General features: G+C 46.3%; 2 protein-coding genes and 1 pseudogene across 4 annotated transcripts; 1 reads left to right on the plus strand and 2 right to left on the minus strand.

The window, feature by feature from the left end:
• Nucleotides 1-437: 437 nt before the first annotated feature.
• SLC25A42 (solute carrier family 25 member 42) lies at nucleotides 438-40855 on the minus strand. Its single transcript, XM_066604539.1, has 8 exons — nucleotides 40765-40855; nucleotides 31713-31837; nucleotides 20119-20233; nucleotides 19490-19515; nucleotides 15682-15848; nucleotides 8350-8466; nucleotides 7131-7282; nucleotides 438-5668 (listed from the first exon to the last, which is right to left on the minus strand). Exons 2-8 carry the CDS (start codon nucleotides 31794-31796, stop codon nucleotides 5343-5345), a joined length of 987 nt encoding a protein of 328 aa, XP_066460636.1. The 5' UTR covers nucleotides 31797-31837; nucleotides 40765-40855; the 3' UTR covers nucleotides 438-5342.
• Nucleotides 40856-55403: 14548 nt separating this feature from the next.
• ARMC6 (armadillo repeat containing 6) lies at nucleotides 55404-68188 on the minus strand. Of its 3 annotated transcripts, none has more exons than XM_066604541.1 (8): nucleotides 68005-68182; nucleotides 66377-66529; nucleotides 65140-65222; nucleotides 63242-63743; nucleotides 61356-61501; nucleotides 58703-58834; nucleotides 57854-57991; nucleotides 55404-55995 (listed from the first exon to the last, which is right to left on the minus strand). In XM_066604541.1, exons 2-8 carry the CDS (start codon nucleotides 66495-66497, stop codon nucleotides 55783-55785), a joined length of 1335 nt encoding a protein of 444 aa, XP_066460638.1. In that variant the 5' UTR covers nucleotides 66498-66529; nucleotides 68005-68182; the 3' UTR covers nucleotides 55404-55782. The 3 variants fall into 3 exon arrangements, with proteins under 3 accessions (XP_066460638.1, XP_066460637.1, XP_066460639.1); XM_066604540.1 differs by having other exon boundaries at nucleotides 63242-63812; nucleotides 68005-68181; XM_066604542.1 differs by lacking the exon at nucleotides 58703-58834 and having other exon boundaries at nucleotides 63242-63812; nucleotides 68005-68188.
• Nucleotides 68189-68197: 9 nt separating this feature from the next.
• Nucleotides 68198-97083, plus strand: LOC136628549 (SURP and G-patch domain-containing protein 2-like; annotated as a pseudogene).
• The last annotated feature ends 24605 nt before the right edge of the window (nucleotides 97084-121688 follow it).

The raw sequence follows: 121688 nt of genomic DNA on the forward strand, positions 1-121688 counted from the left end.
GAAACCATGAGAGCCCTTACACTTACATTCTCTCATCTCTCTATCGATGGGCGGCTTAGCACCAGCATGAGAGTCACGCGGCGCACAGCCAGTATGCAATGACACTGCGTACTTGCTGCGTCCCGCCAATCGCCATGCACTGTCTTGGTCTGTGGGCAAATGTAATATGCGCCAAGACAGGATATGCTGCGATCTTTAGTGTGCCCGTATTTTGCACAATACGTGTGAGCGGGGACATGGGAGCGTGCGGCAGATTAGTACAGCGAATTCCGCACATAAAACACATGCATGTAACCCGCTGTCACTACGCGTTCGTGAGCCCCCCATCTCAGAGCCGCACCGCCATACACTAGCAGTAATTGATCTAGCAAGCACCTTCGGCAACACTATTGTGTGCAGATCCCAAAACCCCAAATTCAAGTCAAGGAAACGATGGACACGATTTTCTGTTTTATTAAATATACAATCTTTTACAATTATTTAAAATATATGTATTTATTTCTATAAACCTTTTCCAAAAGTGCTGGCGCAGCAGACCGAGGGGCGACGAGCATCAACCTCTCTCGTTAGATATTAGAACAGAGAAAACACTTTCGGCAGCAGGTTTGCTGGTTAACATTGTGCAATACTGTAGTTGTGCGTCTCTGTGCAATGTGCTTTCTCGTAGCGCGTTACTTGTATGCGGGCTCAAAGTAGAGGTTTCACATGGCTAGCTGCTATCATGTAGGCAAGAAAACTAAATGCTAGGGCCGAAATAAAAATACAGGCACGGAAATGATCCGCCGCTACGTCACCGCGATCAACAGGAACCTCATGTACATTCAGGTCATCAAGTCACAATCGGGTCTGGCATGTCGCGACTAAGATCCAATGTTCTACAACACTGATGACCATCTTCTAGGCTTAATCATGTATTTGTGCAAAAAACAAAATCTATTCCAGAGCGCCCGCTCCAAGGTTTTCCCACCCCCCGTGATGGATCGGATCCTACTATTTGGCACTAGAAGCCAGGCTGATAAGTCACACTGCTCTTAAAGCGACCCTCCATGCCTGGACAAACAAAGATGGCCGCACCAGCTTCTCGGATGACCTGATGTACACAGTGCATTAGTATGCATTGGTAGTCTCAGGGTGTATTCACACGGGTGAGTTCTGTCCGATGGCGATATGGATGGAGCTCAAAGGTGTTCAAAATACAGCGCTTTCATTGCATTTATTCATGAGTCATTTTTCTCTTGCTGCAAGATTGAAGTGTTGCGACATGTCCTATTTTTGCGAGATTCCTTGTAAGGAATAGCCCATTATTTCCTATGGGGTCTTTAACCCTAGAACACCCGAGGTGAGTCTTGGACTCCTGCCAGGTTTTTGAGAATTTGCGGTACTTCCTTCTAGCTTCGCGTAATTTCACCTTCACTATTCCTCCATCATGTTGCTCCACGTAGAACACGATTTTGCGCCTTCTTTCTACATTATCTATGAACCAGATAAATGCAATTACTTAATTTTGTTACACAGACACCTAAAATGAGTCTGATGGGCTCCTAAACTATTTCACAGGTCACGTGTTCTTTTCGCCTTCATGCTTTGCTGTGGACGGTAGATAATGTATCGCAGTGGCTTGAAATACGACACAGATGCTGTCGGGCAGAAGCGAACATCTGACATGTAATAAGGCTCCATTGGTCAGGGGTTTGAGCCACTCAGCTGCTGGTACTAGCTGGCTACTAGAATGTGAATAAAAAGAAAGCCAAAAGACAAATCTTCCTTCCTGATCTAGCTGTAGATTTGGTTCCGGAAGATATTGGATGGAGGTCAAACAGAAAAGCATCACTCAGTCTATAGAAAACATTGTTTCACCTCATTCCAGTGGAAATTCACCTGTTACGTCAGATAAAGTAGGTGCCACTTATGTGATCCCAAGAAACGACGTATGCAAGAAATTGTGATAATTGTAAGAAAAATGTGCGCAGTGAAGACTGTTCAGGAAATGCCAAACATGTTTAAAAGTCAAGTGAAGCGGTCATTCAAGCAGCGCCGGCAGGATACACCAGGTTGGACTGGAAGCACTGCTCCAACTCCTGTGTAGTGGTCAGAGCTTGTAATTACAGGCTGGGGTCCCTCTAATTTCAACAGCAGCTGCATCTGCAATTATGATTGCCGGTCACTACACAGGGGTCGGAGCAGTGGCTTCCACTCAGACCCCGGGGTATCCCGGATGGCGCTTCCTGGATAACCCTTTTAACAGTGCAGTAATACTTGCTAACACGAGTCTCAATATCTTGTGTAAGAGAGAGGTTAATAAAGAGTTTCTAGGATAACTTATAATGTGCGTCAGTGATATTCTCAACCGCTTAATGGTGAAATAACAAATAGTTGACAAAGGGGTCCTGTGAAACATGTGATACAGCGCTCTGAATTGTGAGTCTAATGGAATGACGTTGAGGGTCCATGGGAGTCAAAAACCGTAGGAGTTCCAGGATTAAGCAAAATCCATTGTGATCGCATTCAGAATCGCAATCTTACAAGACTGATGTGGGTGTGACTGTCTCAAACAGATATCACGCTGCCCGTGTAACTACACCCCCAGACATTACAAGCTGCTCTGACTGGTCGGCATGGCTCATGTGGGCAGCACTCATTAATCAAAGCAGGTGTAGGGTCTTAGACTAACAATGCAAACTAACACGTCAGAGAGGCTGGTGTGGCCATCTTTATTTGCCCAGGTTCGGAGGGTCGCTTTGAAGGGACCAGTGAAAAGGGAAGATGTATCAAAATTAGTGCAAAGGCAAAGTGACCAATCTGATTCCACATCCCATTTTTCAGAAGTCCTTTGGTACGAGGGAACGTCTGCAGCTCTACTTTGCACTGATAGTTCTCCAGCCAAAACTGCTAGCACATATTTGTCTCGGGCTCGTCCGTGATTGTTTTCATGCGTTCACCTGTTGTATTGTACTAAACGGAGGTTTGACAAACCCTGTTCAAACCAAGCGGCACATAGTGTGTCTTATAGGACACTCCGGGCTTTGTTCTTCAAACCACAGCCATGACTGGCTCCGGCTGCGTGTGACATACCGCCGCGCCGCTAGTGAAAGGAAGGCTTCATACTACAAGGAACAATAGTAAAGGCTTAAACATCCAGCTAACAGTTGGAACGATTCCAGTAGTTGACCATCATTACAGAACCGCACCAGGAAATGATTGCCATACAGTGCATTTCCATATCCGCTGCTTCACTGATGATATTGGCTCCAGTCTGGTCTCCCATTGTCCCACATAACGGCCGCTGGGCTGAATCGAATCTTATAGAAGACCGGAAGTCACCATCTCTACTTAGAGACGGTGACGTTCGGTCCAAACAAGAAATCCTGTAAGGTTCAGCTAGTCACACCACAGGTCACGCGGGACAACAGCAACATCTCATCAAGGAAGCCGCAGATAAATACAATAACTTCGCCCATAAGCACTTAGAGAGATTCCCCGGAGTCGCTCTTCAGCGGTCACATATAAAACCTCTACGGCACTTTTCTGGCGTTTATGTGACTCGAAATGACCGCAAATTGCACAATTCCAACCTGACCTGTAAGAGATGCGGATCAGCAGCGACCAGGGAAGCGCTAAGATGAGGATCACCTCCTATGATCTTAAAGCATTCTGAGCATTTAAGTGTCCAGAGATCCCCTTTAATATGGATCCATTAGCTGAACGAGGAGAGGGAAGAGTAGGTCCAAACAAAGCGATCGCCCCACAACTGCTCTTCCGCCATCAGGGGTCATAGATGCCAATGGACAGTATAGAAGGCGGTTGTGATCTCCATACACTGGCATCACCCTAAGCTTTGGGTACAACAGAAGCAGTACACAGAGATTTGTAATCCCTCCCAGACTGCGACTCGCATGAAAGTGAAGGCACATATCAAATGTTCATGAGACGTGTCCACTTGTATACAGACACACGGCACACAAGCAGCGTATGTAGACAAAGTGCACATGTATATATATTCATCCACCAAGCGATGGCACTTTACATGGTTCTGCTGCTGAAACGGTACAACTATTTTTAAAGGCAATGCTGCAATCCTGTGCCACAACCTCCAGGCCCAAGAAACCATATAATAAAACGGTCATAAACCAGGGTACGTTTGGCTTGTGCTGTCCTGTTTATGGAATTGGCCTTGAAGCCCAGTATGACTATTATTTATCTAACCAGAAGTGATTAAAGGAGATGTCCGGTTGCAAAGTATTGATGCGCCTACGATCATTAGTAGATTGGTTGAGCCAAGGTCCAGGACCTCCACCGATCAGTTGTTTTCTGGGCCGTTACACTCGTGTACAGAACAGATTTCTGCAGGAAGCGGAAAGCTTCATTCTCACTGCAGTGGCCAGACTTGGTATTACAGTTAAAGTTTCTATTCTCTTTAATGGCAACATGGCCATCAGTACCACACCTGGAAACTGCAGTGGGAACAAAGAGTTCTCCTTCCGGCAGGAATCGGCTCAAGTGCACCAGCACACTGACCGAGAAAACAGTTAATCTGTAGGGATTCTGGGCAGCAGACCCCCGATGATATGCCACTGAGATCTTATCCTGCGGATTGGCTCATTAATGGTTTGCAGCTGGACAGCCCCTTTAAAAATGGAACCATCAGCTACTTTTAGCCCTTTAAGCCAAGTCTATGGGCTAAAAGTAGCTAACTTGCTTAGTCCGGGGATGTAGGTTTTGCACTTACCTTCCCCACCGTTCCCCTGGTGTAAGCTGCCGCTGAATGCACTGAGCGACGGCACCTAGTAGTGTGTCTATTCTAATTCTAGAATGTGAGGACTACTTAGCACGCTGCTCGATGCACTGAGCGGTGCCTTCCAGCATTGACATCGGGAAAAACAGCAGGGAAGGAAGGTATAAAACTTACATCCCCGGACTCTGCGGGTCACCTTTCAGCCCATAGGGCTAAAGGTAGCGGACATTCCCTTTAAGAGATTACAAACTCAGCAGCCTATTATGACGCAGCTGCGGTACACAAAGGAATGCTGGGGTGACGATAACAGAACTGTATGAAGAGTGACAACGATTGTACTTGGCTAATTAGCTCCTCGGACATAAAACCCAAACTGTACCCCCCATTCTGAACAATAGCATTACCACCTCCTGTTTTGGCAACAGTAACTTCTCTCCTGTAGCCACATTGCTTTGGCTATCTAAACTAGCACCATTTTCTTTAAAAATGCAAAGTGAACCATTTCCTTCACTTTCCGAAGGAGGGATGTGCTCTTCTAACATCTTGACTTTCAAAAAGAACCTCCTGAAACAGCAAACAGGTTAAACAGTACCATCCAACGCCCGTCCATCTACCGCTGGATAGCAGACACTCGCTGGAGCTTCTTCAGAAGGATCTGTGTGAGATCAAACGTAGTAAAGCTTATCCCGACGGCCACCGGACCCTTTACCCAATTCATGCTAAGGCCTTTATACAATCCACGGATGACTCCTTCTTCTGCCACCACCTCCCGCATGGTCCCAAGGATGGAGCTGTACGTATGTCCAGTAATGCCAGCAGTCTGCATGCGTCTCCTCACTACATCCAGTGGGTAGGAGGCCGACTGACCGAGGAGTCCGGCGCAGGCGCCAAATAGCAGCCGTTCCAGAGGATAGGGTTGTGTCCTGCCACTATGCTCTAAAGTGACAAATGCAGAAAGGAGCAAGATTAGAACAATATGAAGTACATCAAATAACGTCTTTGTCCTGTATTAGTACAAGCATTCTGCAGGGTAACAACCATGTACCCCTCTTTATATTAGGATATCTATTAGATGCGCTCATTAAATGGAGCTATAAGCACTTTTATTTTGCCCCAAAAAAAGACACGATCAGATCGTTTGTCGGCCGATCGGGGGCACTTACACAAAGACAGATCGGGGGAATGTATGTTTGCGCTCGACCATCGGTATATACAAAAGAGCCTTTAGTCATGACATACGTGATCAGTGGGGGTGCTAGCTGTCAGACAAGCGTGCAGGACTAATGTACATGTCATATAGGAGTTACGTTAACCATTTGTATACAGATCTCATCCATAACTGGGGTGACGAGGGATAGTATGCAGTCTGCGTGTTGGGATCATACAAAGCATATGGAAACCACTGCACAATCCTTGCATCATCTGTTAGGGCTCCTACAGACGAGCGGAGGCTTGGATACGCTCATGATAGAGTAACATAATTGCACTGTGAGGGAAGCGCTATTGCGCGTCTTACTGTACTTTTCTGCGCTGCCGGGACTGTTAACATCGGCGCAGGACACACCCGGCCGTTCAGCCGAATTAGTCCCGGGTGTTATTGGTTTCCCTGCAAAAATCACGCAGTTCAATGTGCAATTTTGCGTGGATTAGGCGAGAACGTGCACCCCCATAGACTATGGTGGCGCACAGTAAAGGAGCATGTTGCGTATATTTTCACGCGTGCAAAATTTGTGCGTAAAAACGAATGTGAGGGAATGAAATCAATGGGTTCTATTGTCTGTTTTGTGTGAGCAAATTTGCGTGCGTAAAAATGCCCGTCTGCAGAAGCCCTTCGGGTACTCAGCAAGTACTCACTAAGGGTGCTTCTACATGGGATGACATCGCTGACTGCACGGAGGTAGAGAGCCGGGGATCGTTCCAGCCACCCGCCTCCATTCTCTGTAAGCAGGCAGTCATTCATAAGTGATAACTGCCCGTTTACGCGGAACGATAAGTCATTCAGTACACATGCATGCAGAAACTGAATGAAGAATGAGAAGTGAAAGATTTCTCATTCGTCGTTCAGTCGGGGGATGCATGTACACTGAACGATTATTTGCTTAGATTATCGCTGGATCGGGAAAATCTGAACAGTAATCCTTCCGTATAAAAGCACCTTAAGCCGCTGCCAGATCCCTACAGTAGAGTCTTATCTAAGAGGCAAGTTGAAATTCAAGAGGACTCCTCCTTCCTTCCCTAGCAGGGGGTCATACACATAAGATAGCGGGCCAATCCCACCAAAATCAACCAATGTGTACGGGTACTTAGAGGGAAGGAGTTCTGCTGAAGTCCAATAATTATACCAGTTATTAACCCATGACAGTAATGTGTGGAGTGGATACTTGATAAGTCTACTCACCCGAGTGGAGCTTCTTTAATGTCTCATAAGTAAAGAAGCTGATTCCTGCATAGGGAATGACTCCTAGAATAGTGGGATTGAATCCCCGATACAGAGATTTCAAGCCTTCCTCTTTGGACATTCGCATGAAGACATGAATAATGTTACTGTACCTGTAAAGGACAAAGCATTGTAGCATTAGTGGGGAAGTAACAGAGTTTTTCTAAAAAGCATTAAAGTTTATACAACTACAAGTAACATAAGACAACGCCCACGGCGCACGAGTAACGGAGAACCATTACCACGCTCCAGCAGCCTCCATGTAGCCGTCCACACCTGATCGCTCATTTCTACACATTCCCTTTCGTTTAAACAACTGTATAATTTTTTATGTGCCATTAAATTTAGAAGAAGCGCCTGGAAGACGTTCATCCGAAGAGCACAGAACATCACTGGCCTTAACAGAAGAGGCACAGGCACAACGCAAGGGACGTATGTATTCAAGCTCAGCCTGGCCCACATGGGAACAGGCAAGTCCCTCCCATCCCCACCCACCCCGTTGGCCCGGAGCGGTCCCCCAGCTGCATTAGGGCTCCTGTTCACAGGCAATGATTCACCATCGAATCACGCTGTCTGAGGCTTTCAATAGCGTTTCTATAGAAAGCGAAGCCCCTCTGTTCATGAGCGGAGAATTATTGAGATTCCCCGCTCGCAGCCAGCAATTCGCAGCAGATCCGCCTGCCGACTCCTGCAGCAGAGATACCGCGGGATACCGCAACGCCCGTGGACAGGCAGCCTCACACCCACTGCACTACATACAGATAAGCAGCGCACAGCACCATGTACGTGTTCAGTAGGCCCCAATGAATTTTACTGTTAGGCCCCAAGCACCCTAGTACGACTCCATGTATTAACCCTCTTGCCACAGAATTCTGGTTTTCGAAGTCAGAATTTTAGGGCAAATGCCAAAATTGCGACTTCACGGCGCTTCAGAATTACTAGAATTTACACCGTGGGGATTTTTGTAGGGATTGTTCTGCAGACACCTACACTGTCTAAATGTGCTGTTATATGGAACGAGCGAAAGGGACCGCTAGTCGTTCAGTCTAAATGTGCACGAATGATAATTGAGCGAGGATCATGAAAAAATAAAAACCTGCCGCACGACTGAAAGATGCCAGAAGTGGAAATGAGGAGCGCAATAAATGACAGAGAAAATACTAGACAGCTATGAACTCACATCTCCTTCGGCGTCACAGCCATACGTGCACGAACAAGATCCAGTGGATAAGTAAACATTGTAGCTGTTGTACCTGCGAGCGATCCTGCCAGGAGGCGGGGGATGGGCGTCAAGGCACTGGGGAGGGAGAAACAAAAATAAATAAATAATGAGCCGATTTTTTTTTACTTAATAAATTCTGAGGATCACAGCGATGTAATAGTAACATAGTATGTAAGGCCGAAAAAAAGACATATGTCCATCCAGTTCAGCCTGTTACCCCCCCCCCCCAATGTTGATCCAGAGGAAGGAAAAAAAAAAAAAACAAACAATGGAGGTAGAAACCAATTTTCCCCATTTAAGTGGAAAAAAAATTCCTTCCCGACTCCAATCTGGTAATCAGAATAATCACTGGATCAAGGACCCTTTTGAGATTATTAATGATTAGAACATGTAGTAAAATATGGTTTTCTTGGACTTACAGGGGTAAGCCCCATGAAGGTAAGTGAGTACAGCTTGCTGAGACATAATTACTGGTGCCACCTCCAGGTGTAATAAAATGCTGCCCTAACAACTGTATTTTGCCAAACTTCTCCAGCTATTGATTAAAGGAGATGTCCCGCGCCGAAACGGGTTTTTTTTTTTTTAAACCCCCCCCCCGTTCGGCGCGAGACAACCCCGATGCAGGGGTTAAAAAAACCACCCGCACAGCGCTTACCTGAATCCCGGCGGTTCGGCGTCTTCATACTCACCTGCTGAAGATGGCCGCCGGGATCCTCTGTCTTCATGGACCGCAGGGCTTCTGTGCGGTCCATTGCCGATTCCAGCCTCCTGATTGGCTGGAATCGGCACGTGACGGGGCGGAGCTACACGGAGCCCCATAGAGAAGAGGAGAAGACCCGGACTGCGCAAGCGCGGCTAATTTGGCCATCGGAGGGCGAAAATTAGTCGGCACCATGGAGACGAGGACGCCAGCAACGGAGCAGGTAAGTATAAAACTTTTTATAACTTCTGTATGGCTCATAATTAATGCACAATGTACATTACAAAGTGCATTATTATGGCCATACAGAAGTGTATAGACCCACTTGCTGCCTCGGGACATCTCCTTTAAGTTGAGCATGTAGACGCGTTTCGAGGTCGGTGAACCTCTTCCTCAGTACTTATTGGGAATATATGCAATTGCTGAATCTTCTATGCGAGATACACCATCAGCATCCAGACATGTATCCCTGCAAGTACTGAAGAGGTTCATTGAGCTTGAAACGCGACTACATGCTGGATTTAATCAATAAGTAGAGAAGTTTGGCAATATACAATCTCATCTAATCAGAATACAAAAATATTTTTTTCTCCCTTATCTATATGGTCAAAACGTTCACCCAGCTGGGTATAATGTTACTTGGGGTGAGCTGCATATTTTGAGACTCTTTCGCTGTATCTCTGTAACCAATCCCTAGCTTACCACCCTTCAAAAAGAGGACATATGTCCATGTAAAAGCGACCTTACACAGGCTTCCACCATCCTTATTGAGTGGTCAGTAATTCCAAGGCTGGAAACACAGTTTTAGTGCACCGTTTGATCCACAACCAGAAGTTGTTACAAAAAGGGCTGGAGAATACAAAGGAAGAACTTTTTCCTGCTGGATCCACTTCAGGCACCTCTAACTACATGTGTGATTCCAGCCTTTTACCAACCTCGTAACTTTGGCTTTAATTCTGCGTCATTGAAAATACGACGCAGGATTAACCCCTTCCCGCTGCAGGGCGTAAGTTTACGTCCTGGCAGCCTGGTACTTCCCGCAACAGGACGTAAACTTACGTCCTGGAGATAGCGCGGGATCATATGTGACCCGCGCTATCCCGCAGCGGGAGCCGGGTGTCAGTCACAGCCGGCGTCCCGCTGCAACAGCGGGGGGGCATCGGAGTTGCGCCCCCGCTGTTAACCCCTTCCCTGCCGCGATCTAAGTAGATCGCGGCAGGGAAAGAGTTCACTGAGGGAGCGCGGCTCCCTCTGTGTCTCCGGCCGGAACTCGCAATGTCATCGCGAGAGCCCGGCCTGTCACCATGGCAACAGGACGCCAGACACTGGCGTCCTGTATTGCCTATGCCTAGGATCGCTGTATAAGCGATAAGGCATGGGAGAGCAGTAGCTCTGCCATGCCTTATAACAGCGATCATCAGGGCAGTGGTTAAAGTCCCTCAGAGGGACACAAACAGTGTAAAAAAAACAAAGATTAAAAAAAGAATTAAAAAAATGTTTAAAAAAACCCATTTTTTTATGCTTTTTCTCAGATTAGCATAAAAAAAAAAAAAAGGTAAAAAAAAAATAAAATCCCACATATTTGGTATTGTCGCATCCGTAACGACACGTACAATAAGTTGCACATGCTTTTGACTGTGCACGGAGAAAGACGCTAAAAAAAACGCTAAAAAACTGAGGCAAAATGCTAATTCTTAGCATTTTGCCTCACTAAAAACGCAATAAAAGTGATCAAAAAAGCCATATGTACCCCAAAATGGTACCAATAAAATCTACAGCTTGTCTCGCAAAAAATAAGCCCTCATAGAGTGCCGTACATCAAAAAATAAAAAAGTTACAGGACTTTGAATGCAGCGATTTAGAAAAAAAAAAGATTTCCAAGAAAAAGGGTTTTTATTGCAGAAAAGTGGGAAAACCTAAAAAAAATGTAAGAATTTTGGTATCGTTGTAACCGTACCGGTCTGCAGAAAAAATGGAAAGTCTCATTTATGCTGCATGATTAACGCTGTAAAAAAAAAATTAAAAAATCTATGGCAGAATTGATGCGTTTTCTCTCCCTGCTATCATTAAAAAAAAAAAAAAAAGTTTTACAATATAGTCTATGTACCGAAAAGTGGCACCGATAAAAACTACAGTTCGCCACGCAAAAAACAAGCCCTCATACGGCCGCGTCGACGGAAAAATAAAAAAGTTATGACTTTTGATAAACGGAGAAGAAAATCCGCCAAAAATGGTTGCGTCCTTAAGCTCAAAATAGGCCATGTCATGAAGGGGTTAAAGCTTCTGCAATCTGGCAGGAGCAGGTTGGGTCCACAGAGGTCAGTCACAGCCAAGGCGATTACCCTCTTCTGTATTCACTTTTGTAGGCTACATAGCGCTCAATGACTGCCAAGTAGTGAACAAAGGCGGCAGAAGTGCCGCTATTGGACCCGGCAATGACGTGATTATCAGATGCCCAGTGGCTTGTCAGAGCTTCAGGAACCTAGCAGACCCAGATCAGCTCTGTTAGTGACTGTCACACTAGGGGAATGTTTTTCCCTGTAACTGGTGAGATAGATTAGATGGATAGATTAGATTAGATAGTGTGTATATCTAAAAAAAACTAAAACTATTCATTCTATCCATCTACACACACCACACACATACATACACCCCCAACCACCTCAACTGTCGCCATATCCACCCTGTAATCCGAGACGATGCGAATTATATATTAAGACATCTGCATAAATATACTAATTCTAAAAATAAGCTATAAATAAATAAAAAAATTCCAGCTTAATTACCCTTAATAAAATAGATATTAAAATAGCCATATATGCCTGTTATATAAAACACTCAAAAAATATTTTTCGTAGCTGAAGGGAAAAAAAAAAGGCATAAAACCAGCACATGCGTAAAATCACTTACGAGTGTCTGGTACTTTAGGACCGAAACACCCTGGGGTCCTTAAGGGGTTAAAGATTATTTGGAAATTATTTTTTTTTACTTGCTGGAATTAAAAAAAAAAAAAGGGAGAGAAAGCTGAAGTATGGAATAGGTGACTTAAATTACAGGGTAATACACAGAACCCAAAACGTGATCACTGCCTGACTTCTGTGCTAGACAGCATTCAAGCTACACATCAAGTGTCTCTAGTAAAGCAGTACGCAAATCAGTCACATGACAAGAAGTCAGCATTGTGACCGAGGCACGCTGTGATCTGTATGAGGATACTAGGGATTCTTAGGATATTATAGTACCAGTGTTTTTGGTAGCCACACAGCTCTGCTACATGTCCATCACATACAGCTCTGCTACATACATTCTTCATCCCATACAACAGGGTTCACAAGCAGCACAGCATTCAGGATGAAGTACCTGTGATGTCACAGTCAAGCTCCGCCCCTGATCACATGACGGTAATGTCATCACAGGTCATTCATCTACGTGCAGATCACATCCCCTACAAACCCCCCACAGGCCTTAGTTGCTATGGAATACTAACAAACATCTAGCCGGACAGCAGCCATGTGCGTAAAAGACCTGTGATGACCAGACAGTCATGAGATCAGGGGTGGAGCATGTAACTCACTCACTCATGGACGTACCGGTGGTCGTTATATTTTGACTATTTTATCACGTTCACAATGCATTATTATGTTTTGTAATTTGCAGCTGATGCCCTAAAAGGGCCATTTACACGGAACGATTATCACGCAAAATTCATTCAAACTAACAAAAACGTGTAATAATCCTTCTGTCTAAAAGCACCTTAAGACATGCCATAAAAGAGTGAGCACTAGCAGGCGCCTCAGCATCCCTGTGAACAGTCCCTTATTACATACACTGCAGCTTCTCTGCCTCAGGACTGATGGAAGTCACAGCCAGTGGTTACAATGTTATGTACAATGTAACAACAAAACAAGTAACTTTAGTTAGAGATCAATGGGAGCGCACGCAGCCTGCAGCTCTGGTCCGCACACTGACAGGACAGGGAGGTGGGCAAGTATAAGAACTACCTCCCCACGCTCCAGCGCCATCACAGGTTCCCTTTAAACAGACACATCCCAGTTTCTGCAGCAGTTTTTTTTTTTGTATTTGAGCCAACGCCAGAATCGATTCAAATGACACAGGAAGCATGAAGGAAGGACCTCACTTCTGGCTGTGCCTCAAAAACTGCATTTTCAAGGAGGGCGTGGAGAGAACACCTGTGTGAACCTGTCCTGAGGCGGATTCACACACAATAGGACAGACATTGGGGACTTGCTTTTGTGGAAAAAACATGATGGACTTTAAAGTCCATAGAAAAATACCATAAAGTTTACATACATAGTAGTTTGATATTTTTTTTTTTTTTTTTAAACTAAACTTTTTTTTATAGAACATCAAAGACCTGTACAAAATGTACACAAAATAGGGAAGGAATGTGGTTGAAAAACCTTGAAAAAAGGGGTGTGAAGGATTCCTGACCGGTGTGTCACCAGTTCTGTATATACGTGGCAGCTTGTACTTCACTGGATTTGTAGTCTTTTATTCTTTTCGAAACAGAAGGTCTCACAAAAAAAGGCTGTTGAGTGTCAACGGCTGCTGCACACAACTGTATGGCAAGCAGATGCTTCCACCAGGGCCATGGGTTGTGTGTATAGCACGACCGTGATGTCAACAGGGCAATGCTGCGCACAGCCATGCAAACAGTTATCTTCTCTATTAAGCTCATGATTGATAAGCTGCATACCGGTTTCCCCCTGAAAATAAGCCCTAGTTACAATTAATAAGAAATCAATAGGAATGCATTCAGGGCATAAAACAGGGCAGTAAAAACACAATTGCTGAGTTTTTACTGCACTTTTCATGCAGGTCAGCCGACTCCGTTACCGAACACGCTCGGTCCAGGTCCTTCCCGGTGCTATCCAGAGCCCTGGCGCACATATCTATCAACTGAGCGTTTACATCAGAAACACGAACCTCTCGTCTTCGGTCCCTCTTACACAGGACAGCATGTTGTAAGCAGATGCCCAACAGCTTGTCCCAGTGATAGTCGTTCCTGTTCCTGCACAGGAACGAGCACCACTCAACGAATGGAGGTGGAGGATCGTTCTGGCCCACCCGCCTCCATTCACAGTAAACAGGCAGTCCTTCATAGAGGAACGACCGCCTGTCTACACGGGCCGATTCATCATTTAGTTTTATGCCTGCAGAAACTGAATGACTAACGAGAAGCAAACAAAGTCTCATTCATCGTTCATTCTTTGGCCCACATAAAAGGGTCCTTAGTGGTATTGTTGTGTGAACAATTAAGGATCGGCACTGTGGCCGTATAATATTTAACAAGCTGGAAAGCAAATTACTTTGCTTGTTTTAACTTCACTTCCAAAGATGCCAACTAGTGTTCCTGAGGAATACAGCAGCCCGAGTGAAGAAGGCAGCCGAGGTGTAGAGACTGGAGACTGACTACACTACATACCAGCCTGCATTCAGCCGGAGCGCTCCTGCATTCAAAGCCGGCTTTTTCACAGTCTTCTGACTTAGGAGCCTACATTACATATCCTTTTGTCCGGTACTTTATAAATAATGGCTGATTATGCTGTAATAGGAGTTGGAGACGAATGTATAAAGTGGTCTTCAGTTTGCTCCCCCTAGATGCAGCCGAGTGCTGCAGAACTGAACTAACCCATATGGAGAGAGCTAGGCAATCAGCGCTCTGCAGCAAAGGAGCTGGGCAATGGGCAAACCAGCAAACAAAGTGCCATTTACATATGAAATAAACAGGAGGCATAGATACTGTTTAAACAAGTAAATCCAATTTACTATTCATTGCTTGGATCAATTTTGCGCCTTATGATCCTTTTGGACGGGACAAGCTGTGGGGCAAATAATGCCCGAAACCCGTCCCAGTGATGCTCGCTCCTCTGCTGTTACAGAGGCGAGGGTATCGCTGACCGTGCTGCCAGAATGGAGGCGTTCTTCCCCCGCCGCCTCCATTCACAGCAGACAGCCGTTCAGAAGCGCATGTATTTACAAGGGGAGATTGGAGCGCAGGAATCTGAATGATAATCGGCCTGTGGAAAAGCACCATTATTCTCTTCCCTAAGTGCCCTCATTCGCACAGTTTTGCTTTTACAAATTTTCTGATGTGGTTACTGGCCACACGTGGTAGTCACGTCTTAAAGGGATTCCGTCAGGTTCATGAACCAGGAATGTCCGTTGCCCCAGTGGGTGTTTATTTGGAAACACTGCGACATTTCCGAATAAATACACCTTGACGTTAGACTTGGAGCTGAGCTCTGAGTCACAGGGATAGGCGGCGCCAGCCTCTCTACCCGCATCAGTCTGCATGCAGTGCGGCCGGCCCCTGTGACTCGGAGCTCAGCTAAGAGTCAAACTGCGAAGTGTATTTACTCGGAAATGCTGAGGAGTTTCAGAATAAATCACCCGTGGAGGCATTGTGTATACCGCTCCCGGGTTCATGAACCTGAAGCCGGAATCCCATTAAGCACTGGTATGTAGTTATGAGCCTTGGTACCTGATCCGCTAGTAGTTTGTGGTCACATTCCTTGGTTTCTTTTACACAAACGATGAAGAGGTCTGAAGTGGATCCGGATACTTACGCTCCTTGAAAGCCATAATAGCCGCCGAGTAGTTTCTTATACTGCTCATGAGCGCAGAACTGTATGGCGGCGTAGGGGATGACTCGCACCATAGTGGCAGAATTGCCTCTCCAGAGACTCAGGAATCCCTCATTGAGGTAAGTGCGGTAGATCAACCTATAAGCTTCCTGTAGAAGAACAGACATTTGTAAGCCCTGTGAACATTTAGGAGCGGACCCACAACTTAATTCTTCTATTACTAACAAAACACACAGTTTTAAAGTGGATGTTTTCTAAAACGTGCGTTTAGACTTAACGATTACCGTTCAAAAAAAGTCATTAAAATGAGAAAAAGCGACAGACAATCGTTTGGTTTATAATCTAGGGAATAGTTCACTTTTTGTACGTCGTTCAGTTTCAGCAGGACTAAGAATCATCATCGGCTTGTTTACTTCTTGTTGCGAGGAATGCGGAATAATGAACAATTTTCAGCGACGATCTGCCTGTCTAAACAGGCTGCACGAGCGCGAATGATTTAGTGGTGACGTCATCAGCTTGTTCAAACGAGAATCGGCTCAGAGCAATAAATGACCACATGGAAGATAAGACCCCAAACGTCCACATTTCATGTAAAAGGACTGATTCTGTCCTTCTGCAAGGACATATACAAGCTGACCGTAGTGCAGAAAAACTCCATCTACATGGACGGGCTGATCTCTGATACCAGATGGCTGATGGGCAAGAATGCTGCTGGAAAATGAGAACTTTTTTCTTTAAAATCTTAATTTTAGACATTTCCATTAAAGTTATTGACTTCCACATAGTCACAAGGCATAAGAGGAGGGGGCCGTGCGGCAACTACCGAATAAAGAGGGCATTGATTACTTTTAAAAGGAGGCCTTCACAGTGAACATGAGATCAGGAGAAGGAGAGGAACTACTTTATAGAGAAATGATTCAGTGTAAATGGTCCTTTTACACCAAGAGAGAAACTCGTGATTCTCGTTTGCACATGCGAGCGAACTGGTGACATCACCACCAGCTCCTTCATGCGGCCTGGTAAGACATGTTGGTAACCGTGAACTTCCCGTTCAGTGTTCCACATTTTTATGAACAATTAGGGTTCAAATACAATGAGAACCCAACGATGATTTTTATGCCAGTTGAAAATGAACGACGAACGAGAAGCGCGCAATTCTCATTCGTCGTTGGCTCGTGTTTAACATGAACAATTATCTATCTGTTTTACTTGACTAAACCATTTTTGGATTGTTCCGTCTAAACACACCTTAACTTATAGAAGATTCATTTACACCTCATATCTGGGCTTAAGGGCCCTTTTTCACGGGACGGGAAATGGTTCAGATCAGCGAAAATATGAACGATTATTGTTTTAAATGGGGGCATGACTAAACGACGAAGGATAAATTCAAATTTACGCATGCATAAAAACTGACCGACGGATGGGCCCATGTAAACAGCAGTCTGTCAATTATGAAAAGCTGCCTGCTTAGGCTGGGTTCACATGGGGCGGATTTGCTGCAAAAATTCAGTGCGGAATTTCGCCGTGGCAAATCCGCATGCGGCCGCTAATCCTGGGATTAGACAGCCATGTGGACGAGATTTCTCAGAACTCTCGTTCCACACAGGACGGCAAATCCGCTGTGGTTAAGCCGGCAGAAGCCGCTGCTGCGGCGCGGATTTGCCAACCGCATGTCTATTTTTTTTTCTGCTGCGGCCACGTTCTCCATGGGAGCGCTGGCCTCAGTGGAAGAGCGAGCAGCTGGGCCGCTTCAAAGCAGCGGCGGGTTTTCCAGCAGCGGTTCTCCCGGCGGAAATCTCGCGGGTTTTCGCTGCAGCCAAACCGCAAGATTTACGCCGAGAATCCACCCTGTGAGAACACTGTGAAAAAAGGCAAGCAGACCAGAATGAGCCCCGGCCCGCTCTGCCTGCAATCATTAGTGATGATCGTTACCGTGTAAAAGCACAAGAGCCATTATTGCAGGAACGACATCTGTGTTTAACAGGTCATCTCGTATAAAAGCACCCTTAAGGAGTCCAGTGGGCGGTCTTACTCGAGTGACTGACAGCGTTCACTCTATATATGCATACAGAGATAACCAAATCACTGATAGGACCGCCCACTGGACTCTTCAGCTCCTCCTTCTCTATAACATGCTGCCCACAGATCGGAATGCATGCTTTACTTTAGATTTCTTGTCAGGGAGGGCTACCTTAAAGGAGTTGTCCGGCCACACAGGGTAAAAATTTTTATAAAGCTGCTGCTTCCCTTTCAGTAAGGATAGTAACAGACAGCATACAGGGGGTCAAACCGGCCAGCAGATCAGCTGCAATGTCAGTTTATTACCTTAGACTGATCTTCTCTGCAGTTTTCAAAGATGGCGCCTCTGTGCTGCCTTCTCACATGCCCTGCGCCCCCCCCTCTTCTGTGTGCGCGCTCCCGATGGTAGTAAGACATGAAAAGGCAGGATTTCCCTCAGCTCATGTCCTAGCCCCGCCCACGACACGCCCACCTCTATTGAACTGCTCTACAGTCTCTCCCCGCCCAGGCCCCGCCCCCTGCTAAAGTAAAGTAAAACATTTCCCCACACACACACATGCCCTCATAGTGCCCCTCTCACAATGACCCCCCCCCCCCCCCACACACACACACACTTCTGTCAGCCGGGTCAATGCACATACACATCACTGCACCCGCCCCCCCCCCCCCCTTCCCCTGCACACATCCATCCATCGATCTCTCCCACTCCACACACCCCCCCTTCCCCCGGGACTTCTGTCAGCCGGTCCGTGCACACCACACACACATCACTGCACCCCCCCCCCTTCCCCTGCACACATCCATCCATCCATCCATCTTTCCCACTCCACACACACCCCCTTCCCCCGGGACTTCTGACAGCCGGTCCGTGCACACCACACACACATCACTGCACCCCCCCCCCCCCCTTCCCCTGCACACATCCATCCATCCATCCATCGATCTTTCCCACTCCACACACCCCCCCTTCCCCCGGGACTTCTGACAGCCGGTTAGTGCACACCACACACACATCACTGCACCCCCCCCCCCCCCCCCCCCGTGCACACATCCATCCATCCATCTCTCCAACATCTCTCCCCTTCTCCCCTTTCACATACTTTTAAAGTCCCGACAGTGTCTTCTTGGCTCTTGTCCAAGCAGCAGCGGCAGGCAGTCACTCACTCCGCTCTGGTATATGAAACCAGGAAGTGAGTGTACTGCGCATGCGCCGACCGGCGGCGCGCGTCCCCTGCGATGATGAGGTAAAGAGCGCGGTCCCGGCAGAAGAAAGAAGGACTGCGCATGCGCGGAAGGGAAGAGGAGCGTTCCAGCGCCGACGAGAGCTGCTGCCGGCCCGACAAGAAATGCAGAAGATTTCTTGTCGTAACCTGGGACGACCGAGGGTCAACACAGGGGGGGGCACCCCTAAAGTCCAAAACTTCTGTTTGCTTCATTTTCCATGCACAATGTATATTACAAAGTGCATGGAAATGGGCAAACAGAAGTAATGAGATATGATGTTTCTGGCCGGACAACCCCTTTAACTGCTGTTGGAAGAACTTTAGGTGAGAGGGTGATATTGCTGTGACTACTGGGTGGGAGTGGGGAACATTAGAACGGAACAGTTCTAGATTTGCTCATAGGACTGCTTCCTATTAAAACCCATAGGTATGCCTCTTAATATAACAATTGGAAATTTTAAAAGGGTCTTCACCGAACACTCTGAAATGTAAATCACTTACTGGCGCACATAAGCAACAATTTCCTAAGCAAGCATTACTCTTACCTTAGCAGAGAATCTGTTTGAAGACACTGCATAGGAGGTAAAAGAACAACGTATTAGTGGCTGGGCGCTAGCATTGGTAAAATATGAAGTACATTTCATTAGAACATGTATATACAAACTAGTGACTGCTGCATGGAACTGCACATAGGAATGGCTACATACAACATGGGGAGGGGGGGTGGCGAGTGATCTCCACAGTTATCTGCAGGGAGAGGGAAGACTGTGCAGCCGCGGTGTGTTTGGCTGCAGAGTTCTCCCAGTGATCGATCAGCACATTCCCGGATCATTAAGGCAGCGGTCAAGAGTGTTTGGATAGATCAGACTCCCCTGCCTCTGGATAATAAGGTCTTGCTGAAAACTGGATAATATAGTAAATTAAAAAGATACATAACGTCGTTTAATGACATGCCGAATTCTGTGTGACACTGTGACTTACAGTCCTAATTACAAGCTTATTTCCCTGATACAGGTTATGACAGATTAGAAAGCAGCTCTTGATCATTTCCAAAGCCTATTAAGACGAACACTTCTGACTAGTCACATGAAGAGGTTATCTACAAAGTACGATTTAATTACAGGGGGAAAGATCTTCATGTGTAAACTTGTCAGGGGCTTTGGAAACAACTTACCTTGGAAGATGATTTTGGTTCGATCCAATGGGGCAACAGAGGTCTTGGCAACAGCACCAGCCAGAGCGCCAGACATCAACGAGTTAAGGATTTCATTATCATTTTTATGTCCTTTCTACAAAAAAACAAAATACATGCAAATATCAAATTAGACCTTCTTGTATGTAGCAAAAAGTTCTGCCACAACTACGGTTATCGTAGTTGTAGCCCTTTAACAGTTGATAAGGGGCAACCAATTAGTTTTGCTGAAATGAAAAAGCACAACTCAAGTTTCCATTGTGGTACCCAAAAACCAGTCAGGCTCTACTGACATCGCCGTTCAGAGACTCCAGCACAGATCCGGCATGAAATGCAGAGTGAAAAGGTTGTGCTTGCAAGACTTTCATGCAGTAAAAATGCTGGACGGGTGCAGGAACCGAATTAACCCAATTATAGTCAATGGGGTTCATTCAGCACAGTTAGGTCCCGTTATGAGACGGATCCGTTCACCCGGGGGATTCCGTTTTCCTGCTAAAGGCTAATGCCCAAGGACTGATTATCGCTGCGGAATTCACAGCCAGACACCCGCAGCAATGACCGTCCATAGACATGCTAGGTTAAAAGATTCTCCCCTGCCCACAAGTGGAAATCAACTGTGATTTTCCTCTCGCGGGGGAGAATCGCAGCATGCTTTATTCTGTACGGAAAATTGTGCGGATAGCTTCCATTGCAGTCAATGAAAGCCGTCCGTCCTGCGATATTCCGTGCAATGGGCACTGCGGAAGTACTGCGAGAATCTGCGTCACAGTCCAGCGCGTCATGCCCTGCACTGTGCATGCGTGCTGGCCGAGACGTTCGCGGCGGATCCGGAGAGCCGAGTATGGGTTCTCTGTGGAGTGCCGGGTCTAATTTCGTAGTCCGAATCCGACCCGGCCATGGGCATGAGCCCTAAGAGTTAAAGAAAGTCATATCGAATATTGAGATCTCTCCCACCTTTGCACTGAGAAGCTAAAACCTCCTTCTGCGAATGAATGAATTGATTCTCGTATCAGGAAATACACTTCTGGAATTTGCAAGAACATATTAATTCATACCCGCTGAAAGAAACCCAACACCACGAGCAGACTCATAGGGGCACGTACATGTGCAATAGCTTGGCTTAAGGCTGGTTTACAAGGGCTGATGATCACTCAAACCACAGTCTGAGTGACAGCTTTAAGCAATCATTTTGCTTAAACTATTAAGTAGCTACTCAGCTACTTAAGTACCAGTTAGGTGCGTAAATGAAGCCTTCCCTGAATGCAGCTAATAGCCAGAGGGCTATTATCTGCGCTCAGATCCTTTGTTCTCCAGAAGAAACAATGCTATCAGCACTTCCCGTGGAGAACTGCTGATAAGAGTGAAAGACGATTTTTAGGTTGGACTGAACTTAACGATCAACTAGCAGTGCCCGAAAAGCGGATGATGGGTGCACATTTAGAGGCACTGATTATCGCTAAAATGATTGCTGTTGGGGGGGCGTGACCAGCAGCCATGCTGTGAAGTCGCAAGTAACCAGAGCTCCGTGGCAATCCCCATCATCCTGATCTTATCCTGACTGCCCGACACCATAAACGACCAGAATTACTCACCGAGACGCAGGGAGCACCTCTGGAGAGATCGGGAGAGCTCTGGCGGGCATTCGGCGGTGGAAAACGGCTGACGACAACCTCGGGCCTGCTCCTGGGGCTCCGGCGTCGACACTTCCGGTCGAGAGAGACGGCGCGCATCCCGCGGCTCTGCTGTGTCGGAGGGACCCGACGGGGGTGCGAGGCGTGTGAGGCGGCAGGAGACAGAGTCCGGGAGGCTAAGAGGTGAGAGGGGAGCCGGCGGAGGACCGCGGCGCCACGGCCCAGAGGACCCGGAGGCTTCCCGCGGCATAGAGAAGGGGGCGGGGCTCCGGCGAGTGGCAGGCGCCGACCGACGAGTACTGCGCCCCAGACTCGATAGCCCGGTACAGGAGGACCTCCGCTGTGAGAGGCGACGGGGCACCGAAAGAGGAGTGAGGAGTCAATATAGAGGCCACTGAGCTGCTCCCCCTAAGCACCGGAGAGCAGGAGAGATACATCCCCTCCCCCTTAGCTCCAACAGCAGCCCTGCGTGAGAGGCATACTGAAGGCCTGCCAAACACCCCATAAAAGGGATTACCCCAGAAACGGGTGGACACCCCATGACAGGGATCCACCGATAACCTGCACCACTCTACCACAAGGTGCATGGTGGAACCCCCCTCCACTGGGATATTACTGCAGCCCGGAACGGGCGAATGTCGCCAGACCACACAGTGCATCAGCCAGACACCATACAGCGAGGCAAGACAGCACCCCACGTGCCCAGGTACTCTCTAGTCCGGTGCGGACAACCATCAACAGGCTGTATATAATACCTACTCGCAATTACACCGCCTCTGAAATGGACAAACAGCACGCGGAACAAACCGTAAACATTTGTTTCCCTCTGCAAAGGGGTGCCGGAAAACGACCTGCGAGACACTGGCATCCCACCAAAGTATAAAAACGCAATCAAGCCATACGAACTCTGATCACTACAACTGCCGCTTTTATAACCTTGTGAGGCTCTCAATGACAACCCAGACTACGACAAAGAGTAAATCTTGAACACACTTAACTGATAACTAACCTAACCAAGCCAAACAGGCTAGCAACTTCTATCCCCTGGGCCACTCGCCCCGCTGCAGCGGAGCGTATTCATACATCTCAAACCCTCAACAGCAAGGAGGCCCTCCACGGCTCTCTCGGCGCATAAAGACCGCAAACATACCACCGCCGTCCTCCTCCCGCAGGCGGGGTAACCGCAAGTTGTCCAGGATGAGCCGCAACACTCCCCCACCGATAACAGAGCGCCTCAAGGCTTACGCACTTGACCCAACAACAGACACCCCACGCCGACCACCCAGACTGGAGGAAGACGCAAGCGGGGCCTCAGGCTCGGCAACACCTCCAGAGGCAGAAAGTGAACCAACGCTCAGGCAAGTCACAGCGCAGCTTTTAGAGGCCATACAGACCAGTACCACCTCCTTAACCGGGAAAATAGAGGAGGTCAAAATAGATGTAGGCTTGATACGACAAGACATGCAAAGCCTTAGAAGCAGAGTGGGGGAGGCCGAGACACGTATATCACAGCTTGAAGACACCATGGCTCCAATACCAGATAAGCTCACAGAACTTGACAAAGCAGCAAACACCTGGTTCCAGCGAGCAGATGATCTGGAAAATAGACTGCGCAGAAACAATCTCCGGATAATACGACTACCGGAACGCGCCGAAGGTCAAGATCCCTGCTCATTCATGGAAACCTGGTTGAAAGAACTTTTGCCAGAGGCCAAATTTACAACGGCCTTCGCCATCGAGCGGGCCCATAGGGTCCCGGGTCGCCCTCTTCCTCCGGGGGCACCCCCAAGACCAATGCTGGCAAGACTCCTGAGCAGCAAGGATAGAGACATCGCCCTCCAGGCCGCAAGGCGGGCGCAGAACCTCCAATATCAGAACGCTAACATCTCTCTTTTCCCAGATTTTTCGGCTGCCCTGCAGAAAACCAGAGCATCCTTCGTGGCGGTCAAGCGCCGACTGAGGGAAGCCACTATACCATATTCCATGATGTATCCAGCTCGCCTACGTGTGGTCCACAATGAACGAGCTACTTTCTTCTCCACTCCAGAGGAAGCCGAGGATTGGCTCAACCGTGTGCCAAGATCACCCAGACGCCAATGATCTTCTAACAGGTCTATCCTGGGGGGGAGGGGGGCGATGGACTTGGACATCTAAACTTGTGCAATTTGCTACTTCACATAATTTCTGAGAACCCACACGTATACACCTGCATTTGACTTCTGTCTGGCTCTCTCCTCCTCCCCCCCCCCCCCCCCCGCTGCTGTTCTATGCTCCTCTGTCCTTTGGGGCGCCGGGGTGCCGGCGACCTTCTGGGGGGTTGGCTGGGGGGGGGGGGGGGCGAGGGCCCTGGACACTTGAATATAGTCAGTATTACATCCCCCTATGACTCCCAAGAGAGTGGGGACACATACTTGTGTATACCCCCCGTCTGTCCCCGTTCTCCCCTCTTCCCCACTACTATCCTTCCACTTCCCTACACACTTCCCTATAGTGGAGTGATCTCGAGTACAAGGGAAAACTACAGAAAGAATCTACTGTATGCTATATGAAAATGCTTTCTGGTCTAAATATGCATATGATACCATAGTCGGGCAGGGAAGTAAATGTACCTGTGATATTGGGGGCCTAGAGCTCTACGCAGATATAAATCTGTCTGACTGTGCCCAGTTTACCATCGTATTATAGGTGCACAGTCTTCCCCGTTATCACACGCACGTTCAAGTAATATTAAACGTTATGATGTTTGTAATACTCTGGCAATTTGCTGTTGATGTAATTACAATTGTTAAGTTCTGGATAAGTTTGTGCAGTGCATCATACGGAATCTGTTCTGGTCGGAGCATGGGGACGCATTCCTCGGCCCTTGTTCGAGGGGATCTGGTGGCTGGCCGGGCGCGGGTTCGATCCCGCTCAGTGGGGTACCCTCTCCCGCATAACTATAGAAACACCCGAGTTAAATGGCCAACATAAACATACTCTCCTGGAACGTGAGGGGAATGGGAGCCCCCAGAAAACGTTCTATGATTTTCTCATATGTCAGAAACCACAACCCACACATAGTGTGCCTCCAGGAGACGCATATGATCTCTGAAAAAACAAAACAACTACAAAAACCATGGGTTCAATGGGCTATACACTCAACCTACTCTTCATATGCTAGAGGAGTGTCAATACTAATTCACAAGCGGCTGCGGTGGGAACCGGGACGCACAGTCAGAGACCCAGAGGGCAGATTTTTGTTCATCCAGGCGTGGATAGAATCCCAACCATACGTAATAATCGGGCTATACCTCCCCCCACCAGCCAACATAGCAATTCTACACCAGGCGGCCCAATTCGCCACCCAGTACCCCAACGCCTCCATAATATGTATGGGCGACTTAAACTTGATACTGGACCCCCAAATGGACAGATTAGGCACCCCCGCAGCTCACCCGGCCCAAACCAGCCCCTCGCCTCTGATGCAATTCTTACAAGAGGTCGGTTGGCGCGATGTGTGGAGAGTTAGACAACCAGCGACTCGAGAATACTCGTGTCACTCCATCGGCAGGAACACTCTATCCCGAATAGACTATTGTCTTGGAAACGCCAGACTGTGCACTGCAATAACCCACATTAAATACCTCACCAGAGGTATATCGGATCATTCGCCTATATTCGTAGAAGTCTCCACGCCAGACATACATGCCCATAGGCATAACTGGCGTATACACCCATTCTGGCTAAATCTATTCGGTACAAATGATAGAATCCCCGACCAACTTTCTGTTTTCCTAGAACTAAATCAGCCAGATGCCGACCCGGTGGTGCTGTGGGAGACATTAAAGGCCTTCTTACGAGGCGCTCTAAAATCATCTATCTCATATATTAAAAGGGAGTCTTCTAGGCTGGAACGTGAGATGGCGGCTCAATATGAACGCCTAGAGGCAGACTACATTGCAGACCCAACCGACGAACGCAGAGAGCAGTGGCTAAGACAGGGCAGGCAATACTTAACCCACCTACAAGAGAAGGCTCGTAGAGCCTCCTTCTTCGTAAAACAGCGCTTTTATGAACTCGGCAATCAGTCCAGTAGCCTATTGGCCACTCTGGTGCATCAAAATTCGGCATCGCCGTCGATACTCCGTATCGCGTCGGAAACAGGAGAGATACTCCACCAAAAAGACTTAATAGGAGCAAGATTTCAACGCTTCTATAGAGACCTGTACGCCACTGGATTCCATGCCACACAACAAGAACTAATAAATTTTCTGTCTAACCTTAATTTCTCCACACTCTCCCAGGACCAACAGACCCTAATAGATGCCCCATTCACTCTAACTGAACTTTCGGAGGCTCTTCAGGAGATGTCCAATGGTAAAGCCCCAGGCCCAGATGGCCTACCAGTAGAGGTATTCGCAAAATACCAAGAAATACTCCTGCCCACGCTACTCGAGACCTATAATGCTGCTTATAACAACAAAACGCTACCCCCATCCTTCTATGAGGCTACAATCGTACTCCTCCTAAAACCAGGAAAAGACGCCTTGGAATGTGGCTCATATAGGCCCATATCCCTCCTTAACTCGGACTATAAACTCCTGACAAAAATGCTGGCCCGACGCCTCAATAGCGTCATTCTAGACCTGATACATCCAGACCAAACCGGATTTATGCCGGGCAAATCCACAAGAGAAAACCTGCGAAGGGTACAGGTAATAACGCAAATCGGAGCAACAGATAAAACGGACTGGGCCCTGGCTTCACTAGATGCAGCCAAGGCCTTCGATTCCATAGAGTGGCCCTTCCTGCTCCAGGTGTTGAGGAGATTCGGGTTCGGAGACCGCTTTATCCAATGGATCTCCATAATCTACAAAACACCATTGGCAGCGATCTCCGTGAACGGCACCTGTTCTACGTATTTTCCCCTGTACAGAGGGACTAGACAGGGGTGCCCCCTCTCCCCGCTTCTCTTCGCCCTGGCCATGGAACCGCTGGCCCTTATGCTCCGTGCAAGCCCTTTATACCACGGGATTCAAATCGGAAATCGGGAGGATCGCGTGGCGTTATACGCCGACGACCTCATGCTCTTTATGGCAGACCCAACAACTACCCTGCCTCATGCCATAGACGTTATTAACACGTTTGGATCCTTCTCAGGCTTACAGATAAATTGGTCAAAATCCGCCTTAATGTTAGTTTCCACACAGAACCCCCTACAATTTATGGACTCACTATGTGGATTACGTCTCTCCAGAGAATTCAAATACCTGGGAGTCCAGATCACCAATACAACTGCTAGAGCCCTAGACCTGAATGTCTATCCACTAATAGACTTATATAGGTCTAAATTCAAAGTATGGGGATCACTACCCCTGTCGGTCGCAGGCCGCATTAACTTGATTAAAATGATAGTCTTACCGAAGTGCCTATACATCTTGCAGCACATCTCCGTTCCAGTCCCGACTAGATTCTTCCGGATGATGAACTCCCTCATGACCTCCTTTATATGGGGCAATTCCCGTCCAAAACTTAAACTCTCCACGCTACAGAGACCGAAAGACGAAGCCGGGTCGGCACTCCCAGACCTATTACTATACTACCTAGCCGGCCAATTGATACACTTAAAATGCTGGCTGAAAAACGGCCCACTGCCCAATTCAGAGGCTCATCTGGCCCAGGCTTTGAACACTTCTAGCCTCTGGCCGCTGCTAGAGCTCCCCGCCACGGTGAGGGGCAAAACACTGCCTATTCACAGACTGGCCACGCGGGTCTGGCGCCAGGCGAGGGAGGCGAGTGGATTCTCGGATATAGCCGCAGACATGCCGCTGTGGAGGAACCCTGGGCTGGGTGAGCTGCGACTGCTAACCGACCTAGAGGTATGGGAACAGCATGGGATAGCTCATCTAGGAGACCTATATAATTCTAATATCCTGCTATCCTTTGAGCAACTCCAGGCCCAATACCAAATACCCCGATCTCACTTCTACAAATACCTACAGATCCGGCATGCGCTCCAGACGCAATTCCCGCCCACGAGTAGCATTATATCCTATTACCCACTGATTGGAATATTAAGATCACAAGGGCCCCGCGGACTTATCTCGACATTATATTCCCATCTAACAACTTCAAAAGCCACAAGGGAAATCCCTCCCGCTTTGATTAAGTGGAAGTCTCTGATCCCAACGCTGACGGAAGAGACGTTCCAAGAGGTACTGGAATCACCGTTGTCCGTCTCCCCCTCAGCAAATAATAAACTGACCCAACTCTATATAGTTCATCAATGTTACCTCACCCCGGTGAGACTACATAAAATGGGCAGAACTCCATCCACACATTGTATTAGATGCACCTGCACATACGCTGATTTTTGGCATATGATCTGGGACTGCCCGCGGATCCGATCATATTGGGACGAAGTCATAGATCTGTTATCCACGGTCCTTGAAATCCCAATCCCTGCCACCCCAGAAATTTGCCTTTTCAGTATCCTCGACGAGGAGCAGTGGCAACATTATCACAGAATATTCCTAAGGGAGGTACTGTTCATGGCCAGAAAGGTCATCGCGATGAGATGGATGGACCAGAGGGGCCCGACCGTGGCAATGTGGAAGAGAACCACAAATTCAATCATACCCTACAACAACATAGTATACAAAGCCCGTAAGTGCCCGGAAAAATTCCAAAAGGTGTGGGGCCAGTGGTGTGCCTCTTTACTGACCTTGTTTCCTCCGCAGCCGCTTTCATCAGCAATATCAGCGCTACAAAGACGATAGTAAAAACCCTCGGGGAATAATGGTGGGACGGGGGGCCTCGGCCCCGCGCACGGTCAGCCGCCCGGAACATAACTATGCGCTCCCTTTCCCCCTCTAAAATAAAACACCTTGATGGCCCCGGCTTCGTACTGTATTTTGCCCAGTCGATATTCATGTCTTGATGCAAGTATATACTTATGTGCCTAAGATAAGCGACACAATAGGTCTATGCTCTAAAATAGGCTCTAACACGGCTATACCTTTCTCCATGAACCCCCCATTACCCGTACCTTTCACCACTTTCCTATCCCTCCTACGACACTGTACTATACTACATGCTTGTCGCCTCCCCCTCTACTCCGGGCCGGGAAAACACACCAGATAAGATGCAAACCACAATGTACAAGCCCGATTGGCTTATATTACATGTAAGACTATGTACTGCACAATGTTTCTTTTTCTTTTGCTGTATTTGATATGTTATTAACTTGTCAATAAAACGAGTTTAAAAAAAAAAAATGATTGCTGTTGAGCGATTTTTTAGCGATCATCGGCTGGTGTAAATGTGCCTTTAATCCTCGCTTTGGTCATCTAATCACTTCTCTAGTCCTACATTGAATAATCAGTCATATTCTCGCTGGATCGTGGGACTCAGAATGAATCAGTGTAAATGCTGCCGGTGTCTGAATGACGTTCAGTTTCTGTAGGCATTAAAACATAACAATTGGCCTGTGCAAACAGACATTGTTCTCCTGTAATGACTGTCTGAATAGAGGAGGGGGCTGGGAGACATCTCTGGCTTCCTTCACCTCCATTCACTGATGATCATCGCACAAACACGCTGACCACTTCTTCCGTGATACCCGCTGGCTACAGTTATAGCAATAACCATTGCTACTAGACAGGAAGATCTGACATATGGAGACGATGTCCTCAAAGAAGACATCTTCACTTGCTGACAGAGCCGGAGTTTCGTGTGCCGCACGCATAACACAAAGAAAAAAAAGTTGCCCTTTTGTGCCCGTATGAAGCAGCCTTAGTGGATGCGTTACATTAGGTTTAGGCAGCCTGAGAACTGGTATTTCCTCTGATAAGATACTTTATAAAGTTTGTTACATTTGTCCGCACCATTGTTTTATGCAGTCTGTTGTAGGCGCAGTGACCATTTTAAAGGGGTTTTGCGGTTATTAATTAAAGGTTTTAATTCAGTGATTAGTGAGAAAATAATAAATAAGTCTTTATTCCACCCCCCCTGGATCCATCCGTTGCTCTGTTCCCCAATGGCCTCCGCCTGCTTTCAGTTAGGGCTTATTCATAGAATCGACATTCTCACACGAGTTTTATGCAATGCACACAAAACTCGCACAAATATGATCGTGCTTTTAAATGGATTCATTCAGAAATGCGACTTATCTCTTTAAAAGAAAACAAAACGAAAAAAACAAACAAATGTACCTTCTAACTTGGGGCGTTCCATTGGAACGCCTCCCCCGTTGTTTTCAATGGGATCCTAAAAAGACATCACATGGCACTAGCGATGTAATGGTAGCCATTGATGTCAATGGGTAACACTTGTGATCCCAACACACACATACATGCATGAGGTCATAACTTTACAAAAGCGATGCAATTTTGAATCAAACATGCATTGCATCATGGTGAAAAAGGAAAAAATAAATAAAAATCAGATGATGGCAAGCATAATATAGGACTGAGTTTCTTCACCCGTGTGAATGTAGCCTTAGTGTGATCCCGTTGCCTTCGCTCATGACTGCTGTGGCCAATTACGGATACGGCTGAGACTAGCGATTTGCTGCAGTGATCACAATCTTAGATGGCACATGACCAGATGTATCCGTAAGTAACAGAGATCGGGGGAAGTACAAGATCCTTTATTATTTTTCTCAGCAGACACTAAGTTTCTTTAACCCACTGAGGACCAAGCACTGTAAATTTACGGCCCTTGGTCCCGGGCTTAAAGCCCAGCCGTATGTAAAATTACTGCAGGGATTAAGGCCTCCTGCTTCTGCAATCCATCAGAATCAATCAGAAGCAGGACGGGTTGTGAGCTGTTAGTCACAGCAGATAACCAGGAGGAGTAGGGAGAAGTGAGTGTTAACCCTTCCTGCCTCCTCCTTTATTTAGTAAATCATGCTCAGTAAGCACTGTGTACTAACAAGTGAAAGTGGAAGTATAACTTCCACTACAAGAGCCGGCAGTCAGTGACTGCCAGGATCCCCTGACACAGCGGAGCTATAGGGTCCTAACAGACTCTGTGGCAAACTATACATGTTAAAAAACACACAACTTTTTTTTAAGCTTTTTACCTCCAATAAAACTAAAAAAACTGAAACACAAGTCAGTGAAAAAGATATTTAAAAAAATAGCACTATGTGTCAAAAAAGCAATAAAAATAAGTTTGGTAGCTAAAGGAAAAAGAAGGACAGTAAAACCATCACGTTTTAAATTTCCTAAGGCTTAGCTCAGACAGGGGCGGATTTGCCGCGGAAATTCCATCTGGAATTTTGCCGCAGCAAATCTGCCTGCAGCTGCTAATGCCAGGATTAGCCAGCCATGTGGACGCGATTTTTAAGAAATCTCATCCACACGGGACAGTGAATCCGTCGCAGCAGAAACCGGTGTTGTGGTGTGGATTATCCAGCCGCAGCATGTCCATTGTGTTTTTTTTTCCCCTGTTGCGGCCGCACTCTCCTCTATGGGAGCGCCATCCGCAATGGAAAAGCGGGTGGCCAAGCAGCTCCAAAACCTGTGGCTAAGTGGAGCAGGTTTTGAAATAGCTCTTTCCAGACGGAAATCACGTGTTTTTTCGCTACGGCCAAACTGCGAGATTTCCACTGGGAATACGCTGTGTGGGAACCCAGTCTAAAGTGTCTGGTCCTTAAGGTACAAAACAGCCTGGTCTTTAAGTGGTTAATAAAAAGTGACCACCCAGACAACCCCTTTAAGAAATGCAGATAGCAGTATTTTATCAGTATTTGTAAGTCAAAACAAAAGCAAAAAGTTGTACATAACAGAAAAAAAAAAAAAGGGTAACGGAACGATCTGTACAGTTTTTGAATTTTGGACCCACTCCTGGTTTTGGCTTACAAAGATTGATGCAAAATACTGCGAAATAGGCCCAATTTTGCCCAAACCCTTACTTCTTATAACAGTGTGTATATAGCTATTTGTATATTTTGTCCCTTACCTCTGACACCATAGTAGCAGGCCGTACGGTGTGTGCGCCATTTTTGCTTAGACCCACTTGGCTTTCTTTAATACCATTCTCCATACCAGGATTCTTCCTCACATAAACAGAGAAATAGTCCGCGCCTGCAGAGACAGAAGAAATCCCTTACGGTAATTTACAGAACAGAACCTGCAGAACACAAAGACACAATCAATGGACACTATGAAATCAGCCAACATCTTGGAATCTACTGTAAGCCCACATTGTGGAATGGGTGCAGGAACAGAAGTACAAGTTATCTGCAAAGAGAATAACGAACTCTGTACTTAAAAAAATAAAATAGCACGATAGTCACAAAATTCTAGATTTTAGCGTTGGCTAGTAATAAAGGGGTAACACATGACTTCAGAAGGGACGGCCTATCCCTCAGATGGGAACCCCACTGATGTTCGTGCCTACTTCTCCGGCTCCACCAAGTGGTTTGTACTTTTGGGATTTCAGCTCAGCGCCCTTTACACTATGTTAGTGGGATGCGACTGTATGATACAAGTCAGGGAGCCCACTGCCACTAGGATTACAGAGGGGATCCATCTGACTTTATCCTACATGTTATTGCTATGGACCTTCCAAGCTTGGGATGTTCTGTGTTTCATTAACGGTGTATGTTAAGTGCAACAGTTCTCTACCTGTTACTGTAACTAGGAGGTGAATAACTAACCCCTCATGCTAGCATTATGGCAGGGTCACACCTACTACCTGTTGGCTGTTCCTCCCACCACTGAAGAAACACACTTCGGGTGGTTTCACATCTGCGTTGGGACTACCGGCCAGCGCTACCGCCACAGATCTGGCTCGAAATACTGCAAGAAAAAGTCGGGCGGAAACCAATCTGACCCAGTTATAGTCAATGGGGTCTGTTCGGCACTGGTTGGTTCCGCCCTGAGAAGGAACGGTTCAGCTGCGGGGATTCCCCCGATCCCCCATCATCAGCATGAAACCTCCTGTTTCTCATCGCATGGTTTTATACACAAAACAAACAACCGCTTTTATTTTGTGGCGCAGCCCTTTTTGTTTCAAATAAGCTAGCGTCTCGTGGAGGCAGCGATCATCTGGAAACTAATTTAGGCCTCGGAGTAGCACCACTGATTTTCATAGCCGCGAGTCCGAATCCGGAACCCATTTAGTTCTTTCCGTATCTTTTGAAGATCGTTCTAACCGCAAGAAGTGGGGGTTACTGTTATCTGCGCCGCCACCTCGTGCGTTTACTCGCGAACGGTTTTACACATTTATTCTTACATATTTTACAAGCAATTTGTTTCGGTCCATGAGGCCATCGTGTCGCACGCGGCCACTTCTCCTACCAGAGGCTTCTTGAGTCACTCACGGAAACAGTATTAGATGCAAAATCCTATGAACGACGCTGTCTTCGGCCCGCATCACTAGTCCATACTCTCAATAAAGAATGTTTTCAGCTAAATTGAGCTGTCCGCTGCGGTCACCGTTATGGATCCTGTTCAGCCACTGCTTAGATCACGTGTGGCAAACTCAAGGAGCATGGCGAGAATCCAGGCCGCCATGTCATTTTACGTGGACCGTGACGAGCTCCGGACGCAGAAGGACCAGCTTTCCACCTTCCAAGGACACAGCTAGCACTTGGAAGAGTGGGCAGGGCCAGTACAGGGAGCAGGTGCCATCTTGTATTCTGAGCTGTGGCACACCTCCAGACCGCTCTGTTCAGCAGCTCCCAGGTGGCGGCACGGCTCGGACCCCCTATCCGGCACCCTAGCGACCCTCCAAAGTAGAAAGCTCCAGGCTTAAGAGGAGGAAAGGGAGAATCCCCATCACAGTGCAGAGAGCGCCCCCGCCATGCGAGGAGTAGGTGCTTTTAGGGATCATTCACACCGGTGGATGCAGTGTCAGTTCATGAAGTACGCAGCTTCTTTACGGACCAAAGCGGTGTGCGCTCACTGTTTGTTTTTTGCGCACGTGAAAAACAAATAATTAACAAAGCCCCATAGACTTCTCTTGCCTTTAGGCATAAATGCACAGTAGATGTTCAAGTACCATGTGTAGTTATACAAGCACTATGACTTTAATAGGCAATTAAATACATGTAAATAGGACGTGCCGCAATGTTTTTTTGTTTTTTTTTTTACTTGCGTAAGATCCACGTGTGCGATGTGTGGACGAAGCTTTCCATTGAAAACAATCGAGGCGGAGGATCACCGCTTCCCCGAAGTGCAGAGTGGGACCTCACATCCGCAGGGACATCGCATTTGGCGAGCGCAATGTCTGGCAGAGTTTCACGGACGGATATCGCACTCGCCAGCGCAAACTTAGCTTTAGAAGGAGAAAATGATAAAAGCTTAGAGCCGCTGCCACGCTCAGACACCTTCACTGCCGCTACACTTGAGGAGATGAAGACTTGACAGCTGCCGCATGACTGCGCACATGTTACACCCGTGTGCCCTACGGCCAGTGTCGCCCGCACACCACAAGCGCACCTTTCACGTGTGCAAGGGCTCACTTACACACATAATACGCAGTAAATAAATATGTAACGTGTATTTTCTGCACCAGACTGTGATAATGGTGCAGAACACATACGCCCGTGTGAGTGCGGGTATTAGCAGTCCATGAGCTGTCCGATTCTGCAAATGAGTAGCCTGACGGCGCACTGACCCGCCGCCATCAATGTGCCAAATCACACAGCAGTTTTCATCAACGGATTACATAAATAAAAGACGGCAGCGGCACGCTCTATTCTGATCCGACCTGCAGATGAGGCTGCAAAATATGTATTTTTTTCTCTATGTCTGTATTTCATTAATTTGCCGCTAAGAAATGTGGAGGGGGGGGGGGGGAATTGGGCCCGTTTCAGGTTTTTTTGTTGACTGGAAAAATGGATGACATAATGAAGGAACAGAAGCGTCCGCCCGGATCGCAGACAGAGCCGCACTGATGTGGGGAAAAACTGCACTGCGGAATCCGGAGCGGCCATCCGCACAAATACCACCCATGGCATGCTATGGAAGAGTGCTTCTTCCTGCACACGAACCGAAACCAATTGCGGTTTACGCTCGCGGAGGGAAAATAGCAGCATTCTCCATTTTTGTGCCGATTCTGCACAGACGGCTTCCATTGGCATTGCAGAAAGGTCGCAAATTCCACATCATCGCTAGGCAATAGCTTGGTAAAAGCAGGTGTTTTAGAGAAAAAAAAATCTGTACTGTGCATGTCCGACGGCGAGCCGTGCAGACCATTCGCGGTAGAAAAAAAAGCTGGCACGCACGGACGTATGTGGAATCCAACCGGCACATGGGCGCGAGGCCTATGCCTTGGATGTGCGGGGCGGAGTAGTAACCAACAGTGGAATTATGTCTGATACTAGGACAGCGGCGTCCATCAACAGCCGGTGAGGAGTATTTATACGTGTGTACGGTGCCCGCTGGTCAGGAATATACTGATTGTACGATTGGTTATTCTCTCTCGGCCATACATGAACTAAGGAGTTGTTTTTCGGTCCATGTTTAAGAAGGTATTTAAGGTGCGTATGTAAGTAACGTCCCATTTAGGAGTCTTACACAGACGGATTTGTACTGCAGATTCTGCAGTCTTTCCGTGGCATTGAAAGGCACGCATTTTTGAATTTTCCATCACACCCATAGACAGCAGAAGAAAAGTCGCAGGATACCCTATTTTACTGCGGAAACTGCGTGAACGGCCTCCATTGATGTCAATGGAGGCGTCAAACACACAGCCCATATGTTAATTAACATTACGTATGGGCTGCAGGTACCTGCGTCCTTGGTAAGTGGTGGTGCATGAAACACAAGCAAAAAGAAACCGTGTACTCCGCATGACCGCCTGCGAGCCTCCGCGGTCATCCAATACAGGTTAGTGTTGTATGAGGGTCACAGGTCGGGTTCACAGCCAGAATCCGATGCGGGCCTCCCACATGCGGAGTCTGATCCGTTGGATGTGAGCCCAACCTTATACGGACAACACTCGTCTAAACGATTCCACGAGCGCTGATGTCCCCACTGGGCTGTTAATGCTAGCGCAGAGCATTTAGACAAGTAGATTGACGCTTGCTTCTCTGAACAGGGTGCGTTTACACGAATTTTGCGCGATAATCTTCCTGTGTAAAGGTTATCGTGCATTTGGGAGGAGGATCAGCTGTGTGTTTTTTTGAGAAGGACTGCACAAAATACGTTTGTTGTGCTGTCTCACGGCAGAAACTGACATTCTGTCATGAAGACTAGGAAATCGACACATTGGCCTTTTCTTTGCTAAGATAGTATACTTTTACTTTTCGGAACCCAGGCAGAAACCATTCAGACGAGTACAGGGAAGCCCCACTTGTCCATTTCCTGGAGAATTTCTCTGTCTTGGCGCCGATTAAAAGTGGGCCTCTCCAGCTGCTGATATACAAGTCAGATGATGCAAGGTAAATTCCTGTTAAGTCAGATGATGCTACTTTTCCAGCGATACGATGTAAGTTGTAATCTTTACATACAGATAACGTGTGATGTCATTTGCCATCTCCATCCTTTATGTATAAATATTCTTTGTAAACAGATATAATAACTTACAAAAGAAGGACAATTACTCATCACTACGCTCGATTATTCAAATTAAGTGATCAACTTCTATTGTTAAACCTTCCGTATGGTCTTATTCTATTTAAAGCCATATCCAAACCCAAGTCTTGATCCTTAAAGCAAAAACACCTCTACATAACAACGGAAGCGAATCCAAATTTCTAAGTTACTGCAATTGACATACAACAGTAGGCTGGTATTTACGGCTCACTACTTGGAAAACAAAAAGGCACAGAAGTTCAAGTTAGACGACTTAACTTTTATGCACTATGTGGCTGTGATCAACCAGGCAAAAAACAGCAATTGTCCTACACAAGGACAATCCTAATTCACCCAAGTACAGGCTGCCATTCAGACAGCATTGCTGCAGCATGCTTGGCATACTGTCAGCTGTTTTTAGACCAAGCGATATCGAATTGACATTACTGAAGAAACTCCTACTAGCCCCATGCCGGGTGTGACCTGGCATCAGACATGTGATATTAGCACTGTTCTTTTCCAACAGCACTATTACTATTTGTGCACTTGGCAACCATTCCTGATAATAACGCCAACACTTTCTTGCACGGAACTCCAAACATAAAGCGGAAAGTTACTGCAAACTTCACACCATATACTTTACTTACCAGTGCGAATCCTCTCTTGCAAAATGTACGTTACCAGTCAAAAGTTTTAGAACACCTCAATTTTGGCCAGTTTTTACATTAAGACCGGCTGCACACACCTGGATTTACATTGCGGACTCTGGAGCAGGTGTCCGCCCCCGGAATTTGAGCAAATACCCTCCATAACATGCTATGGAAAAGCGCTTTTGTCTGTGGAAACCAATTGCAATTTTGTGCTCACGCAGCAAATAAAAAAAAAAAACGCAGCATGTTCTATTTTTGCATGGACAGCTTCCATTGATGTCAATGAAAGCTGTCCAACCCGCGGCCCTCCCGCAAAGTAGGGGTGTAAAAGAAAAAAAATCTGTACTGCGTATGTCCAATGGCGAGCCGGGCAGACCATCTGCAGTACAGGAGAAGAAGAAAAGTGACAGGTACGCACAGACGCCGGCCAGGCACAGGGTCAGATTCAGTTGCAGGCTCCCGCATACAGTTTCTGACCCGGTCGTGTGCAGCCGGCCGAACACACTCCAAGTCCAGCAAACAATGTGAAATGCTTCAAAAGGAAATTAGAGACATAAAAATATTATGAAACTTTAACCAGAAACGCAAGAATAATCTGAATTTATGATTTTAACCTAAGGGCTCTTTTCAAGGAACACATCAAGAACAGCTGCTCTGCAGCCGAGAAAGCAAATGATGGTTCGAAATTGGTTGCAAACTATTGCTACAGGCTTTTTAGATTACTTTCAAACCGTCTGATTTCCATTGATCTCTATGGGAGCGCACGCACACACAGCCTGTGGCTTGGAGTCCGGTGACACAGGCCACACACTGACTTTCAGGACAGACAGCGCAGGCAACGGGAGGTGGGTATAAGAAATACCTCCCCAGGCTCCTGCCCTATGAGCACCATAACTTAGATTATGGTGCTAACAGCTGCGGACAGGTTCCTTTAAATACACAACTCGTTAATATACTTTGTATCAGCATCCGTTTATTGTCAAGGGATAACGTTATTTTTTTTCTCGCATCGGAAGGCTAAGGGGATGGCGCTTTCCTGTTCCGTTCCCTGTGTGGACAGCACTATCAATGTTGGGTAGACCCCACTGAATATATTGGGGTACGCCCGCTTTCCGCCCAGCTGCCCAATTTTGGGACGGAAGTAAAAGCACTGTTCTTCCGGCGGAACCTCACGGCTCCAGGATTAGCTAAAGGCGTCCGCGTAAATCAGATGTTTGTCGGCTGAACACCACTTTTGGTGAGATCGGCTGACTAATATGTCTAGGGGGTGCCGACACTCCTCCAACAGCAGACTTCATAGGAAGGAATTATAAGGCACGTTGGATGCCAGCTTTCCTGATCCTTTGTTCCCACAGGCGGGGTGTCAAGCTCATATTCGCCGAGGGCCACATCAACATTCTGGCTGCCTTCAGAAGGTCGGTTATAAAGGCTCGTTCACACCCCAAATAACACATGTAAAACCCAACGTGCCGACCCGTCTCTGCGCTGACATCTGCCGTTGGGAGGAGAGCCGGCAGAACGCCATCGACATTACATGGTCAGCGAGTTTGACTGACATTCATCTAACGTGTGTGAGGAGCTTAAAGGGTATCCTGGTCAAAAGCAGAGATCACCTACCTACTAGGTAAGTAATAAATGCTCGATCCGTGCAGGTCTGACCACTGGGGACCCCATCGTTTGCCAGGAGGGGGACCCTGCCCCTCACCCAGCTGCAAGACAGGGAGGAAGGTAGCTGGAGCAGCAGTGTGCGGCCCTACACAATGTGGCACTAGCGGCCTCTACTGGACAGCAACAGTGTCTGCATCATGCCCCTGTCATGGGAATGGTAACAACCATTGTCAATTTATTAATTTCCAGGAGGATTAACAAGAGCAATAGAATGGAGATCTAAGAAGCCGCGCCCCAGGGGCGCTACTGTATCTGACATGCATGTCAGAAAACCCAACGGGTCCTCTACATGTACCAAGGTCGTCTCCGCAGGGTCAACCCCTTATTAGGCAAGAACAGCTGACCCCCGCGCCTCACCCCCCACAAACAGTTGATTACACTGCGGTATAATTCAGTATTTTCATGAAACATCGATTTAACCTCTTGGTGACCGGACTACTTTATGCCTTAAGGACCCCGTATGTTTTACTGGCCGCACTCGGGGGAACATGTCACGTCTTGTAGAAGTTTTAGTACATTTTTAGGGGAATCTAGTTTTTACAGCATTCACAACTTAGTAAAAATAACTACCGTATATACTCGAGTATTAGCCGAGCTATACTCCAGTATATACTAGGTTAAAAAAAAAACAAACAAAAAAAACACCTCACCTATCTGCCGGCGGCTGTGTCCCCGGCGCTGCGGCCAGCTGCTGCTGTCTTCTCCCTGGCTTGCTTTTGAAATCCCCGCCGTCAGCACTGTGATTGGATCGAGCGCCGGCCAATCACACCTGGCATTCGATAAACCAATCACAGCCATTCAGTGATGTCATTCTAAATGGCTGTGATTGGTTTATCGAGCGCCGGCTGTGATTGGCCGGCGCTCGATCCAATCGCAGTGCTGACAGCAGGGATTTCAAAAGCAAGCCAGGGAGAAGACTGCAGCAGCTGGCCGCACCGCCGGAGAGAGCATCGCGCCGGGGACACAGACGCCGGCTGATAGGCGAGTATTGAGTTTTTGTACCTCACTCGTGCTGAAAAACTCGGCTTATACTAGGGTATATACGGTAATAAGAGTTCGCTGATTACTGCGATGCTTAGTTCATAGCGTTTTTCTTTTTTACTACTTTTGAACAATAAAAACACATTTTTAGAGAAAAGCAGCTGCCTGCATCGCCGCATCGCGAGACCCGGGACCTCTTCAGGCTTGGGTACTGCGGGTAGAGCTGTACCTCGGAGCGGTACCAATAAAACTTTTAGGGGTATTTTAACAATTTAAACAGGGGGGGGAGTTTTAGTTTTATTTTTGGGGCGGGGAGGGTTAACCCTTTACATGCTGCAGTTGCTATTGATTGTGGCATGTAAAGGGTTAAACTCCCAAGATCCCCATTCCTGGCAGTTAGAGCAGGAGGCTGGCGGTCAGCAGTCAGACAAGCCACCGCCTTAGGGCTCCTTCACACAAACGTCTGACGACCGCATAGTCCGCTCTACCCATCTGCCATAGGCTGCCATGTTGCCGCTCACACATGCGGCGCAAAATAAGGATGGCGGCACGTTCTGTCTCGGCGCATACTTGCTGTGACTGTCTCACACGGACGGTGAATTGCACTCGCGCAAAGAGATGTGCGTGCAGGTTTAAAGCCCAGCAAATGGCGTACTGGCCGCCACTAAAGGGTTAATACACCTCAAATAAACATAAATCGCACTCAGCTGCACGTGAAAACAAACCGACTATAGAAATGATAGGAGGCAACGTTCTATAACGCAGCGACCACAGAAGACATTGTGAAGCTGCCGGCGGAGCGCCAGGCGCCATTTATTCCAGCCGCTCACCCCGGAGCCGTTCTATAGAGATTACTGCAGAATAATCTGTGGGATTACCCAGTAATCTGCGGCTGATACCAGAGAGCGCGGCTGTAATCCACACCTGCTCCTCCGGCAGCAGCGACCCACTAATCTACTGCAAAGGATTTACAGTTGGGGGATTAGCTGTGTAATGCTGGGTACAAGCAGCAGATGGCAGCACCACACACTGGGGGTCACACACCCAACATGTGATGCCACCACAGCACCAAGTAACAGGACTACAGATAGGCGTGTGCCCCCCGCCCCTCACAGTGCCAACACATTCCTGAGCATGGCACTAGCAGGGCACCAGGTACACACGCCCGCCAGCAGGTGACACACTCACCTCAGTCCGCGAGCCCCCACACAAGCGCTTCACAAACTAAAGCGCCCACTCCAGGCCACCGTAGCACGGACTGAAGCGAGCGGGACACGCCCTACACTATGTTGCTTGGTGACTAAACTTAGTCGATTGGTTTACGAAATGAGAGTGACGGGTCGCTCAACCAATCAGAATCTAGAGGCGTACCGCTGTGTAGCGGGACTGAGGGTTGGGTTTCGAATTATGATTGACGTAAAAGTAATCCAATGAGAAGAGGGGGCGGGGTTACAAATCCCATGTGGCTGCTATTTTGGGGGGATGGGAGAATCGTGTTGGAAATAAGGTGAAAGGTGACAGAAGTGGGCGGGGCCGTAGCGCGACGTCACCGAGGACGTATATAACGTATGGGCTCTGCTGTACAGTCAGGATAGAGGCACCTTGTGGGCTGCGCGGCAGAACTTTCCAGAAAGCTGGAGAGGAGGCTGCAGTAAGCGTGTAGCAGGGGGCAACTCACCTCCACGGGGCTAAGGAAAACATTCAAATGCACAGTGACTATGCACAGCGTCAGTTCGTGAAAACACTGCGTATTCCACAGACCGAAACTGCGTACACTCGTGTGAATGAGCCCTAAGGGGTGTGGGGGGGAGGGGGGGTTAGCTGCAGACCCCGCGCATGGAACGTCTGCGGCATTTACAGGAGCAGCAAAGGGGAGGAGATTATGAAAATGTCATCCACAGTCTGAGGAAATAATCCGCACAAAACCCGTGCGGAAATAGTGTGGGAGGGACCTTAGGGATCATTCACACGGCGATGTACTGCGGTGTGGCAGGGGCCTTAGGGATCATTCACATGGGGATGTACTGCGGTGTGTGAGAGTGGCCTTAGGGATCATTCACATGGGGATGTACTGCGGTGTGAGAGTGGCCTTAGGGATCATTCACATGGGGATGTACTGCGGTGTGAGAGTGGCCTTAGGGATCATTTACATGGGGATGTACAACGGTGTGAGAGTGGCCTTAGGGACCATTCACACAGGGATGTACTGCGGTGTGAGAGTGGCCTTAGAGATCATTCACACAGGCATGTACTGCGGTGTGAGAGTGGCCTTAGGGATCATTCACACAGGGATGTACTGTGGTGTGAGAGTGGCCTTAGGGATCATTCACACGTGCGGTGTGGGAGGGGCCTTAGGGATCATTCACAAGGGGATGTACTGCGGTGTTAGTGACCTTAGGGATCTTTCACATGGGGATGTACTGCGGTGTTAGTGACCTTAGGGATCTTTCACATGGGGATGTATTGCAGCGTGAGAGTGACCTTAGAGATCATTCACACGGGATGTACTGCAGCGTGAGAGTGACCTTAGGGATCATTCACATGGGGATGTACTGCGGTGTGGGACTGACCTTAGGGATCATTCACATGGCGATGTACTCCGGTGTGAGAGCGGCCTTAGGGATCATTCACATGGGGATGTACTGCAGTGTGGGAGTGGCCTTAGGGATCATTCACATGGGGATGTATTGTGGTGTGGGAGGGGCCTTAGTGATCATTCACATGGGGATGTACTGCAGTGTGTGAGTGGCCATAGGGATCATTCACACGGCGATGTACTGCGGTGTGAGAGTGGCCTTAGGGATCATTCACATGGTGATGTACTGCGGTGTGAGAGTTGCCTTAGGGATCATTCACATGGCGATGTACTGCGGTGTGGGAGGGGCCTTAGGGATCATTCACATGGGGATGTACTACGGTGTGAGAGTGATCTTAGGGATCATTCACACAGCGATGTACTGCGGTGTGGGAGGGGCCTTAGGGATCATTCACACGGCGATGACTAGCAGCGGGGTGTCCGCACAGGCACTTCGCCGGATCAGCAACAGAAAACTTTCTCCCAACATTTGGTCCGGATTTTATCAAGTATATCTGTGGAGACATCCCTCCGCCAGACCCCGTTGTCAGCTCTACACCGGGTGACATTCCCCCAGCCAGACCCCGTTGTCAGCTCTACACCTGGTGACATCCCCCAGCCAGACCCCGTTGTCAGCTCTACACCTGGTGACATCCCCCCACCAGACCCCGTTGTCAGCTCTACACCTGGTGACATCCCCCCCACCAGACCCCGTTGTCAGCTCTACACCTGGTGACATCCCCCAGCCATACCATGTTGTCAGCTCTACACCTGGTGACATCCCCCCACCAGACCCCGTTGTCAGCTCTACACCTGGTGACATCCCGCCACCAGACCCAGTTATCAGCTCTACACCTGGTGACATCCCAGCACCAGACCCCGTTGTCAGCTCTACACCTGGTTACATCCCCCCACCAGACCTCGTTGTCAGCACTACACCTGGTGACATCCCCCCGCCAGACCCTGTTGTCAGCTCCACACCTGATGACATCCCACCACCAGACCCCAGTGTCAGCTCTACACCTGGTGACATCCTCCTGCCAGACCCCGTTGTCAGCTCCACACCTGGTGACATCCCTCCGCCAGACCCCGTTGTCAGCTCCACACCTGGTGACATCCCACCGCCAGACCCCAGTGTCAGCTCTACACCTGGTGACATCCCCCTGCCAGACCCCAGTGTCAGCTCCCCACCTGGTGACATCCCACCACCAGACCCCAGTGTCAGCTCTACACCTGGTGACATCCCCCTGCCAGACCCCAGTGTCAGCTCTACACCTGGTGACATCCCCCCGCCAGACCCTGTTGTCAGCTCTACACCTGGTGACATCCCAGCGCCAGACCCCGTTGTCAGCTCTACACCTGGTGACATCCCCCCACCAGACCCCATTGTCAGCTCTACACCTGGTGACATCCCCCCGCCAGATTCCGTTGTCCGCTCTACACCTGGTGACATCCCCCCACCAGACCCCATTGTCAGCTCTACACCTGGTGACATCCCCCAGCCAGACCCCGTTGTCAGCTCTACACCTGGTGACATCCCCCCACCAGACCCCATTGTCAGCTCTACACCTGGTGACATCCCCCCACCAGACCCCGTTGTCAGCTCTACACCTGGTGACATCCCCCAGCCAGACCATGTTGTCAGCTCTACACCTGGTGACATCCCCCAGCCAGACCATGTTGTCAGCTCTACACCTGGTGACATCCCCCCGCCAGACCCTGTTGTCAGCTCCACACCTGATGACATCCCACCACCAGACCCCAGTGTCAGCTCTACACCTGGTGACATCCCCCTGCCAGACCCCATTGTCAGCTCTACACCTGGTGACATCCCCCTGCCAGACCCCATTGTTAGCTCTACACCTGGTGACATCCCCCCGCCAGATCCCGTTGTCAGCTCTACACCTGGTGACATCCCCCCACCAGACCCCATTGTCAGCTCTACACCTGGTGACATCCCCCCGCCAGATCCCGTTGTCAGCTCTACACCTGGTGACATCCCCCCACCAGACCCCGTTGTCAGCTCTACACCTGGTGACATCCAGGACATGATTATAATGTGACCCCCCCCCCCATCCCCCTGTGTCACGTTCCCAAACTCCTGGCATCACGATACTCAGGAGGTAAGTGCTGATGCCAGGAGAAGGAGTAGTGACATCAAGCTGTCACAACGAACACTGTGGCTGCGGCACTGGATCCCTATAGAGAAGCCTATTAGAAAAACACCAGAAAAAAAGAGCATGTTGCGATATGAACCCCAAAAAAGAAAAAGAAAAATGCATTTTTATTGTGCGTTTAAAAGGGTCGTCCCACCTCAGCGTTTCCTGGCTGAGAAACTTGCGGCTGTAGATGCAGCGGCGTATGACCGTACTCGTCCTTCAGACTCCTCCATAGTAATACACTGCAGACAAGAAACAGGCGCAGTGCAGGAGGCCGAGTAGTGTGAACGGTCAAGTGCTCCTCCCTCTGCAACCATCTTAGGGCTAGGGGCGCCGCCAAGACCAGGCAGAAGGATGGCGAAATGAGGGTCCGTGGTTTTGATAAAAATGTAGAATGGGACACTACATAAATGAAGACAATGTTAGTCAGTGAAGAATAAGCATATTTTTAGGGATAAATGTGCGCGGCGGGGCTGAGTGTGTGTGCGGCGGGGCTGAGTGTGCGCGGCTGCGGCGGAGCTGAGTGTGTGCTTAGGAGATACCCTGCAGTAAAATGACACCTCTGAATATTAGCAACATGAATAGGTATTACTGCGCTCAGAATGACCCAGACTAGGAGAATATTTTATCGCACGTGGTGAACGCAGTAAAAATAATTTTAAAAATAATACCAGAATCGCTATTTTTCTTTTATTTATCTCCCAAAAAAACAATACAAAAGTCACATGTACCCCAGACTGGTACTAATAAAAACCTTTCTCATTTCCCACCCCCACATCCCCCCAAAATGTAATAAAAGTTCTATAACACGTTTTATGTAATCCAGAGAGGGGACATTAAATATAAAACTCGACTTCGAATGTAGCATTTTACTGCGTTTTTCGAACAGCGTTTTTTAACGCACCCCATCATTACAGTGGGTAATGAGAGGTGTTAAAAAGTGCTGAAACGACCAAAAATACAGCAGACAGCGCTTGAAAATCGCAATATTGGAAACGCCATGTTCGAATGCTTGCCTGAGAAGCCCCATTGCAATCAATGCAGATGTTTTGCTGTGTTTATAGAGGCGTTTCAAATGCTGCGCTAACCGCTGCAAAAAGTGGTGTGTGTTGGAGCGGCCCTAGACAGCCTTCTATAGGCCGGACTCACATTTGGATTGCGGATTCCGCGATCGCCAACCTCGTGGGTGACCCGCAGTAAAACGCAAGTATTGAAGGGGATGTATTTTTGCTTTTCCATTCACACTTGCAGATACAAATTGCTTATTCCAAGAGCGGAAGGAAAGAAAAACAAACGAAAAAACCTCAAAATGCTCTTTTTTCACGTGGATTCCGCACGGACAGACCCCATTGAAGTCAATAGATATTAGTGTTCTGTCAATTAACATTGCGTATGAGCGACGGAAACGCTCACAACCTCAAAGGAAAGTAGATAGAAAGTCCAGAATGCCGGCTGGAGAGGAGAGAGCTCTTTCTCGTGCATGGATGATACGCTGTGCATAGTGCACACCCGTGCGTAAGAAGGCTCACATCCACGATCATTTGCAACTACTTTCTGCGAATGATTGCAGGTCTTCCGCTATGGAAATCCGTATGCGGAATCCGACCTGTTCGCGTGAGCTCAGCCTTAATAAGGATTTTTAACCTATTTAAGATTTAAAACAGGATGTTCAAGGGTGCGCTGTCACTTTAAGCCTTTTAATACGCTGTGTACACTTTGTCTTCCCTGCTGCATACTCCAAATGCATCCGCAGGCCCCATTCACCGGTCACATGCCACGAGGTTCCATCGATGCACAAATCCCGGTCTGTTTCCGCATGGTTTTCTTTTTGTCTACTGTGTAGGAAAAGTTCAGTCTGCTGCGCTTTCCTATAGGCATATACAGTAAAGAAAAAAAAGTACTGCATATTGCACAGTATACAATTTTTTTTAAGAATGGTCATCAACTGTACAGCGACATAGTTATGGAGCTACTATGATAATAAGGAAGGCGAAAACATAATGTGAACGGAGCTTAAGTTGCGGTATTCCTAAAAGAGAAATGAATGGCTGCGTCTTCCAAGATTGGCTTACTGTCCCTTTAAGAATCTGTTGTGCCACACTTTCTATGCAGCTTCATTTACACTCGGAGGAAGGAGACTCAACCCTTGAAAACAGATTGAATTTCAGAATACGAATGTTTCTATAAATACATTTTTGGAACACAGCAAAAGTATTTGTCAGGTATGGAATAAGCCGATGTAAGCCGACGCTTTATGCTGTATCTGGGAACACTGAATATTGCCGCATTTATCCTCCTAAAAGCACGGAGAAGCAATTATGGCTGTTCTACTTTCCATTATTATAGAAGCATCATACTCCACAGAGCTGCACATAGCATCTTCGCTGTTAGGGCCCCTTCACACAAACGCACTGTTACGGTGTATTCCACGCCCGGGTTTCGCCCACGGAACTCGCTATACCAAGCTGCCATAGCCTAGGCTCCCATGTTGCCACTCACATATATTGCGCGAAATATCCACACAATAAAGATCGCAGCATGGTCTATCGTGGCGCATATTACGTGCGCATCCATGCCAAGATTGTGCATGACGATTGGCATCCCGCAGCAAGTACGCAATGCCATTACATACATGCTGCATGCCGCGCGACTGTCACATATGGGCAGCATGCAGTGAAATACACTCCTGTGAAGCCGCCCAAAGTCAGCGGGGGTTAACAATTCAATTTGCCTATTTCACATACTTACTGGGGTCAGTTTCACAGAAAATCTACCAGTAAGTGAGGAAAGTGCTGAAACACTGAAACTACATGCGCATGGTTGGAATTGAATATAGGTCAGTGGTGCTGAACATTGGGGGATGATGCTGAAAAACTACCCGATCTTTGACTACACAGATGCAAATGTATGCTTGAGACATACCCTAGTATTGTATGTGTGAAATGGGAGGCATGGGATGGTAACAGTAAGGAGCAATGCACTTTTTTTATGGGTATCATATAACACCTCCATACAGGAGGTACTACTTCTGCACCCACCCCGTACGCAACGGGCTCGGCTCCAAATAATGCCTGATTTTACAAGGGAGTTAAGGTCAACAATATTCTGGATATGGAGGAGATTGGTTGGAAAGGAGAATCTATTAAAAGGTATTCAAGGTCAAATGCAGGTCCCAAGGACGAGCCATGAATGAAAGGACTGGCTGGCATCCAGAGGGGTGGGAAACAATCTTCTACTCAAATAGGGCACTTAAAGGAGGAAATTTGGACCTTCAGGGTACTCAGATTTAATTCCTTACGCAGATGCTCCTGAGGGGCATCCAGAATGTGGTTAGTACTCTAAGGATTTACGACTGATGTCTTGAGGAGGGTGACCCAAATTCTAAGGCACATATTAGAAGGAACCTTCATTTCCGCTGCCCAACAGAGTGGGGCTCACATTTTCTGAAAGTCCCTGTCCTAAAAGAAGAAGGTTCCGCTGAAATTCCAGGCTCACCGGTGAAGATTTTTTAAAATCTGTAGATGAATAATTGGCCCTAAAAAAGGAGATTTGAGATCTCTGGAAAAACCCTGGGATCTGTAACTGGACGCTTTGGCAACGTAGACCATGCTCTCCTAGGCGCTAGGGACTGTAGTCCCAACTTCTCTTTCTCAAGATACTTGGAATTAGATTTAATGGGGTGGAAAAAGGATAAACAGGGGATTGATTTCATACCTGAAGAAAAATTTCTATCATTAATGGAGAATCTTTGCATTCAGAGGATGGAATTTTGCTACCTTTCTGTTCTCTCCCGCAACAAATCAATTAAATGATTCTACTTATTTTATAGCACATTCATATTTGGCAGCACTGTACACAGATTGTCAGCCATTACATTGGGCCATATCTTCATGGAGGCTCACAGTCTAAATTCACTAGCATTATATTTTTGAAGTGTGTGAGGAAACATACAAACTTCATGTAGATGTTGCCCTTAGTCAGATTTGAAGCCAGGACATCAGCACTGCAAGGCAACAGTGCTAACCACTGATCCACCATGCTGCCCTGTTTCTGGTTTTCCCCATAAACATGTTATTTTGACAAAGATGTCCATTTTCAGACACTATTCTCTTTGATTTAGCTGCCTACAACTGAGAAAATCAGTCTTCACTTCTTTGACCCCTGATGTAGTAGCTTTGACTACCTAGATGTAGTAGTAAGAGGGGAAAAAGCTCTTCCTTCGTATTTTGATCAGGACTTTGGACCGGGTACCGACTTGCTGGATCAAGTAAGCTACTGTCATTATGTTGCCCAACATAATATGAACATGGTGATTGTCAACCAGGGAAAGAATTTGTTCTCATGACTTCAGTACCACCAAAAGTGCCTTCCCACTTGGTGAATTGTCACAGGGCTTGAGTCTAAGACCCTGTAACAGATCTTGAAGATGAGTCCACTCACCCTGAAGGACGGGCAGCAGTAGTTATCAGGACTCGATCTGGTATCTTCCATTAGACTCCGCACCAAAAACCATTCAAACCATTAGTGCGTATTTTCATGTGGATCTAAAGCAAACTTCACCCCATCAATTGAAAGGGTGAAATCTGCTACGGCTCTATGTAAAAAACCGTAACAAAATACACAGCAATCATGCCGATTTTGACGCGGTTTTTGGCATGGATTTCGATATTGGTTTTGGTTCGGATTTTGGTACAGATGCACACCAGAATTCACAGCACAAAATATGCTGCAGATTTTGGTGGGAATGCGCACCAAAATCCGCTATGTGGGAATGTTCAGGTAGTGGAAATGTATATTCTGCAATTATGTGAATTCTAAACCAAAATCTGCTTAATTTCTGTGAAAAACCGCTGCGGATCTCGACTGATGCTGCTGATTTTGACACAGTTTTTGATGACTAAAATGACACAGATGAACTCTGCTTCGGGTCCGAAGGCACAGGCTGGGGTATATTTTATTGAGGTATAGTTTTAGAGAAGTTTCAGACCAGTAACTGTGTGCGGCGGGGCTACCCCCGAGGCTACCGTGAGGCTCCTTGCTTTTGCAACACAAAATATCTAGAAGCAAAACTCTGCAAAGGCGAGTCATAACTAAAAGTCAGTATGGATTGCGCAATTCCCATCCTCGCATATGATACGTGGACATTGACTTTCGAAGTTTCGCTCACACTTGCGGGTAGGAATTGCAGATTATGCAAGCAGAAGAAAAATCACAGTATGCTCTATTTTACCACGCATTCAGCACATATGGGCTTCATTGATCTCTATGGATGTATGAGGGGGTGCTGCTAAGTTTTTGGCTTTGTGTTCTTTTTTTGTTTCTATGGTAACGAATGTTACATCACATGAAAGCCTTATGTGTCTAATATATGTTTTCAAAATGTTGTGTTTGAACAGTGATCTCGGCATGCGGGAAAACAAAATGGCGGAGTCTAAGGTGATATTCACAGCAAATGAGAGCAGAGGAGTGATAAAATTCTTGTTTCGGCAAGGAAAGTCTGCGAAGGATATTCATGGTGATATGTCGCAGACAGTGGGGGGGGGGGGGGATCAATGCCCTTCATATTCTATAGTTAAGAACCGGGTTGCCAAATTTAAAAAGGGCCACTTCAGCACCAATGATGAGCAACGTCCTGGACGACCGAGAGAGGTTGTTGTTCTGGAGATCATCGATGCTGTGCACAACCTCATACTGGAGAATCGGCCAATTTCAGCTAAAGGAATAGCAGACATCATGGGGATTTCTGGTGAACGTGTTTGTGTCATTATCCACGAACATTTAAACATGACGAAGCGATCTGCACAGTGGGTCCCCAAATGTTTGACAACAGATCCATTTCCCGGTCCATTTGTCAGCGTTTCCGGACTGATAAGAACTTCCTGGATCGACTGGTCACTATGGATGAGACCTGGATTTATTTGTATGACCCTGAAACCAAGGAGCAGTCAAAAGAGGAGGTACAGTGGTTCTCCTCGCCCAAAGAAGTTCTGCCACTAAGGTGATGGCGTCTGTGTTTTGGGAGAAGGAAGAAGGAGGACGTGCTGCTAATGGACTACCTTCAAAATGGTTCCACCATAAATGCAAGGTATTACATTGAACTTCTGGACCAATTGAAGGCCAAAAGGCGTGGCAAGCTATCCAAAGGGATCTTGTTCCTGCAAGACAACGCCTTCGCTCACACTGCACAAGCAACCACAGCAAAAGTGGTGCAGCTAGGCTTCCAGCTGGTTGACCACCCACCTTATTCACCAGATCGAGCTCCCTCCGACTATCATCTATTTCCAAACCTGAAGAAACACCTCAAGGGGACCAAATTTCACACCATTTCTGATGCCATGGCTGCTACTGATGACTGGTTTGAGGCACAACTGAAATCCTTCTTTTTGCAAGGCTTACAGAACTTGGAATACCGATGTAAGAAGTGTGTTGGCATCAGTGGAGAGGATGTGGAAGAAATGTAAAGTTTCATCTTCCCCTCTCATTTCTTTCTGGGTAAAGCCAAAGACTTTACCGCAGAATACGCAGATATCGCTGCGTTTTTTTAATGCGATTGTCAATGGAACTAATGTTAAAACCGCATTGCAGTTGGTGCTTTGCGATTTTTATGTGATGCGTTTTTAACATTAGAAAATCCCATTGACATTCGCGTTAAAAAACGCAGCAATATCACAGCATTAAAAAGACGCAAGTGGATAGGAGCCCTAAACCAGCAGAGCACAGAGTAGTATCCCATCCTGAAGGCTCTCAGAACATCTCTCACCACAACAGCACAAGGGAATGTCACCTAGAGCGGTAGAAGGGTGTTTCCAGGGGGTTGGGATACTTTCTGATGTCATTCCCTGCTTGCGATTGTTCTTTTGCATGGATAATACTCTGTCACCTGCAATACATCCGTGGAAAACCGACGGCATACGTGACCCTTATGCAATTCACTTCCGCAATCATTCGCATGCGAAATACAACACGCTCCTGTGAGGCCGGCCTTCTACTGGACGTTATTTCACATGGTATAAAATTACATACCTGTGACCAACCTGACTTTGCAATTGCCCCCTGTACTGTTTGTTTCTTGGGCTGTATTCATGTTATGAACTTGGTTCTGATATTGGATCAATGTTATGAGCTTGGTTCTGGTGCCGTATTTATGGATTGAGGTATGATACTTTACTTATGTTACGGAAGGCAGAAGTAAACGGGTTATGGATGGGCTGCTGCTCATGGGCCCATGCTGGCTGCTCGTCTCCCACCATAAATAAAATACTATAATAAGATCTGTCGATGACAGCCGGCTTGCCGGTAGCCGTTGTCTGCAATGCACAAGACAAACAGAAGTAAAACAGGAGAAGAGGGTGTAGTACAAAGATGGAGTTTCACTTTGAGGAATGTTTGTTGTAGCCACTGGGGGAATTTCCTCGCAGCAATGTCATGACTCAACATCTAGGAAAGTACAAGAAGTTCAGGTTATCAACAAGGTTATGTTGAAAGTATATAATGGGAGAGGTGCTGTTGTAGGTTATCACTGTAGGAACACTTATGTACTGCTGCTACAAATTTACTATGGGCTACACTTGCATTTAAGAGTATTACAACATGTTGAATGTAGCTTGTAAAAAGCACATTGTAGTTACATTGGGGCCGATCTGTTACGTACCTGCTGTGGTGGATCCATACAAGTCTATTGTGACCAAGCTCCTATGCATCGTAGACATAGCTGCTGTGGGGCCTAAAGGCTGAAGGTGCTTTGAGTCCACACAGGTACGGAAACATCTACCTGCCGCAGCCGGGGGAAAGGTCCTTTACACATCGATTTATGCACCTAATATTGCATGGATCCATTATTACCCTTTATGCCACTCAGCTCTCCATGAAGATTACAAGGAACCGGTCATCACTTCTAAGCATGTAAAACCACCTATAGAGCCGCTTCCTAAATTCCTGATTTTGTTATGCTCTTGAATAACGCCTACCTTCAGAAATTGCGGTTAAAAATGTCCTGCCCCGTGGAGGCCAATGAGTGTTCATCCTCTCACAACTCTTTCAGAATGTCAGCGGCAAATTCTGCAATCAAAAAAGTCGAAATCCCTACCATTGGTAAATACTTTGACTGGAAATTAACTGCGTATCCGCAGCCGATTCCGGGGGATACAGAGCTTCCCTCGTCTCCCAATTCTTTGCACTGTCAGCATAGCCTTTCTCCTGGTACCCAGCAGCCTTTAGTAAGCGCAGTGCCGCTGGGCAGGTGATGCCACTCCTGCATCACCTGACTAGCGGCACTGCACTCCCCAAAGGCCATTGGATACTGGGATAAAGGCTGCGCTGAGAGGAAGATAGACTTATATGGGCTTATTTTTTTACTTCAATGGAACTCAGATAATCAGTGTGAAGCCGGCCATGCGTAATAAAGCTAATCATACCCATGAACAAGCACGGTGGAAGAGGTGGCAGCACATCTAGAAAAAAAACAAACAGCCTGCCCAGATTTTCAGTGCTGATCCATCACCTGATCAGCGGCTCTGTGCTCACTAGGCTCTGCTGGGAACCGGGAGAATGACTGTTCTGATAGCACAATGAATTGGTAGGTCAGGGGAGCGCTGTATCTGCCAAAATCAGCTGCGGATACTTAGCTGATTGAGTCAAAATCAGCAACAGTGGTGCAGATTTTGACTCCGTTTTGGATGCAGAATTTGCTGAAGAATTTTCCTCTGTGCTAATTCCACAGCATTTGCTCCACGTGTGACTATATCCTAGAAGGGTTTTCTATTACCACAAATGCCTTTAATAAAGTGCTTTTTCAAAAATAAAAGTACTTCGTAAATTATTTCAATTTAGAATATTGCCCCGTTTCTGAGATTGCTGAATACCTTGAACCCGTATCCAGTGTCCAGGACTCAACCCGGCTCGCTGAGTCTGCACTACACTTACCCTTCATGAATAGCGCTGCACTGCAATTTGCGCATGCTCAGAAGGACTTTATCAGCGGTAATTACTGAATTGCATGCTTGGCCGGTCCATAGACTTGTATGGCTTTTTTTACTTCAATGAAAGTCAGAGAAATCATTGAGAAGCCGAGGATGCACAGTGAACCTAATCATACTCATGAACAAGCACTAGATGGCAGGCATAGCGCTGAGTTGGTGGACTGTGGGAAAAGTGGCAGCAGGAAAGACGGACGGCTCGCCCAGATTTTCCGTACTGATCCGGAAAGTTCAGTTCACCCTGCAACTAGTAAGAAGAAATATTTCTGGCAAAAACAAGCACCAATTTGCACTAAAATACAGTCCTATCATAGATATAATCATGTGACTTTGGTTTGTGGGCAATTCACCGCAAATAGGTAGAAGACAACAAAGTAAAAAGACAATCTTCTGGCAATCCACGATAAATATGGAAGGTAAATTCTTCCTGTTGAGCACAGTATGGCAGCACTAATCCTGCCTTATTTTAACCCTGGGCAATGCGCCCAGGAATTACAGGGGGATCGCTATAAGGATTACACTTGCCCTTCGAGGTCCCTATGCATTTCAGGGGCCATCAGCTGGATTTATGAGGGGAGAAAAGCCACCTAAAGGGTGTGAGATGGGTGCAAATATGTACTGTGTACAGGGGTAAAAAGCTCTCTAAACCAGGCAATTAAAGACAATTATTTGCTAGTACATTAGTCCACAAACAAAAAGGTGGTCAAGTGAGCCGAGTACAAAGCTGCACACTTGGCAGTGAAGCCTGGTAGCCGCACAATGGCGTAGGCTGCCCGATAAACCGAGCCTATAGTTCAGCCTGATTTAAGGTAATTAACCCTTTAGGAGCGGCCAATACGCCTTTTACTGACCTCACTAATAGGCTTCAAACCTGCACATACATCTTTTTAAGGCGGTGACTTGGAGGACTACTGACAGCCCGGTTCCTGCCAAGAGCAGAGCAACTTCAGATCCTGGCAGTTTAACCTTTTACACAGGGCAATTATCGATCAGAATAGTTAAACTTCCTTCAGGAAGCTGAACAATAATCGTCCCGTCTAAATGCATGCAGAGACTTAATGAGAGTTGTCCAGTTATTCAGTGTCAGCATGTAGAAGACGGAATGACACGCCGTTCAGTGTAAACAACAGCCGATCACTTCTGAACGACTGTCTGCTTATTGTGAATGGAGGCAGGCGGGGGTAGAACCCTGTCCGGACCGCTCCACCTCCATGCCACCTGCGCTGTGAGCGACACTCGCTCTTGTGGAACACCACAGAAGCGAGCATCAATGGAATGAGTGTCAAACACAGTTTGCCCGACAGCTCGTCCTGTGTAAATTAACCATTAGATGCCACAATAACTAGCAACTGCAAAGCGATCACTGTTTGCTGTCACAGGCTTAGAAAAATGTACTACATAAGTAATGCAGTGTACTATCCAAGTGATTAAACAATCACATCTTCAAGCCCCTTTGATGTGCCCAAAAAATAGCATCAGAAATAGGTCAATAAAAAGTTTAAAGAAAAAGAAATCCAGTTTAAAAAAAACATTTCCCCCACAAAACCCATTTTAAAATACCCCAAAAATGCTTTAAAAAGCCACACATAAAAAGGTCTTACAGCATCGAAAAAGAAACAAAAAAGGAAAATATCCGATTGATCCTGCACAGTGAACACCAAACAAATCATTTTAAAAAGTAATGCCAGAATTCTCATTTCTGTTTTGTTCCCCTCCCAAAAACACAATAAAAAGCAACCCAAGAGTCACATGTAGCTCAAAATAGTACAATAAAAAACTTCAACGTTATAAACTTGGTATCGCAGTCGTCATGCCGATACAGATAAGAAAGTTATTTTTACCAAATAATGAACGCGGTCAAAACAAAATCCCAAAACAATGGCGGAGTTTCTGAGGCGTTTGTCCACCTCTTCCCAAAAATTTAATAAAAAGTTCCACAAAACATTATAAGTACCCCAGAGTGAGGTCATTAAAAAATTCAACTCGTCCCAAAACAAACCAAGCCCTCATACGGGTGTCAACAAGTTAGGACTCCTGCAATGCAACAAGGAAAAGGGCTTGGTCCAAAAAATAGGGTCTTCAGTAAAGGGTTAAAGATCAACAAAGGCAATGCAAACATAAACGTAAATAGTTTAATCAGCGTTCTCAGAGCACTTACAGTAATTTCGGGAATGCGCATGTCTCCTCCCACTTGCCTGATGACAGTACATGACTGCAATGGTCGATTTCTCAGGAATTGTTAGCATTTAACTGGGCTTCTGCGTTATTAATGCAGCAACCATCAAATGCAGACAAGCTAGATAAGGCAATTGTGTGAACACAGTTAAATGAACCAAAAGGAGAATATTGCAGTAAATGCAGATAGGTAATGCAATTAAAAGAAACAGGAACGGGCGAGGACTTGCTCTGCTTATAAGGGATGCAGTAAAGGCATCGCTGTTGCCCCTGATGTTGCCGCTGGCCATCTTTTTCCCCGTGGGTATAGGGTATACTGAGGTTAGTGCACCAAGCTGCCCTTCTGGCCAGTCCATAGTTCTCGTAGTTCTACTTTACAGCCAAGATCTCTCAGAGCGGCCTTGGCGACGTCGTCACAGTCCTTGTGAGCGCAGCGGGCTTGGAGAATTAACGACTCCGCTCCCATTTCCAGAATGGGTTGTGAGAAGTCACGAGTGCGGGACACCAGGTTCCTGATCACCATGCAGGCTTGTTTCTGAGGGGGACATGAATGGGATATACGGTTAGAGAATTGGTGTTTAAAACAGAACACCAAATTTTAGATACAACGTTCTGTGCTGATTAATTTCCTAACATATCTTTGTGGAGCACAGAGATCTTTTTTTCTGATACAAAGCTCCAAATCCCTTGCATAGACACTAATAACATGGTGGTCTAAGCGGCTGACTTACATCTCTAGGCTTAGGTGCCCATAGACTAAACAACTAAACTTTTCACAGTATAGACAACTTAATTTTATTGAAACGGTTAAAATAGAAGGCTTGTACTGGCAAACATAGATAGGACGGACATGCTCAATCGATGGACTGGACCTCGAGTAATAGACTGCTGGAGATATCGTACTTAATGGACAAGCACAATATATATATAAAGAAGAAACCAAAGAATCCAGATCTGGACACAGACCTAATGACAATAAGGATGATGCGACAGATCAAGACAGAGCGTGACGAGCCACGGGGTAAACGCGACACATCGGGCTCAGGCCAGTCTATCCCTATCCAAGTGTAGGAGGACACAGAGACCTTGACCTAGTGGTTCTCTGTAAAGTCACAATTGATAGGTCTATGTCCAATCCCCCTAACAAAAACCAATAGATTTAAGAGATACTAAGATATATAAATGGTCTACGCCACAGATGTAGTTTCAGGATCCTTACACAGGACAATAGAGGGTAAAACTCACTGGCACCATCACCAGCTGATATTCAATCTATATCTAAATTCAATATTGTTCTAGGGACGGTTCTCTGATAAAAAGATGCTATATGAAGTGGCAACATCAGTGAAAGTATAGGCCTCTCCTCAGGCTTGCGGTCACACTCAGGAAAATGAGCTGCCCACTAGCCTTGATGGCGTCCCAATGGTCGAATGATAAATTAGTTCTTCTTTACTTCCTATATCCACCAAAATGGAGAGCAAACAGACCAGAAGCCGGATAGCACAAGGCAATCCAGGGATAATATAGGTAAAAAGGGAAGACAAAGGACTGGTGCTCGCAGTAATGTGAAATGGTGTGTTCAGAAGGCATCACAAGGTAAAGGTCCCTTGTATTGGGGTGTTAGTAAATACGTTTCGGAGCGCGACTTTGTGCTCCAAGGGTGTGATGACTTAGGATAAAGTTCATCAGGAACCAAATAAATCCTATCATTAGGAAAGTTTGCACATAGCACCTAGGGGTGCTTAATGGCCAAGTCTACTAAAAGATAAGGGTGAACTAGGCCTAAGGATAAACGAAAGAGTCTAGGTTCTTGCCAAGTATAACTACAGAGGACCTGCTAAGCAACTTAAACCCTCAAAAATGGCATGAGGCAATATCCAGTGTTGGAACAGGCAGGCAGGCGAGTATAGCAGAGCCCGCAGACCTAGCAACCTTTTACACTGAAAGATACTCGCTCAAACAGTTTGAGTGACATCTTTGCATAACTCTAAGTAGCTAATCAGCTACTTAAGAGTTAATACAGGCAGAGCGGGACACCGCCGTGATAGCTCCAAGAACAAAGCAGCTGTTTTGCATATGCAAACAGCTGCATTGTTCTCAGCTTTCAGCTGTTATCCTGCTGAGAACTGCCAGCAGGATACCATCTGAAAGAATACCATCATCGCCGCCCGTTGAGAAAATCAGTGTGCGGCGCTGATAACAGTCATCGGTGATTTCTAGCTTGCTAGAGATGACCGATGAACGAATAGTGTACAATGGCCGCGCGTTTAGATGCAATGGTTATCGCTCAAAAGACGGTTTTTGAGCGAATTATGAGCGATAATCGTTGTGTCTAAATGGGCCCTTAGTCCTGTCAGTCCATAAACTTAATCATGGGACTATTTAGTTGTTACCTGTACACTTGAGTCCTTCGGATGAACTTTCATTGCTTGAAGAGCAGCCAACGCCCCACCTCCTTCCATGATGACTTTACAGTTCTCAGGTTTACGCAAGGCTAACATAGCAAGTGCAGCACAGCCCTGATCACAGATCTGAAGACAGAGAACACCATTTATAGTTTCAGTTTAGTGAGAATTACTCTTTAGGCAACCCCTCTCACATGCACTATTAATGCTATGCCTACCCCACTTGGGAGCCCCCTACAGTCAAGAGCAATATCCAGTGTGGTGTTTGGCAATGGAGGACTGGCACATGTTCAGTGTAAATAAAGCATTACAAGGGTGCTACTATGAGTTCCTATACACTTACCAAATTCTCAGTCCAATGTAACAATCGACAAGCATGTCAATTGGTGGCGGTTTACTTTTTATCTAACCGGGATGTTCTCCAGAACCTAGTGGCAAATATGGCCAAGAACTTTTTTGCATTAATTTGTTGTCACTCCCCCCCCCCCCCCCCCTACCTCCTGCTGAACTTGCTATGGAACCCGGTGCCTTTTGCAGGAGGGGGTTGGAATGGAGCATCAAGTGATCACAGCGCTGATTTGCTTAAGAAGACAAACAATGGTAATTATGATTGTTTGTTCTCGTTAGCCTTCTGCACATGCCCCGTTCACACAGGGAGACGTACCTTTTCTTACAAACAAAAAATGTAAAAAAGGTTTAATAAGGACATAGTAGGTAAGCGGACTTTATTAATGAACTTGTATAATTTGAATTTCCCTAAGTGCGGACAAATGGTTTGGTTGGCAGATGAAAAAGCTTTAGATACATTTATCCAAGCACAGATAAGTAGTTATGTACCTGGGCGTTGGAGAGGTGTCGCGTCATTGCAAGGACAATCAGATCTGTCCCACCGGAGTTTACAATTGCATCTTTCACATCATCATTCCCTGCGACGGCTCTTATGGCACTCAGTACTTGTTTGACAAGCTCCTAACAACAACAGATGAAAGTCATGACTATGAGCCACAAAATAATAGGGTTACACCGACGAGCTAGAGTCAGCATGCGGGATCCGGCTGTGACCCTGCGTATCTGCAAAATCTGTAATGCGGATGATCGTGGAGGCTCGCAGGTGGTCATGCGCAGTACGGATTTTTTCCCCCCAATATTTCTATGTTAATTGCATATGGGATGCGGGTCGGACGATCTCCACTGACTTCAATGGAGGCCGTCCTCGCAGAATCCGCGGCAAAATAGAGCGTGCTGCAATTTTTTCTCCAGTCGTGGAAAATGTAATTCGTATCTGCGAGTGTGAAGAGAAAAAAAAAAGCATGCTTTTCAATTACAGCGTTTTGCTGCGGCTCCTCCATGCGGAATCCACCCGTGTGAAGCCGGTTTAACATTTTTGATATTACTAGATCAGATAATATACAGCAGAAAGCTTTGAGGATCCAAAGAATGCCTTCACTTCTGAATTTCATAGTTGTGTTTTTAGGTACATTGGAAACCTGTCACTTGGGGTTTAGCAATACACAGGAAGGGGTGGCAACCAAGAGGGGTCCCTGGCTGAATCAATAGTAGCAATAATATATTTACTATAGATTGATCTAATCAAATGAGGAAGGGGAGATAGACAGCAACTCAATTTCTCTTCTCTAGTTTGTCACCTCCCTTCTATTTCTTCTCTTATTTGGGTGGGTTGGCAAACAATTTGACGTTTCTGGTAATGACTAGAGATGAGCGAGCGTACTCGGAAAAGCACTACTCGCTCGAGTAATTTGCTTTATCCGAGTATCGCTGTGCTCGTCTCTGAAGATTCGGGTGCCGCTGCGGCTGACAGGTGAGTCACAGCGGGGAGCAGGGGAGAGCGGGCGGGAGAGAGAGATCTTACCTCCGTTCCTCCCCGCTCTCCCCTGCAGCTCCCCGCTCCGTGCCGGCACAGCGATACTCGGATAAAGCAAATTTCTTCGAGCGAGTAGTGCTTTTCCGAGTACGCTCGCTCATCTCTAGTAATGACTCATCACATATTCTACAGTGTATCAATTAAAAAATGTAATAAAAAGATAGAAAACAGCCAGGCAACGTGTCATAGAGATGGGAAATGCTGCTGTTTTTACAAAAGTAATAGTAAAAGCAAAAATAAGAAACTTTGTAATACATCTTATGACACAAAAGTCCATCTTTCTTCACTACGTCCTCTGCACCCATTTACTGCCAAAATCCATCTTGAGAGAAGGAGACCAGATGGATTTTCAGAGTATCGAGAGAACAGGTTACAGCTGCAGCTTATAGAAGTCTATAGAATGGAGAGGAGGAGAATGCAGCAGCAAAGAGAAAAATAAAGAGATTCTGGTAGGTATTTTATCTCACTCTAATCCTGAATTCACAGCTATACTGCTCAGTACTGCTGTATAATGTCCTCCATGCAGCTAATTTTGAAAGTGTGCTACAGAGAGGTAGAAAAGAGGAGATCCTGCTTCCCTAAGTAATGAAGACATGATCACAGCTAGTCGGTCACTCTGGAGCAGAGTTCAGGAAAAACTGACAATTAGAGATGAAGAATGCAGAGTAGAACATTGGTGATACATTCACAAAGTCCTATACTGGTCAGATATATTGTTATTCCTCATGTATAACATCTCGTATAACATGCTGCCATCTCGTCTATTTACATTGATCTGCAACTGAGGTCCATTTCTGGGTCAGGACCTATGGTGGCTGTGCATATACCTGTCCGGCTACATTTAGCCTTGAAATTGTGCTGTTGGTATCTTTTCTATTTGGTTCTTGTGATAATGAGAGAAAGAGGCATTTTTCTGTAAAATATATTAGAAAGTTTCTTATCTTTACTTATACTATTGATTTTAGGAAATCTGTTTATAATTGGAGGTACACTAACATTTTTCCTGTAAATTGGCTACACGAGATACAATATGTAAAGCTTACTCTTAACACAAACGGTCCACACTGCTGAATCCTGATAAAACCCTCTCCATCTATGGATGCAGCAGACATCAATATTATAGGTTATAATCACTAATAACTTCAGATGGGTCGGTGATCAGGGATTATTCAGATTGCCAGATTGTAGTCAAAAAGGAATTTTCTTCTCTTAAAAATGGGGAAAATTGGGTTGTACCACATTGTTTTTTGCCTTCCTGTAGATCAACATTAGGGAGGGGTAATAGGCTGAACTGGATGGACATACGTCTTTTTTTGGCCTTATCTTACCATGATTGGGCATGTTAAAATGCAACATGTCCAATCCTCATTTGCCCCAAAATCTGCTGTTAGGGGAGAGTCAATACCCCCCATACGCTTTCGATTGTCTGACATATAAGAGGCACTTAAAGGATATTGTGTGTTATTATGTTTAACATGGCACTTCAATCAAATAGATACAATGAAAAGCAGAATATTCGCTGTATGTGAGCACATGCCTGCAATACTAATAAACAGTCCTTCATCGTATAAAGACTGCCAAGGGCAGAAGCGACAGACTGGTTATTACCTGATGATCGATGCAGTCAGCTAGCAGGGCCAACATGAAGTTCAACCCACCCAGGTCGACCACATCTTGGCAGAACTCATTCCGCACGCAAAGTCGAGCAACAGTTGAGCAAAGTTCACTTAAGACGATACTGTTATCTGTGAAACCTAGAAGACAAAACAACATTGTTAGGAGGTCGTCCCCATCAATATGTGATGGACTGCAGCGGGCCATACACATTACATGAACTGCTATTCCATAATATATACCTATTCCAGGAGCCATTCCTTTCCAAGCGTGAACGATCAAATAATATAATAAAGGATGTGGCGACATCAATTTAATGCGAGTTCATCTGTGGCAGCCTGTATTCTGCGCATGAAACAGAACAAATACCCTCTTTGATGGTACGACGACGTCTGAGGTCTTGGCTTCCATTAGGATTCTCAAATGGTCTTCTCCAGTTCACCACCTTCAAAATCATCAGCTTTTAGTCTAGAATTTCTTGCAGTTTCCCGGCTCGATTATCCTTTCTCTACCACTTATAAGAGGATATCGTCAAATAGCGAAATAGTACGGAAATGTTGTTTATCTCATGCCCTGCTACTCTATCAGAAGATGTATAGGTCTATAAGTGTGATAAGTGGATTTTCCCATATTTTAAAGTGATAGTATATTGCCATCACTTTATGATTAGTGGGTTCCGACGTTTCCTCGCCGCTCCTGAAAACGAAGGATCTGTAGCACTGGTTTAACACTGTCCCTCTCTAAAGTAGAGCGGCGCTCCTGGACACTACGTTGTGCAGGGATCTGCAGTTAGTCCCATTCATCTGAATGGAGCCCCGCTGCAGCTGCCTGCACAAGTAGTGCTTGGGGTGCCTTTCTACATGGGAAACCGTGAAGGGAAGCGCTGCAGCCTCCTCTCATCAGGATCGCTGGGGGCATCTCATAGCAATATGCCATCACTTTATAAGATAGAAATGACCCTTTAACTGCTGTCAGGAAACTGTGAAATCAAGATGCAGAATACACCCTGCCGCCCCTTCCCAGGAAAATAAGGGAATATAAAACTGATTTTCTCATCTGCCAGGATGCAAAACTGGTCTCCAACCAAAATGGCTGTCATCCCAACTTTCATGAGGTTTGTTATTTCGTGTCCCCGGGCTCTTGAATCGCAAATCTGCTTAGTTATGCAGAGACATAGAAGCGGTGACTGCATTCACGGTCGCACCCAAGCAGGAATATACTAATTCACTTGGCTATTTAATTACAAAAGAACTTTTGCTGAAAGACTTACAGACCGGTAACAGACTTCCAGACTTATTAGCCACTTGGCTTCTGGGATTGGTACTTTTTTGCTTTTAAGTAAAGACGATGGGTTTGTAGTTTTAATTAGTCCTCAACTAAGGCTATAAACGCACAGGTGAGCGCAATATTGGTATCACGCTTGCCAAGGTGCGTTTTTCACGTGGATGCAAGGTGTTTTTTTTAAATTCACAATTGCCTCGCATCACCTGTGTGATGATCAAGTGTGCGCTTAAAGCGCGTCAGAGGATCGCAAGTGTTTCCCATTCAAATGGGAAACATTGCATTGCACTTGCATACACATCAGATGGCATAAGAGTGCCATGCAATGTCTTTTACGGTCCCATTGAAAACAACAGGAAAGGAGTTCAGCGAGAACGCCAAATAAAGAGAGCATGCTGCGAGGAAAAGAAAAATAAAAAAAGATAAAATTTTTAAAATTGCTCATGTGAAGTCCATTTGTACGAGTTTTGTGCGTCTTGCAACACACACAACTCTCGCAAGATTCTCGCCCATGTGAATAAGCCCCAGGGCTTACCTCTTTAATATGAAAGTCATAAATAAACAGTACAGTCAAAAATGTATTTGTTAAAAAAAATTACCTTTTGCAGCCTCTATCAATAGTTTCAAGCCTGCGTGCTCCAAAACGATCATCTTGGCATGGTCATGAGCATGTCCAAATGGAACCCGGATGTCATCATCCAAGGTCATGATCCTCAAGGCAGAGCATGCTTCACATACTACATCTGGATCCGTACCATGGTACGATATGGCTTGTGTAAGATGGCGCAAAATTCCAGCCTTAACAAGGTTTTGGCGATTCTGTTCATGCTTTAGGCATACATGGCGAGCAAGACGAATAGCAAGTAAAGTCACTTCAGGATCTTTTGAGTGGTTCTCCAGAGCACGAAGTAACAATTCTTCTCCGACACGCTCCAGCAAATCAGGCTGCCCATCGGTGAGAGAAGACATGGCATAAAGGGCATTTAAAAGAGTCTCTCTATCACCTTCACACTGTTTCCAGGCTTCCAGTACCACCGGATAGGCAGCCTTCTGTCCAGCCAGGTACCGATGTGCCATGCTCTGCTTGCACTGATCACCAAACTGCAGAAGAAGTTCAGACAGACTGCTTACAGAATTGGTCTCTATAGCTTTTCTCAAGGACTCTAAAGTCTATTAAAAAAAGGAAAAAACAGGGTCAAACCCATATTACATGCAAACGAATGCCCAACTGTACTCAAAACCTAAAAATTTACATGCAGCTAAGTTAAAAACGTACCATGGTGGTCTCTAGCAACCATTAGGTGGATCTTAGTACCGTGTACTAGGAGTTATTACTGAATCTAATATACAGTATAAAGTTGCTCTCACACCGGCATCTGTAAAAACACAGCTTTTTTTGTTTTTTTAAACCTGGTGTTTTACAGTGTTTTCGAACCGCTTTTTCAAAAGCGCTCAATAGCGGTTTTTTTAAGACACCCTATTATTACAATGGGTGATAAGGTGCAGTGTAAAAAAAAAAAAAGATTTGCAGCGTTTCGGATGCTCGTCTGAGAAGCCCCATTGAAATCAATGGAGACGTTTTACAGTGCTTGGTGTGGCGTTTGAAATGCCGCGCTAAATGCGGTTAAAAAACGCCTGTGTGAGAATAGCCTAGCAGTAGGGAGTTAGCTTCTAAGATCCCCCTATTGGTGGTGTTTAAAAGCAGAAAGACTTTTAACATCGTGTTTGTCTTACAGCAGAGCATATGGATTTCATTGGGTGATTTTCCCATGCCAGAAGAGAGAGCAGCTCTGCAAGAACAGCCCCCTCTCCTGGTATCTCCAAACATTACATGGAGAACTGCCTGCATTTCATGCTACATTTAATGCTACATTTCTCCTGTATACCTAAATATGCATTTCCCTCGGAGATAACCGACTGCTGGGGGTTAGAGAAATTGGACTTGTGGGAATCAAACTACACTGGCTTCTTTTTAAACAGTTGCCCTTTTGAAACAATGCCTTTAACTAGAATGTAAAGGATTTGGCACCCTAAATATTATAATGCTATATATAAATGTAGAAAAAGAAAGAGTCGAGGTATATGGTTCGCTCGAACAAAGGAGGAGACCTTGAGAGTCAACTGTTCATCAGAAACACGATTGCCGACTCTCCAGGGCTCCCCCCGTGTCTGAGCGCATCATACACCCATGCTTATACAGGAGCTTCTCCAGTCACAGGGGAGGTCACTGCCACACGGCCATTATTATATGGTCCCAGGAACCATTTCTCCACTTTATGTCTCCGTTTACTTTGATCCAGTTTTACACCATGCAGTTACTTTTTATTTCTTTCTCCATATTAGGAAATAAGCCAGTATAGAATTTTGGACCCATTTCGATAAAATAAAAATGGTGTTCAGTAGTGGACCTTCACTTTAACCAAGTTATCCCCAATAGGGATGCATCCACTGGCCAGTGGAATGGTGTTGTGCATCGCTCACATGTAACACCACTTACCAGGAGGATATCATGGCTTGGAGCAGCCTCACATTCTTCGTTTTGTTTCCGCACAGCCTTGATTATGTTTGTCAAGTCAACTCCTAATTAAGTAGAAAGAAGTGTTACTTCCAAGAAATACATCTACGAGGGGCATTCATTAAAGATTCCCCCTGACCCACTTTCTGTGGACTGAGAACAACGAAACTTGGCCTAGTTATTAGTCCTTCTCTACATGGATGCCACCGATGGTGCGGGGGTTGGGTGAATAAGTGAGATGCAGCACAATCTCATACCCGCAGCAGCGTGCTTCCATATGGGCAACATGTGAATTGTGAACTGGGGCATTGTCTTGCAGAAGGCAGACACCCTTGGTGGACATCTGCAATTTCCTCAGCAGTGAAGCACAGTATGCCCCAGTAATCGTGGTACCCTTTGCTATGAAATCCATCAAGACTATGCCGTACAGTTCCAAACGACTGAACTGGGAGGAAGTGAGATGTACAGAGGACATGGGTCTGTAATATGGGAGGATGTACATCCTGCACCCTTGCGCCTTACAGAACCGTGCACAGCTCGTGCCCCAGCATCTCACACCTGTGCACAGCTCACACCTCACAGGCCAGTGCACGGCGCGCGTCCCCCTCACAGAGCCGCGCACACCCGTCCTGTATTTTTCCAAACATACGGAAATTTGGCCCATAAATCCACAATCAGGCCAGCACATTAAGATGATAATGCTGGTTTAATGCAAAAACACAAACAAACAATCACTTTTAAGGAACTTTTTTTTTTTACTGATGACCTATATTTAGGATACATTGTCAGCACAACTCTGTACATTGTGCAGTGGCCATGAGTGGTACTGCAAACTCCGTCTCATTCAAGTCCCAGAATGCTTTTTTATAGTTTAACTGTCTTTTTTTAATGTTTGATCAACATAATAACATATTAACATAGTATGTAAGGCCGAATGAAGACAATGTCCATCTAGTCCAGCCTGTTTATACTCCTGTTTTGTTGATCCAGAGGAAGGCAAAAAACCCCAAGAGGCAGGAGCCAATTAGCCCTTTTGGGGAAAAAATTCCTTCCCGACTCCCTAATGGCAATCAGACTGTTCCCTGGATCAACCCCTAATAGTTCCTACCTGCCTGTATACCCGGATTAACAAATAACCTAAGATTTATAACCTATAATATCCTTCCTCTCCAGAAAGACATCAAGTCTTACTTTAATCAGTTTTATAGTAGAGAAGTACCTTGTGATTCAAACTGCTGAATCGCTTCATTTAAAGCTTCTTCTGGTTCCATATCGAACTCTGCAATATTTTCTTGTACGACAGCGTCAAAGGTCTCCTGTGATATCCACTTGCAGGCCATCTTGGGAATGTTATTCACACGCTCAGTCTTATCTGATGACAGAAAGGATGATCTCCTTCATGAAACTTGTCTCGTAACAGCGCTGCGTTCCGCCTCTAGTGCCTTGATGTATCATTTGCTTAGCAATTCTCGGATGACGTGTTTGGTTGTATAGGACTTTAATCCGACCGCCCCATTACTGGCCTGGCTGTCCCCCAACATTTCCATTGGGGGTAAGAAGAACTGGGAATGTTGGATGCCTGATATAGGCATTGTAAGTGGCGTCGGCGCGGGTATTGTGCGTGTAATACGCAGTGATAAACTTTACATTACTTCCAACAGTGCCTTTCACACGCAGCGTGCAAAAAAGAACACGGCATGCAGTATCTTGGCACGTATTACGCATGCATACTCGCCAAGAGAGGGCTGTCTCGCACGAGTGTGTAGCAATAGTGTATTACACTGTAGCAATATCCCATAGGCGGCCATATTGCTGCTCACACAAATTGTGTAAATTGCGTGCGCAATTTTTTCTTTTTAATTGCATTTTCTATCTTGACGTGTATTATGTATGCAAACACGCCAAGATAGTACATGGCGATGCAAGTACACATGTCATTATATATCACGTATATCTCACGAGATATGTTTGTGAGAGCCCAGACAAAGGCCACTCCCACACAGACCCTTTTTTAAAGCGTTTAGCGTGGCGTTTGAGAACCGGTTAAAGGATCTGGGAACGTTTAGCTTGCAGGAGAGACGGCTGAGAGGAGACGTAAGGCTGGGATCACACAGGGCGGATGTGCCGCAGAAATCTCGTCCACATGGGACGGCAAATCCGCCGCGGCAAAGCCGGTACCGCGGCGTGGATTCACCGGCCGCAGCATGTTCATTTTTTTTCTTCTTCCGCTGCGGCCGCGCTCTCCTCTATGGGAATGCCGGCCGCAGCGGAAGAGTGAGCGGCTGGGCCACTTCAAAACCCATAGCTAAGTGCTGCGGATTTAGAAGCAGCGCTTCTCCTGGCAGAAATCTCATTTTTTTGCTGCGGCCAAACCGCGAGATATCCGCCAGGATTCCGGTATGTGAGAACCCAGCCTTATAGCTGCCTACAAATATCTGAAGGGCTGTCACAGTGCAGAGGGATGAGCCCTATTCTCATCTGCACAAGGAAAGACTAGAAGCAATGGGAGGAAACTGAAGGGAGGAGACACAGATTAGATATTAGACAGTGAGGGTGATCAACGAGTGGAACAGGTTACCACAGGAGGTGGGGAGTTCTACTTCAATGGAAGTGTTCAGACAAAGGCTGGACAAATATCTGTCTGGGATCGTTTAGTAAATCCTGCACTGAGCATGGGGTTGGACCCGATGACCCCGGAGGTCCCTTCCAACTCTACCAGTCTACGACTCCCACGGCCGCCGCTGACGGACTGTATGGCTTCCCATTCCATGTCACTGCAGGGGGCCGCCTGCCCTCCGGCTACCTCACACCCTCCATGTATCTCCCGGCGCGGCCGCAGCGCTTTACCTGTACGGTTACCACATAGGAGCTCCCACACCTCAGCTCCCGTCTCCAGGGCCGGCCATATTAGCAACCGCGGGCCGGAAGTGACGTCATCGCCCGGGCCGTTCTAGCACGTATAATCCAGTTTCCTCTATGTAAGGCAGTCACTCGTGGGTTTATCCTCCGGATTCGTAGGGTATTTTTGAAAAAGATATGGTTTTTTTACTGTATTAAATACCTTTCCCTTAACAAATATGTCTCCTACTGAAGAGCGTGTTACGTCATCACGTCGGGAGACGTAGTACGTGCTCAGAGTGGGGCGGAAGAGGCTTTACGCAGCGGATTGGAGAGAGGGGCTAGAAGGTAAGGCTGGCTGACGGTTTGCCGGCGGCTGTGCGGTGATATAACCGCACAGGGGTGTTGTGCGGCGGCTGTCTCTATGTATGTATTAGGCCTTCTCCGCCTCCAGCCCTCAGTGGGTGGCGTAGGCTCGGTGCGCGGGGCCGCCTCCAGCCTTCAGTGGGTGGCGTAGGCTCGGTGCGCGGGGCCGCCTCCAGCCTTCAGTGGGTGGCGTAGGCTCGGTGCGCGGGGCCGCCTCCAGCCTTCAGTGGGTGGCGTAGGCTCGGTGCGCGGGGCCGCCTCCAGCCTTCAGTGGGTGGCGTAGGCTCGGTGCGCGGGGCCGCCTCCAGCCACTCGGGGCGGCGCAGAGGCGGCGGGCCTGCCTCCAGCCGCTCGGGGCGGCGCAGGCTCGGCGCGCCGGGCCGCCTCCAGCCCCCAGTGGGTGGCGTAGGCTCGGGGCGGGGCAGGCTCGGTGCGGCGGGCCGCCTCCAGCCCCCAGTGGGTGGCGTAGGCTCGGGGCGGTGGGCCGCCTCCAGCCCCCAGTGGGTGGCGTAGGCTTGGGGGGGGGGGGGGGGGGCGTAGGCTTGGGGGGGGGGGGGGGCGTAGGCTCGGCGGGCCGCCCCTAGTGGGGGGGGGGGGGCGTAGGCTCGGCGGGCCGCCCCTAGTGGGGGGGGGGGCGTAGGCTCGGCGGGCCGCCCCTAGTGGGGGGGGGGGCGTAGGCTCGGCGGGCCGCCCCTAGTGGGGGGGGGGGCGTAGGCTCGGCGGGCCGCCCCTAGTGGGGGGGGGGGCGTAGGCTCGGCGGGCCGCCCCTAGTGGGGGGGGGGGGGGCGTAGGCTCGGCGGGCCGCCCCTAGTGGGGGGGGGGGCGTAGGCTCGGCGGGCCGCCCCTAGTGGGGGGGGGGGGGCGTAGGCTCGGCGGGCCGCCCCTAGTGGGGGGGGGGGGGCGTAGGCTCGGCGGGCCGCCCCTAGTGGGGGGGGGGGGCGTAGGCTCGGCGGGCCGCCCCTAGTGGGGGGGGGGCGTAGGCTCGGCGGGCCGCCCCCAGTGGGTGGCGCAGGCTCGGCGCGGCGGGCCGCCTCCAGCCCCCAGTGGGTGGTGCAGGCTCGGCGGGCCGCCTCCAGCCCCCAGTGGGTGGCGCAGGCTCGGCGCGGCGGGCCGTCTCCAGCCCCCAGTGGGTGGCGTAGGCTCGGGGGGGGGCGCAGGCGCGGCGGGCCGCCTCCAGCCCCCAGTGGGTGGCGTAGGCTCGGGGGGGGCGCAGGCGCGGCGGGCCGCCTCCAGCCCCCAGTGGGTGGCGTAGGCTCGGGGGGGGGGGGCGTAGGCTCGGCGCGGCGGGCCGCATGCCTCCAGCCCCCAGTGGGTCGCGTAGGCTCGGGGGGGCGTAGGCTCGGCGCGGCGGGCCGCCTCCAGCCCCCAGTGGGTCGCGTAGGCTCGGGGCGGCGCAGGCTCGGCGCGGCGGGCCGCCTCCAGCCCCCAGTGGGTGGCGTAGGCTCGGGGCGGCGCAGGCTCGGGGCGGCGGGCCGCCTCCAGCCCCCAGTGGGTGGCGTAGGCTCGGGGCGGCGGGCCGCCTCCAGCCCCCAGTGGGTGGCGTAGGCTCGGGGCGGCGCAGATTTGGGGCGGCGGGGCGCAGACTCGGGGCGGCGGGCCGCCTCCAGCCCCCAGTGGGGGGCGTAGGCTCGAGGCGGCGCAGGCTTGGGGCGGGCGGGCCGCCTCCAGCCCCGTAGGGGCGGCGCAGGCTCTGTGCGGCAGGTAGTGTCCATCCTGTATTTAGTGCCTTGTCTTGGTCTTCTGTGATGGAACCTGCATTAATAATTACTCTTCTTCTGCAGACCTGGCAGTATGGCCGGCCGGAGGATGACGCGCAACGCCTTTGATGCGGTAGTACAACAGAGGATGAAGAGGTACCACATGAGCATGGACCAGGCCATCTCGGACACTCTGCGTGAGGTGAAAGGTGAGCGTCTTATAAACTTTGCTCACAAGTTCTGTCTATATTGCTATCAGACGGACTCACATGTGACACTCGCCCCTGTGAATGCGCCAGAGGTTTAAAAAAATAGTTTAGTGACTGTAAATATAGATTTTATTTTTTATTTCCTTGTAATTTTGCGCTGATCCGGTGTGAGTCTGGATCCCAGTATGTTTACATGGGACAGAAATGCTTGAGAATGTCCACAGCGTAAATTCTGCAGCTTTTCTGCATCCAAAATAGTCAATCTGCACCTTGGTGCAGACTTTGACTCCAAATCAGCTGCATACCTGCGATTGATTTCACAAGATACAACCCTACCCTCTGAAGTTTTCGTCTGTCAGCGCACTCCTTCGTCTGGTACTCGACTGCCTCTAGTGAGCGCTGTGCCGCTGGTCAGGTGATGCAGAAGTGCTATCACCTGACCAGCAGCGCTGTGCTCAGTACAGGTACCACATGAAGGAGTGCGCTGACAGCTGAAGGTTTTGGGGGTGATGGCTGTATCTAGTGTAACACCCTGGGCTTCCCCAACACTCAAAGCATTACTGCCGGTTACAAAGGGTGCTAATATATACCCGGGGGTATCGGACGTGTATCTGCATGGTGCACTACATGTGTCAATCGGCCTGGCACCCTTATCTATGTACAAGTGTAGTTACTAGCTGGCCACTTTCCACATTATAGGGTGATCATGTAAGCGATTGTTCTTCAATACTGGGTAGCTGTGACACGCTCCTCCATTCAGCAATTGGGCTGTATACATTTAAGGGAGGTGGTATTTTTGCATGCCCATCTATCTGCTATGATAAGTGACTTGGCCTTTTTTCTATGATTTATTTATTGCTAAATTTTCACTATTTCTGTGACTTTTTATTGCCTAAGCATAAACATTCTTATAGACCTTTCATGGTCAAGAAAAAGTGATAGTTTTTGCTTGGATTAATAATTGTTTTAGATAAACCCACTGGCACCACATGTGTCCCCTTGGACTAGCTACGTTACTTTTTACCATTTCATTTGCCGGTTCACTTCCTTCATTTGTTCTGCAGGTTCTTTTGATTCTTTACTGTATTTGTAAAGAAGAGTGTCAGTTGTTAATTTTTGTCCAAAAAATGTATCTGCTGTTTATTCATTCCACAGAGCTCTCCTTTAGGAGTGATGATACCCCTCTTGGCACATGTCATAGGTGTTACGACCGTGTGGGCAAACTAAGCATGAGGCCCACACGATCGTGACCAAAGAGGTCTGGGTACGCACACGGTTTTACATGGGATTCAGGCAACTGACCCTCTGCTACCAGAGGATGACCTGGCCCTACCTAAGCAGGGACATTGCCCCAATAAGGGCAGCCCAGCGGTCTTCGGATCTCAACCCTAGCTGATCCTAGGAGCCATGCACCAGAACAGGACGCATTCACATGCCACATGACAGGGACTTAACCACAAGACACACGGAGCCAGAATATACAGCAGCCACAATGCAAACACTAATAGCAGATGATAAGCTGAATATAAATGCGAGGTGTTAGTTCGTACATTGGCCAAGACACATCTACTAGAGGGCCCTAGGGGCCAACCTAGCGCAGACATAGCAAACAAACTTGGCAGACCAAACTGACACAAAGTAAACATACAAACTGACATGAACCGCAAGGCACAGATCACACAGCAAGCTGCAACAGAACACAGATAGCAGGTCACACAGCAAGCTGCAACAGACAAGGATTCGTGACTGCTTACCCTGAACACCAGACAGAGACTGACCAGGAGCTGGGTTTATATGTGAGCACAGATCCAGAAGATTGGCTACCAGAAAGTACCACAGCCAGCTCAGTCAATTAACCCTGTGAGGGCTGTGCTGCTTAGGCAGCTTATAACTACAGATCCCAGCAGCACACGTAACAATAGGCCTCTCACTAGCCAAGCCAGGATCCTACAGTACACTGATGAGGGGTAACACCCAAAACAGCTGTGTATGGTATTTTGATTTGGTTTTTAATTCTCAATCATTGTTCTAAAGATAAAGGGTCGGACATTGATTTGCAGGAATGTTGCCATCCAATAGATGGCGCTGCAGAGAGTGTGTTCCATCTTACTTATTTGCATATATTTCTTAGAGGAGTTTGCATGGCCTTCTAAGACTCCTCACTCACCTTCTAGGTACTGTCCTTAGGGAGAGACGGTACACCTCCTGACCTTCCTTCCACAATTAATGCCCCAAATCACATGTTGGTCATCTTTTGGTTTGTGAACGAGTTTAATCTTTTGATTCTTATTTCCAGTAGGTCCATCTGCACCAAGAAGACCAGTAAATGACATTGACCCTTACAGAGATAAACAAAGGTTTTCTGTCCGTGATCATCCTCACGGCTCTGTAGATAGAGACCGGGATATAGACTTAAGAAAAGACAATATTTCAAAACGGCCTTACCTTCATGAATTAGAAAGGGAGCCCTACAGTGGAAGAGTTTTGGATAGATTGGGTTCTGGTGACCTGGTCGCAAAGGAGAGGTTTTACCGAGAAGAACTAAATGCTCCAGATCGCCATTTCAGTAAACTTGCAAAAATAAGGCCATTAGATCATGAAGAATTCCTTTCTAGAGACTTGAACCTTGCTCGTAGAAATTGGGAGGTTGATCGCCCTCTTCGTCAACCAAAAGTTGCAGTAGGCCGATCAGATGTTTTTAGGGATTTACGTTCCCAGAGTGAGTTTGGTCCCATGAATGATGCTTACAACTCTCAAAGAACTATGGGACAAGTGCCCAAAAGACGCAGAGAGAAGAAATGCCCTCAGAGTTTTGGAAGCAGACCAGATGAACCCTACCCTACACAAGAGGATTTGGAAAGTAAACCTGGTGGTATAGATGGCGAAGACCCAGCATTGAAAACTGCTTGGGCAATTCTAAAATAGGCCAAATTTAATTCTATGGATGCTGAAGATCTGGAGCTCAAGGCTCGTGTCAAAGGGGGGACTGAAACTTGTAAAATGGCAGTGGAATGTTTCAAAGGACCAATGGCATTGAAGTACAGAGAGATGTGCTTTGCTTCTGTAAGATGTATTAAGGTACAAGGTGTCTGGTGGAAACGCAGAATTGACACTGAACTGTTGAATTTGTTGGTTGAAAGCAATACCTTGTGATTTCTTTGATGCAATCAAACCATTTGACATAGACATGATGAAGATCCAGCAGCGTTTGGTAAATTGTGTAAAACCTTTGCTATATGCCACTAATGAATTTGAGCTGAAACATTCTCTCCTCAGGGACCCTGAACATCTCTTTACTGCCCTGAAGAACACGGTGCTGATGTGCCAGAGGTCTATGGTAATCATAGGTCAGACGTTTGCACTGATTACCTCTGCCAGACAGCATAATGTTCTTAATGCGTTGGGCATCTCGGGTCTGGATTTTTCAGACTGTCCCAACGTAAAGAGCGGTTTTCTTTTTGGAAGCGAGTTCATTTCACGATTAAAAAGGTGGCTTGAAAACAAAGACAATAAAATGACTTTAAAACCCAAAGCCAGGTTAACGGCTGATACTAATGTTGCAAAGGAAGAAGAATTAAAGTCTAAGGTGGAGAGTCAAGGTTAGTTGCTTAATAACTTTGGACTAACTCTTTGCCGAACGCTTTTATACAAAATACACGGTACCTTAAAGGGGCCAACTATATTGCTTAATAAATAAGTGAATTAAACCACAAGTTAAAACCCAAAGGTTATGTGCCAGTAACGAGCCTCTGGTTGTACTTGCATGGGTTTAGCCTTTGTTCACACTTTCATTATGTTTGGTGCCTCCTTCGGCAGATGTGATAGAATAGCGCTGCATGCAGCGCTTTTCCTCCCATGAGAATGATGGAAACTTCAATGGGCTCCATCAGGTATCTATGGTGAGCATCGTACGGCTTGATCCGGTAAGGCGTTGGGGCTTCTGTTAATAAGTTGATGCTGGTGTGAACAGATCTTAACCCAACTCTTGGATCTGTGTGCACTACTGCGAGCTCATGGGTGCTGTGTGCTGCCCCATCAGGCACAGGCGGTGCATCTGCAGTAGGTTGACTGGTTCTCCCACAGAAGTGTTGGTTGCAAGTCATTTTGCACACGATTTTACAAGTTTTTCAAACTGCCTACTGTACCGACTAGCTATCTGCATCTCAAGTTCCAAAGTTTTCATGTTGCAACTTTGCCATTAGATATAGATCAACATTTTTATTAAAGAGGTTTTCAAAGTTATTAAATAATGAGGGCAGGAAATGATTAAAAAAAACCTAAACCCTACACCTCTCTGATGTGCTGTGGCTCCTGTCTTCACCTCCGGCTTCCATGTTCTGTATGACCAGTCACTGGCTTCAGAGATATACAGCTTGAGACGACCAAGGCCAGTGATTGACTGCAATGCTGTGCTTTGTAAACTAAGACCAGCAATGGTGCCGGACTGGCAGGGAATCAAAGGCGAGTATGGCTCAGTTAATTTTTCGTGCCCCTCCCCTTTTTTTTAATAACTTAAAAAAGAACACTTTCTATCCATAGTATCATGCAATATTTTACCGCCTTATTTGTTTAATGATTAGTAAAATTTTATATATAATTATCTAATGTCTCTCCTCTTTATGAAAAAAAAACAAAACCATTTTTCAGTTTTAAATATATTTTGAACTACATGAGGGTTGTGATCTTGTTGCAGTTCATTTGTGCTCTAATACATGTTTGTTCGGATACATACAGGGGGTGGACAAAAATATGGAAAGGCCGTACGAAATGCATGGGGTTTTAAAATCCAAATTTGTGTTTACTTCACCTCTTGCCCTGCTCTCTCCCATTTAGTCCAAGTTCCAGTGTGTAGGCATTGGCACATACTGAGGTGCTTTTTGTTTTTCTTAATTTCTGCAGCATGGGGACAAATTGAGCAGATTTCCCATCATACGTGCCCCCATGGTTAGACTGCACATAAACCTGTACATTGTCCAGGTCTGCAGTCATGTGTAGCTCCATTCCATCAGCCCTTGGTTAAAGCCGCACCAGGAGTTTCTTTAGAACCACTGAACTCTCAGTGATGACATTTGCGTGTCTGAGTGGAGCGATGATTGATGTCTTGTTGTCGGCTGATGAACTTAAAGCTGTTTTACTTTTACCTCTTTTATTAAAGAAAAGAAAGCCGCTGATCCCAAAGTTGTTGCTACTATCGATCGCCTTTTAGAAAATGCAAAAAAAGGAAATAAAGATGGAAGAGGAAAGTCGGAATTTTGGTAAGAACTTTTTTCAGATTTGTAGGTTCAATGGTATTTTTAAATTTTTTTCAAACCTCTCTTTATTGATTGATTTTGCATATTTTTTTCAAGAAAAATAATCACACTTGTCTTTTAGATGTGCAACTTCTATGGATATCAGATCACCTCTTTGCAGAGAAAATAATATAATATACACCTAGTTGTAGCATACTCATATTGCACATATTTATAGAACTACAAAATTCCAACAAAAAGAGGAAAATAAATAAAATCTTTTCTAATGAAACCGTTTTAACCCTGTTACCCAAACAAATGGAGCTCCATGTGTTTTCCTAAGTAAAGGTTAGATTAGATCCCTTTAGTCAATATTTAGATTGCCTTAACCCCTTTTATGGGGTAAGCGAAGTTGACTGGGGAAAACATGGGTTGGGGGGGGAAGAGATAATGATGATCAGCTTTCATATCTATTTGCCTCCGTCATGTCATGGTTTGTCATTTCCTTGCGATTTTCTTACTAATGTGTCAGTTCTGTTTGGGAACATTAGCGTCTCTCTTGCCCTGCCAGTCTTCCCAATGTTCCTTTCAATTCCTCTATTAGGTATCATTTCGTGTATTAGATGGATCAACTATAGTTGAAATCTCAGAATCTGAGAAATGCGATTCTAGAAAATGTTTCCGTGTTTAATGGTGTTTTGCCCCTTTTTTCTTGTCTATTCTCTCTAGCGTGATTACATGTATGAGTTGAGTTTCTACTTCAGTTACATCCGGCATTGTTTATTCTAAACAGTGCTTAAGTGTTGGGCGTTTGGTTGCCAAGAGAAACCCATGTAGGAAAGGTGGTAATGTCTGTTTGCCTGGCGTTTCCATTGTTTGTTGTGTTTCAGCGTGAAATGGCATGGATTGTATATCTATTGATATTTTTATTTTCCATTTATTCAAGATATGTTGTCCGAAACACGTTCACATATGTGCATACCTATATGCCATGTTCAAAATCGGTAGAGCTTGTTGCTTCAATGGCATTAATGTCAATAACACTTTTATAATAAATGCGCTTCTAACCACAGAGACCAAAACACTGTGCGGACCCCCTGGGAGGCATTTCTTCCTTGACATTTTCACAGACAGAAGTATCAGGATACGTTGCACCTCTAATAGCAGAAACCCTTTAACCCATCCCAACTACAACACAACCCCTTACAGAACACCGTGCCGGTGGCGATCAGCTGGTTGCCTCTGGTACCCTTAGCAAACAGCGGTTTTTGCCAGCCGCCGGTCCCAAGCCCGAATAAATAGGGAGGGTTGGAGAAAGCAATGGCAAACTACTCCACTATCTATGCGAAAATACTTTACAGGTCACAGCCAGACAAGGATAGAAACGCATGGAGAACGATGATCCATAGGCCGCCTGCAGACGGGCAGAAATTCCACGGCGGGATTTCCTGCGGAATTTCCGCCCCTGGAAGCTGCTATAGGATTGCGTTAACAAACGCAATCCTATGCAGACGGACGCGATTTGGCCGTGCAAAATCTCGCGCGGCAAACAAATCGCGGCATGCCCTATGCGAGCCCCGCACAGAAATGTCACTCACTGGCCGCCGGCCCCGCTCTGCGCATACGCCAGCAGCCGGCACATGAAAGAGCTGGGGCCGCGGGAGAGGTGAGTGCCCGCGCTGCTCTCTGCAGACGGTCGGGTCCCGCTGCGAGCATTCTCGCAGCCGGATCCGACCTGGCTGTCTGCAGGCGGCCATAGAGTGAAAGTCCGCCTCAATCGAGTGGATAATCACCATCAATCCACAATAAACTAGACCTTTTCCCTGCAGGTGCCACTGCAGAAGAAATGTAGGCTCAAACGAGGGCTATTCCAATGACTAGCCATCCTCTCATACAACTCAAAAGTCCAACTAATCGGGAGCCACTCTCCTGGCTCATTGAAGGGAACCATGCTCTATGACTTTCAAACGCCTTGATAGACAGGGAGTGTTCTTGCGACAACTCCTTTAAATACATTCAACAGGGGGTCTCTTTACTTTGGCTGCTGTGGTCACGTGGTTGTCTACATAGTAACATAGTAACATAGTATGTAAGGCCGAATGAAGACATTGTCCATCTAGTCCAGCCTGTCTATCCTACTGTGCTTTTTCTTCCACCCCTGAACGGGCAGCTGGGCAGACCCAATTAGTCAATGGGGTCCACCCGGCGCCGTTCAGCCGTGGGGATTCCTCTTTCTTGCTCCCCAAATGCAGGTGTAAACCACCCTTAGCAAATTGTTGGAGATCATGGACTTTGCCAATATGATCTGACACTTTAGAAGATCTTTTTATTTAAGAGGTTCACCTACCTATGTCATGCATTAACTGCTTCTGGGTCTTTTGTTTTTTTTTTATTTTATTTTTTGCAGGTTCTTGTTTGATGAGGGTAGCAATGAGTATAAATATTATCGGCAAAAGTTTGAAGAATTTCAGGAATCCAAAGCTCAGAAACGCACAGAGACAAAATGTAAGCGCTCTCCCGAAGAGTTGGCTTGTGAGTCGGTGAGGGCAATGCTGTATGCAAGGAAGGTGCAAAGCATAAAGAGGAGGCTCTACAGGAGCTCGGCCTTCTCAAGAAAAAGAAAGCAGGCCAAACGTAAGAGATGTGAGAAAGAGACATCTCCTTCTGTTGAGGGTGACGAGATGATCAAAGAAGAACAAGAACTTGACTCTATACCAACAGAAGAAACCACAACAGAAAACTCTGCTTGTGAAGCAGTTGACAAGTCAGTGAAAACTCCAGAGAAAGTCTCTGTGTTGGAAAGTACAGATGCTGAAGAACAGCGGCCAGAGAAAGAACCAATAGCGCCTCCACCGGACGGTTTGTAGCCAATTTCTCTATACTAGACTGGTGTTTGCTTCGCGAACATAAAATCTTTTGGAAATAGTTGTGAATGTTGTAAGAACTGATTAATTTAATTGGCAAGGACTTCAGGATAAACTACATTTTTAGTGTACCAACTTCCTTCTGAGTGTTACCTTTTCAAGTGTGCGCAAGTCTCTCTCTCGCTTCTATCTCTTCTCTCCCCTTAACCCCTTACTGACCAAGCCTGTTTGTGCCTTAATGACCAGGCCAAATTTTGCAAATCTGACATGTCACTTTAACATGGAAAAACACCAGAAAGGTTTTGCATATCCAAGCGATTCTGACATTATTTTTTCGCCACATGTTGTACTTCATTTAGGCGGAAAAAATAGACTGATAGAATTTGTGTTTATTTATTAAAAGCGCCAAAATTGGGAACATTTTGAAGAAAATCGTCATTTTTTTCACATATCCAACTGCAATATCTTAAATATGTGCAAACATAATATAGACATTTTTGCTAAGATTTATATTTCCACCCGTTTACTTTATTTTGGGCGCACATTGGAAAAACTTTTTTTTTTTTTTTTTAACCATTTAGGAGACGTACAAATTTAACATTACTTTTTAGCATTCTGAGGAACACTTTGTTTTCCTATACCAAGCCAAGATTGGAAAGGCTCATGAGTGTCAGAATAATAGATACCCCCACAAATGACCCCATTTTAAAAACGACACCACTTAGTGTATTCACTGAGGGGTGTCATGAGTATTTTGACCCCAGTTTTTTTTCAGGAATTAATTCAATTTAGAGGAGAAAAAGTAAAATTTCATATTTTTGCAAATCTGTCATTTTAAAGACATATTTTTTTCCTATAGTTTACATGAAAATGAGGATTTAAACCCCAAAATGGATACCCCTATTTCTCTCGTGTTCAGAAATATACCCATTGTGGCCCTAATGCTATATCTGAGTCCACAAAGGGGCCCAAAATGAAAGGAGTAGTCAGTGTCTTTCAAAACAGAAATTTTGCTTGAAGTCCTTTTAGGCCCCATAGCACACATGTAGAGTTCTTGAGCGCCCAAAACCATAGAAAACCCCCACAAATGACCCCATTTTAAAAACTAGACCCCTTAAGGAATTTATCTAGGGGTGTACTGCATATTTTGACCCCACAGTTTTTGAATGAATTCAAGCCAAGCAAAAGGAAAAAATTGTGATTTTTCGGCAATTCTGTCATTTTAAAAACAGCTTTTTTTGTACAGCACACATATGAATGAAGACTTGCACCCAAAAATGGATACCCCTGTTTGTCCCGTGCTCAGAGACATACTCATTGTGGCCCTAATCTTATGTCTGGATGCACAACGGAGCCCAAAATGAAAGGAGTAGTCAGTGGCTTTTAGAACATAAATTTTGCTTTTAGGCCCCATTGCACACTTGTAGAGTTCTTGAGCGCCCAAAACCATAGAGAACCCCCACAAATGACCCCGTTTTGAAAACTAGACTCCTTAACGAATTTATCTAGGGGTGTACTCTGCATTTTGACTCCACAGTTTTTGAATAAACTCAAGCAAAGCAAAAGGAAAAAATTAGGATTTTTGTTTTTTTGGCAATTGTCATTTTAAAAACAGCTTTTTTTGTACAGCGTACACATGAATGAAGACTTACACCCCAAAATAGATACCCCTGTTTGTACTGTTTTCAGAAACATACCCATTGTGGCCCTAATATTATGTCCGCATGCACAACGGGGCCCAAAATGAAAGGAGTAATCGGTAGCTTTCAGAACATAGATTTTGCTTGAAGTCCTGTTAGGCCCCATTGCCCACTTGTAGAGTTCTTGAGCGGCCAAAACCATAGAGAACCCCCACAAATGACCCCATTTTGAAAACTAGACCCCTTAACGAATTTATCTAGGCGTGTACTGTGTATTTTAACCCTACAATTTTTGAATAGATCTAAGCAAAGCAGTAGGAAAAAATTACGATTTTCATTTTTGGGGCTATTGCGTCAATTTAAAAACAGTTTTTTTTGTACAGCACACACATATGAAGACTTTCACCCCAAAATGGATACCCCTGTTTGTCCCGTGTTCAGAAACATACCCATTGTGGCCCTAATAGACTTACAGGACCCAATGCTAGGCCTACAATGAAAGGAATACCCGTTGGATTTCAGGGTACAACTGAATAAATTTCAGGCCCCATTGCCCACTTATAGAGCCATTGAGCGGCCAAAACTATAAAGAACCCCCACAAATGACCCCATTTTGAAAACTACACCCCTTAACAAATTCATCTAGGGGTGTACTGCGTATTTTGACCCCACAGTATTTGAATGAATCTAAGCAACAGTGTACATAGGAATGAAGACGTTCACCCCAGTATGGCTACCCCAGTTTGTCCCGTGTTCAGAAACATACCCATTGTGGCCCTCATCTACTTACAGGACGCATGGCAAGGCCTATAAAGGAGGGAACACCCGTTGGATTTCAGGGCACAACTGAATAAATCCCAGGCCCCATTGCTTAGGAATAAAAATTGACTCCCTAAAAATCCCTCCCCCCCCCCCCCCCCCCCCCACACACACACACTCCGCGCCCTTTTCGGCGTTCGCAAATCTTAGATAAAAGTAATAATGTGAACTGTGTAGTATTTCCGAAGACGGGTAATTACGGAGGCTGGTTGGGATGGGCACATGGGGCAATAAAACCGGGTATCCCCCCCCATCTCTCATGCTTTTTGGGGGTATTTCGTGACCTCAGTAGTGGGTATGGGGTGTAAAAAGTGGCGTTCCGTGAGAAGGCGCTCAACAAGCTGCTCCTGGAACTGCATGAAGGCGAGCGTTCCCGGGGCTTCTTGTAAATTGCGTATTACAGGTAGCGGTCTGAATAACGCCGTGCTCACACAGCCGTAGGCGGAATCCGCTTGCGGAGGCCCGCAGCGGATCTCATCTGTGAGCCCGGCTGTGACCCTGCGTACGGCCACGTAATGTACTGCGCATAACTGCCTACTCACACAGGCGGTCATGCGCAGTACACCTTTTTTGTTGTTTGCATTTCCCGCACCGTCGCTTAGCGATGACGCGGGTACCAGCAGCCTGTATACAAGGTAGTTGCGTATGGTCTGCGGGTATATCCGCGACCATGGAGCACAATGTGCTCTATGTTGTGGATATCCGCAGTAAAATAGAACCTGCTGCGTTCTCTTTTCTGCGACTGGATTACACAATTCCAACCCGCTAATATGAGTGGAATTGTGTAATCCAATGCGATTGATCTGCGTATTACCGCGGATCAGACGCATGCGGAATCCGTAATTCCTATCCAGTCATGTGAGACCGACCTATGTTAGAGCGCTACTTTTTTATTACGTGACCGGCGACCGCTCAACGAGGCCGCCAGTCACTGCTCCAGGCTCTCGCGACCGTTGGTCGCTGGGAGTAAGGAGATTTTAAGTTTCCTGGGCTCCCCAACTCCTGTGCATGTGTCCAGCATTTTGCCGGCAATCGCATGTGCAGAATTCGGGAAGGTTCACGGAGGAGGATCGCGTCGGGGTGCAAATGCGCAGGCCTCCGGTAAAAAGTTTCATCTCCTCTCACCGATCGCATCGGTGAGGGGAGATGAAACTTCAAATTTTTTTTTTTTACCTTTACGTGATCACCATTATTGGATAATGGCGAACACGTGACCAGGAACCGCTCACCGCGGCCCTCCGTGAAATCTCCAGGCTCTCAGCTACGTTTTGTAGCCAGGAGCAGGGAGAATTTAAATTATCCTGGCAATCCACAGCTTTTGCGCATGCGTCCGCCATTTTGGCGACGGGCACGTGCGCAGAAGCTGGGGTAAGGTCCGCGGATAAATCCGGGGGCCTTATGTACGTACTTTCATCCTCCCTCACGGATATGATCTGTGAAGGGAGATGAAACGTACGCTTTTTAAACTTTTTAAAACTTTTTTTTTAACTTTACATGATCACTGTCATCCATTGGATAACAGTGATCATGTCCCCGGTATAATCTCTCTGCTCTTGGCTACACATGGCAGCCAGGAGCAGAGGGATTTTGAATTTCCCCAGGGCTCGAGCCCCTCTGTGCACGCGCCCAATGTCAATCATCGGGCGCGATGCGCAGAGGGGGACTTCGGGTCCCGGAACACCGGGGACATCGGCGGACCTGAGGTGAGTATTTTCACCTCCCCTCATGGATCCAATCCATGAGGGGAGGTGAAACTTTACTTTTTTTAAAACTTTTTTGCACTTTTCCGCGATCGCCGTTATCCATTGGACATCTCCTGCCTCCCGGCTACCTACAGGAGCCAGGAGATTTTAAATCTCCCGCGCTGCTGGGCCTTCTGCGCATGCGGCTGACGTAATGCCGCCTGGCGCGCATGCGCAGAAGACCGGCTTCGGGGCCCGGAACGGCAGGAGAGCGGGGAGCAGTGTGGCGGACCTCGGTGAGTATTTTCAGCTGCCCTGATGGATCCGATCCATCAGGACAGCTGAATCTTTAACTTTTTTTGTACTTTTATTTACTTTTTTGCGATAGCCGCTATCCATTGGATAGCGCCGATCACAATGCCGGGGGGGGAGGGGTCCCCGCAGCCCGGGATGACAGCTCCATGCTGTCGGCTACCTGCGGGCACCGACAGCATGGAGCTGTCACGTCCACAGCCCGAGGGGCTTTATTCTCTGCAGGACACATGTATTTACGTCCTCAGAGAATAAAGCCCACTTCGGGAGGACGTAAAAAAACAATGGGTTGTTAAGGGGTTAATGGCGCTGCTGGCTGAAGCACGCTATACTTGACGTAGGAACTTTAAAGTGGCCCAACGGGTCACTCAATGTAACCCAACTCAAATTTTAGGATTTTATGGCGATGTTAAGGATCTAACTAATCGAATTACACCAAAACGTCGTCTTAAGGTGAGGCAAAGTGGTCAAACTGTGGTGCAAGAAAAAGCCTGTAGGCTTTTTTCAATATTGGATTTGCTTTCCTGCTTTTGAGAGGTTCCTTTGTTGGTGAACTATTTAGAGTTAACCAATGGCTTTTTTTTTTTTTTTACACATGCCGACCGTTGGGTAAACAACTGCACGAGCGCTGACGTCTCCGCTAAGGTTATCGGCACTCATACCGAGCGTTTAGACTGACAGACTTCACCGCTGGATCAGCTTCTATATGAAATGCTGAGCGGGGTGCGGTTACACAGGACGACAAGCCCACGTTCCAGCGATGGCTTTTAAGTTGACTGAAAAGTCAGCTTATAAACCTGTAAACACTGCATGATTATCGCTCAAATTCATTCAAATTTTTGAGCGGTAATCTTGCTGTGTAAATGGCCAATTGGCTTGCTGCTGAAAAGTCTACAACTTGCATCCTTCATCGTAGTGATGGCTTTATTCACCCGGCCTCCGTCAACTTGCTGTTGAATGCAGCTTAAAATTTGGCTAGTTGTATACACGCGGGATATGATGTAGTTTGTGGCATATTTACTTTATTTGGGGTTCGTGTACAGCAGGCAAAGGCAGCTAATTATCTTAGGCCAGATTAACACGAGCCATGTGCGTATTGGTGGAATGAACAATGAACATTGGCGTATTTTACTGTACTTTCATCGCTAGCAAAGCAACTGCATTTATACGCAGCAAAAAAAATTCACTGCCTGCAATGGCTAATTACTTTGAGTTTCAGATGTGTTCATTTTCCTGAGCAAATACGCTGTGTTTCGCACATATAGCGTTTTGCGTGCGCATTTGTGCCTCCTAATTAACTTTTATGGGGACTTTTGGTGCAGGAAAGTAGTGCATGCTGTGCGACCGAATTGGAAAATATGTCCATGTGAATGAACCCATTGAGTTCAATAGGTTCTATTCACTCTGTATCACGCACACAAATGTTTGCATGCACAGGTACGCCCATGTGACTCTGGGCTTAGACTTGCTCCTTCCTCCATGTCAAACTTCACCAGTCTTACAATGCTCATAAAGGACTCCAATCTGACTTTTAATTTCTTCAACGTTCCGTAACCAATCGCCCGGTAATCATGAGCAGTTAACATGTATTTTGCATCTATCTCAATGACGTTCAGTGATATAACCTTATCTTTTTGGGGTTTGATTTTTCATAGTTGATGAAAAGACAGTGGATACTGCTATCAAGTTGGCTCAGTTTGTAGCTCAGATGGGACCAGAAATAGAGCAATTCAGCATGGAGAACAGTGTAAACAACCCAGAGTTTTGGTAAGGAGGGGACACTTTAAAAACACTTAGTGACCTGTCTAAGGCTGGGCTCACATGACCAACTCGGACACAGTCCAGTGACACTGCGCACATCGTTAACCTGTATTGCGTATGGCCCCGTAGATTCGCAGCTCGATTGGCCTCCATTCACATCAATGGAGGCCGTCCATGCAGATTCTGTAGCAATATAGAGCGTACTGCAATTTTCACTTTCCACTTGCGGAATATGTAATTTATATCTGTGTGAACGCGATCGTGTAATCCGCAATACAAATCCAACTGTGTGAGCCTGGCTTAAATGTTGTGTAATTAGCTGGTTTACCTACAAGCTAGGTGAATGTGGAGTGAAAGTAGAAGTATAAAGCGCTTACTGTCTCTTCCCAACTCTAAAGGTTTCTATGTGAGAAAGACAGTTCTGCATACAAGTTCTATAAGAGTAAAGTGGAGGAGTTCAAGCAAGGTGAAGAGGAGGAGGCAACAACTGATGAGGACATCGGGTTAGAGGACTGTGATCTGGAAAACATAAGGACCGGAGATGAACCACAGAATGACTCTGATGGGGAAATGAATGCAGAATGTGAAGCTGCTGAGGCTCCATCCGCAGCGACTACTGTAGTAGCTGCATTTAGTGAAATGCCAACTCCAGCTCGACCGCCTATAGCTCGAAAAAGAGTAGCTAATCTGAAGGTTGGCATGCTTCCAGCCAAAAGGATGTGTCTTGTGGAAGAGCCTAAAAGTAAGCAGAGCTGTTCATATTCCTTTTTTTTTCCCGTTCCTTTAAATCCCCCCCCCCCCCCCCCCCATCACAGGATAGGTTTGTATGGTACGTCATGAGGTCATAATAGTCATTACATCAGCTGCATGTCTTGGTTCCAAGGTAAAGATTAAATCTAATCGTTATGTAAAGCTTGCATTTTAATCCATTCCATCTAAATATTTCGGCAGAATGCGTATGTGTTTCTGCAAATCCTTTCAGATGTATGGGACTGGTGTGAAGTTTGAGTCACTGAAGCCATTCAGTCTTGTCTTCTATATTCGTTTTAATGCAGGCTAAAAAGATGGGTGACAAAAAGTTAAAACTTCTTGCATGCTGGAGGATTGAACCCAAGAATATGGCAATTTTCTATCTTTTTTGTTTATATAAAAAAAAGTTAAGTTTTTTTTCAATGTATTGTACACCATTTAGTCAAACCAGCTGCCTACTCTTCTGTAGGCCCCCCCTCATGCCAACAAAACAACTTCTGAGTTATTGAGGCTTGGATTCCAGAAGACCTCCCAAGGTGTGTCTGGCCCTAAGACAACAGCAGCTGGTCCTTTTTAAGCATCCCTGTACATTCAAATGACTTGATTAAGCCACCATGCATGTACATGAAGGACAACACTAACTTTGCTAAAATACATAGGATACATATATGTCATGTAATCAGTTTGGTCCTCTCAGGCTCCTTCTATAGATCCGTTTTGCTGAGCTAGTGGGTGGAGACTAGCTGCTATTATGTTTCCCATAAACTACACACGGGCGATTTTGCTAATCTATTTCTCATATATAAAGAGAAGTAACAGCAGCATGGCAAACATTATAGAGGAGTGCTCAACATTGTAACTGTGAGACAGTAAAGCGTTTACTGTTAGCTGCTGCAGCATCTGTGTGTGTCTGCTTCTCATTTCACTTCTACCTCTCCATAGACTTCTATAGGCAGCATGTAATCTGGCCTGTCAGTAAGCTATTAGTCTGGCTTGTTTACTAAGATGTATTTTAGCAGTTTTTCAGAGCAAGCAGTCTAGGGGTACAAATTTCTCTTATCAGATATATTAGTTTTGTACTTGCTTATAGAATTGATTTCTGCAATTTTGCTTCAAAAGTTCTGTAGCTGTGTTGGAGATCTGGAGAATTCTGTGGCCAAGTTAGCAGCCTGATCTTTGGCATGGTCTACAAACCACTCCTGAACAAGTTTTGCAGTGTGAAAGGGCGCCTTGTACTGCTGAAAGAGGCCACTTCCATTAGGGAATACCGCTGCCATGAAGGGGGGTCTACTTGGTCAATATTTAGGTAGGTGGTATGTGTCAAAGTAACATCCACATGAATGTCGGGACACAACGTTTCCCAGCAGAACATTGCCCAGAGCATCACTCTGGCTTACCTTCTTCCCATAGTGCATCCTGGTGCCATGTATCCCTAGGTAAGCGAAGCCATCCACATGATGTAAAAGCAAGCCTGATTCCTCAGACTAGGCCACCTTCATCTGCTCCATTATCTAGTTCTTTAGTTTCATGCTGAATGTAGGCACTTTCAGCAGTGGCCAGTAGTTTGCACGGCACTCTGAACATACAGTGCATCACGTAAACCGGTCAGACACCTTTCCCTTGATTTGTGATACAGTAGCTCTTCAGTGGATTTGACCAGACTATCTAGCCTCTGCTCCTCATGTGCCTTGGGTGCCTATGATGCTGTTGCAGGTTCCCCAGTTGTCCTTCCTCGGACCACTAGGAGCACCCCACAGGACCTGTCATTTTAGACACTCTGTAATGCAGGGGTATAACAGTCACATTTTAGTCCTTGTCAGAGTTGCTCAGGTCACATTTGCTGATTTTAGTTCTTTTTTCTTCTGTTTTTGACACATCGATAAGTACTAACTACTCGCTTGCTGCCTAATATATCCCAACATTGTCATTAGATATCAATGTTCTTCACTTCACCTTTTTGTGGGTTTTAATGCTATGCCTGAATGATGTATTTCTCCAGTATGTCTAACAGATAGTTTTCAGGCCAGATTATGAGGAAGTATGGAGGTCTTATAAGCTTCTCCTAGTATTTGGGGGAAAAATGCTTAGAATAATGCAGACATTCAGAGTTTTCTGTCTTCATGGTCTTGCAGTCCATTGGTTTGTATACAACTAGAGCAACATCTAAATGAAGGCCCAAGGCCTCATGTCCACAGGCACGCACGGTATCCAAGTGTGGAATCCTGCACGTGCCCTCAACCATGAGGCCTTAAAGACATTTTCTTACCTGTCCGAAGCTGGTGCAAGTCTTCTCCGTCCATGGCTGGATCTTCTTTTTTCCGCACTGTGGATGCTCTTGGCGCGGCGTTCCACCTGCATGTGCAGAAATTTTATTTTTTATTTTTTTTATTTTTACCTCCTGCTTTTCCACGGATCTGCTGCATGTCCACAGTGTTGGCTGCAGGTGTCCCAGGATTGGACGGCTTCCATTGAAGTCAGTGGAAGCCGCCTGTGTGGAAATCGGCAGAAAATGGAGCATGCTTGGATTTTCTCCTGTGCATGTGATCTGCACGTCGTGAGAAAAAAATCATATCTGCATGCTTTTAATTGGTTAGCTGATGCTAATGCATTCCTATGGGCGGCTTGATTTGTGGATCTCCCACACGGGTGCTGCAAGTCAAATCCGCCCATGGACATTGGGCATAAATCGTTTCCTCCTGTCTATGTGGATTTCCGCTGTGTATTACAGGTTCTTCTCTCACTGCCAAAGTAGCGTGCGCTGCCATTCACGTACTTTGTGCGAATTAAATTGTAATGCATAAAGAGTTTGGCTGCTCTCACACACGTGCTTTTTATCATAATTGCCGCAGCGTTTTGAGCGTCACGGTAATCGCGGTGTAACGCTTCCACTGATTTCAATCGGGCCGCCCAGACCTGCGCTTGAGTGCGGCGTTTTCTAACACCGCAATTTTGGAGCGCTGCCTGATCTATTTTGCCACAGTTTTGCGCTTTGTAACACACCATCAGAAAAGTGTAGTAAAAGTCGCCGCGTTTTGCCAACTGTGTGTGAGTGGCCTAACAAATTTTTTTCTTTTTTTTAATAAATCAAGGAGAAAACAAGAAATGTGCAATTTATTTTATCACCGAAACATGCCATTTTCTCCATGTATCAGTCACTTTTCCTTCACCACCCTGCACTGTTTATTCACTCTGAATGTACTGATCCATACACGAGAGATCACATGACCTTTTCAGCCCATAGAAGTCTAAGGAGAGAGAGATGGAGTTGTAGGAGAGGCAACGGCACACACAGATGTGACTGCAGCATCTAGTAAGTGTTTTACTGTAGATTCATAGCTGCAGTGCTCCGTACTGCTGTATAATGTCCTTCATGCTGATTCTGCTTCTGAGAGTGTGCTACAAAGAATTAGGGGAGCAGGGTGTGTGTGTGTCAGTGTGTGTGTGTCAGTGTGTCATAATGGCTACTCTCCACCCACCAGCTCAGGAAAAACTACAAATTTAGATATTGATTCTACAGAACAGGAAAATTAACCCCAAAAATTGATTTGTTTTGCTTCATTTTTCTTTTCTTCAAGTTCATGATCCAGTACCTATTGCTTATGAACGCCCAGTGGGACGTAAATTCGTTAAAAAAAAGGTAAACCTTACAAAGCACAATCTATCTTGTGACTGTAGGATGTTTTAACCCCTTAACGCACTAGGATGTACATTTTCGTCATGGAGGTTCAGGGTTGAATGGAGGGTGATCGGGGGTCATTCCTGCTCTATACAATGCAGGTATTGGCTGTTGCTTACAGCCATCACCTGCCCGCAACAGCGCCCATTTAGCTCTGCGGTTGACTGCAGCTGTTAACCATTTAAATTCTCACAGCGGTATGTAAATGCACTGATGTACCAGGGTCCCAAATGGCCACTCATGATGAGATCGCTAGGTGCCATTTGGTTGCTAAGGTTGTCGTGGCAAAGTGCCTATCAAACCACGCCTGCGAGGCTTGGTAGATTGCCTGTCAGATTGCAGTATAAGGCCTCCTTCCCACGAGCGTGACGGGCTCCGCCGCGTAATATTACGCTGTGAAGCCCGTCACGGCGCCCCCCAGAGCCCCTATACTTACCTGCGGGAGATAGCGTGAAATCGCTTCCCCACCCACCGCCGCCGCGTCACCGCCCGTCACCGCCCACCGCCGCCGCGTCACCGAGCGTGTCACGTGACGCGGCCGGCCGCGTCATATGACGCGCGGCGGTGGGCGGGAAAGCGTTTTTTTCACGCTATTTCCCGCTGGTTACAGCGGGAGATAGCGTGAACGGACGGCTTCCATTGACTGCAATGGAAGCCGTCAGTGCGTACAGCCCGTCCTCACCCGCAGAAAATAGAGCATGCTGCGGGTGAGGACGGGAGAAATCGCGGTGCGTAATTCCGCGGTGGAATTACGCATCGTGAGCATTGTGCTATTAGGTTCAATAGAACCTAATAGCTGCGGGCAACGCAGCGGATTTTCGCCGCGAATTACGCGGCGGAAATCCGTTCGTGGGAAGGAGGCCTAATGTTATACTACTGTATTGCATTACACTGCAGGAGTGCTCAAACCACCACAAGTTCATATTCCCTGTGGGGACTAAAAAAAATACAAAATCAGTTTTCAAAAGTTACAAGATAACAAGTTTCAAAAATTATATATTTTTTATAAAAAATACAGGAAAAAGATATTTGGTATCGCTGCATCCTTAAAAGTCTGATCTAACAAAATAACGCGTCTGAATTTCACTTTTTTGGTCACTGCGTCTTCAAGAAAAAAATGTAATAAAAAGCCATATCTACTCCAAAATGGTTCCAATAGTAAGTACGAGACTTCCCGCCAAAAAATAAGCCCTCGCACAACTATGTAGACGCAATAATAACAAAAGTTATGGCTGTCAAAAAATGTCAGCAGACATTCTTTTCGCCCAGAGCTATTTTATAGTTTAAAAGTAGAACAGAAAAAAAGTACTTTATGGGTCAGTACGATTACCATGATACCAAAATTTAAGTTGTATTTTTTGCTACAGTGTGCACACTGTAGAAACAAGTTTACCCCCCACTAAAGATGGTGGAGATTCGTGGTTTTTTTTTTTTCATTTTTGCTCAGCTTACAATTATTTTTTTATTTTACATTTTCAGTACATTACATAGTACCATTTGAAAAATACAACTTGTCCCGCAAAAACCATGCCCTCAGACAGGTACGTTTATGGATAAAATAAGAGTTACTTTTTTTTACTGTCTGGAGTGGAGAACTGAAAATGGAGGGGGAAAAAAAGGACTGTGTTAAGTTGTTAAAACTGAGACGTGTACGAAGGGGTGCTAATAGGTCCTCGGCTTTGACCACAAATAATTTACATAGAAAAACGAAATTTTACAGTTCTTCTACAGTCCCTTTTGAAAATCGATGCATTTCTGGCTGCGGTGCTGCAACTTCTTCAACCCATCCAGATAGAATTCTTCTAGTCGAGAAGTAAACTGAACATCAGCCTCTGCAGTGACATCAGAAATGGAGGCAAATTTTGGTTCCATTGATGTTTCTTCAAAAGAAAAAGATCGTCTCAGGGTGCCAGATCAGGCGAATAAGGATGATCTAGCACCTCGAAGCCCAGGTCAGCCAGTTTGCGTTGGGTGATGGCAGCTGTGCGTGACGAGGCATTGTTTTGCAGGAATGACACCTTAGGTTAACTTCTGAGCCTTTTAGACTTCAATACCTCCTTCAGCTTATCTAAAAGTGGTGTTTAATACAAAGCTGTGATAGATTCCTTTTGGAAGGTAGTCCACAAGCAGTATCCCATCTTTCTCCCAGAAGACAGACGCAATCACCTTGGATGACAACTTGTGCATTCTGGACTTCTTTGGATGTGGGGAGCCACTGTATCTCTGTTCTATTCTTTTGACTACTCTTTCGACTTGGGATCATACATAAAAATCCATGTTTCATGGAACATCCCCAGTCAAACCAGAAAAACAATAACATCCTGGCAAAAACGCTGCAGAATTTCCCTGGAGGCTTGCTCTCGAGCTCGCTTTTGATCCACTGACTGATATTTCAAGACCCACTTTGCAGACACCTTCCTTGTGTCCAGATAATCGTGAATTACGGACCCAACTCTTAATCTGGAATTGTTCAGAGCTTCAGCTTTTGGCAGAAACTTGCTGGTCTTCCAGAATCGTGTCATGGATGGCATCTATGGCTTCTGGAACAGTCACCACTGAAGGTCTCCCGGAACGGTCATCATGTGTTGGGTGTCGAAGCGGCAGGTTTTAAAATTTTATAATTCAATTTCTCACGAAGGGAACTTGTCACCTAATGTTTGCACAATGTCACTGTGAACTTCTTTGACAGACATCCCTTTCAAAAAACATGAACTTTGTCACTGCTCTGCTGTCCTTTGCAATAAAATTTGCTGGGGACTTCGCCATGTTGTCTTCAAATGTACACTACCGTTCAAAAGTTTGGGGTCACCCAAACAATTTTGTGTTTTCCATGAAAAGTCACACTTATTCACCACCATGCGTTGTGAAATGAATAGAAAATAGAGTCAAGACATTGACAAGGTTAGAAATAATGATTTGTATTTGAAATAACATTGTTTTTACATCAAACTTTGCTTTCGTCAAAGAATCCTCCTTTTGCAGCAATTACAGCATTGCACACCTTTGACATTCTAGCTGTTAATTTGTTGAGGTAAGCTTGAGAAATTGCACCCCACGCTTCTAGAAGCATCTCCCACAAGTTGGATTGGTTGGATGGGCACTTCTGGCGTACCATACGGTCAAGCTGCTCCCACAACAGCTCAATGGGGTTCAGATCTGGTGACTGCGCTGGCCACTCCATTACCGATAGAATACCACCTGCCTGCTTCTGCTGTAAATAGTTCTTGCACAATTTGGAGGTGTGTTTAGGGTCATTGTCCTGTTGTAGGATGAAATTGGTTCCAATCAAGCGCTGTCCACTGGGTATGGCATGGCGTTGCAAAATGGAGTGATAGCCTTCCTTATTCAGAATCCCTTTTACCCTGTACAAATCTCCCACATTACCAGCACCAAAGCAACCCCAGACCATCACATTACCTCCACCATGCTTAACAGATGGCGTCAGGCATTCTTCCAGCATCTTTTCATTTGTTCTGCGTCTCACAAACGTTCTTCTTTGTGATCCAAACACCTCAAACTTGGATTCATCCGTCCACAACACTTTTTTCCAGTCTTTCTCTGTCCAATGTCTGTGTTCTTTTGCCCATCTTAATCTTTTTCTTTTATTGGCCAGTCTCAGATATGGCTTTTTCTTTGCCACTCTGCCCTGAAGCCCAAAATCCCGCAGCCGCCTCTTCACTGTAGATGTTGACACTGGTGTTTTGCGGGTACTATTTAATGAAGATGCCAGTTGGGTACCTGTGAGGCGTCTGTTTCTCAAACTAGAGACTCTAATGTGCTTATCTTCTTGCTTAGTTGTGCAACGCGGCCTCCCACTTCTTTTTCTACTCTGGTTGGAGCCTGTTTGTGCTGTCCTCTGAAGGGAGTAGTACACACCGTTGTAGGAAATCTTCAATTTCTTAGCAATTTCTCGCATGGAATAGCCTTCATTTCTAAGAACAAGAATAGACTGTCGAGTTTCAGATGAAAGTTCTCTTTTTCTGGCCATTTTGAGCGTTTAATTGACCCCACAAATGTGATGCTCCAGAAACTCAATCTGCTCACAGGAAGGTCAGTTTTGTAGCTTCTGTAACGAGCTAGACTGTTTTCAGATGTGTGAACATGATTGCACAAGGGTTTTCTAATCATCAATTAGCCTTCTGAGCCAATGAGCAAACACATTGTACCATTAGAACACTGGAGTGATGGTTGCTGGAAATGGGCCTCTATACACCTTTGTAGATATTGCACAAAAAACCAGACATTTGCAGCTAGAATAGTCATTTACCACATTAGCAATGTATAGAGTGCATTTGTTTAAAGTTAGGACTAGTTTAAAGTTATCTTCATTGAAAAGTACAGTACTTTTCCTTCAAAAATAAGGACATTTCAATGTGACCCCAAACTTTTGAACGGTAGTGTATATTACATAACACTGGCACATGAGATCATGCCAAAAGTTGTTCAGAAAGTATTGCAAAGATTTATCACTTGAAAATGCACCTTCACTAATTTCAAAACAAATGAAAATGGCAAAGCCAAGCACTTATCAGCTCCCCTTGTAGTTACAGCAGAGGACATTTTTGTAGGGAGCCCCTGATTAAAGGTAGGCTCTACCTGGCCATATGCTTACCTATTTGCAACAAGGATGAAGACCCACCAACTGAGTTGATGGCTTTTTCTTCCGAACCTATTTGTTAACTAGTTGGCTGGTGGCAGCTGTAACAAACTGCTCCGTGGCCTCGTGTGAAATCTATGTATTTTAACCATTCTCTTCCTTTTCTTTCCTCCTTGAGAAACCCATGGATTTAGAATTTGCGAACAAGAAGCTTACCCAACACAATGTGGGTTTCAAGATGTTGAATAAGATGGGCTGGAAAGAAGGTGAAGGACTTGGCTCCCATGGATCTGGCATCAAAAATCCCATAAATGTGTATGTTGCACACCAGGTTTACCTTAGATGTTTGTTTTTTAGTAGGACTTCAGTGTACACTTTAGAACAGCTCTACGCTGGTAGTCTCCCCACTGCCACGGCTTTTTCAAGAGGCCTTTATTACTCTCATGGATATTCTTTGGGCTGGTAACCCACTGGTTTTTCAGTTGCATTTTTAAAAAAAAATTTTATTCTTGTTATACATCACTATACTTACCAAGTAGTATGGAATGTACAATTCATGTGACAATAGACTTTAGGTCTCCAACACATACTTACACCTCATTGTTTTAATAGAGCTATGATCAGGAAATTGTTAGGCTGGGTTCACATGGGAAGGATTTGCCACAGAAATTCTGTGTGGAATTTCTGTGTGGCAAATGCACCAGTGGCTCCTAATCCTTGGATTTGCAAAAATCTCGTCCACACAGGCTGGTCAATCCGTTGCGGCAAAGCCAGGCGGAAACAGCGATGCGGCGTGGAATTGACAGCCGCAGCATGAGATTTTTTTTTTCTCAGTTGCAGCTTCACTTCTCTATGGGGAGAGAAAGCCACAACGGAATGCCGGCGGCCGAACTGCTCCAAAAGCTGCGGCGAAATGCTGCGGGATTTGAAGCTATGGCTCTCCTGTGGAAATCTCATGTCTTTTCGGTGTGGCCAAGCCACGAGACTTCCGTTCCGTGGGAACCCAGCCTTACGTTTCTCACTCTGTCAGTGCCCAGTTTTATAATTCGGCAGGGCTCGGATGACTTCAGCCAAGGGAATTCAGTGACGTGCCGACGGGTTATTTGGCTTTTAATTCCTCTTTGCTGTGCATGAGCTTTGAATCCGCTTACTGAAATAAGTCAATATACAGTTGTCTAAAGACTGTATTTTATTCCATAAATTGTCCAAGTTGAAGAGCCAATCATTGGCTGTTCTCAAGTTTTATTTTTTTGCCACTTTAGGGGCACGGTCTCTGGTGGAGAGGGCTTGGGTGCTGAAGAAAAGAAGGCTGGCAAATCTACGAACTTTGAAGTTTTTCGTCAAAGAATGATTGAAATGTACAAGCAGAAAATTACTAAATGAGTAAGTAGGCTTGCAGAACAAAATTACATTTTTTTTTTTTTCGTGTGGCATTTATGGCCTTCTCGTTCTGAAGGAAGTGGGCGAGGGTGTGGACTAACAAAGAAACTTTCACTTTTGAAAAGTGAAATTGAGAACACAATGGCTTTACCCCCACAGTTTTTTTTCTTCAATATGAATGGCGCTTAACTTCATTTAATGTTTCATAGACTCTGTTGTGCGATGGTGGTGCTAAATAATATGGTAAAATTACAATTGATGCATTTACTTTAAAGAGAAAAAAAAATTGAGACCATCAGTTTTGTGCCGCTCTTGTGGTTTCCATTGCCTTCAGGTCTAGTGCCGGCAACTGTCCATTTCTGCCATCCATATCTGCAAACTGATAATGGAATTTCTCTTCATACGAATTGATTCTTTCCATTTACACCGGTTTTGGTCCTTCTGCGCATCCATTTCTTTCCAATTCTGACACCAAAATGTTCACTAGTAAACATTACTAGAACATCTGACGGCAATCGTTTTTGTAGAGCTTTCATGTTAGAAAGTGAAATGATTTGTTTCTTGGTATATTCAACAATTTTTTTTTTATTGACATTTAATTCATTTTTTACATATATATATATATATATATATATATATATATATATATATATATATCTTTGGCATTGGTTTGCCGAAATTGAAATTCTGATCCTAAAAATAAACTTTTTTTTTTTTTTTAATTTATAGCCTATGCAGTTGAATACTTTTACTATACTGAATTTTAAGGGTTAAGACAAAAGTCCTGAAAAAAATTCCCTATCGTTAAGGAAACCGTTTCTCCCGTTTGGTATTCTTACCCTCAAAAATATTTAGAAACCGTCCGTTTGTGTGGTTTATTACACTTTAGACGATTTCTGGCTGATTCAAGATATGGACATCTTTGTCATTAGATGCGGCCTAAATCACATGGAGCTTTTCTGTGTGAGTAGTTTGCTAGCAGGGTCGTTATTCGGATTACAGAATGTTCCACGTTGACCACTTTGGCCTTGCATGATGCTGTATGATTTTGCCTTAATGGTGATGCAGCTCTTGCGGGCTCGGTTGGACCTCTTATGCACTCGGTGAATTTTGTGCATTGAAGCTTTCAAATATTCAGTCTCATTCTATTATTCCTCTTTTTTTCCCCATTTCACAGGATACAGGAAGACTGCTGAGATCTAGGAAGTCACATTTTCCTGTATGTTTTGGGTCACACGTAGGACCCTCATAGATTTCAGAATGAAAAGTGTCTTCATGATCTTCCTACAGCTGGTTGGTGGTTTCATTATTTTTATTTATTTATTTTTTTATGCACTGGGACATACATTTTGCTCATATAAGAAAGTGGCTTTCGATCCGGTTGTGCATTTCAAATGTATAACGTAACCTTTATATGGTTAAGATGCCTTCATTACATTGAAGCATATTGATGACCCTTCCCTCTATTGAAGGTGTACATTATGAGCGGATTAACCACCTCAAGAGAAACAAATTTATCAAAATATATATATGTCTGCTCGCACACAGCCACTTCTTTTTTTTTTTTGAGTGCTGTCTGTTCTATTTTCATGCATTTTTGCGCTTTTTTGACGCACAACATCAGAAGGTTTGGGTGCATTTAAAACACTGTACAATCTGTTTGAAAATGCCGCTTGAAATTAGCGTTTTGTAATGCCTGTGTGAGATCGGCTTTAAAAGCGGTTTCCAATTTTTGTGCTCAGAGCAGGTTGTTTCCTTGCTGAATTATAAAGAAAGTGATAACTATATATATATATATATATATATATATATATATATATATATATCTACATCTTTCCAAAATAAAAACATGTATGATAAATCACTTGTGTGATGGGGTCTTGTGCAAGGAATGGTTGGCACTAGAAGTCAAACCCCTTTAATTTCTCACAACCGTCCAAATTTGGAACGAGAACCCTCCTAATTTGAAAAGGGAGATTGGGGATCTCTAATTTGTTTTTTTGATGTTTTAGAAGAGGTACAGTGATAATTAGAACAATGCCTATTTTCTTTTGAAGTAAAAGACTTTGAGGAGAAACTTTAAATAAAGAATCATTTAAAACAAGTGCCTCTGTTTTTATCTTCTGTTGTTGACGCTTCATAGTTGTTTAAACTATACACATTAGAAAAGCCGTATGAATGAATAGAACACGTTAGACATGCTAAATTACCCCCCTGAAATCTATTAAATAGTTTCTTTTCAAGTGTATTCACGAATGAAAAAGAAATGTCACACAAAATGCAGGGGAATAAAAACTAACCCCCTGCTAAATATTGCATGCCTAACACAGGAGGAATTGCAGAGCCGGTTAAAGAGTATTAAAATCGATAAATCGCCGGGCCCGGGTGGAATACACCCAAGGGTTCTAAGGGAACTAAGTGATGTGATAGCTAGACCGCTATTTCTTATATTTGTGGACACTATAGCGACCGGGGTTGTACATTGCCAATGTGGTTCCAATATACAAAAAGGGGTCCAAAAAAGAGCCTGGTAACTACATGCCGGTAAGTCTCACTTCAATAATTGGCAAAATATTCGAGGGGTTTCTGAGGGACGCCATCCTAGAATACCTCAAGGAGAAAAACGGAATAACTCCTTACGAGCATGGTTTCATGAGGGGTTGATCATGTCAGACCAATCTGATCAGCTTCTACGATGAAATAAGTTCTAGGCTGGACCTGGGAGAGTCTATTGATCTCATATCTGGATTTATCTAAAGCTTTTGACTCCGTGCCGCATAATAGGTTGATATATAAGATGAGACAGCCTGGTCTGGGCGAAAACGTGTGTATCTGGGTAAGGAACTGGCTCAGAGATAGAAAGCAGATGGTGATAATAAATGGTTCGTGCTCTGATTGGGCCACCGTTGCTAGTGGGGTGACATAGGGTTCAGTATTGGGCTCCATTCTGTTCAATATATTTATCAATGACCTGATAGAGGGACTACACAGTAAAATATCAATATTTGCAGATGATATAAAATTATACAGGATAATTAATACAACAGAGGCCAATATGCAGCTACAAAAGTACCTAGATAAACTGGGGCTTGGGCTGAAAAATGGCAAATGAAGTTCAATGTGGATAAATGTAAGGCTATGCACATGGGCAGGAGAAACTGATATACGCTAAATGGGGTACTGCTAGGGAAAAGTGATATGGAAAAAGACCTGGGGGTTCTAGTGGATTGTAGATTTATCTGGGAACAAGCAATGCCAATCAGCTGCTACAAAACCAAAGAAAGTCTTGGGGTGCATTAAAAGCAGTATACGGGCGAGGGACCGGAACATTATCCTCCCACTATATAAGGCACTTGTCAGGCCTCACATGGGATCCTGTGTACAGTTCTGGTCACCGGTGCTCAGGAAAGATGTTGCAGTGCTTGAGGGGGTTCAAAGAAGAGCGACTAATTTAATAAATGGAATGAGAGGACTGGAATACCCAGAGAGGTTATCCAAATTGGGATTATTTACCCTGGAAAAAGGCTGTTAAGGGGCGATCAAATAACTATGTATAAATACATGAGGGGAGAATACAAGGATCTCTGCCATGATCTGTTTATACCCAGGACTCCGACGGTAACAAGAGGGCATCCTCTACGTCTAGAAGAAAGCAGGTTTCATCACCAACATCGAAGGGGGTTCTTTACTGTAAGAGCAGCAAGACTGTGGAACTCTACCTGAGGATGTGGTGATGGCAAAAATCCATAGAAGAGTTTAAGAGCGGACTAGATGTCTTTTTAGAGTACTGTTGATGCAGGGATTACACTGGCTGCCAGTATGGAGTCAGGAAGGCATTTTTTCCTCCAAATGAGCTAATTGGGTTTTTCGTTCTTTTTTGCCTTCCTCTGGACCAACAAGCAGGGGGAAGGGGGGTTGAAACAGGCTGAACTAAATGGACATTGTCTTCATTCAGCTTAACATACTATGTTACTATGTATAGGCTAGGATGGTATCACACTAGCAGATGGCCCCCCCCCCCTTTTTTTTTAACCAGTATACTAATGTATATGGGCTAGACAGGACAGAAGGACACCCTTTTGATCTCTTTAGTAATGGACAGCAATGAGCGCGTCTAATGTGTACATCGGGAACTTGTGTGGCATACATACTAAACAAAAGGGGAAAACGCAGTGTGAGCCAAGCCTTATATGCATATTTGTCACTATTGCAATAATACATTCTTTCATTTTTAAAACAGCTAGATGATTCCACCTTAGCCGCTACAAGATCAAAAGACTATGGGAAACATTTTCTTTGACCTCCAAATATGATGGCATTTCAAATATACAAGTTGAACAAACCCATGTTCCTACTCGGATGGTAATTTTTAAAATCTCATTTGTTTGTGTTCCAGTTTCCTGGCTTAAAGGGGTGGTCTCGCGAAACCAAGTGGGGGTATACACTTCCGTATGGCCATATTAATGCACTTTGTAATATACATCGTGCATTAAATATGAGCCATACAGAAGTTATTCACTTACCTGCTCCGTTGCTAGCGTCCTCGTCTCCATGGTTCCGTCTAAATTCGCTGGCAGCTTGCTTTTTTAGACGCGCTTGCGCAGTCTGGTCTTCTCCTTTCAGCACGAGCCGCTTCAGTGTGCTCCCCGCTACAGCTCTTCTGCGCATGCGCAGACGAGCTGTCACTGCTCGGGAGCGCGCTGGAGCGGCCATTCTGTACCTTCCTCTGTTAGAGGAAGGTGCAGAAACTGGAGCTGCCGTCCGGAGAAGCCGCCCAGCTGTCCTGCCGTCCAGGTAAGTGATGGGCCGGGGGGGGGGGGGGGGGGCTGCCGCTGCGATGGGGGGTCTGTCGCTAGGCCGGGGGGGGCTGTCGCTGCGATGGGGGGTCTGTCGCTAGGCCGGGGGGGGCTGTCGCTGCGATGGGGGGGCTGTCGCTGCGATGGGGGGGCTGTCGCTAGGCCGGGGGGGGTCTGTCGCTGCGATGGGGGGGGCTGTCGCTAGGCCGGGGGGGGGGGGGTCTGTCGCTGCGATGGGGGGGCTGTCGCTAGGCCGGGGGGGGGGGGGTCTGTCGCTGCGATGGGGGGGCTGTCGCTAGGCCGGGGGGGGGGGCTGTCGCTGCGATGGGGGGGGCTGTCGCTAGGCCGGGGGGGGGGGGCTGTCGCTGCGATGGGGGGGGCTGTCGCTAGGCCGGGGGGGGGGGCTGTCGCTGCGATGGGGGGGCTGTCGCTAGGCCGGGGGGGGGGCTGTCGCTGCGATGGGGGGGCTGTCGCTAGGCCGGGGGGAACTAGCGCTGGGCCAGGGGGGTAAGTGATGGGTCGTGGGTGATGTTCACTGACAGGTGAAGGCCCCGGAGCCCAGCGCTGGGCTCCGGGGCCTTCACCTGGGCTGAGGGTCTAGCGCTGGGGAGCCGGGAGCGTAGTGCTGGGGAGCCGGGGGCTAGCGCCGGTTACCTGCTGCCTGGCGGTGGGTGACTGGTCGGCGGCTGCGGGGCGTCTGGTCGGCGGCTGCGGGGCGTCTGGTCGGCGGCTGCGCGGCGTCTGGTCGGCGGCTGCGCGGCATCTGGTCGGCGGCTGCAGGGCGTCCGGTTGCCATGGAGACACAGCTGGCAGCGTCTCGGGAGCGCACACGTCGGGCTGCAGCGAGCGACGGGGAAAGAGCCGGCGGCCATCTTGGGGAAACTTTTATAAGTTGCTGAAACGCTGGAACGGTAAGTACAAACCAGCTAGGAAAGTCATTTACAGGGGTAATTAGTAATGTATGTTTAATTAGGGGGATTGGGCAAAAAAAAAAAATCACTGCTTCCTCGAGACATCTCCTTTAAATTGAAGGCTGTAGGGGGGTGTGGCATAACTGGCAAATCAAGCGGACGTCTGGTGAGGAGTAGAGGAGCTCTCTCAAAAGTAATTTATCAGCGGTCGTCTGGCTCCCCATAGCATCAAAATTGCTTAAAAACTGCACTATGTATTCCCTCGTGAGAGGAGAAACAAGGGTCTCAGGACCCTTCTGACTGCTCGGCAGAGCACCAGGTCTTCTGAAACCTAGCTTGGCCAGGAAGGCGGAGAAACCATCATGCTGTGGAGGCCTGAACATCGGAACGAAGGGCACTAGCATACCCACAGCCACACTTGGACGTATCAGCCAGGCTCAGGGTGCAAGCTACAGGGGTGAAAGAAGGAGAAAACCCACCTGCGGAGACTACTAGTGTCAGCGCCAGGGGCTGACTGAGGGCTTCCCCCAACATACGGGCCCTCCTTTGTGAAGCACTCCAGTGCCTTTCTAGTGCTGAACTCCACTGTATGGCAGACCCCTCGGGGTTACGTGGAGTGCTGCCGCTGGACAGGAGCTACTGGTGCTGGCTCGCTCCCGGAGCGACCAGCAGGAAGGCGTGGCAGTGCAGGAGAGTTCTCTCTTGCTTCCCCGCCCCTCTTTATTGAGATAACAGAGCGGCCATTCAATACCGAAGGGCCGCTGTTTAAACTGAGCAATGAGCTCATCGTTTATGCAGCATAAAAGATTAAACTGAGCGCTGAGCTCATTGTTGAACAGTAGATGTTCAGTAGTGAACGGCCGCTGTGTTAACTCAATGGAGAGGGGCGGGGGAATTAGAGGAGAGAAATCTCCTGCACTGCCCCACCCCACCTGCTGGCCGCTCTGTGAGTGAGACAGCTCTGCTAGCTCCTGTGCAGGAGCACTGGAGCGAGGAAACACAGGGACGAGTGTGTACGGCATCGTTTGCCCGACATTTGTCCTGTGGAAATGAACCTTAACTATTTCAGCTGACTAAAGGGTCTCTTCTTAACCAACTGCTCTGCACACCCTAAATTTCTCTCTGGTAATGGTCAGCTGTAAAAAGACAAAGTTATCTATATGACAAACTAATGAGTAAGGAAAGGGGGGGGGGGACAAAACCTAAAGATAATATGAGCAAATAATACATTTTCTTGACACACCAGCGAGCACCAAAAAATATCCTTAATTATATTAAAAACAATGGTGAAAGGTGGCAGAGAAAAAAAAGCTGTGACCTACCAGAGACCCTAAAGAGCAAAAAACGAGGCAGATATGCAAAAATTCTTAACGAAAAAGAGTTTATAATCTCCAGCTACTATTACAAAATCTCAGTTTGAGCAGTCTCTAGCGGAACAACTTCCACCAGGTCTGGAAGTAGATAGTAATATGGAAGATGAGGATGGGGAGGCAACATCAGAAATAGCCAAACGATTTCTCAAGAAAATGGTCCTCCAAGTCACACGCCCTATCATGACGGAACTTGCCAACATTAAATCCTTACTACAGCATATAGGTCACAGATTTGAGGATCTGGAGGGCATGTGTACGGCAATTGTCAGCCATGCTAATGCCACACCACAGTCCCTACTCTTACAAGACCACTTTCACATGAATCCTGTCTGCATGCAGGTCGATCAGGACAGCGCTACGCTGGACACTAAGAACCGAACTCACCCTTGATGTTAAACGATCCAAATGGACAGGACGCAGTTCACAGTAACACACCAGGTATTGCATACCATACAAAATGGGGACTGTTCACACCACGTCTGGCCACCTGCACAGACACACAGAATACAACACTGTTCACACAAATAATGTAATGCATTGATTTAGAGGCTAACCTGCACAGTAGCAGAAATCACTCTTTTGCCTGTGTTCAAGGAGATTTGATTAGTGGGACTGATCTACTGGCCATATAAGATGGAATCAAAAGAAAACCAGAAATGCCGCAAAAGGTATGCAACAGATATATCTAGATACAGGAGTAGGTTTTTTTTCAAGGTATTTCAATTGAAAAATTATTTTTTGCGGGATCTAATAGAGAAATGCAATATTGAATTATGGGACAACCACTCTAATGAAATTGAGATCCATGTGTACCAATTAGAAGTCTGACCATTCGATACATTTTAAGAATACAATGCATTGGGACTTTAAAGTTTTAAATTATGCCTCAGATCTGAGTTGAACATCACACAAAATATGATCCATTGTGCCACATTATGTTGTTAATGCTTTTATTTATTCAAGTTATTCTGAGTTTTTTTTATTTCTCCTGACAGTAAATTTTGGTAAATTATTAATTTTTTATTTATGAGAAAAAAACTGCTCCAAGATGTACAGAACATTTTGGAAGAATTAACCGTTTTGATTAGAGATGAGCGAGCACCAAAATGTTTGGGTGCTCATTGCTCAAGTCGAACTTTTCGCGATGCTTGAGAGCTCGTTTCAAGTAACGAACCCCATTGAAGTCAATGAGCGACTCGAGCATCTTTGTATGGGACCGATGCTCCGCATAGGTCATGACTTGTGAAACACCAGAAAACATCCAAAAGTCATAAAAACACCACAGAAAAGGATAGGGAAGGGCAGGGGCAGCATGCATGGCTGCATCTGAGGCTCCCAGGTCCCACTATTAAGCCACAATGGGGGAAAGAGTCTGGCGTCACCCCCCTGACAATTCTTACTTCGGACAAACCCTCATTAGCAAGGCGCACCTTAGCTAAGCACCACACTACCTGCGGGTGACACTGCTGCCTCTTCTCCTGGGTTACATACTATCCAACCCCCCGCACGACCCTGCGTCCACAGTGCACACAAAAGTTTCCCTGCGCAGCCTTCAGCTGCCCTCATGCCACACACTCGCTTCATAGCTACACCACCCTCATGTCTATTTCTAAGTGCGTCTGTGATGAGGAGGAACCGGAGGCACACACTGCAGAGGGTTGGCAGGGCCAGGCAGTGACCCTCTTTGAAAGGGGGGGGGGGGGGGCGATAGCCCACAATGCTGTTAAGAATCGATGATAAATTGATGTACGATCATCATTCCAATCCCGTGGCACCTCCATCGCAAAATTGTCAGGAGCCGCAACCGTGGGCATAAAGGGGACTCAGGTGCCAGCCCAGCACTTCTACACATCTCCACAATGCAGCAATACTCTGTGTGGTAAGCACGTGAGCGGGCCCAAGGTCAGGCTTGGTCCCAGCCTCCATCTTGTGTGACCCAAGGTGCCGCGAGTCACATAGCAATGGGAAATCCATGTGTCCCCACACAATTCATTCTGTGTAGGTGTTAGATAGCTCAACACCGCAATGGAAAGTCTTTGAGTTCCTTGGGCTTGACTATGCTGTCGGTGCACAAAGATGGTATTACACAAGAAATCAGAGCGCCCAAACATGGCAGAGTTTCACCCCACCAAGGACCTAAGCCCACATTTCTACCCTAGTCAGTCAGTGTATTTGTTATTGTGCACTCACAGCATAGGCTAATCCAAGAAACTCAAGCATGGTATTACACATGAGGAAATTAGAGTGCCCAAACATGGCAGAGTTTCACCCTGTGCAGGGCCTCGGCCTACTTTTCTGCCCTAGTCAGTCAGTGTATTAGTGTCAGACAGGTAAAACACCGCAATGGGAAGTCTTTGTGCACTCACAGCAGAGGCAAGCCAAAGGAACCCAAGGAAAGTATTAAACATGAAGCAATTACAGTGCCCAAACATGGCAGACTTTCACTCCGCCGAGGACCTCGGCCTCTGCACACACCCTCAGCAATCTTGGGCATAAAGCGGATTCCGATGCTAGTACAGCAGTGAACGTCTCATTTAATTAGTTGTGGCTGCTTTCACCTCTCCAAAGACTGGATTAACCAGGAACAAGTTCCACAGGCCCAAGCTGGCGCAGTTGCATTTTCCCCAGGGCCTCGGCCTCTGCACACACCCTCAGCAATCTTGGGCATAAAGCGGACTCCGATGCTAGTACAGCAGTGAACGTCTCATTTAATTAGTTGCGGTTGCTTTCACCTCTCCAAAGACTGGATTAACCAGGAACAAGTTCCACGGTCCAAGCTGGCGCAGTTACATTTCCCCCAGGACCTCGGCCTCTGCACACACCCTCAGCAATCGCGGGCATAGAGCGGACTCCGATGCTAGTACAGCTGTGAACGTCTCATGAATGCAGTAACGCTCCTTTTGTTTGGACCAAACCAGTGCCGCGGATAACTGTGGTAACACGAGAAAAAATACATGTTGCCCAGTGCTGATCCTATGACCCCATGCAGAAAGAGGAGGTGGCATTACAAGGCCAAGAAACCATGACCAGGACCCGCTATAGTCTGTGTGGGAAGTATGTGAGTGGGCCCTGGGTCAGGCTCGGTCCCAGCAAACACCTTGTGTGACCCAAGGTGCCGCGAGTTACATGGCAATGGGAAATCCATGTGTCCACACACTATTCATTCTGTGTAGGTGTCGGATACTTTAATCGACACTGCAAGGGGAAAGCCATCTTCACTCTGCAACCTACCCAAGTTAGTCAGTGTATTTGTGCCAGATAGGTGAAACACCGTGATGGGAAGTCTTTGTGTACCCACAGTATAGGTAAACCCCTTTAACATTTCTGTAGCAAAGGTATAGGCAGACCCCTGTAACATTTCTGTAGCAGAAGTATAGGCAGACCCCTGTAACATTTCTGTAGCAGAAGTATAGGCAGACCCCAGTAACATTTCTGTAGCAGAAGTATAGGCAGACCCCTGTAACATTTCTGTAGTAAAAGTAGAGGCGGACCCCAGTAACATTTCTGTAGTAAAAGTAGAGGCAGACCCCTGTAACATTTCTGTAGCAGAAGTATAAGCAGGCTCCAGTAACATTTCTGTAGTAAAAGTACAGACAGACCCCTGTAACATTTCTGTAGCAGAAGTAAAGGCAGACCCCAGTAACATTCCAGTAGCAAAGGTATAGGCAGACCCCTGTAACATTTCTGTAGCAGAAGTATAGGCAGACGCCAATAACATCCCTGTAGCAAAGGTATAGGCAGACCCCAGTAACATTACTGTAGTAAAAGTAGAGGCGGACCCCAGTAACATTTCTGTAGTAAAAGTAGAGACAGACCCCTGTAACATTTCTGTAGCAGAAGTATAGGCAGACCCCAGTAACATTTCTGTAGTAAAAGTAGAGGCGGACCCAAGTAACATTTCTGTAGTAAAAGTAGAGGCGGACCCCAGTAACATTTCTGTAGTAAAAGTAGAGGCGGACCCCAGTAACATTTCTGTAGTAAAAGTAGAGGCGGACCCCAGTAACATTTCTGTAGTAAAAGTATAGGCAGACCCCAGTAACATTTCTGCAGCAGAAGTATAGGCAGACCCCTGTAACATTTCTGTAGTAAAAGTAGAGGCAGACCCCTGTAACATTTCTGTAGCAGAAGTATAAGCAGGCTCCAGTAACATTTCTGTAGTAAAAGTACAGACAGACCCCTGTAACATTTCTGTAGCAGAAGTATAGGCAGACCCCAGTAACATTTCTGTAGTAAAAGTAGAGGCGGACCCAAGTAACATTTCTGTAGTAAAAGTAGAGGCGGACCCCAGTAACATTTCTGTAGTAAAAGTAGAGGCGGACCCCAGTAACATTTCTGTAGTAAAAGTATAGGCAGACCCCTGTAACATTTCTGTAGCAGAAGTATAGGCAGACCCCAGTAACATTTCTGCAGCAGAAGTATAGGCAGACCCCTGTAACATTTCTGTAGTAAAAGTAGAGGCAGACCCCTGTAACATTTCTGTAGCAGAAGTATAAGCAGGCTCCAGTAACATTTCTGTAGTAAAAGTACAGACAGACCCCTGTAACATTTCTGTAGCAGAAGTAAAGGCAGACCCCAGTAACATTCCAGTAGCAAAGGTATAGGCAGACCCCTGTAACATTTCTGTAGCAGAAGTATAGGCAGACGCCAATAACATCCCTGTAGCAAAGGTATAGGCAGACCCCAGTAACATTTCTGTAGTAAAAGTAGAGGCAGACCCCTGTAACATTTCTGTAGCAGAAGTATAAGCAGGCTCCAGTAACATTTCTGTAGTAAAAGTACAGACAGACCCCTGTAACATTTCTGTAGCAGAAGTATAGGCAGACCCCAGTAACATTTCTGTAGTAAAAGTAGAGGCGGACCCAAGTAACATTTCTGTAGTAAAAGTAGAGGCGGACCCCAGTAACATTTCTGTAGTAAAAGTAGAGGCGGACCCCAGTAACATTTCTGTAGTAAAAGTATAGGCAGACCCCTGTAACATTTCTGTAGCAGAAGTATAGGCAGACCCCAGTAACATTTCTGCAGCAGAAGTATAGGCAGACCCCTGTAACATTTCTGTAGTAAAAGTAGAGGCAGACCCCTGTAACATTTCTGTAGCAGAAGTATAAGCAGGCTCCAGTAACATTTCTGTAGTAAAAGTACAGACAGACCCCTGTAACATTTCTGTAGCAGAAGTAAAGGCAGACCCCAGTAACATTCCAGTAGCAAAGGTATAGGCAGACCCCTGTAACATTTCTGTAGCAGAAGTATAGGCAGACGCCAATAACATCCCTGTAGCAAAGGTATAGGCAGACCCCAGTAACATTACTGTAGTAAAAGTAGAGGCGGACCCCAGTAACATTTCTGTAGTAAAAATAGAGACAGACCCCTGTAACATTTCTGTAGCAGAAGTATAGGCAGACCCCAGTAACATTTCTGTAGTAAAAGTAGAGGCGGACCCAAGTAACATTTCTGTAGTAAAAGTACAGACAGACCCCTGTAACATTTCTGTAGCAGAAGTAAAGGCAGACCCCAGTAACATTCCAGTAGCAAAGGTATAGGCAGACCCCTGTAACATTTCTGTAGCAGAAGTATAGGCAGACGCCAATAACATCCCTGTAGCAAAGGTATAGGCAGACCCCAGTAACATTTCTGTAGTAAAAGTAGAGGCAGACCCCTGTAACATTTCTGTAGCAGAAGTATAAGCAGGCTCCAGTAACATTTCTGTAGTAAAAGTACAGACAGACCCCTGTAACATTTCTGTAGCAGAAGTATAGGCAGACCCCAGTAACATTTCTGTAGTAAAAGTAGAGGCGGACCCAAGTAACATTTCTGTAGTAAAAGTAGAGGCGGACCCCAGTAACATTTCTGTAGTAAAAGTAGAGGCGGACCCCAGTAACATTTCTGTAGTAAAAGTATAGGCAGACCCCTGTAACATTTCTGTAGCAGAAGTATAGGCAGACCCCAGTAACATTTCTGCAGCAGAAGTATAGGCAGACCCCTGTAACATTTCTGTAGTAAAAGTAGAGGCAGACCCCTGTAACATTTCTGTAGCAGAAGTATAAGCAGGCTCCAGTAACATTTCTGTAGTAAAAGTACAGACAGACCCCTGTAACATTTCTGTAGCAGAAGTAAAGGCAGACCCCAGTAACATTCCAGTAGCAAAGGTATAGGCAGACCCCTGTAACATTTCTGTAGCAGAAGTATAGGCAGACGCCAATAACATCCCTGTAGCAAAGGTATAGGCAGACCCCAGTAACATTACTGTAGTAAAAGTAGAGGCGGACCCCAGTAACATTTCTGTAGTAAAAATAGAGACAGACCCCTGTAACATTTCTGTAGCAGAAGTATAGGCAGACCCCAGTAACATTTCTGTAGTAAAAGTAGAGGCGGACCCAAGTAACATTTCTGTAGTAAAAGTAGAGGCGGACCCCAGTAACATTTCTGTAGTAAAAGTAGAGGCGGACCCCAGTAACATTTCTGTAGTAAAAGTATAGGCAGACCCCTGTAACATTTCTGTAGCAGAAGTATAAGCAGGCCCCAGTAACATTTCTGTAGCAGAAGTATAAGCAGGCCCCAGTAACATTTCTGTAGCAGAAGTATAGGCAGACCCCAGTAACATTTCTGTAGTAAAAGTAGAGGCGGACCCAAGTAACATTTCTGTAGTAAAAGTAGAGGCGGACCCCAGTAACATTTCTGTAGTAAAAGTAGAGGCGGACCCCAGTAACATTTCTGTAGTAAAAGTATAGGCAGACCCCTGTAACATTTCTGTAGCAGAAGTATAAGCAGGCCCCAGTAACATTTCTGTAGCAGAAGTATAAGCAGGCCCCAGTAACATTTCTGTAGCAGAAGTATAGACAGACCCCTGTAACATTTCTGTATCAGAAGTAAAGGCAGACCCCAGTAACATTCCAGTAGCAAAGGTATAGGCAGACCCCTGTAACATTTCTGTAGCAGAAGTATAGGCAGACCCCAATAACATTCCTGTAGCAAAGGTATAGGCAGACCCCTGTAACATTCCTGTAGCAGAAGTATAGGCAGACCCCAATAATATTCCTGTAGCAAAGGTATAGGCAGACCCCAGTAACAGTTCTGTAGCAGAAGTATAGGCAGACCCCAGTAACATTTCTGTAGTAAAAGTAGAGGCGGACCCCAGTAACATTTCTGTAGTAAAAGTATAGGCAGACCCCTGTAACATTTCTGTAGCAGAAGTATAGGCAGACCCCAGTAACATTTCTGCAGCAGAAGTATAGGCAGACCCCTGTAACATTTCTGTAGTAAAAGTAGAGGCAGACCCCTGTAACATTTCTGTAGCAGAAGTATAAGCAGGCTCCAGTAACATTTCTGTAGTAAAAGTACAGACAGACCCCTGTAACATTTCTGTAGCAGAAGTAAAGGCAGACCCCAGTAACATTCCAGTAGCAAAGGTATAGGCAGACCCCTGTAACATTTCTGTAGCAGAAGTATAGGCAGACGCCAATAACATCCCTGTAGCAAAGGTATAGGCAGACCCCAGTAACATTACTGTAGTAAAAGTAGAGGCGGACCCCAGTAACATTTCTGTAGTAAAAGTAGAGGCGGACCCCAGTAACATTTCTGTAGTAAAAGTAGAGGCGGACCCCAGTAACATTTCTGTAGTAAAAGTATAGACAGACCCCTGTAACATTTCTGTAGCAGAAGTATAGGCAGACCCCTGTAACATTCCTGTAGCAGAAGTATAGGCAGACCCCAATAACATTCCTGTAGCAAAGGTATAGGCAGACCCCAGTAACAGTTCTGTAGCAGAAGTATAGGCAGACCCCAGTAACATTTCTGTAGTAAAAGTAGAGGCGGACCCCAGTAACATTTCTGTAGTAAAAGTATAGACAGACCCCTGTAACATTTCTGTAGCAGAAGTATAGACAGACTCCAGTAACATTTCTGTAGTAAAAGTATAGACAGACCCCAGTAACATTCCTGTAGCAAAGGTGTAGGCAGACCCCTGTAACATTTCTGTAGCAGAAGTATTTATCAAAGAACACGCATTAAATGGCAACAGCACATTATTCACCCATAAGGGCCGGACAAATATTCTGCAAAGCCAACAAAAGGTATGGATCCAAAGCAGACCAAGTTTACAGCAAATCCAAAAAGTAGTAGAGATGGCAGCAGTGTAGGTGCAAATAAAGAATCTTTATTCCTCCCAGCGCAGAAAAACAATGACATTTCGACTCAGTGGAGTCTTTATCAAGTCTTTATCCGCATGTCTATTGGCTAGAAAATGGCGCTAAACATGCGGGGAAGGAAATGGAATTGAGTGGAATGCCGTGTGGTGCTCGTCTCGAGTAACGAGCATCTCGAGTACCCTAATGCTCGAACGAGTGTTCTGGCTCATCTCTAGTTTTGATCATTTGAATTTAGCTGCTTTTACGTCAAGTCATAATACAAATTAGTTAACTGAATAAGCACTATACTGGCAATAGACTCAACATAAAGCAATAGTAGAAGTGAATAGAAGAAACTTTGTAATTAATATATCTTACTTTCTGTACTTCATTCACTCTGAAATAATGATAATGTTCAGCTCAACATGGGTCAGCTCACTAATAAGGTGACTTACTGCCCACAGCAGACTATGGAGGAAAGAAGAGGAAGAAGCTGCAGAGTGAGAGGCAGAACCAACAGATCTGAAAAAAAAACCACAAAGTTGTTGACCTGGTAGTAGATCCGAATATAAATTGTGGATTTACAGTATTTATCAACTACCCAAATAAAAAAAAAAAAAAGAAATGATCAAAATGGTTCAAATTCTCAGGATACACTTGTTAATCCGCTTATATAAAATGTGCTTTGGGGTTTTGAGATTTTTGGTATCTAATATTCCACCTTAAAGGGGTTGTCTCGCGAAACCAAGTGGGGGTATACACTTCCGTATGGCCATATTAATGCACTTTGTAATGTACATCGTGCATTAAATATGAGCCATTCAGAAGTTATTCCACTTACCTGCTCCGTTGCTAGCGTCCCCGTCTCCATGCTTCCGTCTAAATTCGCTGGCAGCTTGCTTTTTTAGACGCGCTTGCGCAGTCCGGTCTTCTCCTTTCAGCACGAGCCGCTTCAGTGTGCTCCCCGCTACAGCTCTTCTGCGCATGCGCAGACGAGCTGTCACTGCTCGGGAGCGCGCTGGAGCGGCCATTCTGTACCATCCTCTGTTGGAGGAAGGTGCAGAAACTGGAGCTGCCGTCCCGAGAAGCCGCCCAGGTGTCCAGCTGTCCCGAGAAGCCGCCCAGGTAAGTGATGGGTCGGGGGTGATGTTCACTGACAGGTGAAGGCCCCGGAGCCCAGCGCTGGGCTCCGGAACCTAGCGCTGGGCTCCGGGGCCTTCACCTGGGCTCCGGAACCTAGCGCTGGGCTCCGGGGCCTTCACGTGGGCTCCGGAACCTAGCGCTGGGCTCCGGGGCCTTCACCTGGGCTCCGGAACCTAGCGCTGGGCTCCGGGGCCTTCACCTGGGCTCCGGAACCTAGCGCTAGGCTCCGGAACCTAGCGCTGGGCTCCGGGGCCTTCACCTGGGCTCCGGAACCTAGCGCTAGGCTCCGGAACCTAGCGCTGGGCTCCGGGGCCTTCACCTGGGCTGAGGGTCTAGCGCTGGGGAGCCGGGAGCGTAGCACTGGGGAGCCGGGGGCTAGCGCCGGTTACCTGCTGCCTGGCGGTGGGTGACTGGTTGGCGGCTGCGGTGGGTCCGGTCGGCGGCTGCGGGGCGTCCGGTTGCCATGGAGACACAGCTGGTAGCGTCTCGGGAGCGCGCACGTCGGGCTGCAGCAAGCGACGGGAAAAGAGCCGGCGGCCATCTTGGGGAAACTTTTATAAGTTGCTGAAACGCTGGAACGGTAAGTACAAACCAGCTAGAAAAGTCATTTACAGGGGGGCTTAGTAATGTTTGCTTAATTAGGGGGACTGGGCAAAAAAAAAAATTCACTGCTTCCTCGAGACATCTCCTTTAATATCTAAAAGTTTTGTATATGACTATTTCTACCTGACCACCTTACAACAGTACAGATGAACCCCATCTACCTTCCTAATGTCATGCTTCTGTCAGGACCGTCTGCTCTTGGGGTCTCCGTGCCCGCACCACCGATCCTATCACCCGAGCTGATCGGGTGCGGCGCAGGGGAGCCCCGTCTTGGTGACCTCTCCTGGCTGCCGGGGTCCCAGACATTGGCTCCGGTCGCACGCTCCTGTGCTCAGGAGTCAGTGCCTGGGTAATGGGGATGCAGCACTGTGCTTGAGAAAGTCGCTATATGCGATGAAACGCGTTGCACTTGATTATATGGAATAAAGGAGGACTTTTATATCTATCTTTGCGTTGGCATACAACAAATTAAACATGCTTTTTATCCTGCATGGCAAAAAGTGTAAAAAATAAATAAATAAACTGAGGCAAAATGCTTATTTTTTTTGTTTTGTCTCCCAAGAAATGCAATAAAAGTGATCAAAAAGCCATATGTGCCCCTAAATTGTACCCACCTCAAAACTACAGCTCAGCTCTTAAAAAATAAGTTCTCAAAAGAGCTGCATCTATAGAAACATGAAAAAAAAGTTATAGGACTTTTAAAATACAGCGATTTAGAAAAAAATTATTTTAACAAAAAAGGGTTTTTATTGCGGAAAAGTGGTAAAACAAAAAAAAAAAAGAATTTTGGTGTTGTAGTCGTACCAACCCGCAGAAAAAAATGTATTGTCATTTATGCTGCATGATTAACGCTGTAAATCCCCCCCCCCCCCCAAAAAAAACAATAAAATCTATGGCAGTATTAACCCCTTCATGACATGGCCTATTTTGGCGTTGAGGACCAAGCGATTTTTTGGTATTTTTCCATCTCCATTTTTCAAAAGCCATAACTTTTTTATTTTTCCGTGGACGCGGCCGTATGAGGGCTTGTTTTTTGCGTGGCGAACTGTAGTTTTTATCGATGCCAATTTTGGGTACATAGACTATATTGTAAATTTTTTAATTTTTTTTTAATGATAGCAGAGAGAGAAAACGCATCAATTCTGCCATAGATTTTTTTATTTTTTTTTTACACCGTTAATCATGCAGCATAAATGAGACTTTCCATTTTTTCTGCAGACCGGTACGGTTACAACGATACCAAAATTCTAACATTTTTTTTAGGTTTTCCCACTTTTCTGCAATAAAAACCCTTTTTTTTGGAAATCTTTTTTCTATTCTAAATTGCTGCATTCAAAGTCAAGTAACTTTTTTATTTTTTGATGTACAGAGCTCTATGAGGGCTTATTTTTTGCGAGACGAGCTGTAGATTTTATTGGTACCATTTTAGCGTACATACGACTTTTTTGATCACTTTTATTGCGTTTTTAGTGAGGCAAAATGCTAAAAATGAGCATTTTGCCTCAGTTTTTTAGCTTTTTTTTTAGCGTTTTTTTCGGTGCACAATCAAAAGCATGTGCAATTTATTGTACGCATCGTTACGGATGCGACTATACCAAATATGTGGGGTTTTATTTTTTTTTTACCTTTTTTTATGCTAATCTGAGAAAAAGCATAAAAAATGGTTTTTTTACTCTTTTTTTTTACATTTTTTTAAATTCATTTTTTAAATCTTTCTTTTTTTCACACTGTTTGTGTCCCTCTGAGGGACTTTAACCACTGCCCTGATGATCGCTGGTATAAGGCATGGCAGAGCTACTGCTCTCCCATGCCTTATCGCTCATACAGCGATCTCAGGCATAGGCAATACAGGACGCCAGTGTCTGGTGCCATGGTGACAGGCCGGGCTCTCGCGATGACATCGCGAGTTCCCCTGCCGCGATCTACTTAGATCGCGGCAGGGAAGGGGTTAAAAGTGGCGGGCGCATCTCCGATGTCCCCCCGCTGCTGCAGCGAGACGCCGGCTGTGACTGACAGCCGTCTCCCGCTGCGGGATAGCGCTGGATCATATGTGATCCCGCGCTATCTCCAGGACGTAAGTTTACGCCCTGTTGCGGGAAGTATCCCGCTCCCAGGACGTAAACTTACGCCCTGCAGCGGGAATGGGTTAATGTGTTTTCTCTCCCAGCTATCATAAATAAATTAATAAAACTTTTACAATATAGTCTATGTACCCAAAAATGGCACCAATGGAAACTACAGTTGGCCACGTAAAGAAAAATAAAAGAGTTATAGCTTTACATCATACTGCGATTTGACAGGCAGTCCCGACGAGGACGGCTTGATAGGTAGTCTGCTAAGGCAGCCCTGGGCCCTGTTCAGAAGGCGACCGCATCTTCAGCCTACCGGCTCTCTAACCACTGCCTGCAGCAGCACTGCTCACAGAAGACATCCACTTTGCATGCTTTGCTCTTTGTGCGCCACTGCATGTTGTTCCAGCGCATCTTCCAGCATATGTAACAAGGTGGGGTACACTTGTCTGCAGATCACCCACCTTTTAACCCAGAATGGCCACAACATCCACAGAAACTGCTCAGGAGATGTGGATTTCTTTATCTGGTACCGGCCAGCGTTTATTAATCATCACAGCAATCGTAAAACACAGTCCATATGCACCCCACCTGGGTGTGAGTCAAAGTTTGTTGTCACTGTCTGACTCAAGGCCTGTCTGCCCCAACTTGGGTGTGAGTCCACGGTTGTCGCCCCTGTTAGACTTGAGTTTTTGCTAGACCACCAGCCCGCAGCACCTCAGCTCTGCTGCGCGGTCCCTCCTCCTCTCCTGATTCTGGCAAAAACTCTTATATACATCTCAGGCCTTTTTTCCACGAGCGCATATCGGTAAGCCATTTTCACGGCCGGCCGATATGCGCTGTGATCTGATGCATTGGATTTCAATGCATCATATCACATGGGTGTATTTCTGAGACGTAAAAATGCCCAGCCAAGCTAATATAGCGCTGGGCGTTTTTACGTCGCGGCCAAGAGATAGTCCTGGAACTGTCTTCTGAGCCGGAATACATTGGCTGCTGTATGGGCTCTTATGGGAGCCCATGGCAGCGGCCGTAGGTGGGAAGGAGTTTTGCAACGTGGCTGCTAAACTTCCTCCATCTGTTCTCCTCCCCCCGTGCAGGCTCACCTCTCGTTCCTCCTTGCTTGTTCTGTGCAATGAGAGGGGGTGGGACAGGGGTGGAGCTGTGTCAGTCTGTCCCGCCTCCTCCCGTTGATAGCTATGGACAAGGGGCAGGATGTGGGTGGAGCTAAGCACCCACCCTCTCCCCATAGCCATCAATGGGAGGAGGCGAGGTGGACCGGCGCTTATCTACGTCCTCGTCTCCCTCCCTTTCATTGCACAGAACAAGCGGGGAGGAACGAGAGGTAAGCCTGCGATGGGGAGGGAGGGGAAATGGGCAATGCGCAAATGCGCCGAGCTCACCAGGCCCTCTGAACAGGCGCACAAACATTTGAATTGTACGCCCGTTCACCAGATTTTCCTCTCCCAAAGTAGCATATAACGGCCCACCGTGAAAACGGCGGTTGACATGCACTCGTGAGAATACAGCCTCAGTTGTAAGTGATTCCTGCTACACCAAGGGTGTTAACCCTTTCTCTCTCTTTTTCAGTTATCAGAATGCCCGTTTAGCACATTCTATAGGCCATTCTGATACTGCCCTGCTACAGTACCTATACTCACCATTTTAAAAAGTCCCAGCGCTCCAATGCCACCACTCCTGCTCTAAGCCACGCCAGTCCCGGAAAATCCTGTAGCAGTTACATGCCATTCATGCTTCACATGGCCGCTGCAGCCAATTACTGGCCTAAGTGATTACGTGTACATGAACAGCTTATGACTTCATGCACAAATGATTCTGCGCACTTGGTTTTCAGCTCTAGAATTTTAATCTGTAGATTCCTCTTTAGAACAATCACCTCCACCAAATGTTTCCTGTAGCTGCAAATTAGATTTGTACGACAAGGAGGTATTTTGGACCATTTGTCCCTACAAATGTTTCAGTTCATCACTATTTCTCTGATGCCCTGTGTACACAGCCCTCTTCTGGTCTCACCACAGTACTGTATCTCCATATCGTTAAGTTCAGAACTCTGATTTGGACATTCCAAAACACAAATCTTCTATTTTAAACATTATATCGCTGATTTTCTTGTGCGTCAGTGTCTTGTTGCTTCTTCAGTATGTCTCCAGCTCGAGATCATGGGCAGCTGCCCTTACATTCTACTGTTAAATGTTTTGATACACCTTGGATTTCATTGCAAGTGTTTCTCGAAGGCCGGAATAACACAAGGCTGTGGTAAAACGCTGTGTGCACCGGTGTATTACTGCGTATGACACAGATTTTTTTTTTCCTGTTTAATTCTTTATTTCTCATTTTCAATTCAATTACAATTAACCGTAGTCAAATTTCAGATAACAAATACGTACAGCAGACAAGAGCATACAAATCTCTGAGAAACAATAAAGGGCTCTTTAATTTCCTTGTCGATTTCACTTTTCATTTGGACTGATGAGCAAGTGTGTGCACAACCTGGGTGACTCGAGCCATCTGCTATTTAAAATAAGTCAGTTCTTCATGTATGCCACTTAAGATGGAGCTCTTGCTTTGCTTCAAATTCTTATGTTTCTGGTCTCAAGTATATCAGAACCTAACACAATTAACTGCAAACATATTTAACGGCTGAATATGAAAAACAAAAACAGGAAAGTACAGTAGGGGTTCAGACACAAGGGGGGGTAGGGATTCTGTAACCTTTGGTTGTTGGAGTTTAGGAGCATCCGGTATTCCGCCGAGCCTTGGAACTCCAGCCAGTAGTACCATGTCTTTGTGAAGTTTTCTTGGGTTCCTCTGAGTGTCGCTGTAAGGTCCTCCATCTCCATTAGCCCCTGCATTGCGTTGAGCCATAACGCCACCGTGGGAGGGGTGGTCTGCCGCCATAGTCTTGGGCTACAGGACCTTGCCGTGCCAACCAAGTGTCGTACTATTGATTTCTTGTATACCGATAAGGGGATCGTGTTGTGATGTAATAGAAGGAAAGCTGGTGTTTTAGGAATTGAGTATTGTGTAAATTTGGAAGTAATCCCCCAGACCTCCGCCCAGAAGCCGTCAGCATTGGGACAGTCCCAAAAGACATGCAGAAAAGTTCCCTGTTCAGATTCACATCTCGAACAGAGGCGAGACCGAGGGGTATATCTTGTGTAAACGGGAGGGCACCCTGTACCAACGTGAGACCACTTTGTACCCAGATTCCTGTATCTTGCTGGATATTGATGAGGAGTGTGTGTGAATCTTTTCTCTTTCCGATGGGGAAAGGGTAATTTTAAGGTCCTCTTCCCATCTCTGTACGAAACACGGTGAGTGCAGACCGGATTGGGAATTGAGAATGTTGTATAGGCGTGACAGAGTATGTCTGGAGGGCCCTTCAGTGCTACAGATTAATTTGAATTGGGTTTTTGTGAGAGTGAATGCGCTGGGGTGAGGCAGGGATCTGAGAAAGTGTCTCAGTTGTATTATCTCCCAAAATGGTATTGGGGAGGGGTCTGCTAACCTAACCAGAATGTCCGTTGTTAGCCATTGGCCTTCCATGAAGAAGTGGGCAGCTCTAAATTTCCCTTCCTGGAACCAGAGGCGGAAGGTCTTGCTCTCGTGACCCGGTGGGAATATGGAATTCCCTAGGACCGGCAACATTGGGGAGGGTTTGGGAGCAATATCTGGCCATGTGAATACTTTGAATGCTGTTCCCAGGGTGGGACCGATGGTGGGGTGCTGGACCGACTCCAATGGAATCCGCTCCTGGATTCAAGGGAGCACCAACAGAGAAATGGAAGTGGCCGCTTGTTCTATGGTAATCCATTGTTTGAGGGCCTATGCCAGTCAACTATGTGTGCCAGATGAACCGCTTGATGGTATCGTGGGTTCTGTTTTCGGTCTTATCTTGACACAGCTTTCTAAATGTGTATGACAGTGTATCGCTTCCTGATTTATTTTTTTTACAGTTCCCGCTCTGTTGCTTAGCGACGTACATAAATGCTGTACATATGCAGTGGAATTGCATAAGTACAGTGTTTAGTATACACCCATAGAGAACGATAGGGCTATATCACATGCAAGGTAGGCTAGAACATGCTGCGTTCTTTTTAACCTTGCGTGTTCTACCCAATGAAAAAAACACTAGTGTGAGTGTAACAGCGAAAATCAATGTATTGGAATTATATGCGTGCAATTCAAATACTGGACTGGGAATCAAAAGCAAAGCCAGACTCCATGTACATACAGCTGTTTCCGGGTTATTGCCCATCATCAGTGTACAGTAGGAGTCTGGCTTTTGCTAGTGAGAGGCCTGGGACAGGGGTCAGAAACGCTCTTTTCTCCTTAGGGAGAGCAACTATATACTATAAACTAAGTGAGGAGACTCAAATGGCCACGCACGCTCCTCTGGGTAATATGCAAATAAGGGAGATGGAATAAATCCTCCACAGTGCCACCTATTGAAAGGCAGCATTCCTTCGAGTCAAAGTGGGACTTTTTATACAAGTCTTCTTACAATGACTGGGAATCAAAAGCAAAGCCAGACTCCATGTACATACAGCTGTTTCCGGGTTATTGCCCATCATCAGTGTACAGTAGGAGTCTGGCTTTTGCTAGTGAGAGGCCTGGGACAGGGGTCAGAAACGCTCTTTTCTCCTTAGGGAGAGCAATACTATAAACTAAGTGAGGAGACTCAAATGGCCACGCACGCTCCTCTGGGTAATATGCAAATAAGGGAGATGGAATAAATCCTCTACAGTGCCACCTATTGAAAGGCAGCATTCCTTTGAGTCAAAGTGGGACTTTTTATACAAGTCTTGTTACAATGACTGGGAATCAAAAGGAAAGCCAGACTCCATGTACATACAGCTGTTTCCGGGTTATTGCCCATCATCAGTGTACAGTAGGAGTCTGGCTTTTGCTAGTGAGAGGCCTGGGACAGGGGTCAGAAACGCTACAGTAGCTGGCTTTGCTTTTGATTCCCAGTCATTGTAACAAGACTTGTATAAAAAGTCCCACTTTGACTCGAAGGAATGCTGCCTTTCAATAGGTGGCACTGTAGAGGATTTATTCCATCTCCCTTATTTGCATATTACCCAGAGGAGCGTGCGTGGCCATTTGAGTCTCCTCACTTAGTTTATAGTATTGCTCTCCCTAAGGAGAAAAGAGCGTTTCTGACCCCTGTCCCAGGCCTCTCACTAGCAAAAGCCAGACTCCTACTGTACACTGATGATGGGCAATAACCCGGAAACAGCTGTATGTACATGGAGTCTGGCTTTGCTTTTGATTCCCAGTCATTGTAACAAGACTTGTATAAAAAGTCCCACTTTGACTCGAAGGAATGCTGCCTTTCAATAGGTGGCACTGTAGAGGATTTATTCCATCTCCCTTATTTGCATATTACCCAGAGGAGCGTGCGTGGCCATTTGAGTCTCCTCACTTAGTTTATAGTATTGCTCTCCCTAAGGAGAAAAGAGCGTTTCTGATTCAAATACTGGTCACACTAAGTAATAGGACCTCTGTGGTGCCACTTAGTAATAAAATGCCCAATGTGGCCACAATTACTAACAGGTCCCCAATGGCAATAGTGACCCCCTTAATTGCTCCAGTAGTAACAGTATCCCCTATAGCGGCCCCAGTAGCAATAGGGTTTCTCCATAGTTGCTTCAATAATAATAATTGGGTCTCCCATAGTGGCTGCACTAATAATAGGGCCAAACTTCAGAGCTTACAGACACACTCACATAAGGGAGTCCGGTCTTACTCACATGCAGTGTCAGACCGGACGTCAGGTCCTGACTCCTAATGTAGGTGTATCCATCAGGAAGTTACTGTGAGTTTTGCAAGCAGCCTATAACACTTTCCCCCGTGCCAGCCTACCCCTGCCAGGCTCACTTGAACACGTATTACACTGGTTTGCGGCGTAAAGTGGTATAGCTGAATGGAACTGTTTTATGGGCTATGCTACGAGGGCCCCATGACAGGTGCATTCATTTTGTTTATTGGGACACATCACCTTGCTCTAGGTATTGGTGCAGCTAGCTAGCAAACTGACACACCGTTACCGCAAATTGGCACACTTTACAAATTGATGTTAATGCAAACAGTTCCGTAAGTAAAACAGCTATTTACCTGTAAAACCATTCAACTCTATTTGAAAATGGTGCCATTTTGCCAAAAAATGCATCTTGGTGCACTTCTGCGGTATTGTGGCCCTCAAGTATGATCTTGCCCTTTGTAGAATATGCCAAAGATGCCACCGCTGGGATACTTACTTATTGGGTGAATTGGAACCCACCGACAACCCACTGCATTTTCCATATACTTAAGTGGAGATGTGACCAGGTGCAAATGCTGCAACTTTTCCATTCTAATGTATGGAGAATGTGATGGACTAGAATTTGTGGAACAGAAATCGGGTAATATTCGCATGTAGCTCTTCAGAGGGCCTCCAAAATTATTGACTGGTGGGCCTTTAGGTACTTCAGTCCAACACAGCCGAGAGGTATAGGAGTGTCGGAGCCATTGTGGGTATGTGACCTATAACTGGTGTTGAAATGGCTAAATGACACCGGTCTCTAACCAAGTTGCATGCTGTGGGTCGGAGTGATTGACTGATACCTGGCTGTGTGCACCAAAAGTGAGTGAGCTATGCTAATGGAATAATAATAGCTCTTGGATTGCACTGACAAGGAAATGACTTTTTTCCATAAACCATGTTTTTATTTTATAAAAGTACTAAAATGTAAAAAAAACATACTTATTTGATATTGCCACGGACTTACGGACCCAGATAATAGAGTAAAAGGGGTATTTCCATATGAGACGATGTACCATGAAGGTGTGACCGATGCGGGTCCCATCACATGGCTTTATTTCTGGCCTCCATCACCTCCAACCGGGCTGAAGAGGAATCAGAACTAGAGATGAGCGAACGTACTCGCAATAGAGCATCGCTATTTTCGAGTACCTGGCTACTCAGATGAAAAGATTCGGGGAGCGGCGTGGTGGAGCGGAGGATAGCAGTGGGGAACAGGGGGGAGCTCTCCCCCCCCCCCACCCCCCTCTGCAACCCCCCGAATCTTTTCACCCGAGTAGTCAGGTACTCGAAAATAGCGATGCTCTATTGCGAAATCACCCTTAACGAAGTACGTTCGCTCATCTCTAATCAGAACGTATGGAAACAGCAAAACAGGCTTCACTAGAGTGTTTCAGCGCAGTACAGCGAGCCATGCTGTTTCTGGCAGCTCCCGAGTAACACCCATTGACGTCTATCGGAGTTTCAGAAACAGCATAGCCCAGCCTGCTTGTCTGTTTCCGTATGTCTAGACAATCCCTGACTAACACCATGCAGCCAGACTGGGAGTGATGGGAGCGCCAAAACTCCAGAGGTGGGACCCATATCTGTCACACTTTAATGGCATATTCTGCTGATACGCCACGAAGGTCCCCTTTAACATGCTATGTTTACCACACAGTAAATAGAGAAAGAAAAAAGCCAAAATAAATCGCGTAATAGCGGGTTTTTATTATTGCATTCTCTCTACAAAGAATAATAAAAGCTAATTAATAAATTATATATACTCCTGAACCGGTGTCAAATCCAATTCGTCCTGCAAAATATAAACTTTCATAGAGATACATCAATCCAATTTTTAAAAAATTAATGGCTTTTTTTTTCCACT

The sequence above is a fragment of the Eleutherodactylus coqui genome, chromosome 5 (assembly GCF_035609145.1).
Source record: "Eleutherodactylus coqui strain aEleCoq1 chromosome 5, aEleCoq1.hap1, whole genome shotgun sequence".
Classification (NCBI taxonomy): domain Eukaryota; kingdom Metazoa; phylum Chordata; class Amphibia; order Anura; family Eleutherodactylidae; genus Eleutherodactylus; species Eleutherodactylus coqui.

Bases quoted from the DNA above. Each gene is read 5' to 3' on its own strand.
- SLC25A42 (XM_066604539.1), bottom strand. From the start codon at position 31,796: ATGGAGAATGGTATTAAAGAAAGCCAAGTGGGTCTAAGCAAAAATGGC. The intron at 15,849-19,489 runs GTAAGAGTAATG...GTTCTTCTACAG, and splicing joins CAAACAGATTCTCTGCTAAG to GAAGCTTATAGGTTGATCTA. The intron at 7,283-8,349 runs GTGAGTTCATAG...TGTCCTTTACAG, and splicing joins GCTGTGACGCCGAAGGAGAT to GTACAGTAACATTATTCATG.
- ARMC6 (XM_066604540.1), bottom strand. From the start codon at position 66,497: ATGGCCTGCAAGTGGATATCACAGGAGACCTTTGACGCTGTCGTACAA. The intron at 57,992-58,702 runs GTACATAACTAC...CTCTGTCTTCAG, and splicing joins GACACCTCTCCAACGCCCAG to ATCTGTGATCAGGGCTGTGC. The intron at 55,996-57,853 runs GTAACAACTAAA...TGTCCCCCTCAG, and splicing joins CGAAGGACTCAAGTGTACAG to AAACAAGCCTGCATGGTGAT.